Here is a 126485-nt window from a genome sequence, read left to right on the forward strand (position 1 = left end):
GAACAAGCATCCATATGGTTGATCAGGTCTGCCAGAATCTGAGTGTGCAGATACCCTGTTCTCACTGACAGCACTTCAGTCACAAGTCAGGGCTCAGTGTCAGTGACAAACCGCGCTGCCTGTTAAGCTTTCACCCGTTCCTAACTAAACCCCTGCTATTCCAACTCATGGACGTAAAAAGCAGCCACAGGCCTCATGTACGTCAGAAGTTATCAGCTGTTTCATGTCATTAAACTCCACCGCCCAAAGATATTTAAACTGCCAAATTATCTTGATTATTAATGGAAACAGGATCACACACTGCATTTCCTTTTTATTTTCCTAAGCTTTCAAAGCCAGTTGGAAAAAGGCAAATTCAGAATTACTTCCTAATATTGACTAAGAAAATAACCTCATGTACTTTCTTAAAGGGTACCGAGAAGCGTATAACTAGTGACAACACGACTTCACAGCCGAGCTATACTGAGAACAAGGCTGCAAGGAGTGAAACGTACTCCTGTACCTTAATAAAAACCACATGGCTTTTTCCTCCTCAGCCAGCTGGCATCTAAGGGATGCACGTGTCCGAACGGCCATTAGGGGAAAGCATCCCCTCAAACCACCCTCTCAGGGATGCAGATGCGGGGGACGAGCTGCCCATCCCCGGCCACAGCAGCCAGGAGCGAGGGCCCCGCGGCGGTGCCGACAGCAGCTCCCCGCCAGGCGGAGCAGCGGGAGGCGGCCGAGGGCGGCAGGGCAGAAGCGCCCTGCCCAGCCCCGGCTCGCTGACGCCGGCTCCGCAGGACGGAACGCCGGGCACTCAGCCGGGGCGCCGTTGCGGCCCTTCCCTCCCGCAACGACCTCTCCGCCCACACCGGGAGCCCCCAGACGTCGTCGTCGCCGCCTCCGCCCGCCCTCCCTTCCCCCTCCCCCCCCAGGCCTTCGGCGCCGCCAGCAGCACAGGCCTCGCGGCCCGGGCCGCAGCGCGACCGCACCGCAAGGCCGGGCCGGGCCGGGCCGCGGGGCGGCTGCGCTTCCCTTCCCGCCGCCGGAGCCGCCTGACGGGCCGCGGGGAGCCTCACCCGGCTGGGGCTGGCGGCGCAGCGCTCGGGGCAGGCGGCAGGCCCGCCGGCCGCAGGTCTGTAGCAGCATGGACGCCATCTTGGCGCTCGCGCGCGGCTGGGCGGTGGCGGCGGGCTAGCGGCGGCGGCGGGCTGCCGGCCTGCTCATGTCCCGCCGCCCGGGCCCCGCGCTGCGATCCCCACACGCCCAGGAGCGCCGAGCCGCGACGGCCGGCCACATTTGCATAGCGCCGCCCCGCGGAGCTGGGCACGCCGGGAAGTGTAGTCCTCGGGGGCGCACGGTAAGCAGCCTGCGGGCGTGGGACGCGCAGCATGCCGGGACCTGTAGTCCTAGATGGTGTAACACGACGTTAGTCGAGGCGCTCAGGGGCGGGGCGGCAAAGGCGCAGTGCATGCTGGGAGATGTAGTCCTCCCGGGGGCACGCCGACCGTGTAAGCGTTTTTCTCCGGCAGCCGGTGGAGGGGAGTAGTGGGTGGGCAGGTTCCCCGGGACCTGCTGTCGCCACCGGGGTCGGGGCTGGCTGCAGAAGGCCGCGTGAGCCGCCGCGGAGGCAGCGCGGGACTTGTTTACCCGGGGGGGGACCGTGGAAACGGCGTGCGGCGGGCCCGTGGCTCGCAGCCCGCTAACCCCCCGCCGTGCCGGGAAGGTCACGCAGGCCGTGTGCGCTGAGGGACCGCTGCCGAAGGGGAGGGCGCTGGTACCTCACGAAGCCGTCCTGAGTGGTTAAGGCCGGTGTGGCCAACGAGCACATAACCGTAGCCCTAAGTACAGTACACCAATACCAGGCCGTGTGTGCAATGACGTTCCCTCACGTTTAGGGCCAAAATCTGGCATTTACGCTGGCATTAAGTACTACTCAGCAGCAGTTGTTTCATTGCATCCGTGAAACTGCATCGTTCTGTGCATCTCGGGACGTGACAGAAAAAATACCTCTCTTGTGGAGCTAAGATATTTTTGATATAAAATAGTACATAAATTAGTCAATTGGCAGATGTGCTTCACTAGTGCTCGATAATAGTTTGGCTACAGGTAGCATATTATTCTTCAAATACGCCTACTCCTGACCAACGTTAGGATCTTTTATCAAATACTTCAGTACTCAGTTAATACAGTATTACATAGTAGCATTATTTTTGCTCAGTTTTTAACTGCATAGACAGATGCAGGGAATAACCAGAATCAACCTGCAGAAATTATAATTTAATCAGAGAACAGTGAAATTTTAAAAACTATATATGTGAGGTTTGGGTGTTAATGCCTGCCTTGTTCTAAAAAATGGGGGGAAAGCTGCTGGAACTGTTTTTCAACAAGATGGCTGACACCCCCTGTCAACAAGATGGCTGCCTCAAGGACAGGGCTCAAAAGTGACAAGGGCACTGTGGTTTCAGACCTCCAATATTTCACAGGTTATTTATAATGCCAGGCATTTGTTCACCTATACACCCACCTAAGCCCCAAAGAAAACAGGTGCTATTTAACTTTGTATGTAAAGGGTAGCAGAAGCCTCAGGTTTGACCCAAAACATGACTGACACAGCGTCTCATAGCGGGAAAAAGCAAATGTGGCTGCAGTCATCCTTTCATGCTTGAGACCTGGCAAATGCAGGAAATTAATTAGTAACATTTTCAAGTTCTTTTATGTATTTAAAGAAAATCCTCAGGGTTTCTCCTAAGTATGAAAAATTTAGATTAATTTTAATTACTTATATAATTAATTCAAAAGAATATGTGAAGATGGACTATTCAATTGACCAGATCTTAAAAAAAATAATCAAGACACCCTTTTCTCACATCCTTTGACTGTGCTGGCTACAGAAACTCTAGTGTTGTTTAAATTTAGTTACTATTAAAAAATTAATTGGTATTATTATTTATGTACTTATTATTAGAGCTACTTTTAAAGTGTTAGGTTCCCAAATGTATTGCAAGATTTTTAGGCAGCTATGTTTGCTTTACGAGTATTTAAATATATAGTACATTTAAATGGTTAAAATGGTTTAAAATGTGCAACTTAACAATAGTGTTTTATGTTAAGATGGCAATCTTAAATTAAAAAAACAACAACAAAAAACATCTTCCCAATCTACACGTTTCTCTCACTAGCGTGGGTTTGTAGCCTTCTCTTGTTATTCTTTTTTCTTTCTGCTTGGTTGATAACAAAAACCAAATGAAATGGGGCAACTAATGGCAGTTCCTCTAACAAAGCTGCTTAATTATGTAGAAACATTATATGAAGCCTATACAAGAAGAATAATATGCTCTGAAGTCATTAAACTATTGACAAGAGGTTTCAGACAGCAAACAGATGATTACAGAGGTCTCAATACATTTATGCAGACAAGTAACCAGACTTTCAATAGTTTCATTAAATTCATTAGTATTCAGGGTGGCAGACAATGTAGATGCATGAGCCTTTTCAGAGCTGAATCATTATGTTTTTGTACAGTCTTTTGTTCCAGATTTGTTTATACCTGGAAGTTACATGGTTTTCTACCATATATGAAAAGGAATGATAATACACTCTGTGAAAATTTCCTAAATGGGTACAGTTTCAAAATACTAATTGATTTTGTGCATTTACCAAGCATTGTGAAATAACGCTTAAGAAAAGATGAAGTATTAATAATTTTCAAGTAGTTGTACAGATTGCTACCACATGAAAAAGCCTAGTGACTGTACGTGATACATTGGCCTTCCGCGCAGGTTAGTTTTTGTTTTAAAGAAAACCATCTTCCACTCCTTCCAGACCAACAGCCTATGAGTTCACAAAGAAAACACTCATTACCAGAGTAAAACAGAACACACATAGCTACTAGGGTTTTATTTTTAAAAAACTTAAGCTGCTACAGCCATTTTAGACCGGGTTCTTAAAGCAACCATGTTGTTTGCAAAAGTTGTCAGCCATCTTGTTGAAAATGATGTGTTTTCTAGCAGGAATAGGGTGAGAGACTAAAAGGAAGAAATACAAACCCTTTTTTCTAGATGGATTTAACAAGGATCTGAGAATGATTACAATAAATGTAATATTTAAATAAAATTAAGATTATTATTTAGTATTAAACATCCATTTTTTTCCCCTGAGTGTTAAATAGAAGCAAAAGCAAGGTGAGAGTTGTCTAAACAACTACAAAACAAACTCCAAATAACAGGAAATTGTGATGCCTGTTATAGGCTGTGGGAATATCAAAACATGTATTTTACTGATATATAAGCACAGAATGTTTTACTTGTCTAAAAGAGGTATGTGCGTAAGACCTATAAAAGCACAGAATATGCCTACCTCTGTGCAGTACTTGCATAGACATGAAGAAGGAGCAGATGAACCTTTAGTTCTCGTCGAGGAAGTCTAGAGATCTGTCTAGAAACTGGGGGGCAAATGTCAATATGAACATGGAGCAAAACTGTAAGGTATCTAGCTTTACATGCAGGATTCTCTCTCAGAAAACAGTCCAACAGATTTCCCATAGTAAATAGTTATATGAAATTCTCATCTGCTATTGTCCCTTACTCCTTCCCTCTTCAGCATCTAACGAGCTCTGGTGGGTGGTAGGCAGATGCATATGGGGAGCAGGATTCCTTTGTGGCCTGCCAAAAGTACCTGCACAGTTGGAGGTGGCACCCCTCCATGCTCACCACAGTTGCCACCCCTTCCCTGAGGATACATCCCAGGAAGCACTTCCTAGATCCTGTTGATTTTTTGGAGGATGGATAACAGGACCCCCACTCCCAACTTCAGACGCATGGTCAGTTGCCCTATAGCTTGTGAAAGTGGCTGTGTAGCAATACCAAATCTTTGACACTCCTGCCAGAACCACTGCGTTCATTACACAGGCACGGCCTCGGTTCCCCGTTACACCCCGATGACGAGCGGAGCTGGCAGCAAGGGACAGAGAAGATAAGATTCAGTGGGTGGAGGGGAAGGAGGTGCAATGCTTGACGCTCCGGGCTGTAAGCGGGAGGAGGTGGGAGCATAATTAGCATTTGATGAGACACGGGAGACAGGTTTGCCATTTCTCTGCTGCAACATCATGTTTGTGTACACAGTGTGATTCTATAAGCTACGTTGTGGTGCAGGTCCATATACAGTATTTAAAAGTAGGATTACACTTCTAGTCTATAGAATCTGTTTCCATGGCAATCCCCAGGTTGTCTCCTTAAATAGGTTTAACAATATGGGATTAACCTCATCTTTATTCACCACTATTCAGTGTAAAAAAACGATGACATTACTGTGTAGCAAGTTGCATTAAGTTTCCACCTGAGGGAGAAAACCAACAGATTATTAGTAGTTCTTTAAAAAATACTTCCATTCATCATCACAGATTTTTAGGAGAGGATCCCGGGATACTGAAGCCTGTTGCTCTGTAAATGTTAGAACCCAAAGGTAAAAGTTCAAGTGGTCGCTGGATTACAGACTGGCTCTGTATGTACGTCCAGGTCACAAGTTCACTCCTGTCTGTAATGTGCCAAAAACAAGCGGCGGTGGCTACACATTAGCAACAGCACAGAAACAATCTGCCTTGGGTGCCTCTTCAAACAATGCAGTGAAAAGCTACTCGGAGATTTCCATGACAGTAATAACGTGCTGTAAACAGTCATTCCAGATCTGAGGATAATTACCTGCTCAAATTCTAGTCAAAAAGTGGTATTTTAAAAGACTGCATAGGCTTGACCCGAATTAGTAATACAAAATAATGTATTAGGTTGTCATTAATTAAATTTGACATGCAGGCAGATGAGGAGAACACAGCTGGGAGAGTACAAACAGATCATTTTGGAAATCTTTTCAAATTGAGGAAAAAGTAGCATTTGCAGCTCATAGTGAAAGCCACACAGATTCTAGTTCTAACCAGCAGATGGAGCTTATGTGAAACAAACAAGTGGAAAAGATGCATAATCATCGCACAAAGCAGTGTTTTGGGGCGCTGCTGTCTACAGGACTGGAGGAGGACATGGGGAAAAAGCTAGAAGGTTCTGGCCAAGGCAGGATCAAGCAGAGGAGGGAGGGCAGGCAGTGTTCAGGCTAAACGCGTAGCAAAAAGGGAAGAACGTAGCTGTAACGAGTAAACTGATTTAGACCTTGAGAAATATGGAGGAAAAAAGGACAAAAGGAGTCTCTAGTGTTAAAGATGCACCTGTTAGTTCCAGCTGATATGAGATGGCCTGAGATTTTGCTACAAAATTACCAATCTTGTATTTAATATAACCTGTTACACCTCCAAATGCATCAATTTGATTTTATGAATGACAGACTTTAAAAATATGTATCTGGAGTTATTCTTTGCCTCCAGTTTTTTTGAGTCTGTAAGGTTTTTAAGTTCCTGTCTGCAATTAGAAACACGGAAAGCCGATAGTCTTATGCCATCATCTGCCTCTCAGAGTTAGGTCTTTATAAAGCACCAAATGTTATGTTACTGTCAATAAAAGCTCAAAATCTGCCACCTCCACCTTTATAAACCCATCAAGAAGCAAGACAAGAAAAGCATGCGTCCAGGGAAGCCCTCCCCCACCCCATCCTGGATTTTGTAGGCCTGATCCTGCACTCCTTATATATCTCCAAATTCCTGGTGAAGTCAGCCAGTATTATAGGAGTGCTGGAAAAATAGGAGGTCCCTGCAAACCAGAGATACCTTTCAGTTTGTGTCCATTAAAGAAACACCAGAAGGTCAGCACACCATTTTAGAAGAATTTTTACCTTTGTATTCTGAAAAGGAGAAAAATGGGCTGCTTCCAAGGCCCATTTTAGTGGTAATAACATAACTTTCTTTAGCAACTTGGCAAGGCTGTGGCCCCAGGCATATTTGGGCTTCATCTGGCTCTAAGGAGGGAAGCAGAACTAAGCATTTCCCAAATAAGATAGATATTGAAGATATTGAAGATGGATAGGTTGATTTGCTGAAGGCTGATGCTTAAAATTCCTATGCAGAATGTAGCCCTTTTGGGCCTCAGCTGTTGTTACCTCTTTCTTGCTGTTTTTGCTGATTATCTTATCAGTCCTGACCCATATATTCCCCTAACAATCAGCCTGAATGACCCTACCAGAATATGTCTTTCCAACCTTTGAATGGCTCTCTCTTGTTTACCTTTCAGATTTAAACTTTCTACCTTACATAATCCAGACCAAGCCTGTAACACAGATCTCACACTTTTTTATCCTGTTCTCCTTGACCTGACTAACGCTCCCATCTTCCGTGCTGCCGTGCAATGACCTCCCCATTCCAGCATGCAAGCCCACAGCCCCTCCTTTATTCAAGTCAAAGAGCTGCTTTTCTCAAGAGGCCTCCCCACAGAGATAATGAAAAGCAGATTAAGAGATTTAAAAAAGGAGTTGGTTCCTTTGGAATGGTCAGTGTGCTTTCCCTTTCTACAACCGTCCTCTATACTGTAAATTTTCTAAATCAGTGTTTGTCTGCATGTCTGTGCCTTGACCTCAGCAGGACCTAAGCTGTTGGGCCCCAATCCTACACATGCATATGCATGCCATGTCCCTGTGCTATCACTAACATTCACAGACACAGAATGGGAAAGGAACAAGCTCAGTTATGTATTTGTAAAATCAAATCCTGGTGCTTGCCAGATAATATTATAAAAGTGTTGGAAAGGGCTAAAAAGTAACATTTTTATCTTTGTTCTTGTGACACAGAAAGAATGGCAACCTCCAAGGCAAGTGAAGCGGCAGCTCTGTTGACAACACTTGGTTTGGACTGATTTGTAGGTATATGAGAATCTTGCGGGGAAATACCTGGTAAAATGTGATGTCCAGCTATAGAAAAATAACAAAGAGCCATCAGCACAAGTACATCCCAGTGGTGCTTTGCCAGTATCCTGCCTTTTTCTTATGCGGCTGAATTTCAGGCATCAGAAACAGAAGACGCTTTGTCTGGGCTTTCCCATGTAATCAGCAACCTCTCTCCTGCCTGTCTTAGGCCTCTATTCACTTTATTACTATTATAGTATTCCCTAGAGACAGACTGAGGAGGCATTCACGCCCGAACGTCCTGTTACCTTAAAGCAATTAGTTATTTTCTCAGTAACGCATTACGTGCTTTAATCCTGGTTATGGGATTGTATGAAGTGTGGCTAGTAAGTTATATGCGTATATAAGAAAATACCAAGTTGACATAAAAGAGCTTTATTGTTGGATTTGATAGTATCCAGGGGAAGTAAAGTCCCCCAAACCAGGTGCTCTCCTCTGAAAACAACTTCAGGAGGGAACTTTATGTATGAACTGAAGCCTTAGCTGGGGGTTGCAAATATCTAGCAGTTCATCAGCTGGGTAGAGCAAGAGGATCTCATTGGGACTAATCTGAGCAACAGGTAAAAGTAAGCCATCCAGACTGCTCATCAGTCAGGGTGACAAGCTGCACACACATTCCAATATGACATATATCAATCATTTTCTTTTTTAATCACCAATCCAACAGCTGAGAGAGGAAATACACCCAACAGATATCAACAAAAAGACTCCATTCCCCTTTGGCTCAGCCAGCAGCGCTTTCCTGTTGTGCCAAGGGAAGAACCTCCTCCCCTTTCCGAGGCCTCTCCGCCCAAGGAACAGACATCTAACTCTCCCTGAGCGGGAAGCCTCTTCCAGCATGCCAGCTGGGAATTAGGGCCCTGGGCTCAATCCCAGCACCTGTGCCTAGTTTTCTTACAGAGCACAGCCAGCTGCTCCTCCGGGTCTGCAAATGTCCTGTACACCCTATTTCTTTTTATTTCTGTGTATTGCTTTGGATAATCAATGCAAATGTGTTGTTTTTATTTGGATTTTTGCAAATATACTATTTTACATTTACCGTAACCAGGTTTGTGTTAAGAATCATGTCAGGGTACTGACAAACAGAGCCATGCCATGTTTTCGGTAATCCTTAAACCAGGATTGTTGAACCAGTAGTGCCCCGCACCCCTGTACTATTTTTGAGGGAATTTGAAGGTGAGCAGGATATAACTGCAGGCCACTTTCAGAACTACTCACATGGAGTTTGGGAGGAAGAAGTGTTTTTGATGGCTGGTGTTTGTCAGTGAACTTTTCTGGCATCAAGCATGGTAGCAGAGACTATAGTTGACCCTGAGCATTCACAGGCATTAGATAATTGCTTTGGCTCTGACTTAGTTCACAGCACGTTAGACTAGTCATTTCTATCTGTGACACCAAACTATCAACTGCAGACTTCCTGTGTGGAAATAATTATGCATCTTTTCCAAGTTTGCATTATGTACTTATTTATCCAACAGTTCTTATGCAGAGAGGCAAGGTTAGAGTTAAGAGAAGACTGTTGTCACTACTAATAGCTTGACTCTGAAAAGCCCTCATATAATTCAAAAATCCTAGTATAAACAGGAGCCAGGCTGGGGCTTGCATTCATACTGCAACAGGAAGGGGATACATAGAGGTCTGGAAAATAATGAAGGTGGGAGGAAAGTTAATAGAAAATGGTTATTATCACTGCTCATAATACCATATTAATTCAATCACTTTATCAGGGAGCAGGGTTTAAAAAAGAACAGAAGGAAATACCTTTTCATATGAACTTGTTGCCACAGGATGTTCTAAACCCCAAAAATATAAATAAATAGGTTCAAAAAGAAAATAGACAAATTCAAGGGAGATAGGCTTAACAAAGTCTCTGACACATGCTCATCTAGATGCAATGTCTGGTTTGGAAGTTAGGAAGTCCCTAAACTACTCATTTTCCGAAGCAGGAATGTCACAAGTGGGTAACAGCTACTTTTCCTATGCCCTGTTTCCAATTCTAAGCAGCCATTACTACTTCCCTTCTTAGTTTCCCTTGAGGAAAGGACATGCCTGAGCCTGCTTTGAATTTTAAAAGCCTTCTCCATTCTGCATAAATAGAGGTGAGAATAAGAGACCATAAATGATAACCCTTGAACAGCTAATGAAAACCGCAAGATGCGAGTCCTAAATTGGAACCAACGAGGTGTCTGAGGTAGACTGAAGGGTCACTGTCGGTGGGTCTCAAGCCGCTTGACTTGAAGCATGCATAGCTCGCCCCATGCTGAGGGGCTATGGCAATTCAGTTAGTCCTAGACAAGCACAACACCGTTTCTGCCATCCTTACAACTCCAGGTGTTGCTGTCACCAACAAAAGAACAAACAGGTTAAGAGAGATGGGGATTTTTTGAAGAAAAGTGTAATGAAAGCCAGGTCAGAAAGGGAAAGGATTTCAGTCTGGTTGGTAACTTACACAGAACTTTGCAGCACAAAATTCTACCAGGGTAGGAAACTCGCATCTTTTCTGGCTTTCTTACCACAGTGTTCCCTTTTCAGACTTTACAAAGTACAACTTCTGCCATATCCACCTGGGAACAAGTTACAGTCCATCTCCTTCTAGTGGGTAATCACCCATGAAAGCTGCGAGGAGACGTGAATTAAAAATTTGCCTTGCTCTTACTTTCCATTATCTTCTTTCTTCAGTTTGCTTTCTTTTTCTTTGCTCCATGATCTTTCTCACAAATACAATCAGTGTTTTCTTGATACCCTCTAAACATCATGTCTGCTCTTCCTCCATTCTTGCGCTATGTGAGGAGTTGGGCTGTTTGAGGGTTTTCTATTTGACTTTGATGTAAGTGGAAATGAAAGTAAAGAAGCTGCCCAAGAATGAATTTAAAATGAAATATTCTAGAGATTGGTGGTGTTTGCACAGAGGCACATGTGCAACCCCCCAGTAGGCTGGAGACTTAGAAATCTGGGAAAACGAAAACCCTAAGACCTACCTTAAATGAGGTTCCTGAGGTTTGTAACTGATTTTTTCTATCTAGAGTCAGTCAAAAGAAATTTAGAGTTGGGTTTTCTTATCCTTAAAGTTGATTTATTTGGGTGGAAAATCTTCTGCATTCTGCTTAATAGTTTGTTCGCTCTGCATTTGTTGTTCCATTACCAAAAATATTAACAGCAAAATACATAAACCAGCTGTGTTATATCTAAAGTTAGCTCTCTAACAGCAACAGTTAACTACCAAAGAGTATTCCCAGAGCAGAGCTGACATTAATTGAGAAAGATAGTGCTCTCAAATATGTCGAGACAAGATGCTATAGAAATTGATTTAACCAGACCATGCCTTTTGTCTATGGAACTGCATTTCTCTCCTTTGCAGAGCATATAGGCTAGATACTATTGCTGTTACTCCACTGAGATTAATGGAAATATATTAGGGATGAATCTCAAAGGTGTTTCCTTTCTCTGACTGCTCTGATTTTTTTGTCTGGTTAAGCACATTTCAAAAAACAATATGAACAAGCCAGTATTTTCCAAATGAAAAATGACAGATCTGGTTGAAAGAAATTTTTAGGTCAGGCTTTGGTAATAATACATTTCTTGAGTGATAGTAGGCTTTGTATTAATCATTATCTGTTATTTTCTGTTTAAAACTTTGAATTATCTAAATAAGCCAACAGGAAAGATATTTTGCTCCAGTAGAAGTATTTTCCAGATTCCTCGAGACACTGACCTTTTTCTCAGTTCACTGTGGTAATGGTGTTCCTCAAAAGTCCCTAATTAGAATCCCAGCAGAGTCTTTATTATGGCAAACTTAAGTATCACAAGCAGAATGAATGAAATGAAGATAAACTGGAATTTAACTAAAACAAAGTAAGATCATGGATTATTTGTTCTGAGCAAATTCTGCTCCTACTAACACCTATGCAATCCATATATTTACATTATTTTGTGAAACAGCATCATACAAAAATAATTTTCCTATGTAGCATATCGTGATTTTCGACACAGTTATTTTACTTACATGGGTAAAAAAATACTGTAGCTTTTGCTCCCTTTATAACTGAGATGTCAACATAACTAATTTCATTTCGCTTTAATAAAGACGAAATTAATTCCAATCCTTCTCCTATATCAGTAACAACGTATTTTTATTCAGCTGAGACATTTCATAAACCTGCTGAAGGTAAGAATTACAGATGGCACTGAGACAGGATGTGAAGGCAGGGAGAAGGTACTGCAGAATAAATTTACGGATTTTGTCTCCAAAGCTTTACTTGCATTGATGTACAGGAAAAAAAGAATCCAGTGACTATCAGCTTTCAAGACCAGCTTGTAGAGCTGACAGTAAGAAAATGTTCTTTTGCTTCCAAATTGAGTACATTTGTTCTAGAATTTATTAAGTCACTGTAAACAAAGAAATGTACAGTGCCTCATCCTGTTCTTTATTTAGGTTGAATGAGGGCTTCGTTTGGCATTACGGAAACTAGAACTGCACTGGGCTAAACCAAAGGCCTGTGAGTCCCTTTATCCAATCTCTGGTCATAGGCAGAAACAAGTGCTTAGGGAAAGAGTATGAGAAATAGGGCAGGCATAGTGTTGCTGCCATTAGCCTACTCTGCCTGCAGCAGCAACTGTTGTATTTCATCGCTGCTGATAAAGAAACACACGAGGTAGCCTAGTGGTCCGAGGACAGAGCAGGGAGCTATGAATCTGCGTGTTTTAGTCTTGCCTCTGTCACCAAGGTTACTTGTATATTGCAGTGTCCCAGCTCATGTGCATGTGTGCTTCTGGCAAACCCGTTTTCAAGCCTCCGCACTGCAGAGGCACACACAACCCATGCTTACGTACCCACGCTCACATTCACGCTGTAGTTGGCCAGGTCTGGCATTATGGTTTGGAGAGATTTGTTCTTCCCTAATGAACTGTTTAACATCTGTGATTGTTTCCTGAAGAGCTGCATAATATCCCGGTACACTTCTTATTGTGCCCCTTTATCTCTCCCCCATTCCTTCTGGTTCCTCTGTTTTTCACATCGTTATCATCACCGGTTTTGTGGTCCCTGTGCTTTGTCTTAGGCTTGTTATCCCTCAGTTCTTACACTCCAGAACAGCAGGCTCAGTGCAGTGTAAAAACTCTGCAAATGTTTTCCCTGACTGTGTAGCCCGAGTCAAGGTCAATCTATCAGGTAGCGTGAAGAGGCTGACTCTTTCAAAGTCCCAGCTGAAGCTGCTGATAAAAAGGTGATGCTGTTATATTTCCAGTGCAACCAGAAAGACAATGTTTAAGTCACCTCTTTAAAAATTCCTGTTAAAAATTTTGTTCGAAAACTACGCACCACCTTGCTTCAGCACTACCCTGCAATTCCCAGCACCATGAGATCACTCTTGAACGGACCCTCAGAAAATGAACCCATCAGCTGCAGGCCCACTTCTGGTGAATTCACAACTTCACCGTTGCTCCTGAAACTCTGCCACCTCCTTCTCAACTGTCTCCTCCAGTGCAACCATTGTTCCCACCTCCATTGGTCTACTATCCTTCCAGAAACAGGACGTGGAGGACTGCAAGCTCCACACTCAGGGCACTACTCAGAACATCGCGATGCAGGCAGGTAGATGGGGAGTTGCCAGAATTCCTCTTTCCATCTTTAACCTTGCAGTGGAGAGCCTTTACCAGTTTGATGCATTACGTGCCCTCTACGGCCATGGGGCATGTCCTCATTTCTGCAAGCTGATTCAAGCTGGCTGGATCAAAGGGCAGATTTGAGGTATTTCTCCCCAAATCCTTGCACCTCAGGTTGAACAGAACCCTGGAGAGCTCCTCCTCCTCCTCCCTGCAGCCTTCAGCTGCGCCTCTGATCAGGGCAGGGGTGCACAGAAACTGGAGTAAGCCACATGCAAATCAGGGTTGAGTGGTAACCGAATATGTCTAACCCAGGGGGATGCTGGTGGGAAGAGCAGAGTCAGTGAACGGGAAGTAAGCGAACAAACAGGCTGGAATATACCAGCCCTGGTATATTGGCATGTCAGTGGAGGGCTCTGTATAGTAAATAAATAAATACAGGTACACATGTTTTAGCTATTTCCCCAGGGTAAAGTGAGTAGCAGTGTGTTCAAAGAGTAATATTTGCTTTATACTGTCCTGTGAGTGCAGGTTCAATATATACATTAGGAAGTACTTATAGGTTGTATGTGTGAACTATCAAGGAATTTGGACAACAACCTGAATAATCAGTAGCATACACCAAATCCTGTCGGTCTGATCCCAGTCCCAGATTTCTTAACTTCTCAGTGTTACAATTTCACAAGGAATTAAAATGGCTACTTAGCTACGTTATGTTATTATGAGCAACATCACTTGTCAAGTATTTTAAGTATGAAAAGTGATGTTAAATGTTAGGCATTACTACCCATGTAAAAATTACACCCCAGTGTTAAGAATGCACAACAATATACCATTAACTTGTTTAATATGATAGCTTTGAAAGAGAGATATGTTTTTCTTTTACATTTCTACTACAAGACCTTTGTTATTACTTTGTTAAAATTCTTTCTGCAATAAAGATGATTCAATGATTTTGCAAACCAACCTCATCCCTAGAATGTTATAATTGGACAATTCAAGGCTTTTCAACACGGACCCTTGCATATATGTCATCTATCGCATTGCAGATTTCGTCCAATAGCAGAAAATGTACTCTGAATGCAATATCATCTTATCAGTATTCTAGCACCATAAGCTTTCTCACTGCAAGCAGGGTACTGTTCATTACAATGAAACTGAAAATGGAATAACTGAAGGATTGATTTATATGACCTTCACTCAGGAATGTTCTAATTCTGACATAATTTCCCTGACTGAAATCCTAAACACAATTTTGATGTATTACCCTTAAAAGAAGGAGCTTAGATCCATAGATCAACAGAATACCTAGCATGAAAGAGAGTGGTGCAACAGCTCAGGAAGACTGCAAGAAAATGCAGATTGATCATGTGACTTTACTCCAAACATTGTCTCAGCCAGCAAATCCAAGAACGGGGTTGAAAGCAAGTGGAAAAACATTATGCGGATGTTTTCACAAATCCACTCCGTCACTCAAATCTCTCTTGATTATATACATTTTTATAGCAAATACAATGCATGTTAATAAGTTAAAGCATGAACCAATCTGTTTACTAAAATTTGCAGGAAATGTTTCTTAAAACAGCTGATTTCTAGCAAAACAGGGACAGAGCTTGATTCCTGATACACTACACAAAAAGGTGCTTTACCAGGCAGCTCTGTTTTCCTCCTGCACCAGCAGTATAACCTATTCTGTCCTAACACCCGCTTGTCACGGGAGCCTGGGGAAGGCTTATCTGTGCTGTGAGGGTATCTTGGACCTGTCTCTGACTGCTAGCAGGTGAAAGCTAAAGTAGCCCTACAGTGTGCTGCTTAAAAATAATAGCTGATATCTTTAAAGCAAAGTAGCTGGATCTAAATCCAGTAGAATCTTACTGAATTGAAAGGTGAATCAGGTTGGTTGTGTTACTACTTGGATTTTTTTGGTGAGCTAGAGAGTAATTAGAAGAAAGGACAGATACAAACTATTCACCACAAACCAGTTGATAAATGTACATTAAAAGCCCAGTGAACACAGTTTTAATACCTTCCAGAATTGAAATCAACAGGTCATTTAATTTTAAGCGGACTAAGAAACAGCAATCTGTCCCCCACCCGCGCCTTTATTCTGTTCTTAGTGTTGGGTGAAATGAACGCTCGCCTCCTTCCCTCCCACACACTCAGCTCACAGTTCCCACTTAGCCACTTCCCAGTCCTGTTTTGGACAAATCTTTATCTTATCACCCTTCTCTTGCAAATCCTTCTTCTCTAGAGCACTTAACATCCTCCTCTTTCACAAAATCCACCTTTTACAAGTGCTACCTAATCAATCTTACTTTATCCTAGCCGGAAAATGGATGGTTTTATTTTAGAAAAAACTTTTTATTCAGTGCATTTTGTGGCTGGTCCTAATACTTTAATTCTAGCAGATGGTAGCCTCCTCTATGCAGGAACATTTGTCTGCTTCACTGTATTGCACAATGCTAGTCCAATCATATTATTCTCACCTATGAATGGGCCTGTTCCTTATTACTCCCAAAGATCAAACATTACACAATTCCTCCAGTATTTTTCACTTAGGGACAGTCTGAGCTACAGCTACTGCAGCCACAGTAAAAGCACTACAGCCTCAGAAAGATTATTCCTTCCTTCCTGAATACGTTAGAGTGGATATACCAGGAACTAAATTTGTGCTTAGGGATAGCAGGAAGTGCCTGATTCTTTTTTATGTATTTGCAGAAAGGAAAAAGAAAATGAAAAAAGAAAACTGAAAAGAACTTGGGTGGAATCAAATTTAGGACATTTATTCCCTCAGTTATACAGACACAGTTTTCAAGAGTAATTATTTACATCAAAAACTGTTTCCTACTAGAATGACATAAAGGCCTGTAAGCAGTGGACAAAAGAGAAAAACAACAGTGCATATTATCTTTATAATCAATTAGCACCATAATTGTATATGGTGCATATCAACATATATGAATACAATACAGACAATATTTGATTCTTTGGACTAGAAAACTCAATGTGGAGCCCAGTTCTGCAAACCAATCCTGGCATGCTTGATTTTCAGCATGAGCTGTTTATTGAATTCTCAAATTAATGTATTTATCTGTAGGAAAATCAAAACAGCAGAGGAAGTAATATAGTCTTAGATTTCCCAATGGCAAATTCATTAGCGGAGTCAATTCTGGACTCAGCCTGGCATCTTATCCACCAGACAACACTCGCTTTCCAGCATAATGACAGATGATCGTAAAAGCTTAACAGTGTTTTGCTATGCTGGTAAAGCAAATAGGGATGGGAGTGAAGAGCAGCATGGTATCTTCTTCGACCAATGGCAAACCATTAAGTATGAGAGACTAAGAACTAGACTTTATTAGGATGATTATCATTACCCTCAACAACAACTATAAAAAGCTCCAAGTCAAATGGTTCTGACTCACTTGTTGAAGGGTACTAGCATCTGTGGAGGAAATTCTGGGTATGGGCTGTCACCGATGGCTAATCCCTCTGGAGCAGGTGCACAGCAGTTTGCCAGTCCCACATCATAGCAGGGCTGGAAGCCAGGCGATCCAGCTCCTAAAAGATATGCCCATTTGGAAAAGAGGTGGAACAAAACAAGAAAGTGCACTGCCTGTCTTGGCATCTCTCCTGAGTGGCTTCCACTGGTGAAGTTTTGGTGCCTAGCACAATTTGGAAGCCTTTCTCCCCTCAGTGCACATCAGTGGTAATACCCTACCCGTCCTTCCCCAATATCAAGTTCTCCTGGGCTGCAGCAGCAACTCTTGGGTGAAGTACTTTTACAGCCGGTATGTTTGTAATTGTAAATGCAACAGACTCTCTATAAACTGGTGACTGTTAATATTTAAAAATATCACTAGAATGCATAAGTAGCAGATCAGTCTAACCTGACTAAGGTCAAAGAACATTTATCGAGCCCTTTCAGGACAGAAGGCAGAAATATTGCAAAATTGACTTTCAAATGAATGAACAAGGAACACAGACTCAAAATCTCAACTCTGGCAGATGCTGAACCCAGTGTCATTTGATCTTCAGTAGCACTTAGGTGTCTGAATAGGTCAGCTGAAGCAGAAGGAAACCTTTCTCAAAAATTATTGCTCTTGTTCCAATAGTCCAAATTGGTGGCTTCTGAATAAGAGAAAAACATTTTCTTACATTATAAGTAGTATAAATAAAATAATATAAAGCCTTTTCACTGATTCAGATACACCTATTAAAAATTACGTTGTAGCATTAGAGAGGACCCTATGGTCAAACCTGCACTAGACAGACTGAAAGACTTCTTGAAGGGATTTTTTTTTAATCTGAAATAGTACATGCCTTTCAACACAACATTTCTGCCCGATTAAAGTAATTCCATTGATGGAGAGTCTAGGAGTCATAGTTTGATTATGATTGCAATTTATTGTAAACTTATTGTATCCATTCTTAACCTGAGCTGTAAGAATATTAATACTAGTAATTATTAAACTTGAGAACAATGCAAAAAAAGATAAAGAAAAAAAGGAGGGAAATGAAGCTAATTAAATGCCTGGCTCCCATTGATTGCCAATAGCTGTTAGTGTTAAATTAAGAGGTTATTTTATTGTCCTCTGCAGCCAAGCTCAGCCATACTCCATTCAATAACCAACAATTTAGGTCTTTGAGTTAATAATAATTACAATAAAAGTATTCCCCACTTTCTGGCATGCTGTGTTTATTTTAGGATATTAACACAGCAATCTAAATACAACACGTAAGACTCCCTCAGGGCTTTCTGTCTCACATCCCAGACCTTCTGTTTCTTTATAAACTTTAACAGCCACAGTTATAAGAGATATAAATAGTCTGAAGCACAAGAGAATCTCTCTTCCTTGACAGAATCTTTATTTACAAGCTGTACAAACCTAAGCAGGTCAAATAGTCCCTTGCTGGCAGGTTAATAAGGTCCACCTGCCAAATAAACCCACCAGTGAACTTCCCAGAGTCTACATAAATCCAAAAAGCTTGGACAAGAGAAGATTTTTCTCCCTAGGAATCACACTGAGACAGGATGCTTACAGTTCAAAAGGGGTTCATCTTTCGAACTCCGGAGTGTTTGTCTACCTGGCACATACTTGTGAGTGTGCAAAAAAACTTGCAAAAACCATGGTTCTTACCTTCAGAAGACACCATTATTTAATGTTTATCTTTCAATACTGCTTACAGGACACCTACATGCCGAGGGCTGCTGTACTGGTGCCATACAAACATGTAAGACTTTTAAGTCTCTGCCCTTGAGAGTTTTTAAAAGGCAAGTATAGTTGGGTCATAAATCAAACCTTTAAAATTATTTAGGACTTAACATACAATTAATTTGCCTACAACGCCATGAAAGAGAAATGGAAGAGTAGGATAACTGATTATTTAAACTGACCTAAAAATTAATTCTCACAAGCTACAGTACATTTTAAAATGAATATTGACCGCTATCAAAGTGGAATTCTGTTCCGAGACCTGAGCTGTTCAAACACTACTCTTGGGTAAATGTTTCCCACTGAATCAATGGCTTCTTTATGTTCTTTCCTGAATCAGCTAGGCCCAGCAACTGTCCCAGTGTGGGCATATCCACACAACTTTCAAGAGGCCTAGCCACTATGTTTATATTGCATTGTAAAAAGCATCTCCAAAGCTTCCTTCAGATTTCTGTTTGCACAGTCAATTTTACAATTTGGTAAATTCTTAGAGCATGCCTCCTAATTTATTATACTCTTAGGATGGTATCAGGCAGACAGCCATGCAGCAGTGGATTATAACTGGGCAGCAGAAGCTCCCTAGCCCAAGACTCTGAAGCAGGAACTTGTGATCCATTCATGAAGGGAGTTAGTTTACCTTTGCATGCCGGGCTAAGAACTGCAGCAGTGCCCAAGCTGATTCACAAACAGATCATATGTCCCAGCCTCAGATGTAGCAACAGCAACTGGGGAGGGTGATACATGACTGGAAAGGCAGTGTGTGTCTGTGGAGGGCAGGGATCACAGGTGTGATTTTAACTAACCAGCAAAAGTCTGATGAAGTTCTTTAATGTATCATGAGGGACATGTCCATAGCAGGCCTACAGTCTGTCTGCTGCCTGCCTGTAAAAATCCTTGGGGACAGGTTACAGGCAAATCAGGGAACACATAAAAAGGCATGCAGCTTTTCCCTCCTGCGGGTCTAGAGCGGACTAGACCAGACTCCCTGCAGGCACTGGGGATTACCGGTGTATTAAAACATACAGCATTGGGACTGCAAAGAAACAACTCACATACGTAACGCTAAGTACATATATTTGCCAGAGTGACTCCAAATATAAGTCAAATGTAACAGGTTTACAAGTGTACATGAAATAAGGAACACATGTAGAATGTGCATTTAAGATGGTATGCTGTGGAAAAGCATTTAGTTGCACTTTGAAGACCTCTCTCTATCTCAGATCACCAGAGGGAGTGCTGGGTTTCGTGATCATAGTATTTTAGGTGAGCTGCATGCTGGGAGTGGCATACTTTTAGTCAGATGCAAAAGTACCTCTTCTAGCCCCTATAAAGGGCTTCCAGGGTGAGACAGAAGTTGGGACTTTGAATCACAGGTTAGACTCCTGAATTCTGAGTGCCATTTAAGTGCCTATCTCCTCCTTTGGACCAGTGCAAACAGTTTGTTCCTGCCTTAAAGAACCAGCTAAAACCCAGAAGATGTATGAAACCTCAGCCCTTCAGCAAATACCGCATGCCCACTTGCTGTAGCAATTGGAAGAGGAGGAGTGTCCAACACATGGTGGACTGTGTCCACGGGAATGATGCTATTATTAGTGCAGCGGTACTACAACCATGCCCAGCTTCAGTGTGAGACAATGTAGAGTGGGTGAATCTTCAAGTAGGCTGCCTCCTACATGCTGGCCAAGCCCAACACCTCTTCTCTGCTGAGTACACTCTTCATTTGAATCACAGTTTAATTCAGATGCAACTGAGACAGTTTCTAATGTACGTAAACGGGATGCAGATTCAGTGTTGGAGCCAGAACTGCCACAGTGGGATCACTCTTGCATGTAGGGTTGAGCTGCTGACAGTGAACCGCAGTGTAACTCCTGCAGGCAGCTCAGCAGCCACCTTTCACTCCCTGCTTGTTCACCAAGCAAGGATGTCTCACAAAATGCCTGCACTGATTTGCAAAGTGTAAGCTCTGGCTCATTAACAATAACTGAAGCGAACAAATATAATTTAGAGGAGCGATCATATCAAGCTCAAGAAGAATGTAAGAACATGGTAAAATGTGCAAGAAACACGTCCTACTCCCTTCAGTTTTCACGGCAAAACCATCACAGGTGATAATTTAGTAGTTAGGCCTACATTTGCAAACTTGTTCATCCTATGTCTCAAATCCAGTTGTTTCAGCCCTCATTTGTCAAGTACATTTGCATGTACTCAATACCAATATAAAACAAGTGCTAGGCATCTTATATAAAGTATCCAAACAGTTCTTAAAATTAGTGGATATTTCTGAAAACATCTGTCAATGAGCATTTTTCTCAAGGCATATATACTGAGTAAATGGGATATGATCACAGCTACAGTTTCTCAGTACAGGAAATTGCCAGCCACCAACATAATTAGAAACAGTTCATATGATCAAATTAATCATTCAAAAAAGAGCAATTACTGTTAACAGAATAATGGCATGCCTTAAAAAAGAATGAAATTAACCTTTAGGACCGACACAGTTACCCTCACCATTCTGTACTGAGGCAGCAAAGATTAATATATGTGCAAAATAAAACACTGCATTAGCGTCTGCTGAAAACAGAAGTAGCATTATCTATCTGGCCTATTCAACCCTTAACAAACTTTATTCTTTGGCACTGGCATAGAGTGGAAATATCAATAGTCACTTCTCTGCCAAAATGAAAAAAAAAAAAACTTCAAGACTTCCATTCCTTACCACATTGTGTTTATCACTGAGCAATAATTACATGAAGATTAAGCATAAGTCAGTAATTTGAAATGCAGAATTAACATTCAAACCTACATTACGGCTCCTCAAAAGCTAAGAGTTACAGGGTTAAGCTTTAGCCTTAACAAGCCAAGATCTAGAAATGCATACCAAACGATTGCAAAAAACCTGTAGTTTTACTCTGTAGTGCTAAACATTAATTCCGATTATGAATGTATTTCAGTATTTGTACTCCTAAATGAAATTAATGTTTATAAACACAGTAACATGCTATGCTATCAATAGATACAAGAGTTAACGTGTTTTGAATCCTCAAGCTGTGTGTTTCTACATAGATTTACTTTATTCTGAATGTCAGCAATGTTTAAATTAAGTCATACTGATGTTGAAGATAGAGACATATAACTTCTATAGACAAATTTATTAGCGCACTGAAGTTACATATACCAGTCTGCAGCATGTTAGCTGCTTAGAACTGGTATACAGCTGTTTTTTATCATCCCAACACTGGAAAACAGCAGGGACATGCTCCTCAGTTTTCCTTTCTCTTGGCATCTGCCTTCCCCTGAAGATGTATCCCACTCCCTCATGTCTTCAACTTTCCTCTTCCTTTTGCTCCCTTAATGACACTTCCCTTCCTTCTGCTCAGCACAAATGATGCAAACAGACATAGGTATTTGTGAGAAAAGTGACATTTACTCCATTCTTTTCCTAACTGGAAATATATCTGGTAAACAGACTGGTGTATAACTCATAGTATGAAGAAGATACACATTTAATTGTATATTTTCATCAAGGTTATAATTTCTTACTCTGAACAGCATTTAAGCTATAAGCTATAATTGTACTTAAGGTGTCTCTCATTTGGACGGAGCCTAATTCTGTTTGAAATTCTCTAAGCAGATTATTTTCTTTTTCCCAAAGAATCAACTTTCAATTAAAAAATAGTATTGCTCTGCTTTTATATGAGATTACACAAAACATATGAGAAGTCTGAAAATAGGAAGGTACAGCGCTTTTCAAGTTAATTTAAAAGTAAAAACAATTCTAATATACACAATGCTGAATTTTTTAAGTAACGATTTTCAATGAACCTTCATACAAATTAATTACCAAATGTATTTGTAGGTTCTTAAGAAAGCATTTAGTACTATAATTTTAGGATGACTATGCTACATTCAATATAAAATATTTTGAAACACTGATTTAAGTTTTATACTTTATTCTTTCTTAATTCTACATCAGCAGCTTGCTGTCTCCATATTAAACAGCATGCAATAGGTTGCATAGCCAAAGACATAAATGCATGCATAGCAATAAAGATTTTTCTTAACAGTCGGGATGACACATAGACTGACATGCTGAAGGATCAGTGGGTCTGCCTAGTTATATCTAACATAGCTAAGGATAGGTTCAGACAGGTTGGAAGCAACGATTACTTACTGTTAATCCGAAGGAAAAACATGGACTGCTGGCTAAAGTCAGCGCTCAGGTGATGGGTTGCCAGCTGACAGCCTGAAAGAGAGAATAATGGTGATACCAGGGACAAGGCTGTGAAGGTATCTCTGCATCAGTGCTACAACAAAACAGGACAATGGGTGGCATTAACTTTTCCAGTGTATTCACGTTTTGAATTAGAACTACAGTGTCTTCAGTGTTTAGCCCTAATAGGTGGAAAAGTCTGTGAAACAAGAAAACCCTACATTTGTAGATTCTATATGGCCTAATACAGTCTTTATCTCATTAAGCACCTGTAGTACAATAAACACTGTGGACATGCTGTGCTGCTGTACTAACTAACTTGGGAATATCTGATTAACTCATCGACTGCAGTCACGTAACTTCAGTTTAACTCTACTTGTCATTATGTTTACATTGCCACCAAGATGATTTGCATCCAGGGAAATATTTACTAAACAGATGATTATATAAAATCCTGAAACAAAAATAAAAAGGGATACAAGAAAGGAATTCAGAAAGCAATCCTTAGGATCCGTACAGGAGAGAAATGTAAACATGAAGCTCCTGCCACAAAGATCTACAATGAGACTAAATGTACTCACTAACTGCACCATCATTACGATTGGCCTTTGCCAGGAGAAAGGCAAAGTTTTATCACAGGAACTGCTGATCGCCATTATTTCTAACAGCAAGAAGTACCCCAACATGTGCCCCATCCCCTTGTTAACAGGGCTGACCAAACTCTCAGGGGAGAGAGTTCTGCACTGTTGCATGGAGTAGTGCCACACACGTAGAATTTGTTTCTGAGCTCTGCCTAACGCAGTGAAACTACAGCAACTGCAACACAGGCCTTGGCTTTTCTGGCGCTGTCTGTCCCTGTGGTGGCAACAAAAAAAAAGTATCTTCCTTCAGCTTCAGAATTTCAGCATATCCTAACATATGCCTAAGGTCAGGAGCAGCTACTACCATTATTGCTGAATAAACGATCTTTAAAAAGTGTTTGAATTGTAAGTTATCTTTCGGCCTAGTAACTAATTGATAATCTCTAAAATATTTAAGTATTTCTAGAACAATATGCAACTGCTACATCTATTTAAATTCCTTTATTGAGCTGAACAGAGGGATATTGATCTTGATACAATTTCTTAACAGAATATATCCATAAAAGTTGAAAGTAAGGAGGAATAAAATTTTAGATATCAAATGAAACCGGAGTCATTAATAAATGAATAGTATTATCTGCTCTCATTGTACACCTGTTTGGCTATCCAAGAAACAAACTGTTAAAAAGTGTTGGCTAATTCAGGATCACAAGAAAATGTAATGAAAGAGAATAAAACCTCCAAGAGGTTCAGTCTGGAAATTTGCAACTCCTGGAAACAGATTGGAGGACATTTACTTCAACTCTTTCAAAGCCATCACTAAAGTATAATGCAGTGTACCTATTATTTCTCAGCACAAGCTCATTCTGCACTGCATGTGCATTTACACCATTGGTATTTAAAACTTTTTTGAACTCAGTTTTTAGAAGTATAATATAACTATATCCACTTTCAAAGAATCAGCCTTTGTGTACTGCAGTGGAAAAATTGAGAGATTATTATCACAATATGAGCTCAAGAAAACAGACAATTGTTTTAGAAATTAAAGAAACTGCATGCACAGTTTCTGTTTAAAAGGGTCATGGCATTGGAGAAGTTTGCACCAGCGTCTATGTGCAGTATAAACTGGTGCTATTCCAGTTAAAGGTCTTAACTCCCAGCATAAGCTTTCCTGGAAATTTGCATGGTGGGTCTATCAGGAGGTAATTACATGGTTGCAAATCTTAGTAGCATAGACAAGGCCAGTGATCTATAGGAGTTGAAATAGCTAAGAAAGATTTGTTGTCACCTTGACCATGATAGCAAAATCCTTCCACTTGAAACAACTGACACAGAAGGCAAACACGAGAACTGCATTATCTGGAGGATCTTATGCATTAGCAGTAAGTACAGCATAAAAATTTGTTTCTCTTTTGTAAGTCATACAAAGTTATATCATTGAGCCTGAATACAGAATTTATTCCCGAGAGAAAGTAGATAACACATTTGTTAGCACACCAATTATTGATAACTAACCCGGTTTCTCATGCAAGTTTTTTTTTTTTTCACCAGCAAAAAACAGCAAGCACTCCTGCAAACACGTCATGCTTTGTACTTTTAATACATTAGCATTATTGTTCAACTATGGAAGAAAAGCACACCTGTATATGCCCTTATGTAGCAAAACAACAGGATTCACATATTTGTACTTCTATTTATAACGGTGCTTCTATTTGTAATTAGAAAACATTTTTTTCTGTAAATGCATATAACTGAACTTTGGAAAGGAAGCTGGAAGATAAAATTGTCATGACTCTTAATTCAAATTAGCTATTTTAAAATGTGATGGCCCTTCACCTTCCTCTAGTGCTGTAAATACTGACATTTGGAAGCTAAATCTTATTTGTCTCACACCTTAAAGATAGTATTTTTTTTTACAGAAAGGCTGTAAAACAAGTTAAGGTACCTTTATCACTACAGACAGATTGCCTTCAGTCACTTTGAGATTAAAGTTCTAATCAGCCGATGATTAAGTTTCTCATTACTAAGTAATTAGCACTAAGTTTGCACTGTTCAACTGTTAACTGCCATGCTAAGAAAAGGTGCACCCACCCTTAAACACGTAAAAACATCAACAAACTTTAACATATAAAAGTAAATTAAGGATTACAAAAAAAATTAAATAGTCTGAGCCTTTCTGTAACAGATGGCATAACCTCACCATTATCCATGAAGTATGATGCTGGTGTGTTCCCCTCCTCCATGATCGTCTGTTTACCTTTCACAGGAGTTGCGTTAGGCCCTTAGCTACCAGGTTAATACAGTATCCATAGCACCGAGGAACTATATTCTCGGCCTTGCACAGAAAACACAGGTTCTCAGTGCTCCACAAATCCTTTATCAAACCATCAAAAGCTTGAAAAAGTTGGCCATTACCTGCTTTACATTATCTGGTGTGACAGCTCATGAGAATATTTGTTCCTGTCGTAACATGACAGGTATTTAACGATTTGGCCTAAAAAAATAGCCGTGCTTTCAATTGGCAAATTGCAAGCACATGTACTTATTTTGATGCGAGCTTTAAAAAAAAAAAAAAAGACCAACCAGGCCATACTTCCAGAAGAGACAGCCCGGGTAATTCGCAGCCAGGCGCACTTGGGTTCTTACAACCATCCGACAGCCTCAAAATTGTGTGCAGTTGTACAGAAAGTCAAAACATTTGGCTTAAATCAGGATTTTTCAGAGAGCGCATGTGTACGGTCGCCGAGGCCAGCGGGTGAGGAGGGCACGTTCACCAGGCGTGCGGCCCTTGGCGAGCATCCCTGTGCCCAAGGGGCAGATACATAATAATATTTAAAAATATTTAAAAAATAAGTGTTTTCCACCGACCTCTGCGGGGGCGGAGGGCCCTCGACGCGCTCTCGCCCACCTGGGGACGCCGCCGCGGCGAGCCAGACCCCCCCCTGAGCGGGCCGGGCCCCACACAGCTCCCGCCTTCGGCCCCACCTCGCCCCATGGCCTTCCCTCCCCTGGAACCCGGCCCGCCCTTCTCTTCCTCCCCACCGGCGGCGGCCCTGTCAGGGCGGGCGGCCCTCGGCGCGCGCCGGGCCCGCGGCCGGCTGCGCTGGCGGCCCCGCTCCCGCCGTCCCCGCGCGCTCGCCGGCGGCGCGGCTGGCGCTGTGGCTGGCGCTGCTCCCGGCCGCCGCCGGGCCGCTGGGCCGCGCGTGCGGGCGGCTCCGTGCGGGGGGATTTGAAACAGCCGCTCCAGGGGCAGCGCAGCGGCGGCGCCCAATCAGCGGCCCGGATTTTTCGCGCTGGTTCTGGCCGGAGGAGGGGGCGGGGCTGCCGCGCAGGATCGCCGGAGCCGTCGCCGTTGCCGCCGCCGCTGTTGCCGTGTCGCCTCAGCTCCCGCCGCTGCCGCCGCTCCCCGGCACCGAGCCACCGCCGTCGCCTCCGCTCGGCTCTCGGGGGAGAAGGATGCGCTAGGGCACAGGTCAGTAGGCCGGGAGCGCGGCTGGCTCTGCCCCCCCCCCCCCCGCCTCCCCGGGGAAGGGAGGAGGCACCCGGGGCACGTTCCCGCAGGCCCCGGGCGGGAGGCGGGAGCGTCGGCGGCGAGGCTCCCTCGCCAGCGGGGATGCTGCCCCCCGGCCCCGCGTCTCGCCGCAGTCGCCGGGAGCCCCCTCCCGGGCTGGGACCGCTGGCCCTGCCCCGCAGAGCGCTGTGGAGACGGCGTGGGGGCCGGGGGTCCCGTCGCGGGGCATCCGCGCCCCCCGCTCTGGCCCTTCCCCCGGGGACTCCCCCTCCGCTGGGGCTCCGCTCCCCTCAAACTTACCGCCGGCGCTTCGCTGTCTCCATCGCCCGCCCTTGCCCGGGCAGCCCGAAGCTCCCGTTTCCCCCTTCCCCGGAGGAGGGTTTTTTTGTTCGCTCCCCCTTCTCTCTCTCCCTCCCTCCCCCCCCGGCTACCTGGCCCTCGCTGAGGGGCCGCGGGGCCCCCCCGCTGCCCCCGCCCGCCCCTCGCGCCCCCCCCCCCCCGCCCCCCCTCGGAGGCTGCCGCAGGATTTCTGCTGCTGGCTGGGCCTGACTCTTGGGTGGCGGAGGAGCGGAAAGGAACGATGCCGAGCCGGAGTCCCGGCTGTTGCAGCTTCATCCTTTCCCCCCTTGCCCTTCTCCTCGGCGCTGCGGGAGGTCGGGGTAGCATAAAGGGGTAAGGGAGAGGTGCCCACCCGTCCCACCTCCCTCCCCCGGGAGGGGGGGGATCAATCAGTGCAAATCAGAAAGAAAACCGAAAGGGGGGGGGGGGGAGAACCGATGGGAAGGGAAAAAAAAAAAGCCTCCCCCAGGGTTTAAACCGCCTCCTTAAGGGGTGGGGTGGCTGCAAATGTCCCCCCCCGTGGCGGTGAGGGTGTGGGGAGGTGGAGGCTTGCTCCTGCCCCTTCCCTCCGGGTAGGACTGGGATTGTACGGCAGCAGGAGTGAATGTAACTCTGGAAATGTATGGAGGGGGAAGCCATGTTTGATTTATTCCTCCACTAAACACTGGTGTGATGATCCTTCTACTTACACCCTTCTGCAGTCCATCCTGGACCTGTATGGGAGGAGAGCCTTGTTAGGAAAACGGGAAGAAAACATTCCTGCGAAGGCGTACGGGGTCGTTGGCTCAATCTTCATTAAGTATAAGAGGATAGGACTCTTGTAACTTGAATTGATATTTGTGTGGTAAAAGAGCCTGGGGAACTTGTATTCCCAAGGCCATAGTTACAGCTCATCCGCTGTGGCTTTACCGCTCTGGGGGTGGAGAAGGGAATTTGCCACACTTCTTGAACATATTTATACTTGCTTTTTGGTTTTTTTTTTTTTTTTTAATATGTCGGCTGAAAGGAGGAGTAAATGCTAGTGGAAGTACAGAGACAGTAAACACTGTATTTAAACAGATTTCAGAGAAAATGGGCCTCTTGCTAACAGGCATTAAACAGGCAAAAGGCTGGTATCAGTCATTGCCCATGTATTTTGTGTGCGTGAATAGTTTCCTTATTGGCATTTGCATTAAAACTGGTTTATAATGATTCTTAAATTTAGGAGCTAGTGCTGCCCGCGCTGAGTAAGCTAAACGAGGTCTGCTTTAAAAAAAAAACAACACCAAACGCAAGGAAGATATGTTTGGCGTTTAGCCTTTTCAGACGTCTAAGGAAGGTAACTGTAAACATTGTAGGGTGGCAATGAAGTTTGTAATAGATTTAGCAAAGAGTCCTTGCTGGTGGTTTATGCGGACATGCATGCTTACTAAAATTCCTGAAACATAAAATGTGTGGCTTCAGCTGCAAGAATAAATTGGTTCTTCACCAAAATGTTCGTATGTTAGTAGAATCTCTGTAAATTTATTGCTGAAGCTATTATTCGCTTGTTTTGCTGTGGGAATTTCGCTCAGGAAATGCAGCATATCAGCCTTAATAAACTCTTCAATTTCACAGTGTGGTATTATTTGACTGTTGGATGTAATCATTGAATAAAACCACTGTTTTGCTGGACTACTCAGGGCTCCGTACTTACAGTATATGAAATTTTTGGTTGTTTCAGTAAGCGTCTATATCCCATAATGCTGAGATTTTCATCTAGTATGCAGCTATCAGAAAATATGACAGTTTTTTTCAGTATTTGAATATAACAGCTCTGGATGTTCCTGGAGACTGTATGGTTAGTTCTTGTGACAGTTATAGGAGTATCCACCCTCATACGTACTCGGGAAAATTCAGATATTAAAAGTACAGTAAAACCTACTAATTTATCAAATATTATTTGAAAATGTCAGAAGAAACTAGGTCATTATACTTTAAGGTGGTTTAGAAAATGGAAATTAAATGTAAAATATATTTCTTTTAGTTCAATACGAAGCCAACAAATGGCTAGTAAGAATAATTAAAAAAAAGTGGTTTAATATCTGTAGGGCTATGTGCTTTTTCTGAAGCCAGTGGCTGTTTTGCAGATGAGACCATTGCATTTAAATTACTGCCTGCATGCAATAGACTGGATATTACAATAAAAATAACCCCACTTTGTTTTAGACTGGAAGCGAAAATGATTGTTGAGGGGGTTGCTTTCTAATATTTTGTCAGTGAAATTGATGCATACAGGTATACATACATAGATGCATATATGTGTGTGTATGCGTATATTTTTATATATATGAGTTTGTGTCCAAAACATTGCACTAACAAAATGGCAAAGGCATGGGAAGACAGGATTGGTTTTCGGTGTCCTATTGTTTGTGGCCCATTCACCTCTCACTTCTGCACTGAGCCTGCTTTTTGTTCCACCGGTGTCAGTGTGTTTCCCAAGCGAGGCCTTATTTCTACAGACTGATAAATGCGTGTCTTTCCTTGTGGTCGATCAAAGCCTATTGACTGCATTGGCACTCCATGCGTATATAAAGGTTCATCTGCACTGATCAGATCACTGGATCAAGGATGTAGTTTATGGTGAGGAGAAGATACAAGCACAATTCTTGCAGTGTTTCGGTCACCTCTGGTCACTCTTGCTTATATAACCACAAGACATCTCTTAGGTTTTAAGCACAGAAGATGGTTGAGTGCATGAAAATGGCAAGTATTTTCTGTGTAGAACAAGGTAAAGCACCTGGTCTTTTCTGTCACCTCTCCTTGAGAGCACTGTGCGGCGCAATGGGAAGCATTCACTAAGTGGTATTGCTGAAAACAATGGATAACCCTAATATCCAGTAATCAAACATTAATAAAGAAATGCTTGGTGGGACTAATAATAATAATGCAGTAGATGATGATGACTGTGTATTTTAATACTATGTTTGTGGCTATACTATTTGGGCTCTTTCATTACTTTTCGGCAAAGACAAATGAAATGGCCTTATGGTTGAGTAAATAGGATAGATTTGGTATAATTCTCAAATCTAGCCTTTGGATGAAGGAACAATGGAGATACTGAAGTGGATCTAACCGGACAAGTAAGTCCATGTGTCTAGGAAGCATCGCTTTCCAGTTAGGATGTAGCTTTGAGAAACGTCTTCGCTGAGGATTTGCTGGAATCTTGGTGGTGTAAATGAGAAGGCAGAGATGGAATATGGCACCAGGATAATCTAGCCTTTGGATGAAGGAACAATGGAGATACTGAAGTGGATCTAACCGGACAAGTAAGTCCATGTGTCTAGGAAGCATCGCTTTCCAGTTAGGATGTAGCTTTGAGAAACGTCTTCGCTGAGGATTTGCTGGAATCTTGGTGGTGTAAATGAGAAGGCAGAGATGGAATATGGCACCAGGATAAGCGGTCAAGTGGTAAATTGGAGAGAGAAAATAATTTCCCGTGAGAGCTTGGCATGGGAGTCCAGGTTTCTTTTGCTGCACAATTATGAAGGACTTGGGAGAAAAGGGGTGGATGAGGAGAGCCTGTTGACATGCCAGTAGTCACCCTGCAGCTTCTAAATTCGTGTAGCTGGTTGAATGGGTCAGTTATTTTATAAAATTAATGGTTACTTAGAAGGCTTTGGTTCTGAGAACATTTTTGAAGGAAAAGAGAGAAACTACCTGAATTCACCCTTCACTGCACCTTCAAATTAGCTTCTCTGTGACCTGCAGTCATTGGAGGTAATAAGACAGCTGTATAAATGTATTTACTTTTTTTCTTTCAGTTTACACTGACAGAAATTACAAAAGTGATGCTATTTTTAATGCTTTTATCAAGTTGATGGTGTCCGGTGTAGTTATTTTATATTTTATATTTTCTAGCATAAGCAGGAAGGGAAGTTTTTGGAACATGTTATAAGGGAAACTTAGACCATACTCTATTCTGCTGCCCTTCTGGTGAATAGCAAGCTACAAAAATACACAAGATGCCTGGAGAACAGATCATGTATGCTAATACCTTGTGTATGGTGATGATAGGTTCATGCATAGTCCATTGTGCATTACTTTGCTCGCAAGCAACTCTAGCACCAGATAATCTATTGACTCTCTGGTACTTTTGAAAAGCTGCTTCTGTCCAAAGCTTGTAATAGATTATACCATAAACTGAATTTTTAAAATGCATTTTGTGTGCAATAAAGAAATACCTGTTAATCATGGTTGAACCAAAAGCAAGGTTTCTACTATCCTTCTTGCTAATGTTAAGAAATAATACCATTACATGGAAATTGTTCTCATAGTACAGTGGTGTGATTTGGAAAGTAGATGCCTGAAAATCTTCTTGAACGTTTCATAGCAATCAAATTAAATTGACCTAAGTATGGAAAAGTGAAGCACTAGCCCCTACATACTTCAGAGTACTCTTGTGTTGGGCAAAATTACTTTGCCCTGGGGCACCATTGATATAGGTTCTCATATTTGACATAATTTGAAACTAATAAATAAGTGACTTAAAGCATGTGTTAAATTGCAAGGGCTACTCAACAGGTGATGGCTCAGTTTCTAGTTTTGTCCCCATCCTTTTAACTTGTCCTATTTTTATCTTAGTGCAAGATAGCAATCTGATCTTGTTTTGAACTTTGGTATTCATTTCCCCAGCACAAATTGGAGCTATTTTATATTCATCCATATTTGAGGTAAGGATACATATGAGGCAAATGACTGGGAAACTATAGCATGATGTGCTGTTGAAATGGACTTTCATAGAAGCTTTAATATTTTTCTTCTGCTGTTTGTGAAAGATACTGTCAGTTTTCTGTGTGGCTCTTTGGAGACGCACAGAGTGGTCTTGTTCTGTTGGCCATTTAACTGTCTCTGTGAAACCTCTTCTGGCCTGTGCCTCATATCAAAATACTGAAATACTGACATCTCACATCTGTGCTAAAACACACATAACAAACTAGAAAATTTGTGTTTTAAAATAATAATCATCTTTAAACATATTGGGCCTTGAGGACTAACACCAGGATTCCATGTTTTCTTTGCCATGGTCAAAAACATAATAGAGAGTGACTGTTGTCCTGTTCTCTGAGTTCTGCCTTACTAAATAAGAGATACACCAAGGAGCAGAAGATGAAATATTTTGTGACAAAAATATTTTCAAGAAAGAAGGCTGAGGTTAGGGAAGATTTTATTAGAAATGTGATCTAAACGCCATTTGAAATACTTGGGAAAACTACTGATAAAAGAATAAAAGAAGCAATAGGAAGGAGATACAGTAACGCAGCCTCCTATCATAATGTTTGGGACTCATTTCATTTATTTATTCATTATAATAAGTTGAAGTATAAATGTTCCTGCTGTGGCATGGGTTAGTCTGTGGAGCTGAGGTTCCCAAGATCGTGTATCAGATAAATCAATTGTGGAACTTGCCAGCCTTGGTGGGATGCCATCAGAGCAAAGAACCTGGCTGCACTGGCACTGAGAAACATCTAAATTGGGGAGTTATCTCTGTAGTAAAGAATGCCCAGATTCTAGTCTGATAATAAAGCCAGAGGGATTTAAGCCAAGGTATGAACCTTGGAGAGCAGTGTAGGATGAAAGATATGAATATGGATCATTTTGCGATATGGAGTAGTTGCCAAGAACTTTCAATCAGATACTTCAGAATGAAATTAATGTTGTGATTTTTCTGTGGATGCAAAATGCAGACCATCAGAAGCTGTTTTATAGTAGCACTCCTGAACAAACCGGAAACAAAAGCTGTGGCTAAATGTGGAACATGACTGAAATTCAGCAATAGTGCAAAAAACAAGTAGTAGGGCTTAAAATGTGTAGTAGAAAGTGCATGTACAATATCCATCAGGTGAATGCTTGGCTAAAAAGTGGTGGTGATAGTTGAGTCTTCAGAAACTGCAACTAAGGATAGCAACTACAATTGTTTAACACAACTTATTTTTACAGTCAAAACTTCTTAGATTTTACCATAAGAAGTAGGTACAACAGAATTTGTCTGAAGAACTAAATTTGATAAGGCAGTGAAATAATCCACAGAACTAATGCTTTGCTGAGACATAGGACAGCAAAAATGACAAGAGATACCCATTGCAAACCTCTTGACACAAAAGTTTTGGAAAGTGGACAAGAAGGATTTGGTTTGTTGGACAGGAAAGTGTTTTATCTTTCTGTCTCCAAGGTAAATGGGTAAGCTACACTATATCTGCAGAAACATAAAACTTGCCTCAAATTCCAGACCTTTTACCTGTAACAGTCATTCTAATCTCTCTTCTGGAGAGATTCTTGATGTAGATGTAGTGAAGGAGGTGTAGAAAGGGGATTAAGAACACTGTTAATGTTGGTAATGTGTTTTGGCAAGAGCATGTTAAAGCCCCAGCACTGGGAGATACTTCAAATAATATCCAAACCAGAAAGGCCACTTATTAGCAAGTATTTGGATTAGTTTGGAGAGGATCTAGTGTTCCAAGTCTCTTGTGAGCTCGGGCCTTGTTTGAGTGTTCCTGGCATACGTCTGCCAGTTGTATGTGTGGTTTTTGCTTCGAGGTAATACATTGGTAGAATAATTAACATAATCGCATGTATATAGTTACAGTCTGTGTATAATTAGCACAGTATGGCCAGCATTACATTAAAGACATAGTTACACTGATCAGATACAGATATATACAGTTCTTGATGAAAAGTGTAAGTCTAGAAGTAAAATTTCCATAGTGCCATTGGGTCAGTATGAACTACCTCTGAACTTTACCTTCCAGTTCTTTACTTAATGTTATGGGATGTGAATTTGAATGTACGGGATGAAAGAAACCATATATATTTTTACATGTTACCTGTCCACATTGGAGAGGTGCATTATGAGTGCAATCTATTGCTATTTTTATAAACAACAGAAGATACGGCCAAATACTGCTCTGTGATAAAGATTATGATACTCTCCTATGTAGACATACAGCTAGGCTTTCGTACTATTGACAAGGCCTCATGTATCATCAGTGTCACAACGTTGCTTTTTGGAATTATTCTAATGCACCAAGTGTGCCTCTGGCATCTAAATCCACCAACTTGGGTGAACAGGTTTTAATGCTGTGATAGACAAAGATAGAGTTTTAAGGGTCTAGGCAAAATGATTATATCCCCTGTATTAAAATTAGTTGCTGTCTGGTCTGATCTGGGCGGCATTGTTTATTTCTGTAGAGGTGTAGCAGATAACGTTTTGTTAATACTACAATTTGATTCATTACTTATATTGATAACTTATTTTGTGGTGTCATCTCAGATTTGATATTCCCTTCTCAGAATTTGCACGATCAGAAATGTTCGTGATACTCGCAGTGAAGCTTCAGGTAATTGCTATTCTGTCATGACTACATATGGGAATAAGGGCAGAATCATTGGCCACAGTGAAGAGGAAACAGATTGTAGCACGTTTATCTACTGCAGTGAGTATTATATAGAACCAGAGGATCCAGGTCCTGAGGGTATGGTGCAAGGAGTGGAGGTAGGATGCTGTAAAGAAAAAGCAGTGGGAATAAAGCAGGGGTGGGAAATTAAAGTAGGCTTGGACCAGGTGAAAAAGCAGCGTAAACAAGGAAGGAACTCTGCACCTAAATGCTGAGTTATTTGAGATTGCATTTGGTTCTTCATTCCCAAGCTAAGTAAAAGCCAGATGCACAACTCTGGCCCACCTGAGAGACAGAGAGAGACATAATTTCATTGGTGAGTAAAGACCTAGACTGAGTAAGTATTCTGGCTGTATGAATTGTCAAGTCCTGTTTTGCTGGAGAGGGGCCATTCCCTTCAGCTGAGCCATTTGGAACTCTCCAGGAGACAGAAAAGTCTCAGGTTTGCATTTGAAAACAACTTCTTTTTTTTTACTTTTAGCCATTTATTAAGCAACTGTTGAGGGCTACTTTTTAGTGTTTATTAAATACTGGTGGTAAATCCAGTAGTTCCTCCCATTTTAGGCACCAATGTTCCCCTCTGCTTATCTGCAGAGGAGAAGCAATTCTTTTCTATTTGATTCATCATCCTGCCACAGTAATATCTATATTCTCTCTTCAGACAGAAGTACAATGTTTTACAAGAATTTGAATTTACTCAAATCTGTCTCCTTCCTTCACCACCCACCTTCAGCAGCAGGAGTGGAACTGACAAAATTCAATTTCTGCAGCAGTGGAAAAAGAATATTTCTTCTGATTTTGAAGAAAATGAATTAATGGGGAGGAGTCCTGTTACAGAATATCCTAGACTTGTCCTCAGCAGCAAGAGTTGGTTGCAAAAGTTTTTCCTGAGGAGGAGCAAAAAGTCATGTCCATTAGTTTTATAAGCTTGCTTCCTGCAGTAGCAAGTAACATTTAAAGCGAAGAAATTCTTCGCTTGCCATTCTACAGTTCTTAACTGTACAAGCTGGTATTGCCTGTTGCCTTCATGAGAAGGCAGTAAACACTTGTTTCGGTTGATGCAAAAAGACTGTAACAATTAAGTTCTGAAATTTCATCCATTTGAGGCCGGGGGGGGGGAAGCAAACCCAAAACAAATTAGAAAAGATCAATACTAATTTTTTTAAAAAAATACGTGGTGGCAAATAAGCCTAAGTGCAACTGTAAGTACGCTGACCTTTTTCACACGATTTTCAAAATATGCTTGCTCTTTTTGTGCAAATGTGTATTACATTTCTATATAAACATTATTATATGCTAAAACTGTAAGGAAATTTTCATGTACTCATTTAAAAATACTTCGTAGGTCAGCCTTGCCAGCTGACTGGTTTACTGAAATAATTGTATATCTACTGCCAGACTAATGAAGTCTTTACTTCAGGTGCTTTTGAACTTAAGATTGGCTCCTTTGGACTAAAGTTTCCTTTTTTTTTTTTTTTTTTCTTTCTTTCCTAAGTATTTTCTAAGACTAGTGGTAAATTGTTAGAAAGTTTTGGTAGAATTATTTTCAATTCTCTTATCAGTTACTACAGTAATGGTTTTCTTCATGAGAGATAATGCTTTTGAATTTGCTGGGTAGAGCTGGTTTGTAACAATTTTTTGCAAACCCACAATGCAATTTTCAGTTATGCTTTTTCTTCTAAAAGTAAATTCTGTTTAGATCCTGTAGTAATTTTTTGTTATTTTAATATAGTGAAGAACAGTCACAATGTACTGCATGATAATAAATGTCTCTACTCCTATTTGATATTTTAGGGTTTTTTACAAAATAATGTAAATAAGAATACACAAGTTTTCAAATGTATTAGCAAGAATGTGTTGTAACTTTACTAATCTCTTTAAGTATTTTGTCTCATTCTGCTCTGAAAATAGGAATAACCTTTGGTCTTAAAATTGATGAGAGAATGGAGAAGACTTACCAGAAAGCTGTCTTTACAGAAAAAAGCGGCAGCCATCTATTAGCTTTTTCAGTGCCAACCGAAAGCCCGATTTGTAGGTAATAAAAATAGCTTTTGTGGGTAAAGTTCTCTTACAGTGAATTTGTATTTAGGTGTGTCATCTTCCCCCTCTCCCACCCCCTCTGCCCCCTAGAGTAATTCACCTGAGAAATGGCTTTAAGAAAACCCTTAGACAAAACAAAAGTGGTATTTAATAGTGACGCTTGTTGTTGATTACTTACTCTGTTCACTCCCTTTGGCAGAATTGGAAGGAATGGACTACTCCATTATTTCTGACACACAAGAAAAGCATCTCTGAAATTGCAGCAGATGTGGAAGAAATGAATAATAAGTATCACATAAATGATAGTGGCCTGGACAGTGAAGGAGGAATCTGACATGCAGACTAACTGTTTTTGGCTCATGACTCCTGTCAGATGATGGACCTTCAAGTAATTAATAACATTATTTAAAGTGTCTGCAAAATAATTCTCCTTATGTAGAACCTGTTTTTTTAGTATGAAAATGTGTACAAAGCCATTGCAAGGATTGTCCAGTTGTCATTGTCTGATTAAAATATCTAGAGACCTTTCTCTGAAAAGTCAGATCTTTTGCTTACTGAAAGCTATTTGTTCACAAGCCAAAATATCATGCTTATTCAGCAGACTCCTTGGCTGTCATGTTTTTTTCCTCTTTATTTGTGAAAATGGTATTCGTTGGGTCACCAGACAGTCAATATGGGACGATACCAGCTTAAGCTCATTAGCTGCTACTAGTGTGTGGTGCTTTAGTCCCCTTCCTTTCCCTACCCTCCCCCACAGTTTCCTTTTCTATAGATACAGAGTCATCTAGAAAAAGATAAGGTATTGCTTTTGCTTCTATGTGATACGGTGGTCCAGCATGAATGCACTTAAATTAACTACCAAATCTAATTATATGCTCAGCTGCTTCAGGACCTTACTCTTGTAATTCTGATCAACCAGATCTTGTCTGTGATCTATCTCACTTCATTCTTTCATGTCCTGTCTTCTAGATCTCCTTGCATTAATTCTAAGCTCACAGTACTGCTTGGCTATCTATTGCTGATCATGTTCTTTCCTTGCCCCTTTTCTTTTTTTCTGCGCTATTGTCCTCTTTTCACAAAGAGCCTAGTCCTTTTTCTTGCTTATGATATTGTACTCCCATAAATTTTAGATAGCAAAGGTTGTGCAAAATTTAACTAGCTTCAATTTTGCCCTTCTTTGTTGAAACCCTTTGTTATTCCCAAGTGTAGATTTGCTAGCTTGTTCCATTTAACCAGACCCCACAATGTAGCTTGTTTTTTACGAGGAGGACTGAGATGTGTGTCGACAATTGCCCTCCATTGGTTGTCCCAGAGATGGTGACCAACTGCAAGTTGCTCTCTACAAGTCTTATCTCCCCAGTGGGACTATATTTGCTTATAGGTACTCAAATCTATTATCTTTGCCCATTATTCTGGTTCTTACTTTAAGCCTCTTCTCATTTGGCTCCATTAAATCTTTGTACAAACATGGTCTATTTTCCATATTCTATTATCTGTATCTACTGGTTCTCATCTTACTGTCTCAAATTACTGCCTTTGTCTTCATCTTCCCATTTACCATTGGCCTGGGTACATTGACTTCCATTTACCAGTTACACTCCTGGACTTGTCTCTCTAGGCTCCAGCAATTTGAGGGGCCTTTTTCAGTGCTTTCAGCTGTTTGTAGTGACCTGTGTTAGTGAGTATCATTAACTGAACCTTCATTCACGGAAATTCTAAAAACTGTGTGCTGTGTATCTTCAGATGTGCATGGTCTTAATGGTCTTCATATTTTTTGTGGTATGGAATTACTACCCTTAGGTTTATTAGCTAGAAAGAGAGTAACTTGATTTCTTTAAGCCCTGTCTTTTCACTTAGTTATTTACTGGTCATTGTCCAGACAAGGCCCTGAGCAGCTTGCTCTTCATTGGCTCTGATTTAAGCAGGGTGTTGGAATAGATGATCTGAGGAAGTCTCTTCCAGCCTAAGTTGTTCTGTGACTCTATGATGATTTTTATGGTTTGAAACTTTTAAGCTATCACTTTTTTAATGCATCCAGTGTTCTGAGATTGAGTATACCAGTAACATAGTCTAATTTGAGTATTCGTTGCTTTTTTGAGTTGTACTGGTCTGCCTCGAGCTTGATGGCTTTCTAGCTTAAAGATAGAAGTGATGAGAGTAAAAGTTATTATTAAGCAGGACAAAAAATACTAGTAGAATTATGGATGGAAACAAACAGTTACAAAATGCAGATGTCTCTATCCGGAAATCCAGACCCTGGTACTCATGGAGCCATATTAAAAAATGTTTTTCAACTTAACCGTGTAGTTGATGGACAGGAGGAAGTCACACAAGGCATTTTTGGTGCTGGTCCCCTTGTGAGAAGCTGTGGTTCGCAGCAGTCTGTCAGGCAGGGCAGTGGGGAGCTGTGGGGTTTGCTGCTCTGGCTGGTTCAGGCAGCCACTGGAGGGCGTCTGCAGCTGCAGAAAAGCCGCTCGCTTGCAGGCTTATTATTTAGGTAGAGGGAATTTCGATGCCCAAATCAAATCTCTGTTTTGCACTCTGGTTTACTCTGTTAAGACTCTGTGGGAAGGAAGTACAGGTTTTGCAACAATTCAGTGGTTTGGGTTTTTTTTAAAGGAATTTTGCTGTCATCTCCGTAACTGTAAGCATCACATGTTCCGTAACGGGTTTGCCTTTTGCCTAGAGATTTATAGAATTTGTCATCAGTTGTTTCTTAAAATAAATATTACTTCAGTTAAATCTGCTGAATCACAGCTTGAAACATTGTCATATTATTAATTGGGTTGAGAGTCTGTCTCACGTCCATGTTTTCAGAGAAGAACTTGTGAAAGTACATGAGTTCTCTTTTGCTTTAGTGAGTTCTTTGTTCTGTTCTGGTGGAGTTTTGAGTTTCCTTTTACCTCTGACTCTTCTTCAAAAGGGTTAATACACAGTTGGCTGGTTTCCATTCATTTGTCGGAGATTTTATTGGTAATTCAGACTTCATCTGGCTAAAGAAAGATTAGAACCTTTCCTCTCGCAGATTCACTTGGAGTTCAGGTATACTTGCTCTTACCTGTTTAATGCCAGCTTTTCAGGCTGCTGTTTGTCCCTGGAGAATGGTTCTCATCTCTCAAATGAGTCTATATAGCTTTTATGGAGAGATACCCTTTTATCTTGTAGGTACCTTAGAGCAGCATCTTAGGGAGATGGAAGCATTTGCTAAGGAGTGATGGAGTTACAATTTTTAGGTTGGTTTTTTTTCCCTGCATCTTTGTGCATGAAAAGGTTTCATGTTGGCCAGTTGCTTTGAGTTCAGGCTTCGCACCCTTAAGAAGCTTTGCCAGGCTAGGGTAATGCTTATTGTACATTGTGACTCCTGATGCAGAGGTAGCAAATATGTGAGTTTCAGGAATATGCCAGTTTTAAGCATTATAACTATGTACATTAATAAACAAGGTACTGAGATTCAGAAGATATTTCTTCCATAGCAACTGACAATTTAATAGTTATTCATCATGGTTTTTACTGCACTTTTTTGGAAGCATGTGAGACTAGATTTGATGAATTTTTGATTCGATGTGGCAGTTCTTGGACTTAATCATATTTGAAATTGGTTACCTTGGGCATGGATATGATGGTTATTGTGCTGAGCTTTCATAATGTTTATGATGGTGTATTTCTCTATATCATGTATACACTGGACCTGCTAATATGAAGAGTCTATGCATATGAATTTTAAAAATGAAAACAATCATCTTGCCTGGTGTAGGAGCACGAAGGAGTCATTCTGCCAGATTCATTTGCTTGCTACGATAGTATAATGTTGAAATGTGCAGGGTTAGCTTTTAGAACCCTTGGAAAACCTGTCTAGGGCAGATAATAGTGCAGTTTTAGCTTGTTGGATGTTTTCAAATTTCTGTATGAAATGTTAGATGATGTTATTGTTGTTATTAAAAGGCTGAAATTCCAGCAGTTGCTTTGACCATTTTAAATTTTGCAGTGTGGCTGCTGGCCTCAAGGATGAGCTGTTTCCCAGTGGGCTGGTGTTCATGATACAAAATGCTCACCTTTTATTCGTTCTCATAGCCAGAACACTTTGGGATACATCTGAAGTCTGAGCTGTGTTGTTTCCTCAGGAGGTGTGCTGTGATGGAAGATTGAGGGCCTGTTTGTAGACTGGGGAAGAGAAGCTTGTGATGCTGCTGTCCATGGTGTAGGCGCTACAGTAACAGAGCCTGTGGGGTTTTTATGCTGGCCTGACCTCTTAGAAATAAATTCATCTGGTTTATGTTGTTATTAATGATATTATCTTAGGTCTAACTCTTGCTTGTTTTAAACAGTGCAATACCTTTGAGTAATTAGTGTGAGTAAGACTCATGATGTAGATTGTTAGCAGATTGTTAAAAAGAAAGCTGTGATTTTGCTCTCCGCTTTTGTTTTAGTAAAATTGGTGTTTCATAGATCTATTTTTCTTGGACTTTTTTGTAATGCATATTAACAGATATTGAAGTATTTTGGTTATGAAGATTGTAAGCAACACTTTTTTAGTAAAACTTGAATGAAATACATTGAGTGTTATGTTATTGGAGACATACCTATCTGAATACTTGGTAGCTTTTGACATTTCTGTATTATTAAAAATATTCTCTGTCTTTTTGTCTTAATATAGCAGTGTAAGACTGGAAACATCTGGGCTGAATGGACTTTAGCATCAAAAGAAGTTCTCAACTGTTAACTCGAAAAATTAACTACATCAAAATGAAGCAGGTACCAGAGATCCTTGGAAATACCAATGGGAAAACTCAGAATTGTGAAGTGAATCGTGAGTGTTCTGTCTACTTGGGCAAAGCACAGCTTTCTGCCACTCTACAAGAAGGTGTCATGCAAAAATATAATGGCCATGAGGCTCTTCCATTTATTCCAGCTGATAAATTGAAAGATCTAACCTCTCGCGTGTTTAATGGCGAGTCTGGGGCCCAAGATGCCAAGCTGCGCTTTGAACCCCAGGAAATAAAGGGAGTTGGAACGCCACCCAACACTACTCCTATCAAGAATGGCTCTCCAGAAATTAAGCTGAAAATCACTAAAACCTACATGAATGGAAAGCCTCTTTTTGAATCTTCCATTTGTGGAGACAATGGTGCAGATGTGTCTCAGTCAGAGGAAAATGAACAAAAGCCAGCAAACAAGGAGAGAAGAAACAGAAAAAGAAGCATAAAATACGACTCCTTACTTGAGCAGGGTCTTGTTGAAGCAGCGTTAGTATCAAAGACCTCAAGCCCCACTGAAAAGAAGGTAGTACTTTATTTTTACATTCTTTCTTTTGTTAGATTTGTTAATCATACTGATATTTCATTTGCTCATATGCTAATTTTCATTTCAGGTATTTCAATAGGTGACAAACAGGTCACTTTCTATGATACTATTTCTTTGTCTCAATGAAGGACAGATGCACTCTAGTTCTGGTCCGTGTTCATTGCCTAGGCTAGGAGTACCCCATAAATTCTGTTTCCATGTAAGTAAAATAAGTCTCCAGAGCAAATCAGGGCATGTGGTAGTATGGGATGTATGAAACAGAAGCTTCATCCAGACGTGCAGCCAAGACCTAGCCAGGATGTGCACCTGGGCAAGGGAACTGGGGGGCCTCTAAATTTAGAGATGGCCTTTAACTGTTGGAGCATGAGGTATTCGGGCTTCCTGATAGCCAAATGTTTCAGAAAAAAATAACTATTTCTATTTTCCTGGTTCTGAATTAAAGAAAAATGTAGTGAGCTGTCAGTTGGCTGATAAGCTAGGCTCTTTACCTTGAGATTTTGGCAGTTGGAATGTAGTCCCTACCTTTACTTGCCGTGTGAAAAGAGCTGGGTTTGCTTGCTATAACCTAGTGAATTATATTCATTTAAAAGGTCTAGATACTTGTATTAAATGTCATTAACTTGTGTGGTCAAGGTCATCCATTTTTTGCTTCTTTTAAACATGGGCAGAAATGGAAATTTCACTTTTTAATTTGCTTTACCAAGTTGTAAATAAGAATGCTGCTGGGAGCCCTTTTCCCCTTTATTTAGGTTTTTGTTGCTACACTCCATTTAAGGGAATGTGGTTTGCAATCATTTTATCTCAGAGGAAGAAACCTGCGTAGCTGGGATACTTCTATGTGTATTAAGTATCTCAGTGAGTAATTCAGAATAGTGTTGTATAACAATGGTAAACATTAATGAATGCTTTGGCTAGTGAACACGTCCTGTTTTTACACACCTTAAATGCGACATGTATGTTACAGTTTTCTGTCAACTGCAGGTTTACTAGTTAATGTTGATTCTTACTTTCTCCCAAGGTCACACATGCAGAGAAGAACCACACACATAACTGCTGTATTACTGATTTATTTACCCTTATTTTCGTTAAAACTACTTAATGAATGAGTTTACAGAACTGTGTAAACATTCTTCCAAGTATCAGAAATATTTATCATTTATTTGTGAGTTGAATATATTATTGATCCTAGAATAATCAATACTGATGTTTTCAGGAATTTTTATTAAAGAGTTTGTTTTCTTTAATTTTGTTAAGGAGAATTTTTTAACACTAACTGGTTCAGACTTCTCCGAATCACTACTCAGAGGTAAAAAGTATGGGCACAGTCAATAGTTGGAGTAATTCTTCATCCTGTTCATTGTTAGTGAGGATAAATTGGACTAGAAGGTGGTATTTTTATTAGCATCAACAACTCTAGCATATTTGTGTGGCTTTTTTTTTTTCCAGAAAGAGGAGGCAATATTTAATATGCCCATCTACACAGTTTATTCTGAGGCCTTTCACATTGGTTGTTGATTAAGGGTGGCCTTTATTTTTTCCTCGTGAGCAGTTCATTGAAGATGAAAATAAAGGTTGTCTTTTGGCCAAAAATGGTCAGGAGAAAACCATGTGAACCCTGTTTCCCAGAGTGCTTGAGACTTGATGGCTGGAGAGTGATAGGGTTATTTGCTCCTGTGCCAAACCAGTGAGCTACCAAACTACCAAATCAGGACAACCACCTGCTTGATCTCAGACTTGCAGTATTATAACCCGGTTCTTTTCAGACCACTTAAAAGAGAGGGTCATGCTTCTGGCTTTGTTTTCTTGCATAGTGCACTTTAAAGCACGAAGCACGAAAGGAAAAGCGTTTGAAGGTCACAGGATGTTGTTTTATGATATAACTCCTTGATTGTAGAAAATCTGGAACTTTAATTTCTCTTACAGGGAAGGTTTGCAAATGTGCAGGTTTAAAATAAAGGAAGAAAAACATAATACTAGGGAACATGCTGAAGGAGATTTTTCAAATGTCTGTCCACATGTAGACTAGCAATATACATGTGTTCTCTGTGGTCATAACTGTAATATCTTAATTGTCAGTGTTCTTGGGTTTCAGATCCCTGCTCTAACTGTTACTTCATTGCCAACATCCAAAGCCTTAGTATTAGTGCATCGTACTGTGGTTTTATGTAGCTGATTGTGGCTGTAAAGTGGAAGTTAGAGAAATGTCCTTGGAGTAAAGGCTGATTACTTTTGCACTTAGATACCTGTTTATTGTAGGTTCCAAGTTAATGTAGAACCTGTTTGTCTGGTTTTATTTCTGGGCTGGTTTTCTCTCTCTCAATTTCTTGTTGTCCAAGCTCTTACTCTTTTGATTTAGCAAAAATCACCATGGTTCAAATACTGCCTTTTGTGTAAGGTAATTATATCTCTATTTGATGGACATAGCAGATTGTTATCTTGCTGAGGTGAGAAGCGTATCGTTTAACAAATGTTCCAGTGCTCTGTTGTTGGGTTTTCTTGTTGTTTGGGCAGTTTTTGTTAACATAAAGGAAGGCTGTTTAAAGCTTTATCTGCAAGTTACTTTTCAATTGCAAATAAATGTGATCTGCCCGGCTCTGACGTGAGTTAGATTTCTGTTCATAACCACCACCTTTTCCAGGCCTCCGACAAACAGCTGTACTGCTTTCACTTTCCCAAGGTAAAGGGGAGTAAGTGGGACAAGCCTTGGCTCTTTCCTCCTGCCCCTCCTGCCTTTCACTCTTCTTTCCCCCACCCCGATATCTCTCCACCTGAGGAGTTTACTTTAAAATCCAGGCCTCTTCTGATAAGGCCTGGTTTAACAACTTTTATGCCAAGGCACTACGCTGATAGTGGTCTGACACCACCTCCAAATGTTCTGTATTATTGGTGGTATGGTAGGTATCACATGTTAGATGTTTGAATTGATGCCAAACCCATGGACTCCCATAGTTGCCCACTTGATAGTGCTGCTCATGAGAGTGGCAGTTTGCTTCAGTATTAGATTTTGTGGTGGCTACTTTTTGAGTAATTGTTTTTGTCAGTTCTTGCAATGCTACCAGTTAGGAATGAGGACTTCCCTAGATTTTTCTCACTCAGTGCTTTTGTTAGAAGTGAAACAGTCCTGTTTGGAGGAGACTGGCAGTGGTTTACTTCATATACTAATATGAAGTAATCCAGTCTGATCCCTAGAGCAATCCAGAGTTTCTGTATGGGAAATAGAGTATATATATCTGCAGCTCTCATGCTGGTGGTCCCAAAGCAGGTCTGTGCTCTCTAACCCTAAGAACAGCTCAGTATGTGATACTGGCACATTTGAGCTTGTTCTGCATAAGCTGATTTGGGCCTACAAGTGGCAGTTTGCCCTTTTGGCATGGCTTCCTGGCATGACTTCCTAGCACGGGTGCAGTAGCTCAGAAAAGCAGCAATGCTGTGTCCAGAACAAACCTGGAAGTCCACACACTGCTATACTTGCTAGTTTAGAGATTCCAGCTGTGTAAGACGTACATGATCCAAAAGCTGTACCTTCCACATAGCTTCCTATCCAGTTTTCTTGTAGCCTTCTTTTAGTATTATACCAGAAACTTGGCAGTTTGTTATTCTTTCTGCTCGGTACAGTCTATAATGACTTTGCAGCAACTACATGGGGGGCAATTGCAAGTTACTGGAGAAATTTCACTAGTCCTTGTCATGTGTTTATGTAGCCATTTCATCTTCACAGAGAAAAACTGTTCTGGCCAACTCCATTATATCTGATATCTACATAATGTTATAGTGCCTTTCCCAGTGAATGGCAAAGATTTAGAAACCCAGTGAGGGTAGAACAGAGTAGTCTGAGGATTATCTGCTGCTTTTTATGCTTCTGTGCTAAATAAATACAGGGACCACTGAAAGTGGTGATGTTGCTCTGATGCTTGCATCTAATCAGTAGAGATAAGTGGAAACCAACAAGTTCCCTCTGTAAATTGGAGGGCTGTGCTCATCAAATATTTGATTATCCTGTTATAGCTGTTACAGCCAGATCCTGAGGTGACTTGTTTTGTTTTAATTTCAAAAAAGTAAAAATAAAAAATCAAATAAATGTGTCTTTTTCAGAAGGAGGACTTGCTTGATTGTTTTTCACCACCAGTTATTAGGAATTCCTGGTCAAGTACGATTACTGAACTTGTCATAAAATGTGCAGCTAAACTACCATGGGCGTCAGGCTCTGTAGTTGTAGGGTAAAATGAACTCAATTACTTTTTTAATAGGCTGTTCTTGAGGTATCAGATCCTGTCTCAGGTGAGTGATAACACAGGGTGTCTGGCTGATGTCATCAGAATCCCAAAGGAGTAGGAGTAACCCTAAAAATCTCTTCTGGGTGATCCCTTCAGGAACAAGAGAAATAACTTATGCTTTTTGGAAGGGTTCCTGAGCTACTGTTTTGCGTTAGCTGTTAGTAAAGGATTATGTTTAGCTATGCCTTGAAAACTTGTTTGTGCTAAGTAGCTCACAATGTGCAGCAATTGTTACTTTGGAACTTGAAATTGTTTGTTCTTAACGCCTCATTGGAAAAGTATCTTAAAGAACTACTTGTAGGTTAAGGAGCACCAAAATGCGTACAGCATCAAGAGTATACTGGTTTGGGGGGAGGTTAGAAGCTATGAGTATTCTCAGAGTGGCTGCAAAGTTAATTATAGAAAGCTTAAGTATTTGTTCAAGGCTCTCCATACCAGACTTCCTGTTCTTGCATGTAAAAGTGGCTGAATTAAGTACACTTTCTGCGTAAAACTGTCACCTCAATATGTAATATGTAAATACTTTTTTTTTCCTCTCTTCATAAACACATAGGTGGAAGAATCCAAATCAAATATGAAATAATATCTTGAAGTGATAACAAAAATGCTATATAAGAATAGCTCTACCAAGTTGGATCAAGGAGCCATTGAATTCCGCACCTCGGGGGTGAGGTTCAGCGGAGGACGCATAATGGAGAGTATAGACATGGCAAATCATGGAGTGAGGCTCTCTTTGAATACATTCAGCCTCCAGCAGTTTGTGACTCAGAAGTTTCTAGAGCTAGTGACTTAGTGTTTAATAGCTGTAGATGGCTAAATTCATGGGAGAAGACCTCAGTTTCTCTTTGAGCCAAAGTGAACTTTTTGCATCCAGGACATTAAGTAATAGAGCAGTAGAGCAGCTCCTTTTCCTTTTCAGTTTGCCACCTACTTGTTTCAGTTGATTCTTTCATAATACTGGAAGTAGAGATCATGGACAAACTTCTGTATTACTGGTAGTTTTATAGATTTCTCACAAACCTGCTCAATTTTTAATTTCAGCTTAAAGAATCCTAGCGTATTGTTCCACATATAGGAGCCATTCCAGAATGTTACTTCTTGTTACAATCCTTCTTCTGAACTGTGATGCCCTTTGGGTTCTGCTGTCTCTTTTTTTGAGAATGAGGGACCAGAACAGTGCAGGATGTTCAAGATACAGATGTCTTGTGGATGCATACAGTGACATGTTAATGATTTTCTATACTGTTCTCGATTTCATTATTTTTCATTATAAATAATACTTAGCATTTGACTGACTCTTGACTGCTTCTGAACACTGAGCTGGTTTTCTGTGGAAAAGAGCTGAACAGATGTAATCTAACTCAAATTCAAAGAATGTCAGCAACTGTTGCATTGTTTCACATTCATCTTTGGTTAGTGCATTCTGGGACTTTTTTTATTTTATTTTGGTCTTTTGGGCACTATGATGGACATGACAGATGAAGTAAAGTGGTGAGCCAGGCCATCTTCTGCAAAAACTAACTTCCCTTTACGTCTCAACAGCAGATTATGTGCCATAACACAATTGAGAGGTTAATGACACTTGTTTGGTTTAATTGGTTTTTTTAAGTTGACGAAACTTATTTTCAGTCATTGTACTGGTAGTGTCATGATTTAAATGAATACTGTCATCTCAGCATCTCCTCTTCACATTGTATTGACCATTACTGATTGGTGTGGCAAAGAATTTGCTTGTTTTCACTGCTCTGTCCAAGATATGGTGAAGCCTTTCTGTTGCTCTGCTCAGTGTTCTGCTTAACCGAAATAATGCAAGTCTAACTTTTGTGTTTAGCTGAGAGTTAGATCTACAGTTCAGGGTTATGTTACTTGGATGGATTTACAGGCAGATTTTTGGGAAACTTTAGTGATCTGTAGCAGATGTCATTTCTGGCCCTTAAAACCCCCTTTTGTCAAGAAAGAAAGATGCTTTGTAGTAACCCTTAGGCAAAGTAACAAAAGCAAAATATTTTGATCTGTCTTGGAACAGTGATACCAGCCTCCTTTACAAGTTTCCTTGTTCTGGAGTGGATTTCATACAGGGCACATGAACTTTAGGAGCTCCAAAAGAGGTCTTTGTCTGTAGATGTTTGTCTGTTACAATGTTTCATTATCCTCCTATTATAAATAAATAGGTCCAACCGGGCTGACATTTATATTTCTGCTTTTTGTGAATACCCAAAGTACCTACAGGAGTTCTTCTCTTCTGCATCATAAAATGGGCAGTAGCTAAAAAATGTAAGTTGTCAATAATAAGGAATTAATTACCTTCTCAGAAAGTCAGTTCATAAAAATGCTTTACTTTGGAAGCCCAGTGCAAGAGGGAAAACTGGATCTTGCACAGACCATTGTTAAACAAGCCCTGCTGCACTTGTATGAGGAAGGAAAGTGGATCTGTGGCCTCATAGCAGCAACTACTGCTAGAAAAGCTTGGGTTTGTTTCCTTGTTGTTGTTTTGTTTGTTTTGGTAAATAAATGTCAACTCGAGTATTTGTTGAGGATGCTTGTGATGAAGTAAAATAATTTGGGATCTTAGTTCTTGTGGAATTGATAGCATGTGCTTCATGATGTTTTACTGCAACGACTCCCCTGTTTTAATGGTCGTATGGGGTTGGGGCATTTCTGGTTGGGGTTTCCTAGGTTTTCTGTTCAACTTTATTGCTGAAAACAAGGAATGTTTCAGGAATATGCCTCAGCATTGCCAAATCAAGGTAATGTCTGTCTGTTTAGGTGGTTTGAGATTTTTTTCCCCCCACTTGGCCCTAGGCTGATTAACCACTAATACTGTTCCTTGCATGTCATCTCTAGAAGAGGAGGACCTACTAGGTGTATGTAACAACACAACCTGGATGGAAACCTCTAGTGCCTGCTTTTAGGTATGGGGACTAATTTTGAAGGTCTAATCTCAAAGGCAAAGTAGTACTTGGACTATGTCAAATTATTAGTTAACTAACAGACCCCCTTTATGTCAAATCAGCATTTGTTCTATTTAAGTCTCGACAACTTCTTTCAAAAGTGTTCTTGTTGCAAAAAAGCGTAGAGATAAGTACCTGCCTTCACCAGAAAACCTGATGATTTAGCTTTCATTCTGTTATCCTATGTGAAATTCATATGGAAATTATTTAAAAATAACTGTTTCCCATGCCAAACTTCCTCATAGCTCTAAAGGCATGCTTTTCCAGACTTCTGTAGCATCTCATATCCACACTGTCTTATATACCCAGTTACTGCCTCAAAAGTTTAAACTTTTGAGGGTGGGTGAAGGTTAGAGAAGTTGGATGTAGGCAGAAATCTTTTTCTAATACTCAGTATAAAAGACGGTTTCATTCATTCTGATCAAGCCTTATCTAATTTAAATACCTATTTCTGAAACATGGAATCTTTCAGTAATAAGCCAGTATTAACTTACAATTTAAGAGGTCATCTAAATGTAAATGCAGAAATTCAGTAAAGCAGCTGAAAGAAACTGCTCTCCACATTTTTAAGAAAGATTGAGGGTTGGGAAGTGTTCTAGAACTTGCATCTGACTGGATCTATCTGTGAATGATTGAGCCTGTTTCTCTTCAACTCTTTGCTCTGAAAAAAGGGTGGTATCCTAGTTACTAAAATACCATGTTAACTTTATTTCTAAAATACTTGCCCATATAGTGTTTGTGTAAAGGAAGATTGCTGATTTGGATAGACAGATTTGTTTTTAAATGTAAAAGCATCTTTAAAAAACTTCTCATCTGCTGGAGACTTGCTAATGAGGGAACTAAAGCCAGAAAAAAGAATTTAAATGTAACCAGGATTTTAGTGGTTAATTTGAAATACAAATTCGAGCTTTTATCTTGTTTTAAAACCCATAATCTACATTTGTTTACGAATCCCTGTCTAGACTTATATGTACTTTTATTGTCTTCTGCTTGCTTTCCCTCTTGGAGGGGAGGGTCCTGCATGGTGATATTCAACATGCTGTCCACTAACTGCTTTAGATGAGTTTGTGGAAAGAAATGGAGGAAACAAACTTCTTGTCACAAAACTTACATTGGGTTTCAAAGAGCCTCAGCCAGCACAGAAAAGTTTTCAGGATCTGCAAGTAGACCAGTGGTTTTCTTCAGCCTTTTTTGTCCTCTTGTTTTATAGCTTTACCATCTAATAACATTGAAGAAAAATAAATAAATCCTGGTTGTGACAGGAAGACTCAAACTTGGTGTCTTCTGCAAATGTAATTCTTCACGCTGCCAGATTTGACCCCCTTTTAGTAATAGAAGAGAAGAAGCAAGTGGTTAGTAATAGAAGAAAAGATAACTTGAAGAAATACATTTAATGTAATTGCTCTTGAAATTGAATTTGGAAGGTTTTAGTTAAATCTCTGGCTTGGGATAAAACAATTAGAAATCTGAAAAACTAACAAACCAACCGCCATTATAGTTTGTTCATTTTTTTGTTTTGATCTGGACTTTTCATGGCCTCTTCCCCCTCAGTCTTTACCTCACGGCACAATACAGTGCATGTTTTACAAAGGTGTTGCAGATTTAATTGTGCAGAGGTTGATGCAGTGGCCTTTTGAGGGCTGCAGTCTTTGGGTGCTCTACTGAATTGCCCCTTTCTGTTTTACTGAAGATGGAACGCAAAACTTTGCCAACTCATTGCTTCTTTCTTCATGTTTCCTCATCCTTCTCCATTTTCTAGTAATAATTCAGCATTTTCTCTTCTTGCGAGGGTCTGGTTTATTCCTTAGTCTTCTGCCTCTGTAGGCAGTGGTTTGCTGAATATGTAATTACATAGCAGTCTTCTATTAGATAATAAACAGAATATAACAAGTCAAAGTGGAAAAACTTATTTTTATTCTTAATACATTCAGTTATTTGTGGTTTACTATCTAAATATACTCCCCCGCATTCCAGAAGGTGGGAGCTATTTGGATAAACATAGGGCCTCTAAGGACTTGTCCTTCTGGGATAAACAGTTTTACTATGATGTGTGAATTATAATCTTAAAAAAAAAAACACAAAGCACCGAGGGAGTTATGTTTGTGAGGATACTGTATTTTTGTAGACAGAATAATTTAGAATGAGCACTGGCCATTTCTTAACAGACTTAAGTTGCCACCCTTTTCACTTGAAGCAATAGTGTAAATTGAGGGTTTTGCATAGATTGTAATCATCTGTAGTTGTAATGTTTGGTTTTGAAGTGATTTGACTTAGTGAGATTTTCGTCCTCAATCACAGAGTGAGAAGCTGCTGTTTCTCTGTCCTGAATGACAGGACATCAGTCACTGGGAAGGTAGCTGCATCCCTCCATTCCTTTGCCTGAATGGTGATTTGTCTTTTGTCAAATGAAATTCCTGATTTTTTTCAGGAAGCAAGAGCTTTCCTAAGAACATAATTGTGATGATGGTTTCTCAAGGAAGAAATATTTTGAATCATTGTCCTATTAGGTAGTTTGTTTGTCTGCTTGTTTATAGTGTCCTTAATCATTGGTTAATTCAAGTGACAGAACAACGTGACAAAATAATGGGTTTTGTTCTCTTGCTCCCTTTTTCTCCAGACAAACCTACCACATCTCTTGAACCTCTGAAAGGAATGAAGTTTGTTCTACAACCACTTCCTTAGTTCACTATCTTTCCTGATAGAGAGGCAAGAGAAGACAAAACATTTTTTTACTTTTATTTTTATTACAGAAGTTCATGATGGAAAATAGGAGTGTTAGAGGATGAAACACAGCACAAGTAGATAGCAGGACCAGAAGAATGCGTGGTTTTGGTCAGCAAGCGATGTTATCTTTTCCACAGTAAAGAAACACGTTTGACTGTTTAAGTTTGTGTGTTCTAACTTTGATTCAAAATACATTATAATTGCATCTATTCTGTTCAGGGACCTTGATTATTTTGTTTTATAATGCTAGTAGATTGGTTTTCATTCTGGAATACAAGTGGACCTCCAGCAGTCTGTGTTTGTAGCATGGCTTTCTGTTGTAGTGCAGTCCAGTGGAAGTTTTTTGATACAGGATGGAACTAAATTGAAAATGAAAACAAAAAGGGAGATATCAGATATCAACAAGTTGTTCAATATGTACTTCCCCGTTATGTTACACAGAGGACAACATTTACTGCCTTCGCTTGTCTTAAATGTTCTTTTTTTCTTTCTTTTTTTGTCCAATATTAAATTCTGGTGGTGTATTCTTCACCAATTTTCAGCATTGTTCTTTGTCCAATCCCTTGTTGACAATTTACAGTTAGATGAAGGGGTTTTTTACCATTTCTATAGCTTTTTAAGTTTGTATAGTGAAATAGTAGCTTTTTGATGCTTAAGGTAATGTCCAATGATTTTGAGGGGTTATAATTCCTTGCACATGTATGCACACGTGCATATATACACAAAATAGATAATGATAATATTAGTATCTCTATTCTACCACTGATCACTTTAAAAGGGGTAAAGTTATCTCAGTCTGACACCACCTAGTAAGCCTTCTAGGTGTCGGGTTTTTTTTAAATTATCTTTGTCCCTTGTTTACTAAACACTCATGGTGTTTTCATAACAGAGTATATACAAGCAAACCTAAAGCTCTCAGTATGGTAAAGATGCTGCCCTTAAATGCATTTTTGTTTGATCATTTTAAGACAGTTTTAAGCTTTGAAATTACCCCATCACTCATGGTGTGTTCTTGTCTCATCATATTCATTAGTCAGACCAGAACTAAATGGAAACTGATTAAATTATTTTGATCAGATGTAGGCAAAGTTAATTAAATACTAATGTTTTCTATGGTCAAGCCACTTCTTTGGGTTGGTAGAATGCTGACAGCAGTGTCATAAAGTCTTGTCAATCTGCCTGTCACTCATTGCTTATGAAAGTGCTGAGAGAAATGACAAACAAATCTGAAATGTTAAGGGAAGAGGAAAGGCATGTTAATTTTTCTTTTCTTTTTTTGGTCCTTCTCAGCCTATTGCAGCTGTTGGCCCAGATGAGGTTTTAAGGAGGCTGGTACTCTTCAAGGCATAATTTCTCACAGAAAAACTCAGTTGCAATAAGGGAACTACTCCATTCCACACTCCACGCCCCCTGGACAAAATAAACTTAAAATCCATCTAGCTGCCTTTCAGAGCAAGTCTTTCCTTAGGATACTAATCCAGAAAATCAGGAATTTCGATGTCTACCATACTGAGTAGCGCAGAGCCTGTAAAATGGCCTGTGTATTCAGTGTTAGGACTGGTCTGTGTGGGAGTCATCACCTGCTCACCCAAGCTTTGATTGCCCATTTACATAACTTCTCTGCAGTCTAGTGTTCGAAAGGGGGAAAAAAAACCCTGGAATTCCTTCCCAGAGTAGAAAAGAGTATGATCACAAGCTGTTTCCTTCTTCTGTTGAGCATAACTGGTTTAAAGTTTGGGGCTAAGACGATTGAGGTGGTAGTTATCTCAGAGGCTGCAGATCTTGCCTATAATTAAGGAAGGAGAGGGAGGGGAAATTCTGCAACTAAATGTGTATGTGTTTACTTCTGTCAAAACTGCAGTAAAAGGTAATGGGATGGGGCATGCGCAGAGCAGTCCTGACTTATTTAGCAATGATGGCAAGCAAAGGCTGTTCTGTGCTCCTCTGCAGCGCAGAAAGCCCGACAGGCTTTACTTTGTTGACATTTATGGGTAGGAGATCTAATTAGAAATGAGAACAATTTCAAGACATAAAAAGTCGTCAAAAAGATGCAAAGAGCCAAAAATTCAGCGGAAGGTATTTTTAAATAGTTTGATTTTGTGTGACCTTCCCGTGCTTTACAGTTGTGCTCTACACCAGGAGTCTCCCATCTTAATTTGCTTGCTTAAGTATCATCACAGAAAGAATTGATCAGCTATTGCAGGAGGAGGTATTCCCTGTCTTCTGGTGCGTTCACACAGACCACCAAAAGTCTGCTTCCAGTCCTGCCTCTCCATCTTCCATGGGTGCACAGTCAGATGCCCTGTTCTGTGACTACATATTGTTGGGAATCAAAATTTGCCTAAATAACAATTCCTGTTTTCATCTGGAGGAAAAAAACCTGCAAGCTAAATTATTTTTTTGTATACCACTTTGTAACTTGAAAGGTGATTTCCTATTCTTAAAAATTGCAGAGAGTACAAGTGTGTCTCATAAAGAAGCTCCAGCTCTCGTCATACGAGAACATAGATGCCACAGGGGACTGGGTGGCAAATTTGTTTAGAAATGCTCTCTTCCTCCCATCCCATCCCATCAATAATTAAAAAAACCCAACCTGGATACTGAAGTAAAATCTATGCATATGACCGCCTTCCAGTATCTAGCATTGTCTGATGATTTAAAACAATTTAAATACTTAAACATTTAATGCTATGCTGGCAGTTTGCAAAAATGTTTTTGAGAAGAAGTATTGAAGAGACCGTTGTCCTGCTGCTGCTTGTCTCAGAAGTATATGCCAGGAATTTAACCTCACTGTTTACTGTTGAGATACCTATTAAATAGATCAGAGTAATTGCTAGAATGAGAAAATCAAACTAAACCGGAATGATTTGGGAAAGTAAGGTGGAAGTGAGTGAGTTCATGGTGATATTTTCTATAGGTTTTTAAATAACCTCATATAAGACCACTTAAAAAAATTACGTATATAGAATTTTGTGCTGTATTTTGCCATTCTTTTAAAGTATGCACATTTTGTCAATAAAAGAAACATAAATACAGCAAGTGTTCTATAGATAAACCTTCAGGTTTTATCAGAGCCTATAATTTTCAGGTTTTTCATCATGATCCAGTATAGTAAAAGAATTTTGGGCATTTTTAAAATTTGTGAAGTGCTTGTAGATATATTGAAATGGGATATTGACCCCTGTGCTGCCACCCCTTTTGGATTATGCTGCAATAAGAAGCACTGCTAGAGCCTTTTCATTATTCCAGCGAGCTCCTTCTCAGACTGTAGTCATAAATCTTTGCAGCTTAGTTGCACTTTCTGAAAAATACAGGGACTCATAAATTAAAAATGAGATTCAGACTCTTGAGTAACTTTTACATTTCTGAAAAGTTAACTCATTGAAAAATATTTTCATCCCACCTATTTAGTTTAAATGCAGAAGTCTGTCTGTGTATGTTAGGATTAATGTTTTTCTGGATCTGTTCTTGGCATATGTATTTCTTAATTTTTAACTTTTAAGTATAATTTTTCATGTCATGTTTAACTGCTAGAAGGAGCATTTTGATTTTTCACATCTGCTTGGAATCTTTTAGGTCTATTGGGAGTGTTGGACTTGAGGCAAGCTCAGCAGGGGGGGGTTTCTTACAGTCTTACAGAATCCTTAGAGAGCCAGAAACCTTGAGACATGGGAACATGGCTCTAGCTGGAGGCACATGAACCAAGTCTGAATTAATCAGAAAAGCTGAATCACTGGATGAGTAAGTGTCCCTAAGAATTAGATGACATAGCATCATGTGTGTTTACCAGGCATAGGTTCAAAAGCTTTGAGGAAAACAGTTTCTGGGTACACTAAGCTTTAGATTTTTTTATTGGATGTACCTCTATGTTGAGTTGCAATAAAAATCTATGCTGTTGCAGTACGTCAAAGATTTTTTGTTTATGTTTGGAAAATAATGTGTAATAAGTTGTGGTAGTATTCTCTGGATTTAAAAATCTGTACAAGGTAACCTGATCTACTCTGATTCAACATAATGCTCCAGATACTTGTTTCCGCATTCTAGATTTCCAGTTTCTTAAAAGTGTTCTTTCTTTCCTCTTGCCACTTTCAATTAATTAAAACAGAATTTTGCTCCAGCTCTAACATTAAATCCACTGGAAGCCTGAAGCTCTGGTCCACCTTCTGCGTGTTGAGCTGGTACTACGCAAGATGAATGATAAAACAGGTTGCACATAAATTTTAGTACTAGAAAAATGAAAAAGCAAATTAAAAATATGTGAATTATTTTTTTACAGATGTCTGTAATGAGACACATCTGTGCTTTCTTGCATCCAGAGTTAGTGCTTACCTAGATAAAGGCGTTCATTATTTATATCAAATAGAACAGATGAAGCCAAAAAGCCGAAATATAACTAACTTCGTGAAATGGTTTTAGTTGGTGAATAAATGTCTGTATTGCTGAACTTTGTTATGATGCAGTAAAAATGTGTGTCTATCATAGGGGAACACAAAACTCCCTTGTAGTTAAATCTAACCCTTGAAGTGGAAATAGTTCTGTAATTGTTTTCCAATAGCTAAAACAGCTTTAGAGTACCAGCTGAGCACTCAAACTTCTACTGCTAGAACTGGAACAGGAAAAAAATCTTTCAAAAGGGTGTGTGGAAGGCTTCATGTCACAAATTCTCAGTATGTAAAAAGACAGCTGAAAGATGCAGAGTTTGTTTTTTTTAAATGGTTATTTATGTAGTTTCTGTTGAGACAGAAAGACAGTATTTCAGTCTATTCTAGTTCTGGATTTTTTTATTTTTATTTTTTTAAATCTAAGAACACATTTTTGTGTATAGCGTTTAACTTGATTAATAATATTCAATACAGAGGGAAGTTGGCTCTTCCACGCCTACATCCAGTGCTCAGTTAATGTGTTTGAAATTGAAGTAAGCCTTCCTGATGGTCTCTCAGTAGTTATTTGAAAAGATAAAGGCAAACCACAGCTTACTTGCCAATATTTCTAACAAAAACCAAAAAGATAAATGGAACTTGGAATTTTTTTGGTGTGAGAGAACAAAAATTATGACTTAAAGTTTATATTACCTGTGAAATATAATTATTGTTTGTTAGCAAACATGACAGCTCTTTATTCTGGTGAACTATTTCTTATTTCCCTCCTTCCATTACCAATCTGTGTTTTTACATATAATGAGAATGTTTAAACAGAATACAAACTGTAGTATGTTGTTTATTTTTGTGTGCTATTTAGTAATACTAGTGCATATCTGAAGAAATATGGTGATAGATTTTTTCTTTTTTTATCTTTTAAGGCTCCTGCTAAGAGAGATCCGACTCAAAGTACCATCAAAGAAGACAAAGTCCATGTGTTGAAGTATAATATAGGAGATCTAGTGTGGTCAAAAGTGTCTGGTTTTCCATGGTGGCCATGTATGGTTTCTGCTGATCCTGTTCTCCATTCCTACACTAAACTAAAAGGTATGTGAGTGATGCTACAAACATCCAGATTTCTTTGGGTATACATAACCATTATTTTGGGAAAATTCTGTTCTTCGTTGTATCAGTAACTCAATCAGCTTCTTGTTGTCAAGAAGAATGTTAAAATCATGTAAACACTATTCTTGAGCATATAGCAGATGGAGCTTTTTTCCACCTTGTCTTTTTTAATTCTGAACAATCTCCAAAAGATATCAAAATTGTGATCTATGAAACTGTGGAGTCTTATTAAAAGAATTATCTGATGGTGCTTTCCATTGTTTTTATGGAGGTGTGATATGGGCTAAAAATCTTAGTGAAAGCTAATGGGAATTAAATACTCCTGATGATCATGCTTTACTAAAAGCAATCTGTAATTCAGGCAGCTAAATTTTCTGTGATTCATAAAATCAATACTGTTATCTACAGACAACATTAGTTGATTCTAAATGCAGGGACTACCAAGTGTTAATGAAATTTTTAAGTAGGAATCTGTATGATTTCTTAATCTCATTTGCAGCTTTATTCTCTGTTCTGATACTTGAAACCATCGAGGCTTATCTGTGTTAGTTGTAGAATGATAAAGTAATACAGGTTGGAAAGAACCTCTCCAAGTTAGAGCAGGTTGCTCAGGGCCTTGTCCAGTCAAATATTTAATGTCTTCAAGGATGGAGACTTTACAGCCTTTCTGGGCAACTTGTTCCATGGACTGGCAGCCATTATGGCAAGAAGGCTTTTCCATTTATCTAGTTGGAATTTCCTTTGTTTGCCTTTTCTATTAGCACTGTGTGAATCAGATTGATTAGGCACAATTTGCCCTTGGTGAGTCTGTGCTGGCTATTCCTAGACACCTCCTTGTCTTTCATGTGCTTGGACATATCTTTTAGGAGAATTTGCCCCGTAATCTTGTAGGCAATGAGTCAACTAGCTAGTCCACCTAGCTTGTAGTTCCCCAGATTGTTCTATTTTTTCTTGAAGATAGGTGCAATGTTTGCCTTTTTCCAGTCATTGGATATCTCCCCTGATGGTTGTGACCTTTCAAAACTTACAGAGATCACCCTTGCAATCACATTGGCCAACACCTTCAGCTCCTTCTGAGGCATCCTATCTGGTCCCATACTCCCATAGATGTCCAATGTGATTAAGTGCTCCCTGACTTTTTCTTAATATGCTGTGGTTAGTGCCTTAGTCTTGCAGCTTTTGTCACTAGACTAAGGAGCCTGAAGGCTTGGGGGCAGATATTACAGTTTAAAGAACAAACAAACAAACAAACAAAAACCTGAGACAGAGAAGGCGTAGAGTACCCCAGTCTTTTCTGTGTCCTTTCTCACTCAGGCACCTGCCCCAGTGAGCATTCCTTAGCCTTCCTTTTGCTACTGTTGTATTTACAGAAAATCTTCTTTTGCTGCACATTGCATCCCTCACTAGTTTTAACTCCAGCTGAGCACTGTAAACTGTTTTTTACTATGTTGATGCCAAAATGTACTGAAAGTTTAGAAAACCTGAAAACTGAATCCAGAAAACTTGCAGATTAAGGAGAAAAGAAAGAAGTTGATAGGAATATCAAACCAAAATAGGAGCACAGAATTTTATTTTGATATTTATGCTTCTAAATACTTCCATGTATTTTGTTAGATCAAGTGAAAGTATTGGCTTCCATTGTTATGAACAAAGTAGGGCATTTACTTGTCACTAGAGATTTCAGTAACTTTGAACTATGTATTTCCAAGTCTGGGAAAGGAGTGGTTTTGTGGTTTTGTTTTTACGTAATTTTCAAGGGTTGCATTGAGAACTTGGAAAATGGACTAGAATATACATCTAAAATTTGCATTGGAATTACAGATTTCCAGTGTGGAGGGACTGTAAACACGTAGCATTGAAAATCAGAATAATCTTGACACTTTGGAGGTGTGGTCTGAAAAAAAAATGCAGTTCAGTAGGAGTAAGTGTTGGGTTTTTACAGTGGTAGGTGATCAAGCTGGGAAATGAGTGGAAAGCTGCATTTTTGTAGAAGGGAATCTGAGAGTTGTAATAACCCATTGTAGTTTTCTCTGCAGAAAGACCAAACTCACACTAATATAAATTAATAGCACTGCTTATAAAAAGCATGAAGTAGATCCTTTGCTTTTCCAGTGGTAGCATGGCCTCAGCAGGAGTACTTTGTTCATTTCATCCTGTTTGGGCCATCTCATTTCAAGAAACATGGACTAAACAGAGAAGGTTCTGAGGACAGCATGAACGGAAATTTAGGAGTCTACCTGCATGGGCAGAGTGAAGGAACTGGGGCTCTTTCATCTGACAAGGAGGAGCTAAAGGAGAACCCAGTAACTGGCCTTAAATAACTTAAGTTACATGCAAAGAAGAAAAGGTGTAAACTCCTCTTGTTCTGGGAAGAAGAGAGCTTAGTAGCAATGAATATTTAGACTTCATATTAAGAAGAACTTGGAAGGGATAAAGATTGCGAAGCATTGGGGTGGATTGTCTGAAGAAATGGTGTGATCTCATTCATAGGAGGTTTTTAAGGCTAAACTGAATGAGGATCTCTAGTATTATAGCTAGACTAAATGTTGGCAGTAAACTAAATGGCTTCTTGAGAACCCTGTCAAGCATTCATACAATTGCTAGAATGGTTATTATAGACTTCTCAGACAAATTTTTCTTGTAGCAGTCTTTCAAAGTTTTGATTAGGCAGTCACTGTGATTTTAGCCTTTGGATTATTAGGTCTATTATGAGATAAAGAGCTGGATTTTGAGAGAAATAAAGCTGTTTATTTGTTCCTAACTGAATTACTCTACTCCTTGAAAGGAGCAAGGTTTATTCTTCGTTATCAAGAATCTCTGTGGTAGCTTTTTATAAGAAACTATAGAAACAGATCTAGCAGAAACCAATGTCATATGTCTGAATGCAACCTGTGGAGTACTAACAGAAAGAAGGGCCCACGTACTTTGAGATTTTAACCCATCTCTTTGAAGTAATATGGATGATGGTAATTTCTGGTATTTGCTCTGGAGTTGGCTTGGGGCCTGCCTTTTCCTTCAGGAGTTTGTAAATTCAATCCGGACTAGGTCTGGGCAGCCATCATAACTGATAAATGCACATTGATGTGCATATTTCCATCAGTACATATTTCCAGTCTTGTATTATCTTCCACCTACCGTTTACTATTGAGGCACTATCAAAGGCTCCTGTTCCAAACAGAAGAGTTCTTTTATCTGTGAGTTGTAGAAATACTCAGCTAGGTCTCTGTATTTCTCATTTCTAGGATTAGGATTAACAGTGTTTATAAACAGTCTGAATTTCTGGATGCTAATACTCGATTTCATCATTCCAGTTGGTTAGGCTTGAGAAAAGTTTGTAACTTTCAACTTGCAGGATGCACACGTTGATGTAAGAAGGTACGTACTGAGACAGACTAAAGCTCCATCTCATTTAATATCCTGTCTCTGACTGTGGTCAACCACAGATGCTAGGATACAGAAAAAGGCAAGTAATAGTGGTGGGTCCCCAGAACATTCTCCCAAACCTTCAATAGCTAGTGGTTCCAGGATTCTGTGAGCCCAAAATGATGTCTTTGTATAGAACAACCCTTAATGAATTCCGTTATTTTATCCATGAGCATTGATACAAATTTAGCCCACAGAAGATGTCTGAAGGTTCACAAATAGGTTCAGTGATTCTAGTGGTCGGCACTATTATTTAGACTCCTTAATTAGGCAGTTACAGCTGTCCAGCATTATATTGTAAAAGGAATAGAGTGTCTGTGTCTGCTTGGAACTGAGCTGTTGTCTGCTCCGAGGCAGATCTTTACAGGTAGTTGTAAATGTAGTCTGTGTCATCTCTGCCTGCAGCTAGGACATCCTGGCAAAATATTAAAATAATCCTTTATTTTATCATAGGCAGATTAAGTCATCAGAGCTCAGTAGTCCCTAGTTAAACAACATTTTCTTGATGAGGACAAAATAATTACTGTGCGAGAGAATTGCTTCTGACTGTGCATTACTGGAACGTGTATTAGACTACTGGATTGGATGTGTGATGCATACAGTCCCAAGACCTTTCCCTATGCCATTCCTCTTGATTCTCATATCTGATCTCAAATGAGTCATCATTGTTCTTGTAGCTCTCATGTACGTTTTTTATATATATATATATGTATGTATGTAATGGTTAATAAATATATATATATGTAATGGTTAATAAAACTTACGCACATACCATTAATTAGGTTGATTTCATATTATTGTTCCAATTGCCACGTTTTGAGACAAGATCAATCACCTTTAAAAATAACTATTGGCTGAGTAATTACAAAAAGAAAGTTCTTTCTAAGTCTAGAAGCCCCAGTAATAATAGTGCATTAAGCAATCAGCCAGATGTATTTGCTGATAAAGGTAGAAGACATGCAGTGTACGAATAACCTAGCAAAATCTAGACCTAGTTTGAAGACATCTGTTACAGGCTGTTCTTTGTTCTTACTGGGTAGACATCCTTACCTGATTTCCTCTTCCTCCCAGACTACATGTTAGACATACTAATGTGGTGACACCTTGAAGAACCAGAGATACTGTAGGGGGGGTAACTGATCCCTTTCTAGCAGGATTGCATTTACAAACACGAAAGTATAGGTCATCATAGTGTTAAAACCTTTTCTATTTTTAAATGATACCCTAATTTGAACACTTAGGCAACAAATCTGTGAGTTTTCATGAAGGAGATGCTAGAGAACATCTTAAGTCTGATTTTCTTACCTCTGTCTTTTAGAAGTTTGTTGTTAACTGTCAACTCTTTGGTGAATTTTGAAGGTGTTGTCTTCCCCCTTCACTGTAGAATAGCTAAGGTCTTCAGAAGGGGAAGGTTGTATGCCTATATCTTACTACAGTGAGACAGTATTTCTCTTTACAACCTTAGAAGAATGAATTTCTTGTCTAGGTTTCAAAATTGTTCTCTTAATCTTCCCGCTCTCCCTTCTCTCCCTTACACTACCCAAATCCTTTTCATTTCTTGCTTTGATTCCTTAAAAGCTTGGTTAAGATGAAGTTGTGATTGCAAGTGTTAAAACTAGCTGAAGTATGTGTTCTGTTCAAGAATATTAAAAGATAAAGTGTAAGCGAATCAGAGATGAGGCTGAGTGTATAGGCTATCCAAGCTTTGGAAACTTTTCCAAGTGTAGCATTGTCAGAAACATCCAGGCCTACATGTAAGTTAATATACATGGAAAGCACTGACAGATGATTGTAACCTTAAGTTAATTTAGCAAAGTATATTCTTGTTTGGAATTAAACTATTGGGCTTTTGTGTCAAACTTCATAGATTATATAGCTCAGAGACTTTCAACATGGTTAAATGGGTCAACCTAAGTTGTATTTTAAATACATTCATTTTTGATTTTCAGGACAGAAAAAGAGTTTTCGTCAATATCATGTTCAATTTTTTGGAGATGCCCCAGAGCGAGCCTGGATATTTGAGAAGAGCCTTGTGCCCTTCAAAGAAAAAGACCAGTTTGAACAATTATGCCAGGAAAGTGCAAAACAAGCCCTCACTAAAGCAGAGAAAATAAAGGTAAGAGACTACCAAGTCAGACAAGATTTGCAGATTTTTATTTTACTATTACAGGTTTGTACAGCTATAAATAGGTATTCTAGAAAGCTTTAAAGACATCTTGTTCTACAGAGACTTGTAGTCTTACATTTCACTTACAGATGCAAAGAATGGGATGATTTGTCACTGTTCGTTACTTATTAAAAATCAGTACTCTTCTGCTTTGTCCTTGATTCATGCATGGTATCGGTACTATCAAATACAATTCCATTTGAATGTCTGAATCATAATTATACATTACACTTAGTCTCTTGGAATTGTTTTGTGTTGATGTTGGCATTTTGAAATCAAAAGCAGGCAAATTTCTCACATTGTCATCTTGTCTTGCAGATGTTAAAGCCTGTTTCAGGGAAGCTGCGGCCACAGTGGGAGATGGGTGTTAAGCAAGCAAGTGAAGCAGTAGGCATGACAGTGGAAGAACGGAAGGCCAAGTACACCTTCATCTATGTTAGGGACAGACCTCATCTTAATCCTCGAGTGGCAAAGGAAGTTGGCATTGCTGTGGAACCATTAGAGGAGATAGATGAGTCATCTTACTCAAATGAAGAAACCAGTCAAAATCTGAAATCGATGAAGGAGTCTGGCATTCCTACCAAGAGGAGGAGAAGGACATCAAAATTGTCTACCACTGATGATATGCAAGAAAGCAGTCAGTCAGGGACTAAGAATACTACTCCTCAGAAGTCATCCGAACAGGCAGAATCCAAAAGAGGGATAGGCTCCCCTCTCAATAGAAAGAAAACTCCAGCATCTACTCCGCGAAGCAGAAAGGGCGATGCAGTATCTCAGTTTTTGGTCTTTTGTCAGAAGCACAGAGATGAGGTTAGTCTCTTAGCTGTTATTGTTGTTGATTTGCCTCTTTTCATTTCTATACTTGAAGAAACTTCTTTACTTCAGTTGACAAAAACTAGTTGTTACTGTAGAATCTATAATACTCTGAGCTTGACAAGGTATGCCTGCATCAAATCTTAGTCTAGACAGGAACAGAGAAAGAAGCAAATGTAGATGAGCAATATAAACAAGATAGTGATAACGCCATTGTACTTTAAGCATAAGTCGTGTTAGTATCTTCCTACATAATCTAATAGTCCTTTGTATTAGCCATATTTTTTTAATATATGTAAAATGTAGTAGATATGCATACATAAGCTTAGGCAAATATAACAAAAGTTACGCTGTTTATGGCAATCTACTTATAGTTAGCTTGTACATTCTTTCTGAAGATGTGGCTCAATTCTTTCGGTGTGTTCCCTTGTCTCTGAACTCCGTAAAAACTTCATTTACTTAGAACCTTTTGCTGCACTTCAAAAGAAGCTAGTTACCAAAGCTCTGAGACAAGTTAGAATAAATAAATACTTTAATATCAACATTTCTTAGGAAGACTGTTAGAAGTATAAAAGCAGTACTGCTGTTCTAGCTCATTACTTTAAAATCATGACCATCATTTTTCTTCCTTACAACCCTCTGCTCCATTTGCAGTACAATTCCATGCACTGAAAGAAGCATGAGTTCTCGTGTTTCCTTGTAGTTGTGCTATTCCATAATACCCACAAAAGGACCAGAAAGTTAGTGGTGACTTTGTCACACTCTTCAGCTACTGAATGGTTGACTTTGTTATAGGACATTTGTGTTAGAAAACATTAATAGATAAGAACTTTATGAAGAAAAATTGAAAAACAGTTTCTGTTGTATGGAAGCCAATGAGTTGTGGTTCAGCTTAGTATCTTTTTAGATCATTGCAACTTAAACTGAGAATGAAAATGAACACAGTGTTACACATACCTTTTAGTGGCTTTGGTTGAATTGAGAAAAGCATTGGCAGTTCAGTTTGCTGGCTCCAGAAAGGCAAGGGTTTTGTAGCCAGACTATTAAATATATATTTTGAAATATTCATTATGAAAAACTGTATGGTTAAATCATCTGTCTCATATTTGAGAGACCTGAGTTCTATTTCCAGTTCTTCTATAAGTAACCTTGTGTCTTGTATAGTGGCAAGGGAGAATTTCCTTGGCCTTTAATGTAGGTAGCAAGAAGTCTTGTGCAATATTGAGGGACATGAAATTACTTCTCTGGAAGAAATGAGGTTATTATGTCTGGTTTTATGGACTCTTAGCCAAACATGTCTTACCACAGAAGAGACATGCTGAGTCTCTGATGTTATATTTCTATTTTCTGTGCCAGTTATCAAGCTTCATTCCCTACTATGGTTATACTGTAATTCTCAAATTAATAGATGGAAAATATGAAGACTATTCCAATATTTGACATTGAGGAATTTCTTTGTCTTCAGCGTCATTTCAGGAAACTAAAAAACTTACATAAACTTGAAAATCACACTGATGATAGTGGCTAATGTTGCACAGAGTGTTAAGTAGAACAAAGTAAGTTTCAAAATATTACATCTATTTAGAGAGAGGACATCCTACCATTTCTGCCTGGAATACCTTTTAATAAGATCAGTCTTGAAAACCCAAATCCACCTGATTGTGTGATCCGTTCTAATAGGTATAGAAGCACTTCTGTGCATAGAACAGAGCTAGGTTACGAAAACTGCAGATACCAGGTAACTGCAGGTAACAGTCCCTCTAACCGATCAGGGCAGTAGAACCTGTCTTTCCTTTCTCTTGATTCGAAGTTAACTGGCAAAGTGGGGAAATATCATTTTAGGTATTCATGCTTATTGCACAGAACCTAAGTTACCTGACTTTAATTAACACTTCCGGTCTGTCACATCACTTTTAAAATGACAGTTTTGTGCCTTTGGTGGAAAGTGAAGATTGTATCCAAACTAGTATTCAGAGTTACTCCTTTTGTTAGACTTACCTGATTCAACTTGCATGGTTTGCTTTCCATCCAAGAGTTTGTTTTGTTGCTGTTGTAGATGTTCTGATGCTTTAGAAGGAGTGAGAAAGTTGGCTAAAAAACAGACCTGTTCCTGAGCTACTTCTGTTGGTGGCATCTGAGAGTTTAGTGTATTTTTACTTTACTATTTGCATATAGAAACTTAGAAGAAAGGAAAACTATGGATCCAGAAGAGGCTTTCTGGCTCCCAGACTTGGGAAGGGATGGAAGTGAATGGAAAGGAATCACTAAAGACTTCTCTTTTGGGGCCTCTAATAATCACGAGCTCTCTTAAAAGTAGAGCCATTTCTGCTGTGTCTTGCTTGGAGTCCGGCTTTGTATGGTAGTAGGATTCATATATCGGTTTGGTTTTATTGATTACTACTTTTTGTGTTACTTTTTCTGGGGATAGGAGGATGAGGAATAGTTGAAATTTTTAGAAATGAATGATGGCTGCTGGAAGACTGGATGAACTGCTGGAAAATGTTTTTAATTATTTAAGAGGCATGCTTCCCTGAGGGAGGTGTTGAAAGCTTGGAGCACTTTTATGGTTGTAGTGACGCATTAAGTATTTTGTGCTGTTACCAAAGAAGTAAAGATGTATTTTGTACTATTGGCATTCTTATGCGCTTCCTCTGTGAAATATATCCATAGTAATCATGAGAAGGGAGTGTCTGAGTTGAGATAAAAGTGTCGTTCAGTGAGAGGCAGACAGCTATACTGTTTATATTAATGCACTGATTTAGGTTTAGAGGTAAATTAAGAAATAGTTTCACTAGTAGGGTTTACAGTTGAAGATTTCTGCATTGCATTTCTGCAACTCTGTAAGGAGTTGTTGAACGTCAAGACAAATAAGAGTGATGGTAATACTCTTTGCCTCGATGAGCTAGGACATGTCTGGTCTAATTACCATGTTTTCCGCACCTATAGTGATATGAATTCCCAGATCCAAGAAAATATCTTCCGTGTGTTCTGTTGCACAGTTAGACTTAAAATAAGTACTTGGGAAAAGTGCATGATTTTCATGTACATCAAGATACCCGATACATCATTTCCAGTATGTATTCCGGGATTGAGTATTACAGTATGAAGACTTCAGAGAAGACTGCTGGGCATTTTCCTTGGAGGCCTTCTTTGCAAGGATCTCTTAACCATTAAGAACCATGAGTGTCTTTTGCTTCTCATTTCACAGTGCTCCTAGTCAGCTGAAAGTTGGTTTTATTTGTATTTTGGTGGGACTGGAGGTGATGTTAAACTGTATCTCATTTGTGCGAACAAAGCTAGTTATTTCTTAGAGTACTAAATAACTCTGTGCCCTAGTTGAGCACAATGAACTATACACTTAGTGGTAATGGTCAAAGTTGATGCTAATTTCTTTTCCTAAAGAAGTGAGATTTGTGGGAGGGGTATCTTGTGGGTCTGTCTACATTCTCCCCTCTCAATAACTTTTTTGACATTGTTGGATTTTAATCAGACTTTGAGTAGAGGTCTACAAAGGTAGTTGTATTCTCCAAGCTTTTTACAGGTGGGTTATACCAGATAGAAGCAAGAGAACTCTTAGTATTCTACCGGGGGAAAATTACAGTGTGAATTTCCCTACTAGACGCTGAATAATCCCAATGACAGGAAGGTACTACAACTATTCTAACCCCTGGAGAAGTTTCAGTCACACTTGTACTTTGTTTGACAACAGGAAATGCGATTTTAAGATGCTAAGTTCTAAGAAATTAGGTTTAATCATTTCCACTTACCACAGAAAATTTGTATTTCTGTTCTGTTGAATGGTGTTACTGTTTGAATGCTTGGCTTTGTTGGCTTAGGATTTTTTCGCTCCATGATTTTGGGGTATCGGTTGCATCACTCCAGTAACAGGATTTTGGAGAATGCTGGGTAATGAGATGAGATGGGTTGTTTTTAAAGCCACTGTTTCATTTCTGTAGATCGTACAATCTTAAGAGCTTTCTGACTTCTATAATTAGTCAAATCTGGGTTTCCTTAAGTAGAAGTATGGGAATACTGAAGGAGTTTGGGAAGATTTTTTTCTTTGTTTTTAATACTGGATTTTCTGTTTGTGTTGAATAAACTTCCAGAAACTCACTTAAATTCCATGTTGATGGCTATTATGTGTCATGCTCATATTACTAAGAAAAGATGCACAGTTTTTTGCGTTCCTCATATTCATGTACATAGTATAAAATGATTAATTAATACAGGAAAATGTTGCATCAGATGCTAGCTTGTGTCAATCTCTCTGCTAAGATAGGTGTAATGAATTCTATGTTTAATGAGTTCTCCTGTGAATTGATGGATGTCTTCGTAGGCAAGCATGTATTCCAATATTGCTTGTCTGTCTTTTGTGGTATAGATTTAAACTTCATCAAGAAATAATACACTTTTTTTTTTAATGACCACAGGACAAGATTTACACTTACTCCATTTTTTGAATGTTAAAAGGCAAATAGATACTTCCAAAATGATTCTTTATACTTCTGAATATGCTAATAGATTTTTTGAGAGACAGAGAGAAGTGGTTATTCAAAGAAAAACTGGATACAGAAGGTTTTAATCTAGTTCTGTGTACAGCAGAAATGTTAGATAACTTGTTTGTATCCAGTTTTCCAAAGCAATAGAAGTATTTACGCCATTCTTTTCAATGGTCACCTTTTTTTAATACAACCCTATTTCTGCATGTATAGGTGGTTGCTGAACATCCAGATGCTTCAAGTGAGGAGATTGAAGAATTGCTTGAATCGCAGTGGAACATGCTTAGTGAAAAACAGAAAGCTCGCTATAACACAAAGTTTGCCATAGTGACCTCTCCCAAATCTGAAGAAGACTCTGGTAAACGTAAAACTGTGCTAGTGTACTCTAACTAAATTTGATATACATAGTGGTGTTAAAACTAAGCACATATTTGAGACCTGTAGGGAAAACAGCTTTCACTGTTTTCCAGTTTTAATTCTTGGTGTTTGTGCCAATAGCAAAGGAATACCAATGGTTACAATAAACGCAACCCATGAAGTCTACATTTCTTGCTCATTGTTCTGAAAAGTTGTTATATGTAAACCTTCTACTGTCTAGAGATTGCTGGTTTCTCATTCTTCTTCTGCCCATAAGCAGCTGCCATTGCATCCACTGCCTGTTACGAGTGGATGGTGGGAAGGGAAGATGAAGTGTTACTACTAGTAAAATTTGAGGGGTTTTTTTCTAGAATAGTTAGGAAATGGTTTAAAAAGTTTAATCAGTGCTACACCTTTTCTTCATATATACCTAAAGTATATTACCTCATATCATCGTCAACTCAGGAAGTATTCCAAACTTTATTCTGAAACTTTCATCCGTTTGGCATTTTATTGTGCTACTCAAAGTTTTTAGGACATTGTACAAGATTGCAAATACTTTTTTTTTTTCTGCTTTTATTTTTTTGTTGCTGTTGTCTAGCGTTTGGTTTTGATAAACAGTCTCAATTATTTTGCAAAATATCTGAGTAGTTTTGGAGTCACTTATTTGAGAAAGAAGGAGGAAGATAGTTTGGCATTTGCATGAACTTTATCAAATTTAACTAGCTATCATTTTTCAAATTTAAATAGCTTTACAGCACTGTAAGAAGACTTACTATGGGAGTATTAGAAGCCAACAGGTGCTGCTTTGGGCAATAACAAGAATGAGAGGGAGTGTTTGAAAGTTTGTGAGACTTGGAAAAACTTGTATAAAAATGGCAGTCAGTTTTGTTAACTATCTGTGTGTGTGTGAAATAACATCATTTTGTGGAAAATTGAAAAGTTTTTAACTTTAAATTTTAAGTGTCAAATATTTGGATATCAGTTTAAAAAAAAAACACATTCTGTATCTCTCAAGGTTCATCATTGAAGAATATTGGAGAGGCCAAACGTAAAGTGTTTCAAGACTCACCTAAAAGGAGATCAAGATCCAGAAGTAATTGAAATTTGTGTTGTGTGCAAATAGTTCATCATTATAAGTAGCTATTGAGTGTATTTTTTTATGTAATCGCCCACGTATCATAATCTCTTTATTTTATCTCAGATGTTGTCTTCCTTGACGTTAGAATTTTAATGGATCCCAAATTAAATATCTAAACAATGTAGTGCTGAATTTTGTTCACCTTCCTCAGTGTCATATTGCAAGAAATGTAATTGAAATTGTACCTGTACCAGGTGTTTCTAGTACATATATTGTGTACATTTATAGTTATCTACAGATGAAAACATGTCAGTTCAATTGTTCCCCTACCCAAATCCTCTTATCTTAAACTTGGAAGAATATTGTGGGATTTCTCTTGCTGGCTTTTTGTAAGTAGCAGGTTCTCCTGGAGCCATTTCAGTCTGCTTTGTGGATTCAGAGTCTGATAATAGAATATGTCCTAGATTGGTTAGATAAGAACATTAATTTGAAAATTATCCATATTTTCAAGTTGCAATATTTTTAATATTTACAGCTATTTGTTCCCACTGGAGTAGAATGCTTGTAGCTGTAGGGCAATTTCAGTTAACATATCTGTGCCCCTGGAGCTTGCAATCTTCATACTAATAATACCCTGTAGCTTCATAAATTAGAGTGTACTGGCGAGTGTAATGTCATTTCATCCTGATGAAACAGACCACTTCATAAACCTTCATATATCTTTTTGAGGTAGGGCGAGTGCAAACAATAGCTGAACCTGTGGAAGGGGTATGTAGGTTAGTCACTGACCTTTTGTAATTTAGCAGCTGCTTGAACTTTACAGTGAACGACCATCTAAATATGTGAATAAGTCCGTTGGTTTAAAATGACTGACGTGATTCTGTTCTTCGGATTTTGGTTCACAAAGGAAGGGGATCTTACGGTCTCCTGTAAAATATAAGTAAGCTTGTTAGAGAGATTCTGGGACTGCCTTACCAGAAAGAGAGAATTAATCTGTACAGTTGGTGATATCTTGTCTTTTCCAGAGGTCCCTTAATAGATGTCGCCAGTATCTTCATCTGTATCATTTGGAGAACTTGAAGGAGACTTAAGGAGGAGACTTAAAAATTCGTTTCAGTGATAAGACACTGTTACAAAGTGGCAGGAGAGTTAAAAGCTGTATAGATCAATCATGTGTAGTCTGATGATACGAAACAAATGTTGGGCAGTAATATTCAGATCTTAAACTACTGCTTATACAGGTAGACCTATCTTTCTAAAATAACTTGAGTATGAAGCAGTTGATTTGGATGTGTTCTAGAGTTAGTCTTCAGAACCAGAAACCAGACTTTAAGCATTAAGGGGTCATCAAACTGTGTTAATGTTTAACCATGTTTTAAAAATAATGACTGAAAGAAAAGTAACTTAAATAACTAGATCAGTTCAAAATAATTTGAAAGTGGGTTTTAGATTATTTTTCATGTAAGTTTCCCCCATCCCCCATCCCAAGGTAACTTACATGGAAATAAAAGAAACCAAAAAAAGAGGACAAAGGAACCTACAGAAGATTTTGAAGTTCAGGAAGCACCTAGGAAAAGACTCAGGATGGATAAACAGAATAATCGGAAGGTAATTATGTCGTTGGTTCGTTTGGGTTGATTTATAGCAGCACCAATCACATTGCTGTAGTTAAGTTTGTCAGCATTTCCGTTTTCAGGATTAAAAAAGTAATGTCTGTATATCAAATCAAACTGTTGTAAATATTCAGAGATACATGTGAGCTTACCACTGTGGAGGTTTTTTTTCTTTGGTTTCAAGGACAGAGGTATGACAAGTTGCAGTTGCTGCTTAAACTGTGGTGAAAATGTGTGCTGAGAAAATCTGTTTCACAAAGGAATGTGCAGAGGCATGACCTTTCCATGTCGTCATGCTTTGTAGTTCTTTTTCTTTCCTCCTGAATTGGAGTTCAGAGATGTGTCAAGAATGTAAAAAAAATAAATACCTTTAGTCAATACTTAATTTAGACAAAAGCGGGGGGAGAGAGGTAAGCAAGTAAAGCAAAACAGAAAAACTGCTTTTCAAGAACTGGAAACCTATAGAAAGTTTTAGAGTGGCATGCTGACCCATTTCTTAAGTTAGGAAACTGCAGTAAATATTACAGTATGTTTACCGCACAAATTGTAGGCTCCTTTTCAGTTTAGCTTGCTTGTGAGAGTGAGATTTTTCCTTACATAGGTCACTAAAACTATGTATTATGGATACAGCCCAAATCTTGTAGAGACTTAAGCATAGGTTTATTTAGTCATGCATGTAGACCAGTGAACTTCATGGGTTTTACTTGTGTGGAAAGCTTAGCTCACAAGTGTTTTCAGATATGTTATTACAGTATCATACTGTAGTGTGAGTATGCAGACCTCATCTCAGGACTTTAGTGGTACAGTGATTAAATGAAACAACCCAATATAACGGAAGGTAGTGGATTTATTTTTTTAAATTAATTATGGAGGTCACATTTGTAGATGTCACTTTGTTTGGTAAGCTGGTTATTTTAGTACCACTGTTGATATTGTGGATATTCAGACAACTCGTTTAGAGTTCAATATAAAAAAATAAATAGAATTTCAGATAGCCAGGCTTAATGAGCTTATTAGCAAAGGACAGAGATAAGTCTTAGAGAAATGTTATTGCCTTTGCAGAAAGAAGGGCCAGAACTGTTTTTTGCACTCCTTGTTCTAACGGCTTAGTCGTTGAATAGTCATCTTATATTCTAGAAGGTTTTGGACCCTTTTTAAACTTGTCTAATTGATTTGAATTCACTATACTACACTAGATCCATGGAATAATTAAGTTTACTTACTGTAATTAATTCCTGCTATGAAGTCCTTGTTTTGACTGTCCCTAAAGTTACTTCTTTACTGTCCCACCAGTATTCATACACTACAATTAGCCTACATTATCACAATGTTCATGCAGAGGAGGTTCTGATATCTTTGATGTTGTGATGCAGATGTGAATCTTAACAGGAAAATAAATAAATAAATGAGGTGAATGATTCCCATAAGATACATACCACTAATAACGTTGACTTAGTAATGTGCTTTAAAAAGTGTTGTCCTCTATGTGATCCGTTTATCAGAACTAGTTACAAGGAATCTGGTGTGTGTAAATATTAGGTAATTTGGAAACTCTAAATGCATATAGCAATGTTTGTGCTTCTGTCCACAGAAGGGTCGGATATCACAGAATGGTTGCTTTGCGGTTTCTTTAATGAATTATCTCTTTTTCCTGCCTTCACCAGCCCAGGGTACTTCTAGCTGTATGTGCTGCTGCTTAGTAAAACATTTAGTGAATGACAGTGAAAATATCTATGTAACGATTCAAAAAAGCAAACACTAACCATACACCTTCCTTCTGCTATTCCCAGTTTACCTGCAGGCTTTTGTTACGATCATTTTGGATAGGAGGAGCTTTAATGACTATTTTTCCGTGATGTTTTACTGCTTGCATGAAAGTTGTGCATTTTTGTCCTTAATTCTTATTTACAAAATCTGAATGTTTTCATACAAAGTAACTAAGTCATAAATACCCGTATGGAAGTCTTGAAAAACTAACTCGTTCATCGGTGCTTTCATGATGTATATAAAATGCACATTAACAAAATGGGAGTTCTGTAAAGCATGCTTTAAATTTAAGAGTGGACTGTACTGTACATTTTCTTTCATTTTTACACAGAAGTGTAACTAATCTTGCAAAACTGATATTGGGAGCCTCTGGCGGCATTAGTGGTAGGGCGTCTTAGTCTACTTAGAAGTCAGTAAAAGCACAGTGTAGCACATCTGTAGTACAGTAGCCATTCATATTTATTTTTACAAAGGAAACCAGTTCTCTGGTCTTTTGAGGTGTTCACCTGCACATCTTTTGTAAAAACTGAATGTCAGATGAAGAATATGAAAAAGTATGTAAAACATTCTGTTTGGTAGAATTATTGATCAGGTGAGCATTTGTCAGGCTTAAGTATTCTTGGCTACAATTTTAGTGACTTACTACTTGAATGAATTTGTACCATACAAAAAGAAAAAAAAATAGTGGCATATGTGTAAGGAACAGTGTCTAATTTTGACAAAGCTTTGACAAAATCTTCCCCAGTTTTCGGCCTAAACTTTTAATGATAAATTCTCAATCTGGAGCAAATTTATGTGGTGTTTATATTCCTTTGAAAATAGTGTTTTTATTTTGGAAATGCTGAAACAATCTTAACCATAGTAATTTCAAAAATGGCACTGCTATAAGTTGTGGAGCTGCAAGCAAGCCTCTCTTGAGACTTAAAATTCTGCACAGGGTTTATTCTCAAATTTATATACTAATTCTGCAGTTTACCTTTAATAATTAAAGGTTTTAATTTGACCAGTTTAGATAAAGAATAGTAAGAATAATTTACATGTTTCGTGTTCATTTAGAGCTCCCCTTTCTGATATGCTGAGTTTGGGATGGATAAGTGGGATGCTGGAATACTGTGTTCTTTAATTTTTCTCATTTGTTTACGGGTTTGTACCCTGTGCTGTAAATGAGTTTTAAAAATCACTTAAATGGGGCTAGCTTAACTACATTACCATTCAGAAATTTGTAAAGACACTTTCTTTTTAATAACATAAATCCAGAAGTAATTGCCAGTTTTATCCAACCACTCATAAATTAGGAGTTTTTTTATTTTTTCGTATTTTTTTTTGTGACAGAGGGAGACAAGCAATGACAAAACAGCAAAAACAAACTCTTCTAAGGTCACAGAAACCTCCTCTTCACAAAAGAACCAGTCAGGTAATGTGGTCAGAATAAGTTTTAATGTAACTTTTTCAATTAAATAATTTTAAAATAAACAGGTTGTCTGAGGCAGCCAGCTAAATTTTGCTGACGCAATAACCAGTTACAGCCACTATGCCACAGATGGGGGGGGAGCGTGCTCTCTTCCTTCACTACCACCATTTTGCAACATTATACTTGACTGAAATTGTGTATTGCTGATTTAGAGCAGCAGTTCACAAGTTCACCGTTTGATGGCACCAAATTAAAGCTATTGCCCTGTGATCTTGGCAAGCAGTGATACAAATCCTACTGCTCCAATTTGTCATTGTGCATTAGCCCAATAAAACAAGTGCAGTGACCATCAATGTAATCAGTTACTATGTGATTTTAGTCCTTTTAAATGATGCTTGATGGGAGGCAGTGTGGAGCGCAAGAGGGAATTCTAAATAACCTTGGACCAAAATCCAAAAGTCAGACTTGTTAATGATGCTCAAGTTTAAGGTAAATTCTGTAAGAGCATGTCTCTTTAGGTATTATAATGATATGCCAAAGACAAGTAAGCTTCAGCAAGTTCTGCACAATGTAGAAGTGGTGATATGCCATAGATAATGTCTGGTACCTGGCTCCTGTATATAACCTTTCTCTTAACAAAGTGTTAGTGGTACTCAGATTGTGATGAGACAATGTAGGCCTTCTAATGTTTATCTGAGGAGATAACTGTTACCTCTGCTTTAAAGAGGTCATAAGTCACAAGATATTTTGATTTTAATAGAAATGAGCAAAAAAAAAAAAATGGGAAAACATTTCTTAGCCATTTGTAGTACGTATTTGATTAACAGAAACCTCTTTATTTTAAAAATCAAGCCAAAACACATGGTTTCAGAAACTTACTTCCTGTTCTCTCAGCCCTATGTAGGTGCCCAGAAGACCTACCTAAATCATTCCTTCCTTTAGCTGAAGGAATATTTTAAATGGCTTCAGGGAGATAACGTTTTAAAGTTCCAAACTTCACTTTGTAAACCAAAATTATTTTACAGCAACGAAAAATCTGTCTGATGCATGTAAACCTCTGAAGAAGCGAAATCGGGCTTCAGCAGCAGAATCTTCAACTCTTGCTTTTAGCAAGAGTTCATCTCCTTCAGCTTCCTTAACTGAGAATGAGGTAAAAAAAAAGTGGTGTTTGCACACAGCCATTTAATTACAGAAATTTTCAGGTGTGAATCTTGTTTAAAAACAAAAAGGCGAATTCTCTAACGTTGGTGCTCTAGACAAGTTACAGTTTTGGCCTCTGTGAAACCTGTTAATGTGTGCATTGCAAATTCATTTATTGTAAAACGAACGTCTGATTTGGGGACGTCTAGATATTATTGTGGTTTTTAATGTATTTACCAACAAGGTTTTAGAATTGTAACCTTCTATTAGAGGCAAAGTAAAATGCCAGTGTGTTCTGTATTTTCTTCTACAGACTTTATGTAAGTGTACTACATTAGTTACATTATGTAACTCAATATTGTCATGTTGCCATAGCTTTTATATTGAAGCAAGTTTCCTAATCCTCTGTTTGATCTAGAACTGGACAGTTTTCTGAGCAGAGCCCCTTTAAGCTCAAATTAGTTTTCAGGCTGTTTAGGTGCTATTTCTCTGTGATGCAAATAGCTTCATCCCCAGTAGAGTTAAACAGGCAGTGAAGGATGTATCTTTTTGATACTTACTAATCATAGTCTTAGCTCTGCATATTTGGAACTGTAATTCTTCTCAATTGACATATAATAAATGAAATGTATGTACCAGAAGTGTATTCATACAATCCATTGAACCATTCCCCAAGTCATCTACACTATTAAAACCAATCAGCCAAAGAGTGCCAGCATGAGGGTGAAGTATGCATGCTGTTTTGCAGGTGGATTCAGAAATGTACTTGGTAGGATTTAGTAAAATATCCATAAACAAACAGCTTCAAGCAGTTTGTATTGCAGAAGCTGTAGAGAAAATACTCTTCTGCTAACAAGGGAGTAGGGCTTCCAGCTATCCTAGAGACATTTTCATCTCCCCTAACAAACGCATGAGGTGCTTAGACACTATAATGAATGCAGTTAAAATATCTAGACAATGTTCAGTAAATGGTTTACCTTTGGGTGGGGAAAAAAGATTGCATGTTAATGGCTGTATATCTTACTGTAACTGGAAAAATATTTTAACAAAAAAACCCCAACAAATTCTCACTCCCGTACCCCAATAAAACAACCAAAGGAAGTCCCACAGGAAAGAATATCCATGGCAGCAGTCAAGTAAAAGTAATACTTGTTCTCATTTTGTTCTCTCAATTGAGAGACTCCCATCGATTGGCTTACCACCTCCTGCTGTTTTAGCTTTACTGCTGGAACTTGGTGTGTAATGGCTGTTTGTGTTAGGGACCATCTATTCAGCCAGACCAGTTTGAGGAATATACTGTCTTTTTGGCTCTAAATATGCATCTCCAAATATTGTAATCTCAGCAGAAAGATTCTTCTATTTCTAGATATTGTGTTTATCAAATGAAATCTCCAGAAATCTTTCTTGACTAAAGGCTCATTTTTGTAGGATTTTGGGTTGTGACTTAACGGTTCACATGTAAAAAAGGATATGGTTATATAGGCTGAGATGGAAATTTTACAATTTAGCTCTTAATCTACTCAGCTGCTGCTAAACAGCAAAAGGTGTGAGAAAAATTAATGTCATATACTGCTCACAAAACACAGATACACAAATCAGAAAGTGAATTAATTGTCTTCAGGGGTTTAGGTTTTAAAATATCAAAACAATCCCAATCAACATAACAGAAAATACACCCTGTCAAATAATGGAGATTTTGTGGGGCTGAGTGCAGTGGGGAGTAGATTAGTGGACTGCATCCTTAGGTGGTTTAAAGCTACACTGACCTGAACTTGTACCAACTAAGGATTGGACCCAGTTTGTTTCCTATGACATTTGATATATTTTGCCTTTAAATAAAACAAAAATGTCAGGCATGTGTTTCTGAACTTACTATTGATCTATTCTATAAAACAAGGAAAGATACAGATTTTTTGGGTTGTGTGGGAGGCTTTAAAAACTTTTTTCCCCTTTTGTATTGTTACTTAGCACTTGTCTAAATGGCTAAATATGTGTGTGCCCTGAGAGCATTCATCCAGAGAGAAACCTTCTCCAGAGTGTTAAGGGAAAGAGTTTAAAAAATAAACACAATCGTGCAATGATGAAAGCCTTGCTCAGCTAATTGAATAGGGTATAATTCTTCACAACATTAAATATATTTACTGATTAACTTTCATATTTTTCTGTTCACTGTAATACTTCTAAATGTTGGCTTAGGTGCTCTCTTAACAAAGATAGAAAAAATTCTGCATATTCCACGAGTACATACACCTCCACAGGCAATACTTAAGTGGATTCTGGCCTTTTTTTTCTCCTTGCTTTTCTCCCCACATTATCTGTGGACATCTGGTTCCAGAATGGAATCTGGATATGACTGTTACTTGTCAAGGACTGTTGCTAGCTGCACATCTCTTAAATGTCAGTCCATTGCAACTAAGTTCTAGGAAGGGTGTGTTCAATAGGAAGGGTGTGCTCCGTTTTTTCTTGTTCGAAAGATGCATCTTGTTTGACTTTTTTTTTTTTTAAAAGATTTTGGATGAATTTTGTTGTTATTGGGGGTATTTTTTAATGGGGTTTACTTGAAATATTATAAAATTAGTCAATGCCAAATTTTCAATTTATAAGTTCCTTTGGGTATCTAAGTTACAAGGGAGAGAGACAGGGGTGGGGGTGTGGACTTCTGCCTTAAAAACAAACATTTATAGACCTGACATATCAGAGATCAAAAGGTACGCTTTCACTCCCTTCAAAAAAAATCGGGCTTTGAAGTTGTTTTAAGATGCATGGACAGAAGCACTAAGGTGTTTATACATGAATGAATAAATTTCATACCTGCATTTAATCTTGAAACAGAATACTTAATTTTACTTCTAGGCACTTGACCATCAGTAGTCATTTCCTCCAGTACTTCATGTGAAATATGATTTTTGTTTAAAATCTAATTCTTGATGAGCAACTGGTAGGGCCAGATGTGAGAAAGATACTCAACACTTCGGAGTCTGCAAAAGCTCGGAGTAGTTTTTTACTGCCTGTGTAAGACTTGGTGTAACCATCCAAACGCTCATGGTATTTGTGAGAAGAGATACAGGTGGTGTATTCTCATTTTTTTTTTACCTTGGCCCTCCACCCCCCAATAATGTAGTAGGTGCCAGTAAAGTGTAACCAGTATTTTTTTAATAAATAAAAAAGGCTTTACATTACCATTACTGCTGGATTATTGGCACACTTTGTGTGTTTGCATGAAACAGATCTGCTTTAGCTTTTCAATCAATTCTTGTGGTTATTGGCTGCCTTCATTAAATTGGATGGATTTGTTGACAGCAGATAAGCGTCATAGTATCCTGCAGAGCCTAGGTACTACTTCTGAACTTCGTCAGAGAAATTGTAATTTTTTTTCCGAGAGAGGACAAAATAAAGAACATGTAATACTCTAGGTTCTTAGCTAGCTTGTCATTCATCATATCCTCATGAAGTATGAGCTGACCAGCAGATGGCAGTTTAAAGAAGCCTGTGAAAGATTTTGAAGGTGTTGCTTTTATCGTAAGTTCCTTCTATCTTCCCTAGAGGGAATTCTTTCTTCCTTCTGTAACATCCAGTGTCAAAACTAGCTCAGTTGCTGGTTATAGCTGCGACTTCTTGCATTTCCAAGGCCCAATAATACAAGTTATAATAATGCAAGCCTTAAGTTTTGCTCTTTTTCTGCATATTAAACAGTATATTTTTTTCTCATTACCGTTTCGAGGCATACAGATATCTGCATTTTTTAATGGTTATTGGCATGTATACACAATGGAGAAAACACATACAATTCTTAAAAGGTAAGGTATTTGATTGAGAAGGCAGTCATGAGACATGTACAACTGGCAGCTAAAAAGTACATCAGCTCCATTTATCGACCCTGGAGTCTAGTTTTCCTACAGTATACAACTAAAATATTCTAGGCATGCTTACTGAAGGTAAAAATAACTGTCTTTGAGATCCTAAGAACAGGAAGAAAAAAAGGAATTCATGTTATTTTAAACAAACTACTGCCCTAAAGAAAAAATAGTTGAAGCTAACCTTGCAGGTTGTTAAACAAAATCAGTGCTTTTAGCGTTTCGTTCTAGCTTCCTTCAAAGATAATTTTCTCTTCAAAACAATACTTAAAGATAATTTAATATATAGTGCCACTTTAAATCCTCTGACTTAGCAGATAGTTGTTTCCTGTGTTTGTTTCTGTATGCCTATAGTTTTTTTTCTTTTCCTGTTTCAAAGCACCAGTAAGCAGTCAGGGGTACGGTTTTGTGGAACACTGCAAGTAATTGGACTTGTTTCTTGCTAAATCTCTGCTAAAGCCTCTAACAATTGAAATGACCTGCATCGCCCACCAGATGATACAGTTTTGTTACAATGATTCTACTTTCACATGGAAAAAAGTTCTAGGCTTGACTCTCCTTCTTTGGCAGCACATTCTGTGTAGAAAATTAAGTTCTTATGTAATTATTCTCATCTTGTGTATTACTTAGGCTTCAGAGTGCAGAGAATCTGTTTACTGAATGTTTACATGATGTAGGTTTTTATTCCACATCCCCTACCAAAGTATCACGAGTATCTGTAGGTAATTTTATAATGTTTTAAAATGTTCTCAGAGTTTTAATTAACTTTCCAGGCAAATTCAGAAATGCATAATATCCTTATCTGAAACGTCTAACTCCTGCTAATAATAAAAATGAAACTTGTCCCAGGCCGTCTTTTTTGCTATTATAGTACTGTGTACACTTGTGGCACCGCATACTTAAAGAATTTATCTAGTCTAGCAGTATGGGCCAAAATATCATTCTTCATTCAGTTCAGGAATTCTTATACTGCAATAAAGGAAATGTTAACTGTAACTCAATTGGCTCTGTCAGTTTTTCTGTCTCCGTGTGGGTGCACGATAGATTGTCTTTTGAATACAGTCTGACCTGTTGTTTGTATGTTGCTTATTGACTTACTTAGATTAAAAAAAAACCCCAACCCTCTAGCCACTGAGATTTTGTTAATAAGAAAAAAAAACGCAGTTGGTGTTTGTCTGTGGAAAGACTGAAGAGTTTGCTTATCAGACCATGCATGCTCTAGGCTTTCTAGAGAAAGCTCTTAGCCAGACCAGACCACTTCCTCCTGGATGACTGTGGTATAGCAATCACTGACTCTAAAGTCACGTCAGGAAGTCTGAGCCTGTAGCAGTGTCCTTAGTTTTAAGCAAGGTGGAACTTAATAGCCAACAGCATTCAGAAGTCGTGGAAACATGCTTCTAAATTGCTTATAAAAAGATGCAATATATCTGTTAAAGATAGCAGATGACCTGAGAAAGGATGCCACTTAAGCCAGCTGAGTGTCTTAAGACAACTCTGGAGGAGTGGTAGGTCCCTCTTTGTGGGCCCTTTCTTTTATGGATCCTGCTGATCCTGCTGTGCAGGTGACTTGCCTACCAAACAAAAAAGCAGAAGGAAGTAGTTTTCCACCATGCTATGTTTTCATTTTATATACCCCTAGCTTTAAAGTAAGTATACACAGTGGATTTTGTTTCCATTTGATGTTCTACAGCTGGGTTTATAAAGTAAGAGATGCTCAAGTAAAACAAGGGGAAGCGGGAGGGTTAACTTTTTTGGTTCTGGAAGAATTTGACCTTTAGTTGCTTTTATAACTGCTTAAGCCCAACATGACAGAAGCACAATGTTGTCTTGAATATGACTAAGGCCAAAGCTTGTATTCTTAATGCTTAAGAAGTGCTGTTAGCAAGCATATATGAGTAATGTAAGAAGCATTTTTATAAGACTCAATGAAGTGTTTCTGAGGAAGAATTTTTTTTTTTTTCATGAAAATTGCATTTTGGTAGCTAGAAAAATTTGAAAAGGTGTGCAATTAGTGGAGTAGTAACTGTTGGAGCCATTCCAGCATGGGCACCGTAAATGCATAAATGTTAGCAACTTTTTCACTCAAATTTTCCACATGCATTTTGAACTTTAAAACACTGGGCAGGGAAAGCTTGTCTGAATTGGATCTAGGAGAGAAGTCCTAGTGAAGCTGATAAGCACAGGGGTGTGAATGTTGTCCACTTTGCAATTGCTAACACACAGTGAATAGTATTTGAAACTTGCTTCTGCTCCATGAGGCATGAGTTTTTGCCTTAACAAATACTGATGCTCTAGTCCTTCAGGACATCCTTTAGCCAGGAGGTACTTGCAGAGAAGAAAAAAAGGAACTACCACCACCACCCCCTCCCTGCCCCCAGAATAACATTGAGCCAGCAAAGATGTTTTTATAGATCATCTGTTAAAAATGAAGACTTAATCCTAAGCCTAAAACAAAAAGCACGTTTAATAGCCAGGTCAACAGCTGATTGAGGGACAGTCTTGACAAGCAGAACAGTTGCATTTTATGTTCTTACTATGGTAACTTCTTAAATTCTCGGGCTGCAGTTTGGATGAGTACAACCATTTCTTTTCAGACCTAGAATTTCTGAACCTCTTTTTCCTTGGAATTACAGTGCAATGGTTTTGCTGGCACTGGTTTTTACTATTTGATTTTGGACCTGTCTGGAAGGAAGTAGAAAGTTTTAAATGGGGAAAAAAAAATTATCGTCAAGTGGGTGAGCGGATGGAGGAAATGTCCACATAAGTATTTCACTTTATCGTCACCTACTTCTTTGAAACACAGCATCATTTGAATTTTTAAATTCCAGGCTATCCTTTCTTGTAACATTTATCAGTATGATTGGATGCCAACTGAGAATATGTCAGTACCTGTCTTTTTTTTTTTTTTAAGTGAAATTTCAACCATCCAGATGTGGAACTAACAAAACCATTTGCAAAGTTCACCCACGTGATTCTAGAAATATGCAAGCTGAGTGTACGTACCAGCTTGCATCCAATTTTTTTTTTTTTTTTTTTTTTAAAAGCCGGAGGGAATGAAGAATTGGCTCGCATTTCTGCTGAGGTGTGTGGCTGAGACTGGAATCAGGTACCTGGTTGCAAAAAATGCTCAAAAAGTTCTTGTAGAATTGAACTCAACGTTTAGATGTACTGAATGGTGTGAGAAATGCTTTCCTATGTTAGTGCTTGTCCTTTCAACTTTGACCACTTTAATTGATGGTGCCGTGAACTATGCAGTTAACTGAAACTCAGTGTTGCAGTTGAGGAAAGTCTTGCAGTAGGAAAACCATTTGAGAAGTGATTTTGTACTCAATGCTTCTGTCAAATCATCTTCCTGCCCCCCCCCCCCCCCCCCTTAATCTTTTTGGAGAGCTTCAAACAAAAGACAAAATTAAGAATATAATTGTATAAAGTAACAAAATGCACATAGCTGACTCAATTTAATTCCTTTTAATACTCTAGTGTCTTAAGTCTTATTTTAAATGTACGGAGTTGCACACCTTTCCTCCTCTTTTCTTAGCCTGCCCAGCAGCCTGCATCAAAACAAATTCTTATTTACTCAACGTATTCATGAGAAGAAAACTCCATTATTCCACAAACAGTCCTTGCATCTGTATGCACATTGTAGATCCCTTTTGCACAAAATGGGGAGTTAGTAGTTCAGGAAGCAGTAAAAAAAAAAAAGTTAATCTCACATTTGGCAATTAAACAATTACACAGTATTCAGTGGCAGTTGCTGGTATAATCTGCTTTATACGTCAAATATTGCAGTATGCAAAGTATCTTAATTCAGTTAAGAATTAATGCTGAAGATTGCTTGTATAAGCATTCTTATATAGTCTTTCTAAAAATAGGTCCATGTTTGTCTGAAAGAATCCATTAAACACTTCTTTTGGTTACTGTGAACAGAGAATTTTAGCATATAGTTCGAAAGACAATTAAAAATACTTTGTGGTAATGAAGTCTTGATATGATGATTCCTGTACCGTTGTGGGTCTGAGTAACTATTGCCAAAAAAAAAGTTGTAGTAGTATAAGATGTATGATCAAAATAACCTGAGTTGAGTAGACCCAATTCTTAAACTAATGACACATTGCCACAATTTGTATCTTTTGATGGGTAAAAATATAATACTAAACCCAAAGAATTTACAGAGATGCCAAAATTTTGTCCCAGTTTGACACAATAACAAGTGTTTTTCCAATAACACAGCTATAGAGAACTTGGAAAAATGAGGTAATGTGTCCTTACATGTTCCCTTTGACTCTTACGTGTGTAAGTAGTGAGTAATAACTGATAGACGTGGGAAAGATTGCCTCAAGAGCCTGACAGTAAATTTGTTGCTTCTGTGAGCAACCGTATTCTGAACCTCATTAATCCCTGAAGTTCTGGCCCAGCCGAAATGAAGGGCAAAACTCCTCGTGATTTGATTTTTAGGCCATTTTTTTCCCTTTCACTTGTGTATGCAGATGCACAGTTTCCAGTAAAAAGAGCTGGATTTGACTTCTGAAATACCACGCGGTTGCTCAACGTTCAGGCAGTGCGGTGTGAAAGCCTCTGCAGGCAAAATTATGTTCAATAATTAAAGGAAATGGGAAGGAAAGCTTGACTGATGTGCAAAATGTAAAGTTTGATGGTGCTTGTGATGATACTAACTTCAGCAGAAGGAGGGTATCCTCTGTGTTGCAGCATCGTTAATTGCTAATGAAAAGTGGAGGTGATTATAGAGTTCAGATACAATTTCATTGCAGAACCTTGTCACTTTTTAGAAATCTGAAGTGAACAGCCTTGGCTTTTTTTTCCCTAAACTTGCACTCTTAAAAGTAGAATTTTGCCTTTATGAGAAATAAGAAATTACTCAAAATGTAAACCAGAACAAAATAGCAAACCAGCAATTGCTACAAATTGCCAATTAACAGGTTTTGCCACTAATCTAAATGTTGATTACCTTGGCCTGAATATCAGAAGAGTTAATTACATGCAATTTACTTTGCTAAGGAGATTATATTACAAAAGTAAGGACAAGACAAGCTCTGGCATGATCACAAGGGAAAGATTTACGTTTGTAACTTACCAATTAAAGAAAAAAGCCCCTAAAAACCTGTGCTGGTTTTTACTGAATGCTGTGATTTGGGCACTTGTATGGGAACTGTTAGATCTTCCATTATGGAAATTTGTGTTCACAAACCACAAAAGCGTTATGTTTCATTTTAGAGGTGGCTGTGTTTCACGTCAGCATGAACTGATTTCCAGGAATTGTCTTGTAAATCATCTTTAGTTAGTGACTGTTTCAATCTAAAGGTATTTTTACTGCGAAACTCAACTGTCCCCTTGGTGAATCAGAACCTGTTAGTGCTGCTGCAGCTTGCTTGGGGTGCAAATACAGTTTTCCCAACCATCTCGTGCTCTACCTGTCATTAGGTTGTAAGTCCTCTCTAAGAAACGTTAGATGAAGGTTGTCTCAGTCTCTTCTACACAGGCCTGAAGGGACAGACGCTCATTTTACTTCCCTGATATTTCCATTGGCTATTCTGGGATAACTTCAGGAGCTGAGGTGTTGAATTCTGGCTCTCTTCATAGAGGGAGCTTTCCCAAAAGATGATTATGTAGAACAGGGGTTATTTGCAAAGGGAGATGGCTGGTAGAGAGCGTTTCATCTTCTGCAAGATAAAAATAAGAGGAGATTAGGGTCAAACTCTGAATTATCCTGAAGAAGTGCTTCCCTTTCTTATAACAGGGAATCTGCTAGCATCCCCCTTTATTAGCCCCCTAAAATTAGCCAATATGAAAACTCCCAGATGATGGAGGAGTGGATGCGAGCTATGCATGAGTTATGCATAACGTGACTGTTGGATGTGATGGCTAAACCCTTGGTTGTGGTAGCAGGGATCAAGAGATGCGCTGTGCAGCAGCAGCAGCTGCATCAGGCAGTAGAAGTGTATCGCTGAGCTGCTTATGAATGTATTGATTCTTAAGAGTTGCAACAGCCATGAGCAGATATCCAGGCTTGTCTGTGTAGCACAAACCTGGTGGTTAATGGAGCATTTGATTTGTGAAGTGTGTGAGGCTCCTGACGGCCGTAAAGGAGAGATCTTGAAAGATACTCTCAGTCTGGTAGCCATGCAGCTGATGAACTAAAGGTATTTTGTTCATGCTGTATGTGTTGGTATTCATGCTTGAAATCCTGCATTAATCTATAGGCGGGTATAAAATGCCAAGTTTTATCTTGAATGGGCTGATAGAATGTGGGTTTTGTGATTGCATTTGTGATGTAGAGTTTGATTCTTGCCAGCGCTGCTCCTTTTTGGCTCAGTAACCGTTTAATTTAAATGAAGGGCTGGTGCATTAATTCTGAGGCAGTAAAATCTCAGTTCTGTAGGAAAATGGCTGTCAACCTGTGGTTCACAAATGGCTGGGATTTTGTGACCTATATCTAGGGGGTTTCTGAAAAACTCATCTGCCAATAGGGTTACTTTTCCATACAGAGGTCTGAATCCTTCATTTGAACATTTTGCAAGTATATAAACCAAAGAAAAGCTAGGAAACCTTTGCTTTGAAACAAACCTTATTCTCTTGTGACTGAATATATTTGTCACTGGATATGTTCTGTTTCTCTGCTCTGCCGTCAAAAGTAGTGAGCTGGGGGAAGAGGAGTGCTTTCCTCAAGGGCAAGACTGTATAGCTTTTGCTGCTGGAAAGAAGACTACCTTAACTCTTAAGGTGTGCTGTACCAATGGTTTTTCCTCAGGGTTTTAGGTGTACTTTGTGGTCTGGGGACAACCATAGTGTCAAGTTAACATAAGACTGCTTGTTTTGTTTACAACATAAAGAGTACTTTTTTTAAGTAGAGAAAAAATACAGCTCTAAGACCTTCCAGTTTATTTTTTCTTTTTTTCTTTTCTAAACGTGACTAATTTTGGCTAGTTGAAACAGGAACATAATGAGGTACTAGAAGTGTTAGTGCAGTGCACTGCTTATACTAATTAATGTTTCTGTGGGAATAATTTAAGCAGAAATAAGCATGTGTGTTGTGTAAGTTTACTTAAACCGTGAGAGAAAATGTTTTTGTGTTTTTGCGGAACTGCCAGGCTACCTTTCTTTATCTGCCCCGTCCCAGCAAGAACTGGCTGCTCCTGGCCATGCACTCAGGTTGCATTTGCAGTTTACTATTTCACAGCTCCTTCCAGGGGACAGAGATTCCTTGGTGCCTGAACAAAGCAATGGTTTTACATGCAGTTTCTTTTAACCACTTCTAAAAGGGTTGGGCAGAATCTCCAAATCACTCCAGTTGTAGAAATATTCGTAGGTGAAGTGTAGGTACGAATCACTTCGACAGTACGCATTTGCACACAGGAAATGTGTTTAAACCCTTGCAAGTAATCTGGAAGGGGAAAAAAACCCCAACAAAACAACCAACAACCATCAGTCTGATCCAATTTACAAAATATTTTTATGCATGATCAAGGAAAGCAAATGTTAAATGGAGGAATGCAAGTTAGCTGGCAGCAACAGTGCAAAGTAATTGCTCAAAACCAGTGTTTCTAAAGGGATTTTATAAAGACTAAAGCTAGGCCTGGTTCAGCTTTACATTTTTCTCTCTGATTTCAAAATAAATCACTTCTAATAAATTTGCGCGTTACATGGAGATTGGCTGACACAGGAGGTTGCACATAGCTGTCTCCATTACTAAGTAAGCTGGGCCATTTTTAATAAAATTTGTTTTACTATAAATGAATATGAGATCCTGTGTCTGAAAACAGAAAGCAAATTCTTCGTACAAAGCGGGGTGTCTGTATCCTGACAAATGGCCATTGGCAAAATGATCTCTTGAGTACTGCAGCAATTGACAGTGACTTTCGGTGCTGTATTGAAAAGACTTAGGGAGATCCTTACACAGCAGAACAGGAGCAGTGAAGAAGAGTAGCATGTTGATTTGCTTTGGATATTGCACTTAGAAGACTTGTAATGGCCTATTGCCTCCAGTTCTCATGCCTGATTTTTCAATAACCTTTTTAAAGTACAGATAAGGTTTAGAGAAAACCCACCAAAATTCCCTTAATGCTGGAAAAAAATTCCTTAGGGAGAAAATTAATGGGTCTTCTGGCTTACCAGAAAGGATTGAAATGGGCTTAATTGCAGCATGCTTCCACAGGAAAATGTCTGGTTCCAAAGGACTTCTAATATAGCTGAAATACCTGGAGAAAGCAGCATCAACTGCAAGTTGCAGTTAGACAACTCAAAAGGGACATGAGGCAGTATTTTTGATGGTATGTGTGAATAACCATTAGAACAAGCTTGAAGAGAAGTGACAGGTTTCTTTTGCCATTCCAAATTCTGAGGCTGTCCTGGAGAATGCACTTTGTGAAACACAACTCACGCAGTACTGTCTGGGGGCAACAATATGAAATTCTGCATCTTCTGGTGTAATGTGAGATAAGACAAATGACTTCGTTGTCCATTCCCTCCCTAAATTCTATTGAACTGAAAACTGCCCTATATTTTCTTTAAAATATGTTACTTGGGTTGGTTTTTTTTTAAAGTAAATTATGAATATTTTTAAAAGATCCTTCATCTTTAATACATCTAAATCTGTTACATAAGATTTATCCATACCAGGGCTATCTTTTGTAGTATTTTGAATTCATTGTTGGCTATAACATTCCTTAAACATATTCAGAGAGCCACTTTTTTCTTTTTTTGTCTCTTCTATATACTGTTCCCACTTTCTTGGAGAATATTTGGGTCAGAGACTTTCATATGCAGCTTGAAGTTTACCAAGTTTCTTTCTAAAATTAGCTGTTATTCTCTCATAAAACACGTGTTCAAACTTTCATCAAGGGATTTGAAGATATCCCTGTGTTACTGGCTAGGCACTTCTAGCTAACTGTATTACAGAACTGAGTATAAATAAAATGCTGTATTACAAAGTTTTGGTGTTCTGTTTTGGCTGCTCTTGAGTTGGTGAGGATGATTGTTACACAGTCCTTTTGATGAGACTTCCACAAATGCATACTCTGGGTTTAATCAAGCTGTTTTTTAAAGGTGGGGGAAACAAAACCAAGGAGTGTGCCTAAATCTGATAGTCTGAACTGCAGTCTGTTTGCTTCCTTCAGTTGATATTCTGTACAGAACTGACCATACATGACTGCTTTCTCTAACGCATATGTTTAATCTTCAGATCTCCGATGGCCAAGGAGATGAGCGGTCAGAGTCTCCCTATGAAAGTGCTGATGAAACTCAGACTGAAGTGTCTATATCATCCAAAAAATCTGAGCGAGGAGCAGGAACAAAAAAAGAATATGTGTGTCAGGTGAGAGATGTTAGCTGGGGCAGTGAGCCATGTTTTCTGAGGGTTCCTAGAAAAGGTGTTTTTAAATATGAAAATGATGATATTAGGCCAGAAATGGGTTTATCATGTGTGTCTGAGATGTCTGTTAGTGATGAGGGTGCCATGCCAGTAAATGGGATTCTTCATTCCTAATTTTTTTTTTTCTTGACCTCCAATAAGTGACTTAGCCTTTCTGCTTGAGTTTCCAGATCTGTAAGATAAGCATAATTTGTACCTGAGAATAAGTGCATGAGTGTTGCCAGGTAACTAGTTAAATGATTGAGAAGAGCTGCTCGCTTACCTGTTAATAAAGAGGAGGAAGTAAAACCCAGTGGGTTTTGTGCTTCTGCGTGCAGCTGAGATTGCAGAGATGCTTTGGTAGCAGCGTGCGTGTGGCATGCTAATTGAAAGCAAAACGCTTTCTCAAACTATTCTAAAAGAGTTCTTAGATTATTAAATGATAACACAGTACAAATGGACAGATCAAATTTGTTTCCACGAGACTGGGCAAGCAGTTATATTTCCATTTCTTGTACATAGTGACGATGAGGTTATATCTATCTTTAAATGTTGGCTAATTCCTTAAATTCTGCCAGCATTATTGTTCAGTTCATTTTTAGTTATGCATGTGTCATTGCTAACCACTCAGACATAGAAGTATCATTGTGCCACCTAGATTAATTTCCTTTTGCCAAGGAAAAGGAAAATAAGGATGCTTTTTAACCCTACTGAGATGCATCAGTGTGCTCAGGGAAAATTTCTCAAAGCTTTTTTTCTTTTCCTTTTTTCTGTCAGATTGTATTTACTCATGAACCGTGGTTCTATGAGTGATATTTCTAGCAGTTTAATGACTCTATTGTCTGTTTCGACCGGAAGCCAGGGCATGGGACGATACCTGTAAAATTATCTTTCATGTGTTAAATTTGATTTCAACAACGGGAAAAGAGATTTTGAGGAGCAATATATGAAAAGGAATAAAGAAAACAGTTTTTTCCACATATGAACTTTCCTTTAACATTCAATGCCTTTGTGTTGTAAAAGCTGTGTGAAAAAACAGGTGATCTCCTACTGTGTGAAGGACTTTGCTATCGAGCTTTTCATGTAAGCTGCCTTGGGCTCTCTGGAAGACCAGCAGGAAAATTCATTTGTAGTGAATGTACATCAGGCAAGTTTGTCCCTTTCTATTAATAAAAAAAAAAAAAAAAATTGTAGTTTTCCCATACATTGTTCTAGGAAATCCTCCTGGACAGAGTATGTATGTCTGGAGAAACCGTATTTATCCTTTGGTGCCTGACAGGGTGGGAGTTCATATAGAGCCATTAAGTGTGCCATGTTTTAGAAAGCTCACTCTGTTTTCCATGAGAACTCTCTTGCAACTTGGCTGATTTAGTCTGAATTTCATTGCCTTAATAATTGCAGAATATTTGCTCTCTGAGTACAATTACAGAGTAGATTTAAAGTCTGTCACAAAGACTTAAGAAATCCTAGAAAAAAAAGCAGCAAGTGAAACGTTTTAAGTCCTTTTTCAGTCCTTTGTGTGTCTATATCAATCTTTTGCTTTTCCTATTAAAAGACTACCTTAGTGCTATTAATTTCATTTGCTTTTAATCCTATAATAACTGCTTGGAAGTTCTTAATCTTAAAACTTTATGTAAAAGATTTGCGTTCTTGCTCATAAGCTCAGTTCAGTACACATGGTAAATCTTGCTGGAACAAGGCTGATTCAAAATAAAGCTGTTCCAAGCGGTCCAGAGAGAAGATTAGAGAATCCTTGTCCTTGGTTTGCGGACCTACTTCAAATTTCACAGGATCACAGACAACCCATTATCCTATTTCATTGCTTTAAAAAAAAATAATAAAAAATTCACAGTCATCCTGGCATGCTGAAGCTTATAAATAAGAACGTAAAAGGAGATTGGTGAGGCTTTGGGTGTTGTTGTGTGCACTTTAACTGCAACGGGTTTGCATTGTAACTTTATTTTATCTGTATCTGAACAGATTAATATTTAACACTAAAGAGTTAAAGTAAATAGATTGCTGCATCAAATAATAGAATTTTATTTGAGTTTGTTTGAAAAAAAAAAGAACAAAAGCAAATCCCCCATGCATAACAAAACTCACAACAGAAGCGTTTTAAATACACAGGTTTGGATGAAAAATTAGTTACGTTATTTTTATTACTTTTGCCACTAGGTGTGCATACCTGTTTTGTTTGCAAAGAAAGGAAGGCAGATGTGAAACGCTGTGTTGTATCCCACTGCGGAAAATTCTACCATGAAGCTTGTGTGAAAAAATTTCACCTTACTGTGTTTGAGAACAGGGGGTTTCGATGTCCTCTCCACAGCTGCCTAAGTTGTCATGTTAGTAACCCTTCACATCCACGAATTTCAAAAGGTAGTTTCATTTTACGTTTTTATGACTGATGAATTAAGTCTATTTATGGTATGTTAAGGTAAGGAATCTGTCCATTTAGTAGCTGCTAGCTGCAGTTTTTCAGGCATGCATGTACTATTGATTGATTCAGATTTTTTTTTTTAAATAATAATTGCATCTTTTTAGTCAACATTAGTATTTACCTTGTTGTCTTTTTTTAAACTCGCTTTCAATTATCTATAGTTAACGAAGTTTTCTTCTCAAGAGAGAATGAAATCTAGAATGCAAATGTGATGATGAGAGACAGGCTGAGCAGAGTGTGGGCAATACCTGTGAATGTACAAATACTGCAGCAAGGCTCGCCGAATGTGGAGACGTTTGATTCTGTGCATATTTTTAGCTTTGGGCAACATCTGTGGACAAAATTGCACGACTAAGGAAAGTTTGTCTACCCTGCTGTGCATAGCTAAAGCCTTCACATTTAAATATTATAGTGCTTTAAACTCAGTGTAAGGTTCTTTAAAAGCCTTTGTTAATTCATTATTGTTGTTTAAATGCAAATACACAGAATTTGAAAACATTATTGGTGTATTTTTTTGTGTATATAGGCTACCTCAGGCAGTAATACCATTTTTTAGCTCAAATAATAAATCAGTTTTGTTCAAAAATAATATGGCAGTATTCTGCTTTGCTAGGAAAGATGATGCGTTGTGTTCGCTGTCCTGTTGCATACCATGCTGGAGACGTTTGCATTGCTGCGGGATGTGCAGTCATCGCTTCCAACAGCATTGTTTGTACGAATCATTTCACTGCCATGAAAGGAAAAAGTCATCATGCGCATGTCAATGTGAGCTGGTGCTTTGTGTGTTCAAAAGGTAAACTGATGTAAAACTCTTCCATAAATGCAGCATCAAAACGTTTTATTCTTCAATTTAAATTTCATTTTACTAATCTGTTCATAGAAAATTATTAGAAATGTGGCATATTAAGTTAGGCTCCGTTAGGTATTGGAATAACTTCAGGTTGGCTTGTGCTGCTTCAACTTTTTGAGTATCCTTTTTATGCATATATAATTTATTAAAGAATGTTTTTACTTGGACTTTGTCCAGCAACCAGAAGCCTGATTTAATTCTTTGCCAGAGACATGTAATGAGAACTAGTTCTCTTTTCTTTCCCCTGTGTTCAATGTACTGAAGCTTTTTGTGTTTCTTTATTGCTAATACGTAATATTAAAACATAAATATTTTAAGAGTTGCTTTTAGTTTAGCAGCAGACAGCAAATTGAATCAGTATTAGTTGTTGCTGGGAGTGCCACTAATTAGGGGTGTTTTGTTTTATGTTGTATAATAAATTTATTTCTTATTGAGAACCACAAAATGCATAGTGCTGATTAAACTGTAACAGTGGCAGTTTACCTGATTTGTTAACAAATTAACATGCAGCATAGCAGCTTGTTAAGCTGCAGCTAACTTTCCACTTGATAATTCATGGAACAAACTAACAACCCCATTCCCTCTCCCCCCAGGGGAAAAAAAAAAAAAAAGAGAAATCTGTTGTTAAAATTTTGCATACAGTGAAATATTGATGTAAATTAAACTATGTTAAATATATTGGTGGTGCGTTATTCTGGCTTTTTTAATCGCTACCTTGCTTGTTATTTTGTATGTATTACTAATTCAAGTCTGCCAGGCATTCAAATTAGTACAGACCTTTTGGGGTTTGTACACAACTAAATTATATGTATTTGTTGCAGGCCAGCATGTTTTAACCATTTGTTTTCTAACTGAACCTACCACATGTGTATCACACTGCTTTGAACCTACTTGGAATGCAAAACTTTTATTTTTGTCTTGATATTTTTCAACCTTTTTTTTTTTTTTTTTCCTCTCTGAAGGAGGAAGCTTGTTGTGCTGCGAGTCATGTCCTGCAGCGTTTCACCCAGACTGTTTAAACATTGAAATGCCAGATGGGAGCTGGTACTGCAATGACTGCAGGGCGGGGAAGAAACTCCATTTCCAGGATATTATTTGGGTTAAACTGGGAAATTACAGGTCTGATGAACAGATTTATTTTGGTTGACAGTACTGGCATGTTTAATTAAGGATCATACAGTTGGTTGCTTCTGTAGGCCAGCCTTGCTGCACACAGATTTCTCATTCCTCTGTGAACTAGGGACCGCATCTCCTTGCAAGCGTCAAGTTCAAAGACTTGAAGCTTTGTTGCTCTCTGCCAAGGCATTACCCATACAGGACTCCTTTTACACTTCTGACACCTGCTTCCAGTGTATGAGCCTTCAACCCCTTTTGTTTCAGAGATCTCTTCAAATAATTAAGCTGGTATAACTTGTAATTGGCTAAATTACTACCTTGCAGGCTGGGAGATAAGTCACTCAGGTTGTCAGTGTTTTATACTTCATTGAGATTTGAGTGAGATAGAGGTGGGTGGGGTTTATCCTAGAAACCACTAATAGCTATTATCAGCTGTCTCTTGATCTTTGACAAGTACAGTGATTGCAGACCTTATTATAGATGATGTTTTTGCTAACCAGATGCAAGGAGCTTTATGTGTATGCTTATTTTGCAGGCAGGCAAAAGTCCCACAGCTTTGAGTGTCGGGCTTTCCTTTTCTAGTATTGTCTTCTCTCGTTGCCTAGTGAGTGGGGGGAGGAAAGGATTTTAAATCCACTTGGATCTTGGAAATAATAGTCAGTTACTGCTGCTTAGGGTGATGTTGTTAAACTGTCTCTTGCAGAAAGAGCTTGACTGAAATGCTGTGTTTTTTTATTTGTACTTCTGTGCTAGATGGTGGCCTGCAGAAGTTTGCCATCCGAAAAATGTTCCCCCAAATATCCAGAAAATGAAGCATGAAATCGGAGAATTTCCTGTGTTTTTCTTTGGTTCTAAGGATTACTATTGGACGCACCAAGCACGGGTGTTCCCTTACATGGAGGGAGACAGAGGGAGTAGATACCAGGGGATCAAAGGAATTGGAAAAGTCTTCAAAAATGGTACATAACTAAAAGTAAACAAAAACAAAAACAAAAATAATCTTGTGATATGCATGCTTTACTTCCTTCACACATAGCCTTGGGACTGATTTTGTACATTTGTTTTACAGTATCGAATTAAAAAAATTGTTTTGGTGTCCTGGGCAGCAGTCACTATAACTAACTTTGAATGAAAGCATTATTTTCATGGTTTGTAAAAGACTAGCATCTAATTGGAATTATTTCTGATGATTTTTACTTTCTGGAAAGGAAATTATGAGTGTAACTGGAAGACCCGAAGAGTAGAATTAATACATCTGTTAAGAGTATTAACACTCCAGAAGCATTGTTTGCAAGAAAATTGAATGATGGGACTAGGAAGTAGAAGATTATTCTTTGTTTAACACACATGGGAAAGAGCAAGTCAACTTCGGGGGAGGGTAATCCTCTTTCTAGCATTTCTGTTGATACAACAATCTTTTTTAGCTTTGCAAGAAGCTGAAGCTCGATTTCGAGAAATAAAGCTACAGCGAGAAGCCAAAGAAACCCAAGAAAGTGAGCGTAAACCTCCACCATACAAGCATATTAAGGTAAAGTTTGAGGAAATTTCACTGGATACTCAAAGGTCTAAGCCAGCCCTGGAGAGGAAGAGCTGAGTGGTGAGATGGGGAGGAGAGGTTGTAATGGTGTGCTGGTAATTGTGCTTTTAGAGTCATGAGATGATGAAATTTTGCTTCCATTGGAGCATCTAGTGATGTAAAACCAAATTAGTAACCAGTGTAATAACTCTTACAACAAATTCAAATGTTTCAAAGTGATGTTTGAACTATTTTAATGTATTATTCAGGTGAATAAACCTTGTGGTAAAGTGCAGATATATACTGCTGACATCTCTGAGATTCCCAAGTGCAACTGCAAACCCACAGATGAAAACCCTTGCGGCTTTGATTCTGAGTGCCTAAATCGAATGCTGATGTACGAATGCCATCCACAAGTTTGTCCAGCGGGAGAACGGTGCCAAAACCAGTGTTTTACAAAACGTCAGTACCCGGAGACAAAGATCATCAAAACCGATGGGAAAGGGTGGGGTCTGGTCGCTAAGAGGGACATTAAAAAGGTATGAATCATTCTTGCCTACCAAAGAATTAGCGACTTGTGATGCTGTTTGTGGGTTTGGTATATACTTTACTAGTGATACTTGGTATCTTTCAGGGAGAGTTTGTGAATGAGTATGTCGGTGAGCTGATTGATGAAGAGGAATGTATGGCAAGAATCAAATATGCACATGAAAATGACATTACCCACTTCTATATGCTTACTATTGATAAGGTAGAGTATTATACATATTCTTCCGTTATTTAATGGTAACATTATTTTGATCTCTTTTCTTTCTGTTGATCTTCTTGGTAGGGCACTCTGCTACGTTTGATGTTTCACAGTTTCATATATTCACAATGTTGTATCTTCTGTGCCTGCTTGCTCCATTCTACGTATATAACGCATCACATTAGTTCTAACTGTGTAATGTAATGAAGTATATATTAAGGTCGATAAATTGTGCTTTGTTGCTTGAAATCAAGTACAGCAAAAGTATTTATCTGCCTAGTCTTAAAATGAAGTATGAAGTTCAGAAAATAGAATCATAGAATAGTTTGTGTTGAAAGGGACCTTTAAAGGTCATCTAGTCCAACCACCCCCGCAACGAGCAGGGATATCTTCAACTAGATCAGGTTGCTCAGAGCCCCGTCCAACCTCACCTTGAAATGATAATGATATAGTAGCCTGACCTTGAAATAGTAATGATACAGTTGAAAGAATTAGTTAGCAATCCTTTTACTAAAATTTCAGCACCAAAAATATATTCTCACTTGAGAGTAGTGTGGAATATAGTTGTGAGGCTGTGTCCTATATTGGGCAATTAATCTTTTTTGCAACTGTCTGTTCCTTTCTTTGTTTATAGCAAAACTAGGCTTGTGAAAAACTAGGCTTTCTGAAAGCGCTATCTGCATTAGTAGCCAGCTAGCACTTCGCAGATTGATTCTGCAGGAAATTAATCCAGCAGATGAATAAACGCAGCAAATTAATCCAGCATCTGTGGTTCTCTGTGCACACCTTTGAGTATTTTGTTCCTGAGAAGGGGAAGAAAGTGGAGAACCCGGACAGTAGGGGGGATTGATTATGTATATTATATTGCTTCAGTGCCCAAACAACTACTTAGGAGAAAAACAAGAGTTGGCTGTCAGTCCTGCATATTTTTTCAATCCTAAATACTTTTCTTTTGCTCGAGACGGTCCTCCACTGTATTTCCACAGCTACTATTTTCTTTAGTCCTGTAACTGAGGAGTTCCTGCACAGGAGTTATCACCTAAGAAGGATGAAACCACGTTTCTCTGAACACTTTAGTTTCTCACCCCCCTCCTAAACTGACACACAATGTCAATGTGTTAAATATCTGAACTAAACATGTATTTGACTCTTGCCGTAGTTAATAAATGATAATTGTGGTTCTGTCTTTCAACAATGCCCATGCCATTATGAGGCTGAGCTGCACATGCCATTAGAGTGGGTGGATGTATGTGCACATAGTCATGACAATCATACATGTGCATTATAAACCTGAGTTAGAAGGAAACTGTAATAATTGTTCATAAATAAGCAAAGCTGTCTTAAGCAGCCCTGCAAAGAATCACAGTTTCAAAATTCTTCTGGCTATTTCAAGACTTTGTTTTATTTCCTTAACGTCTGGTATGTTTGGTGGAGATAGAAATTAGAAGGCAATTGTGTGTAGGGATGGGATTTTTTTAGTTTATCAAGAGCTTGGTTTTGTTTAAACTAGGCTGATTTGGGGAAAGAAAGCTGGTGAGAAACTGGTAATCTCTGCAAGTAATCATGCAGTGACTTGGTAAATACCATAAAGCACAGCATTTGTAAACGTGTCACAGCTTTGCGAATGCAAAGTAAAAGGTAAATGGACTGAGTTTGAGTTTTGAGGCTTTTTGGAAGGAGGGGGTTCTTAACATGACCACCACAGTGCTCACAAGAACACTTATCCTGCCACGTGGCTGAGATGAGTTTTGGGAAAATGTGAGCTAGAGCACAAGTATTGCTTTGGGAGTGTCACATTCCAGGCCACATGAGACACTACAGTTTTCAATACAACATGAACCATCGGTTTGCTTGTGTGCTTCTGGTTAGCAACACCGTGTCTGTTTTGAATGCCATTACTGAAATATTTTATGGAATTTTTTTTTTTTGAGGGGGGGAGAAAAAACATTCATTCTGTTGCTGGTTTGATTTCCAGGACCGTATTATTGATGCTGGCCCCAAAGGAAACTATTCTCGTTTTATGAATCACAGCTGCCAACCAAATTGTGAAACTCTAAAATGGACAGTAAATGGAGACACTCGTGTCGGCCTGTTTGCTGTGTGCGATATTCCTGCAGGTATATCAACTTATGTTGGTTTTGTTTTAATTCCCTTAGTTAAACCTTTTGGGCAGTTATGAGTGGGATGGCCATGGTTTAACTGATTCAGTGCAAATATTTTTGTAGAGAACTCAGCACACAGAAGAGTTGCTTTGTGATCTGCCTTTTAGTTAATGTTTCTTAATAGCGAGTCCTGTGGCTGCATTTGTTGCATGCTTCTAAGGGAACACCAAAGAACCCCTCGTCAGTATCTGTGCATTCACTTTGTGTTGTAGAGCATATTTTTTGTTTTAGAGATCTCAAACAATATTTCTGTATCTTTTCTTCAAGTGATGATAATAATTTTAAGGAGCAGGGCAAAAAGGATGTTTAAAAATATGTATGTTCGGATTTGTGTACACACATGCATGCACACACATATATCTGTAAATATCTATAGCTATATCTAACTATTTAGATATATGTAATGTGTGTGTGTGTAGACCCAGACACATGCACAGTTTTGTGAAGTCAAACCAATTTATTTTAAAGTATAATTGCATAAGACATCTTGCTGTACTGGCATCTAGTTAATCATTGACAGTGATTAAGAGCAGTAAAGAGGGGGAAAATCCTATGATAGTAGATCAGCAAGCAAGTACAAAACCAGAAGACAGATAATGAAACCTTTATTTGTTTGTAATAATTTTGATAGACTTCCTTACCTTGTCCTGCATAAAGAAAGAGTATGTCTTATCTCACTCAGGGACGGAGCTGACTTTTAATTATAACCTTGACTGTCTGGGCAATGAAAAAACAGTCTGCAAATGTGGTGCCCCAAACTGCAGTGGATTTCTTGGGGACAGACCAAAGGCAAGTAATATGTCAAGAGAATTTGACGGTGTCTTGTCAAACTACTAGCCTTGTTTTTCTTTCGGGGTATGTGTTGGTGGACCAGTTTTATGTTATGAGAAGGGTTAATGATGCTTAAACAAATGCTAGTTGTCCTCTGAGGAAAAAGCTTACTGTTTGCCTTGCTGGGAAGATGGAAACATTCTTTTGCCAAACATAAACTTGGTGCTAAAGAATACATTTTTATGCTGTAATAGTACAGCAGGTGATACTGCTTTTGGGAACACCCTAAAATATTTTCTCCCACTTTCTCCTACGAGAAATTAATTACTTTAGGTCCTGAATAGGAAATATTGCTAGCTACTGGCGCTAGCTTTTGGAATCAAAAGCATATAAAAGAAGGGGTTGCAGAGGGAATAACCTTCCCAGTCCTGTTCAAAGTATGAAGGAGGGGAAGGGTTATAGGAGCTAGGAACTGACTAAGAATTAGGCTAACTATAGCCAGTGAGAGTATTCTGATATTGAGTTTATATTTCCCCCATCTAAGGCTTAAAATATTATTATTTTATTAAGATTTGTTAAAAATCTTTCAGTTGAACTGAAGAATAAAAAGAGTTTTGAAATGTAATCATAAAGAAAAAATTATACCAAATTATGTCAAGAAATGGCCTGTATGATTCATGTCAGGTTAATTTAAAACCTGTAATCCAGGAGAAGTTGATGGGGCTTCCTGAAGGGCTGGCATAGAAGTGCAAGGGAAGGCACAAGTACATTCCCAAGAGAATAAAATCTCACCTGTTGATGTAGAAAGGCTGCACCTTCATGTGGTCCTTTACACTGGACTCAGTACAGGCACTTCAGAGGATGGACTTAAAATCTCCAGAATTCACATAGCTGTTTTTTGTTAAGGGAGAGACTTAAGTGGGGTTTCACATAAGCTTGTGATCAATTTATGCAGACAGCCATGAAGAAATGAAATGTTACAGTTCAGTTTTGCAGGGCTGTCTGCATTGGTAGATAGAGTGGGCTAATTTTAAAGAAAGTAGTTAATGATTACTGAGGTGAGGGGGAGGGAATGATGGTAGGGATGTTGAAAAAACATACAGAATTAATTTTATATGATTTGATGAGGGAGGGTTGAAGTGCAAGCAGCAGACTGTCAGATTGAAATAGGGATAAGGCTTGGTATAGTCTTTCTAGCATTATGGGCACAGTTACAGTTCTTGAAATTCTGCTGTCCATTCCTCAAAGAAGGGAAGTGGAGGCTGTTTCTAATAATTCCAGCATGAGTATACACAACTGGAAGAGAAAAGTGGATATTGAAGTGAAGTGATTGGTGGTATAAGAACAAAATGGAGGTAAATGAGCTGCAAGTAGATTAGACTGGAAATTGGAAGACCTTTTTTCAGTCATAAGAAAGCGGAGGAGCTTTCCAATAGGAAGGGACTGTAGGGACAAGACCTGGTTTCAAGTTGAATTTTTACAAGGGGTCAGCATGGTTGTTTTATCAACACAGATAGACACCATGAGGCTCTGGACAGGTCTGTACCAAGTCAAATTTTTGCCTGTGTGCACAGTCTGCCAGGCATGCCAGCAGTTTTGCTAGGTTGTGTAATATTTTTCCTTTGCAAAACTGGCATTTACAGATTTGCATCTTATTCTTTTAGAATTCTTCCACTAATGCCTCAGAAGAAAAAGGCAAAAAGACCAAAAAGAGAACACGGAGACGCAGAACGAAAAATGAAGGGAAGAAAGAATCTGAAGATGATTGTTTCCGTTGTGGTGATGGAGGCCAGCTGGTATTGTGTGACAGGAAATCTTGTACTAAAGCTTATCATCTCTCCTGTCTTGGTTTGGTGAAACGTCCTTTTGGTGAGTCGGCTTGCCTCTTAAACTTATGTAAATAAATAACTTGTGCAGGTACCTCATTTATTGCACTGAAACCTTGTCAAGAGTGTCTTCTCGAAAACATTCTTTTCATATGGTAAAACTTTGTTCCTGCATCATGTAGGAGCTCTTCCTGAGTATGGAGACAAAACGTTGGCCTTCTTCCTGCCTCTGGCAAAATGAGCCCTTTGTTTTACAAATGCAGGTAATTGAGTACATCACCTGGTAGCACTGTGGCCCCATCACAGGAAAGTTAATTATGTCTAAGAAACGCATGAAGCCAGTTGAGTTCAAGCCAAAAGAATAGCAGCAGCATCTGGAACCAGGCGAGTAGGAAAATGTTAAGGGCAGCAGACATCAGGTTGCCGTTCTAGATACCAGAGGAGTTACCTGGTTCCGCAGTCAGCCATGTCAGGTGGGATATGAAGAGTGAAGCAGGCAAACCCTATTATCCCAGAAACAAGTAAAACAATGACTGGTAAAATATGCTGGGGCAAAACAGCATCTGTAGGTAAAGCCCATCAGCCATCCCTGAGCAAAACTTGCAAATACTGGTGAGCGTTGCACCAATAGGCAGCAGTTGACTGGATGTTTGGATACTCTACCAGCCTGCAGGTTCTGTACAATTCTATTGAGTAAAGCCTGAATAATTTCTTTTAGCTGGAGTTCTGTATTTAAATGAAAGGATGTCAAATCTGCTACTTACTGCTGTCAGTTGAGCTTTGGAAGTATGATGTAGCATTTTGGTTTTTTGAGATTAGCCACAGTAGTTGCTGTCTCATCTAGTTTTGTCAGGAAAGTCGTGTGTTGTTCAGCTGCTAAAACACAAAACTTTAAAAGACAATGACACGTTTTACTCCCTACTAATGCGCTCTTTGTTTTTGATCACAGGAAAGTGGGAGTGTCCTTGGCACCACTGTGATGTTTGTGGCAAACCTTCTGTTTCTTTCTGCCACTTCTGCCCAAATTCTTTCTGCAAGGAACACCAAGACGGGACAGTACTAAATTCTATGTTGAACGGACAGTTATGCTGCTCTGAACATGTTCTTGGGGTGGATTCTGTTGAAAATCAGAAGACTGAGAAACCCCGCAAAAAACTGAACAAGTTGAAGCCTAAGAGAAAGCAGAGGAACAGATGGATGAGAGCTGAATGCAAATAGTCATGGACTGCAGTTTCTACTGCCAACACTATCTTGTAGATAAGTTGTGAATATGACCAGGGAAGGACACAATTTTACATATATTCTGTAAAGGTTACATGGGGGGGATTTTTTGTTTTGTTTTGTTTTGTTTTGTTTTTATAAATCCACTGAGCCAACCACAGCAGTCTTCTGCTGCTTCTGCACTGATAACGAACTGCATAGTTCAGAAAATTTCAGGACAAACCAAACTTATTACTCAGCATTACAGTTACACTTGAATTGTTACGAATGTAAAAGGTTCCCTCCAAAATACTTTCAGATTGGAGGTAGGTTAAAATCAAACCAGGTAGGCGTAAACATAGGTTTTTGAGATAGTATTTGTCAACCAACAGATGTTAAAAATAGTATATCCTTGAAAGAAGTTATTAGCTCTCAAGTCCTTTTAAGTACGAAATGGCTTGGTCTGTGGTCCCAATGAGATTTGCTTGCCTTGTGTGTTTTTGAGCAAGTGCTTGAATGCCATTCATGATCCAGGTCTGTATCTCACTATAACCATACCCATAACAGTTTTTTGTGCTCTTACAAAATAGCTATCCAATGATTCTTAAACAAACATGTTTTTAAATATCCTTCCACCAAAAAATACAGTGCATGGTGGCAAAGGCCCAGCCTGTACCAGAGAGGGGAAATCTTACATTGTAAGAGATTTTTTTCTATACTGTTTTTTCCTGTATTTCATTCCAGCAAAATAGAAGTGACTTGATCTTGCAGAGCTGTACAAGTCTGGATTTGAAGGGATATTGTCTTACAATCTAGGCCCAATACTCTAGGATTTTTGTGTCTTAATAAAAACAAATCTTACAAAACCTATTATTTGAAAAAATTACTTTTTTTTTTTTAATGTCAAGTAAAACAAAGAGGCAAACATTTCTTTGGAATGCTTGGAGTCCAAGCATTACAATTTTGTGATAATGCAAAAAATGCCCAACAAGGAAAAAAAAACAACCATGAATGAAACAGAAGGTGAAACTTGACTAAAGTGCAAAAACTGAATTCAAAACAAATAATTAAAAGTGAAACAGATTTTTGAAGCAGCATGTAAGGAACAATTTTAATGTGAAATTTAGCCTAACTTTGTTCCTTTTGATAAAGTTTGTGTAAAACTGGCTACTTGACTTGGCAGACTGTTTGAAATCATTCTTTACTTTTTTAGGAGCTTTGCTCTCGACTGTCTTATTGCCACTGTGTTGTGTCAGCAGATCTGTTTTGAATTCTTTGCTCCCGTTAGGTTCTCACACTTGCAGTGAGATAAATATACAAGATTTAGTATTGATGGAAATAATATTAGAACTAGGAAAAAACGGTAAAGGAAAATGTCTTTACCTGTTTTCTTCCCAGTGCATGTCATTGGTGTGCGATTAGGCAGTGTTACAAGTAAGTCTTGACTTGTGCCATTGTTATCTAGCCTATGTAAACACAATGTGCGCCTTCATGTCCATTTAGTAATTTGTGTATGTTCTAGCTTAGTTTGCCTTTAATAGAGTGCAGAAACTCTGTGTAGCCCTTTTGAAAATGAAGCCTTGCTATATCATGAAAGTGTATGGTTTTTTCCAAAGTATTTCTTCAGGATTTGATTGCAGATTTAGTTTTTGGAATTATCCAAATCCCCATTTGTTCCCAACACTTAAAAACTTTGGTTTTATTAGAAGATATTAATTGAAAGAGGTTTTAAATGTAGCATTGCCCTATCCTGAACTCTTTGGTTTCTATTTTGTGACAAAACTGCTTTGTTCTTTTAATCAATTTGTATAAACACTGTTGGAAGGTTAATTTTTTTCAAATACTTTTGAACAAATAGCACAGTTCAAAATAGGGGGAAGTGTTAGATGTTTGCATTTTTAAAGTGGTATGCCAAGCCTTGCACTCAAGGAAAAAAATCAAGATCTCTTAATTGATTTTGAGGAAACTTTCCCTCTGCTATTGATAGGTGTTACACCAGGACTGAAGCATAGGCCTGTGCCTAAAATCAAAACAAAAAAATGGTATTATGTATGTTTCTCTAGTATTGGTTTTTGAGGGGAGGAAAGTGAGATCAGGTAATAAAGCAGAAAGACTTTCCTCATCACTTTTAAACAAAATGAAGGAATTTGATGTCATTGGGACCATTCTTTGAATACTATACCATGTAAGGAAGGCTTTATAAGAATACCTTTAAATAAGTTATTATAAATTTTTACCTTTACATTCCATTGCTTTTATAATTTGTTAATTTTTTAGTTGTTTTGTTGCTTTTTCCTCTTCATATCTAGGTGTAACAACTCTGGCACCCTGGAACAGTTACGCCCCAGGTCCTAAGAGGCAGATACCCACTTCCAGAAGCCCCCATCTCAAAATAGTTACTGATTGGCACTGCTGCAGTAACACCATCCATTTTAAGATCGGTCACAGAGCCTACAACTCCGTGCCTGCCTCTCAGGTGGGCTCACAAGCACATTTAGTATGGCAGGATGCAGGACAGCCACCCGTTTTGTATCTGTCTGTGGGTAAATAAAGACTTTGGCATTCAAAGCAATCCCTCTCAGTGCTCTTTCATAATGTTAAAGTTACACAAACAGATCTTAGCAAGTGGCTGTTTGACTTTCTGCTTCCTTCTACCTCTTCTCTGCTCTTTACTACTCAAGTCTTTGGGCCAGTGAAGGCTTGCATCACTGAGACTGCAAACTAGGGGTTTGCTTTTGAGTTGCTAGGAATTCATCCTTCTGCTGATCACGTACTTTGGAGATCGATCTTTAAAAGAAATGTGGATCATGTTCTCCCTTAATATATACTGACCATGTACCCCCATGAGCTCAGCTAAGTCACTCAGGTGGTTGTCTAGTAGAATTTTAGTTTCTGATTCAGGAAGGGTGGTTTCAGGTGTCTTCTAATGAAGGCTTCTGTACCTTACTCTGCAGCACTGGGAAAATAGGCTGAAGTTTCCTTAAAAAAGACAAAAGAAAAGTTGCTTCACTATTTTCCTTCTCCCACTGCTCAAATACAAGGGAAAAGAATCTTGAAAGATTAAGCTTTCTCATGATGCAACTCAGTACTTTTTAGCATTCAGCAACTTACAGATTTTCTGTCATAAATTCACCTCAATAACATCTAAGTAAGTATGACATATTATGTGGCATTAAATTATGTACTTAGTGTCTTGCCCATTGAAGTAAAAAGATGTCTTTCGTTTTCCAGCAAACTGTTCAAAGCTGGTACACAATAGCCAAATTCAGAATTTGTTGTTCTTTTACCACATGAGCAAGCATGGAACCAATTTTCAGTTGAATATGTTAGATGTATTTTCATACAATCTAGGAAGAATAATCAAATTAAATGTCTGTTTTGTTCAATAGCTTTGTGTTCATGGTCAGTTTTTAGGTTTTTTTTTTTATTTACTTGGAAAAGCAAAATATCTTGAAAGACATATTAATGGGATTTTTCCACATTGTTGAGTCACATTATTCCATGTCTGACTGCTTGAGAAACTTCAGTGTCTTATTAAATATTAAAATTTATTCCTAGTTATTTAAGAAGTTGCTAATTCTTTTTTTTTTTGTAAAACAGCTCTATATAGTTATTTTTGCACCCATTTTTTTCCTTTAAAGAAAAAAAAGTGAAATGATACATACTAGGCAAGCATGGTTTGGCAGTGAGGGAACGGGACGTTCTTTCATAGTGAAAACTTACACTCCAAGACTTCCTAAGATACTCCGTGGAAATAATGCTTTAAGCTTATATGGCAGTGATAACAATTGTGCTTTGGCTTGTTTTCACACACTTGCTTATCAAAAAAAATATTGAGTTTTTTTGCAGTGCAGTTTTTCCTGTTACAGTGTTGTTTTCTGTTGCTCATAATTTTACAGGTTTTAATGACTTTGAGCTGGAGTCATGCAGTCCTGCCAGGTCTGTTTCCCTGGGTTCGTTTAGCTGTCACTGATGCTGCTCCTGCTTGATCAGGTCTGAATTTGACTGCGTTTTGCTTTTTCAGCTAGGTTTTAGTTTGGGTCTGGTTTGACTTCACAGGTTGAATCTCCCCTGTTTGAAAGCAGCTACATGTTTTTTAAGAGCATTTCAGAAAACTGCTTTGATACTAATGGATTACTGTTCCGCTGAGATCCTCTGATGGTGTGCATCAGGATTGGGTCCTTTTGCTGCTCCTGTGAAAACACAGGGTTTTGCCAGTTGAGAAACTTAATGCCTGTCTACTAAATAGACAGTGTGAGAGAGACTGTTGGGGAGGATGTGGGAAGCTCTGCCCATGCTGCGCAGTGGAGTTGGGGTATGGTTAGAGGTACTATCCATGTTGCTGCTGATCCAGATCAGAATGGTTTGGGTTGGAAGGGACCTTTAAAGAAAGATTATCTAGTCCAACCCCTCCCACCATGGGCAGGGACATCTTCCACTACATCAGGTTGCTCAAAGCCCCATCCAGCCTGACCTTGAACACTCCGGGGGTGAGGCATCCACAACTTCTCCGAGCAATCTGACCGCAAAGGTTGATGTCCCTCTCTTCCCATCCATTTATTCATTTGACATAGCTGAGAGAGATCAGAGAACTGATATATTTTATTTTTTTTTTAAACACAGTAACAGCTCCCCTGGGGAGAGGAGAACTGAGTGGCTGAGGGCAGTAACCACTTAACCCCCCACCAGCTGGGTCACTTCAGCTGACTCTGCTGCAGCACTAGCTCCATGGCGAGACAGATGTGAGAAGTAACACCTGCTTCCACCTTGGTGCACATTCATTTAAAAGCATAGATCTTTTAATAGTAGATACTATTTTTACTAGTGCTTGTAGAGCTGCTGAAGCACAGCACTATGATGATGGGTCACAGCTGGCTGGTCTGTCTGGGGTTACACAGCACACCTACTATGCGTATGAATTTTGCTGTAGGAGACTGGAGGCAACAAGGTGGGAAGGTTAAGAGACCCCAGGTACTAATTTCATGGAGCAGTTGAAGCTGGCTCCATTACAGTTGATGGGCATTTCTGAGTGCCTGGTATGCTGGCAAGAGCTCAAATGGCCATCAGGACCAGGTGCAGAAAGCTAAACATCACTGTGAGAAAGAACACGATAGGGAAAATATAGCAAACAACAGTTTAAAAAGAGAAGAGTTAACCAGCCCCACAAACACCTACACTATTTGAAATCATCCCTGTAAAACACGAATCACATCAGTTGAACCCGATGGTTAAACTGGGCTGGCTGCACAGGAGAAAGCTGGGAGTGGCACAGTTCCATACTGGGAGAACAGGTACAAACCACACATGCTGCTCTCATGGGTGGGGAGTCAATCAAGTGTCAGGGATCAGGGCAAGAACTTTGCAGGGGCATTTAAGCAATGGGTTTAGTACAGGCACATCTAGGCCTGCAAAAATGCGCAAGGCATCTTCCATGGCTACAGCATGCTGCTCTGTTTGTCTCCAAAGGATTGCCACAGTTGGTGTGGCTTGGTGGAGAAAGAAACAATTCCTGCGAGATTTAATGAAAGTTGTGAGTTGCTTTTGTAGCTCTAGTATGAAGAACCATCTTACTGCAGGAAACAAAAGGGACATATTTGTCCAGGAATCAACCATTATTTTAGTTGCATGTGTTTTCTTGCAGCTGAGAGGAAGGGGAAAGCTTTAGGCTGCCTTTCTTTGACTTACCCATGCTTCAAATAATGGTAAAGTTTTGAGAATGGGGAAAAAAAAAATTGCATATTCTTAAAAGGAAGCATATTTCTGTTAGTTCCTGATCATTGTATCACAGGAACCTCAGTAACTGGAGCAGTTGATCCTCACTCAGTTTGTTCAGCTGACTGGAGAGACACACACATAATTGTTGGTTTTTTTCCTGAGTAAAAAAGAGAGAAATATTTACTTGTGAATGAAGCCAGGAATTGAAGGGGGGAGGGGGGGATGGGACTTGGGGGGACTTTTCCCCATCAATCCATTTCGGTACAGCAGGCAGCTGGGTTGGTTAGCACAAGAAGCCACAACTCAAAAATTGAGTTTTATTTCTCTGCACTTATTTTAGCTATACAGAAATAGGCTGCTCATGGTTAAATGTATTCCCCATACACACACATCTGTTTTGCCCCACAGTAAAGAGAACAGGGTGCTTGCTGATAGCATGTCCTACGCTACCAGCCAGCATAGACTGGTTCTGTGTGCTCAGTCCCCCCGTAAGTTGTGTGTTGTCCTAAGCCTTGGGGTAGCAGTAGAGACTTCAATGATTTCTTGCTATATTCTTGCCTTCTTCTCAGAATTATTAGAAAGACAGCAAGGATTGCACCTGGAAGGCAAGGAATGGTAGTTATTTTCAGACAGGAAGGTAAAGTGTCAGGTGTTATTTGCTCTAGGGCTTCCCAACTCAAGTATTCTCTTCTGGTAAATTAAGGTGTTTGTTTTCTTACATACTCTGCACAAAAAAAGGTTTGGCTAGCTATAATAATAAATACTCAACTTCGACATTTCAGCGTTACTCTGGAAGCTGTGGAGAATAACAGCAGGTTTTAATGAAATAATTCAGTAGCTTGCTTTCCTACTCCGATTTACTCTTGCTCCGTGGAACTATTATTTTCCACTTGGCATCTTATCCATTGCTGATCCCACTGAAGGATCTCATTGAGAAATGAGTTTGCTCTGTGCAGCACTGACACTGAAGCACAGAAGTAACTAACTGACCTAGATTAACTTTGAGTCTGTCAGAAAAATTACTTTTAGGTTGGGCATAGGCATGGAAATAATTGGCAAATATCAAGTACTGCGACATTCTGTTTGTTTGTTTCTGGCAGAAGCATAATCGGGGAAAATTGATCTTAACAGAAGAGCAGAAATCTGTCGCTGTGATGCAATATGGCCAGACAAATACATCCAAATTTAGGTTGCGTGAGCAGACAGTCTCATGGTAAACAATTGATCTGTCAGACCAGCCGTGAAATACTTGCAGGTTCCTGTGTGGCCTGTTTCTTTTACCCCTCTTCCGAGCAAGCGCTTTGACAGACAGGACTTCACTGAGGAATGCTGTTCTGTGACCCTCAGACTTGTTTATCAGAAACACTGGTTAATGGGCTGTTGTCCCTGTGTGGACAGGCTTTTCGTACGCTTCATTTTAATCTACTTTTTCTAATTAATACTCGCTTCAGATGGCATCTGTTTTGGCAGATTTTTGGACTGCAGCCTGGTAGAAGGGGATATGGGCCAGTGGAGGAACGTTCACACAGCTCCAAGCCATGGCTTGTGAGAACAACCCTCGTCCACTCCCACCAGCACATTTCAGCGCTCTGGAGAAGAGCAGTCAACCAGGACTGGTTTCTCTCCTCCTGTGCATCCACAGAGTCCTCTCTTCATGTGCCAAGAGAGGAGTTTGATGAGAACTAGCCCTGCTTTGTTGTTGGAGAAGCAGCTTTTGCTCTTTCTTCTTCACTGCAGGGAATAACACATCTATTTTATCTCCCCCCACACCTTTTCACAACAATGAGCTGGAGTGGAGAAGGGGTCTTCAGGACATACATAACTGTTGCGCTTAAAACACAAAAACCCATGGATATGAGGCTATAATTCCTTATCCTCCCATGACTTAGACATCTCTATGACTTAGACATTAAAATCTTATGTCGAGAGAGCTGGCAGTGTAAGTGGCACTTAACAGTGGCATTTCTGTTCGTCCGCCTGTGCACAGGAGACAAGTCCCTTATCCCAGCTTGCTCTTCTGCCCTTTTTGCAATCCACAGCAGTAACAGTTGCTCATTTGCATCATAATTGTTATCTCTCATTAAACCTTCCTCAAACTTTGATTAAAAACTACAGAACTCTTTATTTTTCCCTTTGCTAAGACTACAAATGCATATTTGGTGTTTTGGAATGAGTATTCATGGTGTAGCTTCCATGTGGAAAAGCTCATCCACCCATCGGCTTGCCCTGATGAGCTAATTATAGCAGGTGGCATCTGGGATGAGGGATGCTCCATATACTCAGTAGGTGCTGGCTGTCTTTTATTCTGTTGGTTACAAGATGCACTGCAGCATCGATACAACCAACACTACACAAGCTGACAGCACCCCGTCCTGCTGGATGCTGCAGCAAGAGTTACAGGGGAAGATGCTTTTAGGAAACTTGAAGTCTCATACCAATAGGAAATTGTCTTTTTTCCTACTTTTGGGCAGCCAAGAAATTTCTGGTTTGGGGTCCATAACACACCTGCTTCCCGCGGACAAACAACAAACATTCAGCATTATGCTAGCCTTCCTTCAGAGCAAATACAGCAATACCCCTACTTATAAATGGAGAGAGGATTATCGTTTGCATTGAAAGCAGCCAGAAAGACCTTTATTAGAAATCCAGGTTTCCAGAAACATAAAATACACCATCTAGAAAACACTGTGGGTATAACATGAAGGCACCCAGCTGTTGAGGGGTACCTAGTTTTACCAGAAGACAGAGAAGACTGACACTTACCTGCTGAGAAGACGGCCAGGAGAACGACCATCAGGGGAGTCAGCTGGCAGGAGTCCCCTGCCTTGTAAAGAAAGACCTCCATGCAGTACGCCGGCTCAGCGCTGCCGGTGGGGCAGAAGGCATCGGGAGGGCACTTGACCGGGTTCACATCAGGACTCTGCCCAAGAGAAGAAATAACTCAGCACCAGCAAACGAGGAAGACTGCAGAGGGTAACTAGTGTGAAGGGAGGTGATGCTTCAGCATTGAAAAAGCAGAAGAGAAATAACCAGGAAATGAACCTGCCATCGTTAAATTCAGCCTGTCTGCCCCTGTGGTGTTACTCAGGGTAGGGTGAAGAGCAGCAGGTTTTCATTATACAGCATGTCCATATATCAAAACCCCTCACTAATGGGTATACCATCCTCTGACTTCCCTGATGGGGCAGTGAGACCGGGCAGCTCCAAGGGTGGCACAAAGCCCAACTCCTGGTCTCGTAATTCTAACCATCTCCCTCCATCAGGGCTCTGTCTACGTTTAAGAAAAGGAAATAGGCTCACATAAAAATGGTGTTAATTGAAGTGTATTTAGCTTGTCACAGGACAGCTATATTTGTTAATCCAGGCTGTCAAACCAGCTGATGGAGACTCACGGGGCAGTAGTGATTTTCTGGGCACAGGTCACAGCTCTCCTTGCCCCACTGTAACTGGTATTCTCCTGTCCTGCAGAGCTTGCATTTGTTGTCGCTAGGACCTCTGAACATACCTAAAATAGCAAATAAGCGCAAAATTAAGAACTGGGACTAGACCCCGGGGCCTTTGCAATTGCATATGGATGAATCAGCTTTCAAAGCCACATGGGGAAAGACCATTAAATATTTCATGTGCATAACAAAGGCCGAGCCTGGACTTCGGTCCTTGCTCCGTGGCGAAGGGGCAGGACAGAGAACAAACAGGGACAGGGGGACTAAAGGATATCTGGGGTTAGATCTTGGCAAACGGAGTAGGAGTGCGGTGGGAGATGGGTTTAGTAGTGAGCTCTGGCTTTAAAGCAAAGGGAAGGTTGGAGCTGGAGGTCAGCAGTGGTTCATCCTCTCCAATTCTGGATTCAAACACCTTTTCCAGCTGTTTGAAACGTACTGAGCAAAGTGTAAAGCCTGGCTCAGTTTCCTAAGCTTTGTGGGAACGATGGGTCACGGAAGTCCCGGGTCTCAAAGCGGTAAATGCTTTTCCGCGTGTTTAAAACACAACTGGACTACAAGAAATCCCCAGTGCCGTCTCCGGAGAGGAGGCTCGCCATCGGTGGTTGCGGGGGCAGCTGGAGCGCGCCGCCCCCCGACTCACCCGCTGCGGTTGGATGTTATTTAAGACAGCGGTGGAAGGAGCAGAGTCACCTCCTCACCCACCGTCCCCTTCGCCGCTGCTGCTCCCCAGCCTCGGGCAAGCCCCTGTCCCCAGGCTCCGCTGGGGCAAGGCAGACGAGCCGCAGTAAGAAATCATCCCCTCCGGTGCTGAAGCCGTGCGTTCGCGGCCCGGCCATCGCAGCCCCCCACCCTCCGCCGCAGGAGTTACCTGGCGGGCAAGGCCTGCACTCCTCCGAGGCCTCCCGAAGAGCCTCCTGCCCCGCGGGGCACGGCCGGCACCCCCGGCAGCTGCTGGCGCTGGGAGGGGAGAGGAGACAGGCAACGCTGCAGGAAAAGCCCTTCCGAGACCAGCCCAGCCCACGGAAGCCAGCTCCCACGCATGCACGGAGTGAAGTCCCCGGGGCCTAGCGGGAACTACGCTGTTGCAGTTTTGTGGGCGCTCACAGCGTCCCTCTCCAGTGTGGTCTCCCCCATGTCTAATTAGGGCTGGGTACAGGATGGCATTTCTGGCCTCTCTTTGGTTGCTTACTTGCATGAAATGTGTAGGAACTTGCTATCCCAGAAGTCACTATTCCTTAGGAAACTTGGCTGGAACTGGTCAAGGGGTAGCGAAGGGGAGCTGGGAGAGAGACTGGAGGTACAGCCGGGTAAGCCCCGGATCCGGTCTTGTGGCAATTTAATCAAACTTCAGCAGAGTTCTGCTGCGTAACATGGACAAGCGAGGTCGGAAGGAAGGTAAGCATTCACATGCCGATTCACCCACTTTGAATATAAACTCCGCAACCTCCACGCAGGCATCCCTGCACGGCAGGGTGTGGAGCCCACCGTGAGGTACCCCACCGGCACCTCTCCCGGGCCCCCTCTCCCACCCCAAAGGTGACAGCGCTGCTGCCTTCCGCACATCTCAACTCAGGATAAACAAACCATCAGCTCAGCTTAAATCTACAAAACCCAGAGCGACGCTCAGCTCGATCCCTGTGCCAGCATCTGTCTGTTTGTCAGTGGTGTCCAATGCCCACGCAACGCAGCAACGTCGGCAAGAGGGGCTGGCAGAGGTGGGCTGCAAGCTGATGCTCCACCACCTCAGCCCAGGATACCTCCACGTCCAGCCAGGATCCTCCCCTCCATCGTACCACCCCTCTCCCACCAAGGCTCAGCACCAATGTCCCCACAGCTGAAATGGCAGGTGACTTGCCTTCGGCCACTACACTGGGTCTTCTAGCTCAGTGGCTAAAAGAAAACCACCACCCCCCACCCCCCGTCCGCCCGACGGCCAGCATCACAAGCAGACTTCTTACTTGCAAAATGATCCAGGCAGGCAAGGCAGACAAAAAGCTGCGTTTTGCTTGGAGCTAAAATAGCCTGAAAAAGAGAAGAGTAAGGCTTTAGGATCTTTCCTCCACCGTCACTGCCCCGCATCTTTCTACATTTGCTCATCTCCATTTCGCAAGCAACCAAATCAACTCCCCACGACATGCGTCAGGTGGCATTTCATGGGCTAATTCAGGATGTTTGGTTTTCAACTTGTCAAAAGCCCTGAAGAGCAATAAAAGTTTCCTAATGACCTCTGCCATGCGGAGGGAAGCGTGGGGGGCTCGGGCAGATTTCCCTGGTGTCACCCTCGCATCCGAAACCCCGCCACGGAGACAAGAGAGACCTGTCAACCTTCCCAGCACGACAGGCTGAGCTGGAATGAAGCTGAAATAGGTGACCCCAGTGCCAATTCCTGGGTTATTCAGCTGGAGCAGGTCTCTGGCCAGGGGAAGCCCCGTGCTCACCCCAGCCCCTCGAGGGGTTCCCCCTCCCTGGGAAGTCTGGGGTGCATCTCCTTCCCCCCAAAGGGGAGGACACAAGACCCACCAACCAGGATCGCTCTGCTCAGGGCGGCAATCTGCTGTTCGCTCTCCCTCCCTGCACTGCCAGGACCACAAAGGGCAGCAGGACACGTACAGACCCTTCCCCAAAGCACAAGGAGTGAAATGCCCCGAAATGCCCATAGCGTGGGCAAGAGGGCAGGCAGGACCTGGCTTGTGAGTCGCTGCCACGCCAACGGGAACCTCTAAAGGCAGGAGAACACCACTTGGGAGTTCAGGTGGTTTTGGGAAGGTGCCTGATGATGCACAACACTGGTCACTGCCATAGGTCCACACAGGACAGAATTAAGGTGCCTGTGTGCAGAGAGGAGCTGGAAGTGGTGTAAGGTTAAGATCTACCTTACGCCCTTCAAACCAGCCCAGATTTGCAACAGGCAGCAGGGGCTGCGGCCGAGCAGGATGAAAACAAAACAACCTCCCTCTCCCTGCAAGGCAAAAGGAACTTTTAAAATGTATAATCGCATGATTTAGGGGCCACCCCCACAGACTCCTCTGTGGTCTAACACAGTGTTCAAATTTGCTGAGTAAAGGGAGTGACATACCGCAGCGCTGTCACGAGTTAAGACTTCTTTCCTCCCAAACTTAGCAAGTAATTGCCAAGATTTAGGTACCAGCCAAACAGTTGGGTGGGCGGATTTTCAAAAGAACAGTTGTGCATGTATGAGGAGCACTTAATTTGTGTACAGAATAGCTGCTGCATTGCATGTGTTAATTAGGTTTTTGCATAAGTAAATGCTAGTCTATTTTGAACATGTTGTTACACTGTCTGCGAACACATTGTACCAGGCTCAGCTTGCATTAGCCAGGTGCAAAGTAGCTCGCTGAAAACCCAGTTTTTAATGTCTGGGGAATAAGGAGAGTATTACACTGAATATTCAAACTGCAGAAGATTGTCTAACTGAAAACAAAGATGGTTTAGATGAATTTTTGCCATTAAAAATAGGGAAATATTTTATTTTCCTGAGACCCTCCTCCCCCTCGTGCTATAACTGAATTTCATAAACCTTCTTTTCTGACTTTCTGGAAAAGGCTTTCATTGCAGTTAGTATTAGCTTGTTGCAAACAGAAGCGTGACTCTGAGATCTGTTCTTTTCATTTTAACAAAAATGTCAGTAACAGAATGGGAAGAGATCTGCTCTTCTATTTTTAGCCTGAACAAAATCACCTGTTTACTCTTCGGTGCTTTTAAGTTACCTGGTAATTGCATCTGGCCATGGGAAAAAGCATCACATAGTCTGATGAAAATGCATTTGGGTTGAATACAAATCAAAGCCTACCTTTCTCACACGCTCTGCAGGCTGTAGCCCCAGACTCATTAGCGTAATGGCCAGGCGGGCAGGGAAGGCACACGGTGCTCCTTGTCAAGCTAGGAGAGAAGGGAGCAGAGGTGAGTGCTATTTTAGGTCACCAGAGCCTCTATCCACTTTAAAAGGAGAGAGCAGAGCACAACTCTTTGTTTCACTAATGAGTCTAGAAATAGGGTAGTTTTAATAAAGCAGTTCAGGCAGAAAAACAACACCTTGAACTCGCCTGAATGTTAAAGGTCCAGTGAAAAAATAAAGTTTTCTGTATTATTACCGAAGTCCGGTGGACTGGGCAGTGTTAGGTTTACGGTTGGACTCGATGATCTTAAAGGTCTTTTGCAACCTAAATGATTGTATGATTAACACTAAAGACATCCCGTGCCTGTGGGCTGTACGGAAAGGGACAGGTTTCTGAGTGTGAAATCTGGGTCTTGAAAAATGTGTTGCAGCCAGGCTTAAAAACCTTGGTTTAAAGTCAGGCTTTTAAATCCACACTTGGAAATTGAACTGAATTGGAAAGGTGCTTGATGTTCAGCATCCATCAGCAATTTTAGAAGGAGCTGCTCCATTGTTGAAAGTCAGGTCACTTAGGAGTCAAAAAAGAGGAGCTAAACCACAGGCACTGATGTGTGAGAGTCCTGACCTCAAATAACAGGGACTGTGGGAAAGGGGATGTAATATGTTAGACCTCCGGGAGGAGGGGGAGGAAAATAGGGAAAGGCAGAGAAAGAGAAAAGCTATTGCATTCATCACCAACAGAGCCAAATCCCCAACAACAAGCATGTGGGTATAAGAATTTGTTAACATACTCAGGGATGCTTTGGAGGAAAACAAGGACACGCTCTTTAATTCCTTCAGAAACCCCAGGGCTGAGCGAGATTTGTGGAAAAAAATAAAAATCAATTGCAAACACACCAAATGCTTTGCTTAAAACAAACCAATACAGGGCCTGTGCCAGCCAGAGCCGCTCAAAGCTCAGGGGAGCCTGGATTCTCCAAATACCACAAAAATGTTAAACGATCCCATCAGAGCCCCTCAGGCCCGGGCAGCTGCCATGGCGATGGCCATGCACACGCTGTGCCGCCGGACCCCCTCTCCTCCGCTTCCCCGCATCCCCCCTTCTTCTGGTCCTCCCCTCCGGCATGCGTAAACGCAGCCGCTCTTCGCTGACCTTTCCTTTCTGGCCCCCGGCTCTGCCTTGCCCTCTCCGGCATCCTAACAGGAACGCTTGTGTGGTGCCCTGAGGACTGATCCTGATACCAGTTTTTTAAAGCTTTTGGGGGAGAAATAAGGTAAGGCAGGTCCTCACAGCACAAACAGCAAGGGGGGAGCATGGAGGAGTGAGCTGGGGGCTTCGAACTCGGGGGCTGCTGCAAACAAACCGCGTGGTCCGGTCGCCCTTCCCCACAGGCGGGTTTTGTTCGCTCTCGCCTCTTGCCAGGGCTGATCCGCTCTGCAGGGGATGCAGTCCCGGGAAGCTCTCGCTGCCCTTCCTGTCCTTGCAGCCACCCGAGGGACAAACCCCACTGGGTGCTCGCAGCAGGCATCGGATACAGCAAGGGAAAACCCAGTGGGAAACGCTGAGAGCAGCACATGCACGTGTCCCCGCAGCCAGAGGACACTTGCACAGCGTCCCCGGGACGAGGCAGCCTGGTGAAATTGCAAAGCTGTGCTTCTGGCTGGGATGTCTTGTTAGCTTTTCCACACTATATCAAGCTAAGGATGTTGCTTCAGTTGCCAGTGACTTAAATATAATGAGATCCCTTGGAGGCAACAAAGCAGAGATTGAGAAAGTAATTGGGCAAAGCGCAGAGATGAAGCCAGTTGGCCAGAGGTATCCCGGGGAAAAGACTAGGAGATGAACACCACACCTCACTCCCAAGCATCCCTCCGTCACAAAAAAGTATTCTGTCCTAATACATACAAAAGAAACCACCCTGGCAGCACTTTTCCCGTAGCCCAAAGGAGGGGATTTTCCTGTCTGGGAAGTGTTTTGAGGGAGACCATCCACCACCCCATGCCCAGGGGCTCAGTCACTTACTTGGCGTAACGCCCCTGCGGACAAGGCAGACATGATGGTTGCCCACTTTCGGGCTGGTAGTGGCCCAGAGGGCAGGAGGTGCAGGCACTAGGGTCCGTGCACGAGCCCCCCACACAGCAAGAGCAGCTCAAGGTGCCTAAAGTGGAAAAAAAAGGTCAGGATCAGGACTGGGAGACTTGACTTAAACCCCACTGCTTGTCAGGACAGGTCACTGCCGTGAATGCAGAAGTGTTGGGATGCAACTCCTCCAGCAAGACAGCCTTAGAGGGTAGAAACTGTAATATTAATGCTAATGATGCTGCTGTGCATCGTTAGCAAGCTGAAGAACAGCCATAAGACGATCTAAGGTCTCAAGTCTATCAGTGTGGATTTCTGGTAATTAAGATGACTGCTCTTTTCTCTTTTAATTTGAGGGGCCAGGAGGGTTTTCCTTGTTTTCCCTCCAACACACAAACAAAAGAGAAAAAAACCCAACATACCCCTTTGGATTGCTGGTAATTTAGGCTTGCAGGAAGCAGAACTGAAGAGTACAACCCCAGAGCAGAGGATCTGCCTTAAGCAGCAACAGCTTTTCTTTGAGCACAGGTACCACGGCATTCCCACCGGACACAAGCTCACCCTCTCTGCTCCACAAAACAAATCCGAGCTACGCATAGTAATTGGCTGGGATTTGCTGTAGCTGCACACATCAGACCTGCCATCCCGCTGCTTGCAGGAACCAGTCCTTGGTGCTGCAGCAACCGAGCACGGGCAAGAGGAGAAGATCCTATGGATGAACATCCTTGCACACAAGGGTGGTGGGAATTACCTCCTGCCCTCTGCAGATTTACCCTAAAGCATCAGAGCTGCTTATTCCTCTTTTTAAAAGTGCCCTGCAGTGGGGGAAGTAAGCAAAAAGTACATGGCTTGTATTTTAGGGATTTTTTTATTTGGAATTTTTTGGGAGGCTGGGGTGGTGGTGTTTAAAGAAAACCAAACCAACCGCATTACAACACATAAATAATGTCTGAAAAAGGTAATATTATGTATTCCTGACCACAGCAGAGGTTGACCAGGTGGTTTCTCCAGCCCAAGTGAAAAGGCTGTTTCTATAGCAGATTCTCTTTCAAACATTTGAGACAGATGGTTGGAATCTGTACTTATATTTGGCACTATACCTTGAAACAATATCCTCCTGCCAATAAATCAGATTGCCACAACCCTGCTGCTTCTTCATCCTACTGGGGAAGCTTCAGGGAGACCAATGAACAGCACACGGCCAGCAAAGGCCGAATTTTTAACTTCGGAAAGGTGCAACGAATTAAATCCCCCTCCTGCTGCCTGTCCAAGCCTCCAACATAAGAACATGTGCCTGTTTTACCTCCCTTGAAAAGTCACTTTTCCACTTAACAGGGCTCTTACCTCCATTGGGAAATGTCCCTGGGGAGCAGCGGGCACAGGCTGTCACATTCACTCTGCTGCAGTTCGAGGGCCTGGAGGTGGTGAGGAATGGAGCAGCTGATGGGACCCCAGGAGACGTGGTCATGCCTGGAGGGGAAACCAGGGCGCTGGTGGATGTGGCCATTGGTCCTGTAGACAACTGAGAGGTGGTCGTGCTGCCAGAGGTGAGGACGGTCACATCTGTGGTGGCAGGCAGAGTCTGAGCAGGCTTTTTCGTGCTTGGATCAGCAGACAGCGCTGCCGTAGGCACAACAAGGTTTGCAGTGGTTGATGCCACTTCAGCCGAGAGCGTTGCAGAGGCAGTTGGCGGTGCAGAGGCCGCAGTAGTGGTTGCACTGGGAGGTGTGGGGGTTGAAGCAATGGGGACCTGGGTAGTGGTTGCACTGGGAGGCACCAGGGTTGATGCAATGGGGACCTGGGTGGTGGTTGTCTGGCCTAAAGCAATACCTAAGAGAAGACAAACATAATTAGTGGCTAAATTATTGTTCTCCCTTTAATGGAGGCTTCCCATTAGGTCTTTACCAACTGCGTAAGCCATGTATCCTTGCTCAATGTCCAGAAACTCCCTTCTGCTACAATCCACTAGAGAGCAATACAGAAGCAAGGAGGCAAACAGCATTAGCAGCATCTGAGCATCCCTGGCACACGAGAGGCTTATCAAGGAAATAAATTAGAGGGTCCCTGAGGCCACAACTCAGTAGATGCCAATGTCCAGTAGGTCTGACTCTCCTAGATAAAAGGGTGTGAGAATTGTCTGAAACACTTGATTTTGTTAGCAGCAGCTCAAGACAGTTTACCCTGAGATCCCACGACAATCTGATTTAAGATGCTTGTCAAGTAGCTGGCTGGTTTATCCCATCTCTGTTAAAGGGATCAGCAAAGTCATGGGTTTGGGATTTTTTTTTTTTTTAAAGCTGTTCTGGAGATACATCCAATAACCAGATGGGAACCCACAGGCCAAGACTTGCTTTGATTCTGGAATCCCGCTGTCAGAGCAGGGACAGCTGTAATCTTCAGAGAAAAGGGGTCTTACTGCAGTTCAAGTTGTTTTGCTGTGATACGTAGTAGACTGAAATGCTATCTGCTGGTGGAAGCCATCTCTCGGCACACAACCACAGGGGATGTCTTCCAGTTTCCGAATGGAGGAGAGACCCATAAAACTAAACACGAAAAGCAGCAAGTTGCTTTTAATTTAGCAGTGTGGTACTAAGCGAACGAAGCAAAGCGAAAACAAAATAGCCGGCTCCTGCCACAGCAAACGTCACATCAGCTTGGGTCAGAAACTCAGGGCAGGGATTTATTCTAAAATAACTGCAGCTTCTGAACATATCCAACTTCGTACAGTGACTGTGGCTGATGCCATGGTGTTCACACGCTCACAACCAGCGCATATCTGCTAAGCCACCACAGCAAGAGGGACCGCTGAAATCAAGTGGCCGTTGGCAGGGAAAATAAAAGGACTATTTTAAGAAATTGCCTTATGGGTTTCAAGGAGCCCAACGAGCACAGCTGACACCCGATGGCAAGGTGTGGACAAGGAAGGACATGAGCAGGATGAGAAGCTGGAGACGCGGAGGGGCCACACCTTCGAGTGGTGACAGCACACGCACCAGGTGGCTGCAGACCCACAGGTCCCTGCAGGCTTCTTCCCAAGCCTGCTTCGCCCCCAGCCTTTGATTTCTCTCAATCTGGGCTACACCACGCAAAGCCAGGCACCACAGGTACCAGTGCTTAGAATCACAGAATCATTTAGGTTGGAAAAGACCTTTAAGATCACCAAGCTCAACCATAAACCTAACACTAAGTCCACCATTAAACCGTGTCCATAAGCACCTCATCCACACGTCTTTTAAATACCTCCAGGGATGGTGACTCCACCACCTCCCTGGGCAGCCTGTTCCAATGCCTGACAACCCTTTCAGTGAAGAAGTTTTTCCTAATATCCAATCTAAACCTCCCCTGGCACAACTTGAGGCCATTTCCTCTTGTCCCGTTGGACAAAATATACTGGCTTAGCACTGCCATGGTATGAATGACAACAACATGCAGACCAAGTTGACTAATAACTGTAGTTAAATTTCTACAGCAAGATCAGGACACTGAATAAAAGAGTCCTTACAAAGTTGCGATCATGTGGAGAGAGCCTGTTGGGAGTGCTCCCTCCTGTTGCATACTGCCTGCTTTGTACTCCACAGAAGGCAAAACCCCCATTCTTTCTGTAACTACTGAGTGAAGCAGCAGATGAGCACCCAGCCATCTGGGCCACTGCCCACATTTTCTTGCTGTAGCCCCCAAAACAGAGACACTGACTTTAACAGTGCTTGTTTTGTGGCATATTTTTTTCCCCAGGCCCAAATCCAAGTGTCCTGGAGATACCAGCGCTGGTCCTAGGCAGGAAGGTACTTGCTCTGCAGTACCCACAGAGGACACTGCTAGCTTGGCCGTGCCTCCATCCAGGACCGAGATGCACAATTCCCCTGTCTGACTCACCTGCCTTAAGGGCTAAAGTCAGTCTCCTTCTCTTTCCTTGCGTCTGGCAATAAGCCAAGTCGGTCCTGGGTTTTATTAAATTAATCTCAAAGCAAACACCAGCAGTAAGTTAAGGGCACCATCAGGTTCTCCTGGGAAAGGCTCTCAGAAGGACCACTGGGGTCAAGGTCTGATCTCCCAGAGCAGCCTGTCCCCAACATTTGCTCAGCTCTGCTAGCCAGAGACACCACAGTGGATTTAACACCTTGGACTGCACACAGCTGGCTGAATTTTGTTGCTTATTTGTTTGTTTTTTTAAAAAAGATTTTTTTAGTTGAATATTGCCTCTTCATAAGCTTTCCTTGGTTGGTGCTGGTGTTAAACAGTGGTACTGTTAAGATGGATTTTTTTTTTTTAATTGAAAATATCTTTTCATAACATGTTACTAAAATAGCCATTAAAGAGTTGCTCACAAAACTGCAGTAGCCAGTACTTTATAAATTCATTTAAACAACTTCTGGAGAAAAAAAAGAAGTGAAGCTGGAAAAAAATCGTTTTAAGCAAGTAGTAAAAATGGGTGATATTTTGTTTTACCAATGATAGTATCACAGGTGTGAAAAAACAATAGTCAAACTGTATTCAAACAATACTCAGAGCTGCATCAGACCATTTTCTCTCCTGCACTTACACTATCTACACCAGGGAGCAGTGATTTTGCTTTCTAGAGACTTTTTTTTTCCAGGGGCACTGTGAATCAACAAGAGTATCTCCAGGGACACTTCAAGGGTGGGTCTTTGTGTGACGCCTCGGTACGATGTTTCACTCCAAGAGCCTTGAGGATGTCAGGGAAGGTTACTGAACTCTTAACTACAGAGCTAATCCTTCCTGGTTTGTAAGGCAGGTAGCCCTGCCGACTTGCGAGGCACACGGACACTGGCCAAGAACTCACAAAATGCAGAAACAGGATGGACACTCCCTTATTTTTTCTCCCCTCCGTCTTGCACAACTGCACAGGCTGCCGCTCTGAAAAACTAATCCTTCAAGCCAAACAAAACACAACCAAGTCAACAGTTACAGATCCAGGTGAAGATAATCATCATCTTTGGTGAATTCAGCAGGTGAATAATTGGCTCCTGAACTAACAGGTGAATAATTGCCTCCTGAAACGGAGAGTTTCCCCAAGTTGTTTAATTTAATGAGAGTGCCAGACTATGACTTGTACCTTCTTATGGGCTCAGGCTGCCCTAGATGCATGCAGCTAAGGTGGGGCTTGGAAGGTAATTAGTCTGAGCAGTTTTGCCCCTTGCTGAGGAACTCTGTAAAATGCAAATTGTTCTAGCAGGGCTGATGGGTTCATACTCCAAGAAGGGAGGTGGCTGCAGGGCCCCCAGTAGCCTCCGACCCCCCAGTGCAGGTGGACTCCAGTGGAAGGGAGCATGGCAGCACCTCACCCCAAGAAGCTTCCAGTTGCACGTGGCCAGACTTGCCTTGGAAGGTACATGATCTGTAGTGCAACAAGTTTTGCAGATCCCACATAGCAAAAATATTAACTATAATGATGCAGATTTTTTTTTTATAGGTAAGCAGTACAAAAGGATAAGAACAAGGAGAGGAGCAGGTAGAGGCATGATTACAAAAATATTCAGGCTTTTTTATATATGCCCTTTCTCTTATAAAGACCCCGTTACCAAAATACCCCAAGAAAGTGAACATACTGTTCCTTGGGGTTTAAGACAAAGCCATGAAGAGGCCACTGCAAATCCTCACTGTGCAGAGTAATAGGGCTCTATTTTTCCTCCTTTCTTTTTTTTCTTGTAAAAGCAAGCTTTTATATTTACTATGTTTAGCCCACTCCCAACACTGCATCTCTTTCAGCACTTACTCCATTTCCTGCCTTCCTCCCCACTCTTGCCCTGCCCTTCTGCAAAAGCACCCCGAGACGGTGCAGCCCAGTTACGGTGGAGCATGTTACGGCTTTACCCACCTCTGTGCTCAGCTAGAGAAGATAAACACCAGTTTAGGAGGACTGACCTGTTAAACACGCCGTGGTTAAGCTCCAAAGCAGAGGAGAGGGCCAGGCTCTCATTCTTCCCTGAGGAGTAACACAATTCGTCAAAAGGCAAGATCAGCAGCTAATCTTCTACACCCAACTGTTCATTCTCCTCCGGTTTTGTGCCCAATATTGTCACCTGACTCTGATCATGCGGCTCAGTCAAGTCAACATCCCCCCAACAAAGGGGGTTTTTATAGTCAGAGACTGCAACAGTCTACTGGCCTTCTCAAAGAATAGTGCAAACTAAATACTGAGCAGAAGAGCAAATCTAAGCCTCTTCTCGCAGCGTGCAAAAATATATGCAAGAGAAGCGTCCTGGAGGAAGCGATGGGCTCACAGAGAGGAACAGGCAAAACCGCGCAGGAGCCCTGTGCCTGGCTGCTGGCCAGCCCCCCGTGACCTAGTCAAGTGAAAGGATTTCATTTTTTAGACAACCAGGATTTCCTGCAAGAAGAAAAATAACCCCAGAAGAGCCCACAGTTCAAAGCAGCCCCTGTTTTAACTGACACCAACTGTGCTGTAACCAAAATCCACCCTCTGGTGAGTGTAGAGCTTTCCCAATCAGCATTTAACCCCCACCTTGTTGCCCCCATGGTGTCAAACGATGCATGAAGTTGTTGTGATCACGACAAAACTCAAGAATCCTGATGATGATGATTTTGAGGTGAGGGCATCAAGTTCAGTGAGGCCCCATCCCATTTTCCATATGTTATCCAGTGGCTATCCTGCTTGCTGTTCATGCCCTGCGGCTGGGTCCTCCTGCCTGCGCCCATGCTGCCCAAGGACACAGATGTCCCCGTGGTTTCCTCACCTTGCAGCCCTGCTTTGAAAGATTTCCCCCCTGCCCCCCGTTTCCCTCTGCCCCCATCAGTTAGTAATCAGCATTGCTGAGTCTCTGCTGTGATAGCGGATTTCCCTTTGCATACAGCTAAATTCCACATCTCCCATCTTCCTCAAATTCAGGGATCAGCTGGCTACTTATGTAGGATAGTGGATACGCAACATGCAACCCTCCCCAGCCACATGTTTGATGAGCAGTTCAGGCACTGTCATGCACCGTGTCATGCACCATCTTCTGCACTCCAAAACCCTCCACAGGGCTCAACACGGTGAGCTGACAGACAGTGTGCTCTAACCCAAGCCCCCAAGCTTTCCTCACGATGGTCCAGATAGGGTGGGCTTGGTATCACACATAGTGCCCTGACAGCACTGTGCTGCACGTGTGGTTGCTTCCCCACGTTGCATGGCCACCGCATGCCGGGAGGTTGTGCAAGGGAAGGTTTCTCACGCAATCCCTGCCTGCGCAGCCCAGCGGCACTTCCTGTATGAGCTGCATGGAGAGGCACAGTCCCTGCTATGGGAGACGCAAGCACCTGCCAGTCCCTGCCCAAGGACCTTCTCTGGTACCCACAGCTCTGCTGGGGACGCTCTCTTGCCCTCCTGTCTCCAGCAGCAACAGTCTGTTGATGCTAACATGCCTCATGGTAGCTGCAGGGGGACAGGGCAGCCTCCTCAACTGCTATCAGCAGTTTGGCTGGGTAGAGGTGTCAAATATAACCTTAACCTGAACTACTCACTGTTAGCAAGCAAGATATCAGACTTAAGGACACAGCCCCAGGCCCAGCACTCAGCCCCAGCAGCCCCTTGCAGAGACAATGCCCAACTGCTCAGGACAAGGCAGTGGTGGAGGGCTGCCCTTTCCCTGCAGGCAGGCAAAGCTCTCAACATGATGTTTCTCACCTTAGCTTTGTAGGATTTACAAGTCTCTGTGCAGGATCCTTGATCTCAGTCTGTGTAAATAACGCAACGACCCAGTCCACCCAGACCTGTGTGGGGCTGTCCATTCAGCAGCCTGGCCGGTGGGCTGAGGATCTGTGGTGGTGGACAACGTCTGCATAAGCATCGATGCAGGATGAAGCAGCCCCGTGTACCGATAAAACACTGCCAGCAACTCTCCAGTGAGATTTATTCTGTTAGAGGAGCTGATGGCAGATCAGTCCCCTCCATACCATGAACTGCACCCCTCATTTGTGGAGAGCCTTCCCTACACCCCCAAGCCCCAGGAGCAAGTTACACATTTCCTGAGGAGCTGAAGCACACATGTACACACACACACTGGAAAAGCACTTAAGAACTGGATGCTGACGCTCACCACTGTGACAGTATGTTCACTTGCGAGTCTCAGCCTGGCACAGGGAAGAGAAATGGAAATTGCATCTTAAACCCCTTTCTGTGCCCTCAAAGCCCCCTTCTTGGATGAGCTACCAGAGCCCAGCTGGGAGGTGAGGCAGGCTGCTTTCCTCCCAATTGTTTTAGCAACCGGGCAAGTTGGAAATACTCTTCCAACAGGAAAAGTCTGATGCCACTTCGGGGCATAGAAGTACAAATAGGTTAATTTATAAACTCCTGACCTGCCCTGGCTCGTCTCTGTTGAGACTAAACACTTTTGCTAGTTGGTTCACAGAGAATAAAAAAGCGTCATGGCTGATCAAAAGTGATGTCCTAGGCTGGCACAGGGCCCTCTTCTTGTCAGTTTGGTTGCTCTTCCATGGGTGATGAACCTTGTGTCCCCAAATAAAGCAGACACTGCCCTCCACCCTGGGGGCTCTCAAAACTTGGCTGCTCCTTACAGGGCAGAGGCAGCAGTGGTGACATTTCTCCCAAGAAGATGGCATCCTGCTCAAACACACCAGCAGTTTGTCTCAACTCTCACACATTGCCTAGCCTGGAGAGGACAGCTGTTGTTCAAGGCTGCCTGGAACCACACCTCCATCCAAGCTGGGCAAGTAAAGAAAGTACTATCTGCCGAGGGCAGACTTGGATTTCTGAGCAACCCAGGCACTACAAACCTGAGGGCCAGTCCAGGACTGTGCACCAAGTGGCTGCAAGTCATCTGGGTGTTTGATATCAAGTGACCCATCTGTTTACAAGGAGAGCTACTTACTTAATAAAAAACCCTGAGCAAGGAGAATATCTCTTCAACACCAGCCCTCTCTTCAATGTTAAGCGAGATGCAAGCATGAGCAGCATGAGCTGCCACCACCCCAGCTTTTATTAACTAGGATTTGATGGTAAGTGCTGTGAGGGTGGAAATCCCCAAGTGAGGTCCCAGCTACAGTGAGGATGGTCAAAACGAAAGGAATGCATGAGCTGAGAGTGAACAGACATATCCATCAGTCTGAAAATGGTAACAGTCACTGGCTGAACCTCTAAGGTCAGAAAGTCCATATTAACTGCATCCTTAGACTCTCCCCATGATTATCCACCACTCTGCTGTCCTTTTCTGCTGGGCAGCTTTCCAGCCACTCGTCCCCAAGCCTGTAGCATTGCATGGGGTTGTTGTGACCCAAGTGCAGGACCCGGCACTTGGCCTTGTTGAACCTCATACAGTTGGCCTGGGCCCATCGATCCAGCCTGTCCAGATCACAGAATCACTACGGTTGGAAAAGACCTGTAAGATCATCAAGTCCCTCTGCAGAGCCTTCCGACCCTCGAGCAGATCAACACTCCTGCCCAACTTGGTGTCATCTGCAAACTTGCTGAGGGAGCACTCAACCCCCTCATCCAGATCACTGATAAAGATACTAAACAAGACCGGCCCCAAAACTGAGCCCTGGGGGACACCCCTTGTGACCGGCGCCAACGGGATTTCACTCTGTTCACCACAACTCTTTGGGACGGCCGTCCAGCCAGTTTTTTACCCAGTAAAGAGTACACCTGTCTAAGCCACGAGCTGCCAGTTTCTCCAGGAGAATGCTGTGGGAGACAGTGTCAAAGGCTTTACTAAAGTGCAGGTAGACAACATCGACAGCTTTTGCACCCTCATTTGCACCCTATTGCTGAGCTAGTACCTGGGGGGTGGGTTGCACCTAGGCTGCATCTATTGCCTGGGAAAGAGCAAGATATT

General features: G+C 40.5%; 1 protein-coding gene and 1 non-coding gene across 2 annotated transcripts; both read left to right on the forward strand.

Moving 5' to 3' along the window:
- Positions 1-1314: 1314 nt before the first annotated feature.
- Positions 1315-101874, forward strand: NSD2 (nuclear receptor binding SET domain protein 2). The gene is made up of 22 exons (XM_059818190.1): positions 1315-1342; positions 41386-42011; positions 57281-57446; positions 62837-63003; positions 63373-63864; positions 68580-68724; positions 71294-71412; positions 74517-74598; positions 75621-75745; positions 88786-88917; positions 89977-90100; positions 91129-91329; positions 92004-92183; positions 93203-93359; positions 94110-94315; positions 94781-94884; positions 95142-95411; positions 95507-95623; positions 97596-97737; positions 98465-98571; positions 100218-100422; positions 101329-101874. Exons 2-22 carry the CDS (start codon positions 41415-41417, stop codon positions 101595-101597), a joined length of 4107 nt encoding a protein of 1368 aa, XP_059674173.1. The 5' UTR covers positions 1315-1342; positions 41386-41414; the 3' UTR covers positions 101598-101874.
- Positions 97325-97455, forward strand: LOC132317168 (small Cajal body-specific RNA 23). Its single transcript, XR_009484021.1, has one exon. It is a non-coding gene; the product is annotated as a small Cajal body-specific RNA 23 (non-coding RNA).
- Positions 101875-126485: the final 24611 nt, after the last annotated feature.

The sequence above is a fragment of the Gavia stellata genome, chromosome 5 (assembly GCF_030936135.1).
Source record: "Gavia stellata isolate bGavSte3 chromosome 5, bGavSte3.hap2, whole genome shotgun sequence".
In the NCBI taxonomy this organism is placed as follows: domain Eukaryota; kingdom Metazoa; phylum Chordata; class Aves; order Gaviiformes; family Gaviidae; genus Gavia; species Gavia stellata.

Excerpts from the sequence above, each read along its gene's own strand:
- NSD2 (XM_059818190.1), top strand. The coding sequence starts at position 41,415 with ATGGACTTTAGCATCAAAAGAAGTTCTCAACTGTTAACTCGAAAAATT. Across the intron at positions 88,918-89,976 it reads AAAAAGAATATGTGTGTCAG|CTGTGTGAAAAAACAGGTGA; the intron begins GTGAGAGATGTT and ends GTGTTGTAAAAG. Across the intron at positions 97,738-98,464 it reads TGTGTGCGATATTCCTGCAG|GGACGGAGCTGACTTTTAAT; the intron begins GTATATCAACTT and ends TATCTCACTCAG.